Source organism: Amblyomma americanum, chromosome 1, assembly GCF_052857255.1.
Source record: "Amblyomma americanum isolate KBUSLIRL-KWMA chromosome 1, ASM5285725v1, whole genome shotgun sequence".
Lineage (NCBI taxonomy): Eukaryota > Metazoa > Arthropoda > Arachnida > Ixodida > Ixodidae > Amblyomma > Amblyomma americanum.
The window spans coordinates 300301039-300444730 of record NC_135497.1 but is presented as its reverse complement, the minus strand read 5'-3'; the positions used below and the strand labels follow the sequence as shown (position 1 = coordinate 300444730).

Sequence of the window (143692 nt, the reverse complement as noted above, 5' to 3'; positions counted from 1 at the left end):
TGCACTGACATCGCACAGCACACGGGCGCCTTAGCGTTTTTCCTCCATAAAAACGCAGCCGCCGCGGTCGGGTTCGAACTCGGGAACTCCGGATCAGTAGTCGAGCGCCCTAACCACTGAGCCACCGCGGCGGGTGCATAGGGACTAGAACTCATTTTTGACTTCCTCCCTCTCCGATATTCAGGCTTGGCGCGCTTTCCTCTTCTCTCTCCGACAACTGCTGTGGCGCCAGTCCAAAGGTGGGCAAATGCCCTGATTTTTACTTTCCTCCCTCACCCTCACTTTTTTAATTCATGGCCCTCCCTCACCCTCGCCCTCATTTTGAAAAGTTATCCGCTCCACCCTCGCCCTTACCCTAACTTCGAAAAAATTGTTTTCCCTCCCTCGCCCTCGCCTTCACATTCACGGCCCTCCCTCACCCTCACTAAAAGTCGTTCTAAAACTCGAGTTATATTTTCTAGTCGGCAACTTCAGGCGATATCACTGAGTAATAAACATACTAGACAAGCCCTCAAGGCACTACTGGAAGAGAGGCTGGATGCTTATACTCGTGTGTATGCGTGTGTGATATTTGAGCTTATACATCAGACAAAACCGAGACAGTTACGAGTTGGGCCCTAAAATATCACTGCATGCATACATTGCACTGCACTTATAATATTTCATTGTCACCTATTTTCGCGGGTAAAATGAGTCAGCACGTTGTTGTGTCTGCGTACAAAAAGTTATGTACGCCGAGCACATTTATAAAACAATTCAGTAGCGTTTACCACGACAATTACAATAAGTGTTAAACATAGAATAGACTCAGAACAAGGCAAGTTTGTAGGTCGCTTAATTACCTTTACCCGATGGCATTACACGAGGCCAAGCAAAAGCATAGAAAATCCAAGGTAAACCATGCAAAACCAGGGATAATGATGCTAGCGCACGATAACTCGTGGTTATCCCCCAACTAAACCGCCCGTGAATTGTTTGCTTGCACGTTTACGCATTGCCCAAACGCCGAGTGTCAAATTCCCTACCATGTCTGCAAGAAATTGGGTTCATAAAATCAGACGTGTCATTACGTGGTCACACGCCTCACCAGGGACAGAAATAAACCAAGAGATGTTCCTGTTATTTGGAGAGCAGTACAACTTTTTCTTTTTTTTAGCACATCGTACAGCGCAAGGCGGAGCGAGCGATGATTCATACCAAGGTGGTTAAGCTGCTGCTTCATTTCCATGGTACGACAATAGTGGTTAGCTTTGCACACCATAATGCGGCATTGCTTTCCTATACTGACCCGCCGCGGTGGCTCAGTGGTTAGGGCGCTCGACTACTGATCCGGAGCTCCCGGGTTCGAATCCGACCGCGGCGGCTGCGTTTTTATGGAGGAAAAACGCTAAGGCGCCCGTGTGTGGTCGAAATTATTACGGAGCCCTCCACTACGGCACCTCCTTCTTCCTTTCTTGTTTCACTCCCTCCCTTATCCCTTCCCTTACGGCGCGGTTCAGGTGTCCAACGATATATGAGCCATAATGCGATACAGCGCGAATAAAGACGGGGACGAAGCGAGACAAGACACCACAGCGCTGACTTCAACTGAATTTTTATTGCGGAAAAGGGATATTTATACAGGAAATGGAGGGGAACGCATGATGCCGCTACTGCTGGAATTGATACGCGGGATAAGATATTTAAAGGCGAAAAGAAGAGGCTGCAACAGCGCACAAGGATGACTGCTAATAACAAACAACAACGCAGTGCAAGTCAATGAGAACGATAAGACAAGGCACCGGCAGTTTGCAACAAAAACACAAAAACAAGAGCCAAAGGGCCTTAAACCGCAGTACAAGGCGAGGAATGAAACTAGGGAGCAAAAAGCAGGGCACTAACAAATTGCTTGGGGAAAAGAAAGCCAAAAAAAGGGTGAAAAAGATCTAAAGCCGTGCGAGAGAGACTAAAATTGCAGGGCCAAAAGGGGCAAATAAGAGGCTGCTCATGACATGGCGGCAAACACACTTGAAAACTACTAAGAGACAAAAGGTTCTAAAATCACTGAAAATCAAAACCGAATGAAGAAATCACCTAGATGACATCTGGCTCAAATAATCTACTTCTCGTTTCGTCAGGGCGATCGAGGGAGAGCTGACACAGTCCTCTCCTAGTTTCAAGATGTGCAATGCCTCCATGATTTCGCGAGTGCTTTGATGGGCATTTTTATCTAGATCAGTGCAATCTTGAAACAACGGCTTGCAAGGGCGAGACACTTCAAGCAATGCACTCCCAGGTTCCTCTTTGCTGTGTTGCTGACGTCATTAGAGTGCTCCATCAGTCGCTCATTAAGGCACCGACCAGTTTGGCCTATGTAAGCCCTGCCACAACTCAAAGGAATTTTATACACGACACCGACTTTGCAGGATACAAACGGTGAACGGTGTTTGACCGGGCAGGCTGGTTTACGCTCTGCAGGGGCGTTTACTCTGTGGCAGAGCTTGGAGAGCTTGTCGGGAGCCGAAAACACCACTCTAACATCAGCCCGCTGGCCTATTCTCTTCAACCGGTGAGACACAGCGTGCAGGTAAGGAATCACAACAACCTTGTTGTGCTTGTCTGGAACCGCAACTTCGCGTATTCCTCCCTTAAGCTTCTTCAGGAGGCCTTCTGCTACCGAGATGAGAAGTGTCTTAGGGTAGCCTGCTCTTTCCAGCCTAGAAGACTGTTTGTTAAAGCTGTCACCCATAGAGTGCAGACAAGATTTCTTTAGAGCATTAGTAAAACACAGGTTCGCGATGCCGCGCTTGACAATCTTAGAGTGGGCAGAACTATAAGGAAGCAGGGACTTGCCCCCTCTCGGCTCATACCGCCAGCATAAGTGTCTTTCTGCTAGAGAAAGCCTTAAATCAAGGAAGCGTAGTGACCCACTCTCAGGTGTCTCATGTGTCAACATGAGAGGTGACAGGCACTGCTCAAAGGAGGAGAGAACACGAGAAACAGTACATGGAAAGGAGCAAACATTGTCAGCAAGTAAGACTAAGTAATCGTCTACAAATCTAAAAACTTTTGTGACAACTGAAGGGAGTCGTTCAGCGAGCAGTCGATCATGATGGGCAAGGTAGATGTCACTGAGGATGGGAGCAATGCATGAGCCAATGCACACACCGCTTTTCTGAATGTAACTGCTCTCGCCCCATTTAACAAAAGTGGAATTAAGATAGACCGTCAACAATTCTAAGGAGCCACCTACCGACATACCGGAAGAATTTTGAAATGCAACCGAGCCGAACGCATCGATGCTACTTTCAACGCAAGACAAAAGCTTGTCATGTGGCAAAGAATAATAAAGATCTTTAATGTCAACCGAGAATGGCATAAGAGCTCTGCAGTTAGATTTCAGGAAGTCAAGAACTTTACTCGAGTCCTTCAGAAGGAAGGGATCGTCAAGTGCCAGAACCTTGAGCCTAGACTGGAGGAATTGCCCCAAAGCTTTCTGCCAAGTGCCATTCTCAGTGACAATTACCCTCAATGGGCAGTCTGCTTTATGCGTCTTCGCTGTGAAGAATATGTCCAGACTGGCCTTGCCAGCAGCATTTATGCTTGTAACAAGTTTTTCTAGATTTCAGCGGCTGCAAATTTGCTTAGCTTTTGATTTTATCCTTGACAAAGTTACCTTTTCACGCCGCTCGAAGACTGATTCCAAAGCATCAACAGCTTTTGTGCCAAACATGTCTTTGGGCAGGACCAGGAAACCATCTTCTTTGTCAGCTGCTAATAACGAAAGATCATGGCTTCTTAAGTAAGAGACGACATGATTGAAGGGCCTAGTTTTGTCCTTCAATTTGTGGCGAGACAACACGTCAACTCCTTCAGACAGGCAGCTAGCGAAATCAGAGTCCTGAGCACGATGAGCCACTTGCCTGACCAAGCCCAGTAGATCCGGTGGCGACTTTTTGGGTTCCACGGCGAATTTCGGACCTAGGCTGAGAACACGAGCCACTTTGTCCGGGAGCACCACATCTCCAAGGGTGTGCACTAGATTGCTCTGACTTGAGCGCTGTTTCGGTGAGATGGCACGAAGGTCTCGAGTAAAGTTCTTGACTTCCTGAAATCTAACTGCAGAGCTCTTATGCCATTCTCGGTTGACATTAAAGATCTTTATTATTCTTTGCCACATGACAAGCTTTTGTCTTGCGTTGAAAGTAGCATCGATGCGTTCGGCTCGGTTGCATTTCAAAATTCTTCCGGTATGTCGGTAGGTGGCTTCTTAGAATTGTTGACGGTCTATCTTAATTCCACTTTTGTTAAATGGGGCGAGAGCAGTTACATTCAGAAAAGCGGTGTGTGCATAGGCTCATGCATTGCTCCCATCCTCAGTAACATCTACCTTGCCCATCATGATCGACTGCTCGCTGAACGACTCCCTTAAGTTGTCACAAAAGTTTTTAGATTTGTAGACGATTACTTAGTCTTACTTGCTGACAATGTTTGCTCCTTTCCATGTACTGTTTCTCGTGTTCTCTCCTCCTTTGAGCAGTGCCTGTCACCTCTCATGTTGACACATGAGACACCTGAGAGTGGGTCACTACGCTTCCTTGATTTAAGGCTTTCTCTAGCAGAAAGACACTTATGCTGGCGGTATGAGCCGAGAGGGGGCAAGTCCCTGCTTCCTTATAGTTCTGCCCACTCTAAGATTGTCAAGCGCGGCATCGCGAACCTGTGTTTTACTAATGCTCTAAAGAAATCTTGTCTGCACTCTATGGGTGACAGCTTTAACAAACAGTCTTCTAGGCTGGAAAGAGCAGGCTACCCTAAGACACTTCTCATCTCGGTAGCAGAAGGCCTCCTGAAGAAGCTTAAGGGAGGAATACGCGAAGTTGCGGTTCCAGACAAGCACAACAAGGTTGTTGTGATTCCTTACCTGCACGCTGTGTCTCACCGGTTGAAGAGAATAGGCCAGCGGGCTGATGTTAGAGTGGTGTTTTCGGCTCCCGACAAGCTCTCCAAGCTCTGCCACAGAGTAAACGCCCCTGCAGAGCGTAAACCAGCCTGCCCGGTCAAACACCGTTCACCGTTTGTATCCTGCAAAGTCGGTGTCGTGTATAAAATTCCTTTGAGTTGTGGCAGGGCTTACATAGGCCAAACTGGTCGGTGCCTTAATAAGCGACTGATGGAGCACTCTAATGACGTCAGCAACACAGCAAAGAGGAACCTGGGAGTGCATTGCTTGAAGTGTCTCGCCCTTGCAAGCCGTTGTTTCAAGATTGCACTGTTCTAGATAAAAATGCCCATCAAAGCACTCGCGAAATCATGGAGGCATTGCACATCTTGAAACTAGGAGAGGACTGTGTCAGCTCTCCCTCGATCGCCCTGACGAAACGAGAAGTAGATTATTTGAGCCAGATGTCATCTAGGTGATTTCTTCATTCGGTTTTGATTTTCAGTGATTTTAGAACCTTTTGTCTCTTAGTAGTTTTCAGGTGTGTTTGCCGCCATGTCATGAGCAGCCTCTTATTTGCCCCTTTTGGCCCTGCAATTTTAGTCTCTCTCGCACTGCTTTAGATCTTTTTCACCCTTTTTTTGGCTTTCTTTTCCCCAAGCAATTTGTTAGTGCCCTGCTTTTTGCTCCCTAGTTTCATTCCTCGCCTTGTACTGCGGTTTAAGGCCCTTTGGCTCTTGTTTTTGTGTTTTTGTTGCAAACTGCCGGTGCCTTGTCTTATCGTTCTCATTGACTTGCACTGCGTTGTTGTTTGTTATTAGCAGTCATCCTTGTGCGCTGTTGATGCCTCTTCTTTTCGCCTTTAAATATCTTATCCCGCGTATCAATTCCAGCAGTAGCGGCATCATGCGTTCCCCTCCATTTCCTGTATAAATATTCCCTTTCCGCAATAAAAATTCAGTTGAAGTCAGCGCTGTGGTGTCTTGTCTCGCTTCGTCCCCGTCTTTATTCGCGCTGTATCGCATTATGGAAAATTACCAACTAGCCCGATCTGCCACTCTTGCAAGATATATGAGACATAATGCGCCATTTCCTTTCCCCAAAAACCAATTATTATTATTATTTCCTATACTGCAATTCCAGCGAAAATCGAAAATAGAAGAAAAATACGACTGTACTGAACTACTCACAGTGTGAATTTAAAAAATTCCAGACCAACGCCGCATGCAGGCTTTGATTTGAGTGTCATTTCGTAGCATTTTTTGCACTGCACTCAGTTCTTGGTAACCTGAGTGAGCTGAAATCGTACTTCGTTCCGGGAAGGAAGGCTTAGAACGTTTGTATTCAACAGCATTACTAGGTATAATTTGTACAAGTTTTACACTCTGATCACCCGATTTACTCGGGATAGTTAATAAAATGTTGACTGCAGTACCACGGTTCCCGTTGGACCAGCGGCCACCCGCACGGCCTGGCCAGTGCCCCGTTGTTAGCGCACTATGCAAGGTATTTAACCTAATACTTTTACACAATTTTTAAAAACAGGCTTTTTTGAGTAAGAAGAGCGCTTTTATCCTCACAGCATTGTCAGCGGTGTAGTACATCGCGGTGACGGAGGTGTGCGGCACCCGCGTTTCTTGTTCGCCTCGTGCGCCTCCAGACTGCAGAAACTACCTCTTCTTGTGGAACCACCAAGAAGCAGCGCTTTAAAACGGGAATTCATTACGGGCTGCACGGACAAAAACGTTAGCCTGGAGTACGGTTTGGGCCACCACCCTCGCCCTCGAATAGTGAATTCTGCCCTCCCACACCCTCACCTCATGATGTCTTTCCTTCCTCGCCCTCACCCCATGACGTCTTCCCTCCCTCGCTCTCACCTCATGATGTTTTCTCTCTCTCACCTCATGATGTCTTCCTTCCCTCGCCCTCACCTCACCATGTTTTTCCTCCCTCACCCTCGTACTCACGAATTTTCATGCGCCCATCCTCCCTCACCCTCACCTCACCGAGTGAAATCCTCATGAGGTGAGGGTAAGGACGCCCTCGTGAGGATGCCCATCTCTGGGCGCCACCTCTTGATGGCTTCCTGCCTGCATAGGCGGTTGCAGGAGCAAGGGCGGCCACTAATAAAAGCGCATCAGTGCAGCAATATTCGTGTGCTGTTGGGAAATACCCTTTAAAGGATCCCTCCATCCAATGGCATGGAGCGTCTGCCATGACGTCGCGGTTAACCTCATTTCACGGAGAAATATGCCAGTCGCCTGCGATGTCACGCTTAGAAATTAACCGCGACGTAATGAGAGCCGGTTGACGGCATTGACTGAAGGGCCTCATTTGAGGGGCATTCGCTGCTGCATTCTTGAGTTGTATCGCACTTCTAGCTAATGAAATAATTTATTTTTAGAAGGTGAACTTGGGTGGCCAAATGTGAATGTGGAAACGTACTCCCTGCAAATTTTGTGGCTGCATAGATATCGACACATGGCGCAAAATTGTGGGCAGTTGCGGCAGTCGCCGGTCTGGTGTAACCATTCTCCTAAATTTTATGAATACTCTGATCGCCCTCCAGTCTCTGACCTTCGGATCAACGAAGCAGGAGTCCTGAACCTTCTTCTGCGCATTAACACAAAGAAATCCACCGGCCCCGACAACATCCCGAATGAGTTTCTATATAGGTATGCTCAGTGGGTCGCTAAATATCTTGCTATAATCTTTTAATCTTCGCTTACCCACGGAACATTTCCTACAGCCTGGAAACAAGCCAAAATAACTCCGGTTCACAAAAGTGGGAGCACATGTGACGCAGGTAACTACAGGCCCATTTATCTTACGAGCACCTACTCCAAACTGCTTGAGCACATAGTGTGTAATCATCTATCAAATTATCTGGAAAGTTGCAACTTATTATCACAAGTGCAACATGGTTTTCGTAAGAGGTTGTCTGCAATAACGCAGCTTGTTCAGACATTTCAGGATCTTTCACAAACAATAAATATCCGAGGACAGATTAATATAATTTTCTTAGACTTCGCCAAAGCGTTTGATAAAGTACTACATCCGAAACTTGCACAAAATGAATGCAATATTTAGAAATCCCAATTTTACTAAATGGTTTACATCCTACCTTCAGTCTCGTGAGCAGCATGTTGAAATAAATAAAATTAAATCCAGGTCTAAACCTGTTTGGTCTGTAGTACCTCAAGGCAGTGTTTTGAGGTCTCTGTTATTTCTAATCTTTATAAGTGATTTGCCTTCTGATATAACCGTTCCAATAATATTGTTCGCAGACGACTGCATCATATATAATAGGGTTGACTCTGTAAGTGACCAGCTAGACCTTAACCACAACTTACAAAAATTCTAAACTGGTGGAATGAATGGCAAATGCCACAACCCAGTAAAATCAGTCTGCATGACTATCACAAGGAAGAAGGTGCCCCTGAGCTATGATTACAGTATTGGGTCACACGAACTAAATAGGGTTGCAGAATATAAATATTTAGGATTAATATTCACTCCGGATTTGAGGTGGAACACGCACATCAATGATGTAGTAAGGCAAATAGAGTTCTGTGGGAACTCAGGCACAGACTGTATAATGCAACTCCTGAAGTGAAAACCATAGCCTATAAGATGCTAATAAGGCCAATTATTGATTATTCTGAAATAATATGGGACCCACACACTGCAACTAACAGACATAAATTGGACAGGATTCAACGACTGGCTTTAAGATTCATATTTAATAAATACCATCGCGGGCACTCTCCTACTGAACTATGCAGGCGTGCAAACCTACCACCCTTAGAACTAAGGGCGTAGTTTTACCAATTAAAATTTTTATTTCTAATTATTCATAACGAGGTTAAGATTAACTTACCTGAATTTTCTGTAATTTCCCGTGATCAACGCTCCAGACACAGGCACAGTTTATACATACACCCGCCGGTTACACGCAATGATACTTTCAAATACAGCTTTTTCCCAAGGACGATTAGGGAATACAAATACAAATATAAATACCTTTATTTCAACATCAGGGATGTTAGGGGTGCACCCAAAAAGCCTATGACTGGCTTGATAAAGGGGTGCACCCCCGTACACAAAAACTGTCAGCAACAGACCACGGACAGAACAATAAAAAAAATACTACAGTGCATAGGTAAACATCATATTCCATAAAAATTAGTGAACATCCTCTTGCAATTATAAATAAGTGAAGTCAGCAGAATTAACACGAAATGCTCAGGAACACTGAAGAATGCAAAACGTCTAATAACAAAAAGAAAAGAAAAAGGAGAAAGGAGGAGAAAACTAGAAGCAAGAAAAAAAAACATATCATCAGGTCCTCAGGGCTCATTGCGCCGATTAAGAAATTTTGGAATTATATGTCGGAGCATTTGACGACCGTAATTAGTACGAAAGGATGGCACATACCAGACGTCGTTGTTACGTGTTGGGTAGTAATTAGCTATGGGCCGTAAGTTAGCTGTGCCATCAAAGAATGCGCCATGATTTTTCCGTTTTCTTTCATATCGTTTACTTAGCAATAAATTATATAGGTCATTAACTGGAGTTACTTTTAATGATGCAAAAAGAGATTGAGTGTGAACAGTAAACGGGGCATTTGCAATGATACGAATGACCTTTTTCTGTATTTTCTGTAACCTATATGTATTTGACCATGTTGTTGTAACCCACACCAGATGACAGTATGAAAGGTTAGATAAAAACAATGCATTATAAACTAGAAGTCTAACACTCAGAGGTAGTAAAGAGCGTACTTTGTATAACATGCCTAGGCATTTTGCAAGTTCTTTAGCCAGATTGTCGATGTGTATGTCCCAGGAAAGATTGCACTGCAGTGTCACACCTAGACACTTTACTGACGCTGCTATTTCAATGCTTTGAGAACCAAGCGTTAGTGTAGGTAAATGTTATAGTGATTTGTTCTTAGGTATAAAAAGTACAGCTTCAGTTTTGGTAGCGTTAATTTTCAATAAAGATTCAGCGCTCCATTCGACCTATTTGCGCAGTTTCATTGGCGTTTAATGTCAAGTCATTAACTGTTTTAGCCCTAAATAATATACTGACGTCATCTGCGTACATTATACATTTAGCGCTGTTGCCAGCGTTCACAATGTCGTTAATATAGATGTTAAACAGTGTAGGTCCAAGAATACTGCCTTGCGGCATGCCGGAATGAATGGATCTTAAGTGCGATGAAGAATTGTTAATTACAACCCGTTGCTGGCGGTGCTCTAAATATGTTATTAAAAGCTGAAGGAATGTGCCACAAAATCCATAGTGCTCAAGTTTAAGGAATAATATTTTGTGATTTATGGAGTCGAATGCTTTGGAAAAATCCACGAAAACCCCGAGAGTTAGTTCTTTTTCTTCAAATGACTCTAATATAATTTCCTTCATGGTTAATAACGCTGTTTCTGTTTATTTTCCTGCGACAAAACCAAACAGGGAAGCTGATATGACTTTGTGTTTGTTAATAAAGCTTGTAATGTGCACTTGAAGCTTTTCAAAACATTTAGAAAAAACTGGCAAGATCGATACAGGTCGGTATTTGGAGAAATTATTTTCGTCTCCTCCTTTAAAAATTATGGTAATCTTGGTAATCTGTAGCTTTTTGGGGAAATTCCTGAGGAAAATGCCAAGTTTATTATGTATTCTAATATCGGTGCAAGTATGTGGGATGTGTACTTCGCTGGCAATATTTTCAATATTTTTCAGCGACTGTGGAACCGACAGAATTTCGTTAGTTGTAACAGGGGTTAAAAACGCGGTTTCGCTAACCTTTTGACTCATGCTGTTGAGGTATTGGTTGGGCTGCGTGCCCTCCGCAATACACACGAAAAAATTATTGAAAGCATCTGCTAGTTGAGAACCAGACAAGTGAGTGCCATGTGTGACTATTTCATCTACTCCAGTCTTCTCTTTTTGGCTCAGCAAATTATTGAGCCTCCCCCAAGCAATATCTGAGTGCGTCATTACTTCGTCGTTAAATTGGTTACTCATATAGTTTCTTTTGGCTTGCCGATTGATACTGTTAGCTTTATTTCTCGCAGCCTTAAACTTCTTCAGATCGTCAATATATTTTGTTTTAAGAAAGCGCTTAAAAAGTATGTTTTTAATTCGTATCGCCTTTAGGCATTCCTTAGTTATCCACGGCTTACGCGCCTTCGAAGCTTAGACTATTGTTTTGTATGGAAAAGACTCACAATACAGCTGCTTGTAGGTAAAAATGAAAATACCATAAGCGTCATCAGCACTGGTTTCCTCATAGACGCTGCTCCAGTTTACTTGCGACAGTTTATCATTAAACATTCGTAAAGTAGTCAGGGTTATGTCTTGAACACGCATAGCAAACCTTTTTGCAGGTTTGTTAAGGGGGCTGTGAAATTTGTAATTAAATAAATTGGCAGGTGATAACTAAGATCAGCTGCCAGTGCACCGGATATTGACAATTCATCACATGCATTAGTAATGAAGGTGTCTAGTAATGTTGATATTTCGGGCGTAATGCGTGTTGGTTGATTTATGATATTGAAAAATGCATTGGTCTGTAGTGTAGTGTAGAACTCTTGTTGGAGTGTTGAATTTTCAAGCAAGTTTATGTTCAAGTCCCCACCTAATATAAATGTGTATTTATGATCATTTACCCAGCTGAAGTACTCGTCTATAAAATGGAGGAATTTGTTACTGCTTCCTCTGGGTGGGCGGTATGTGACAGTAAAAAGCAAGGAATTAGATTTTAGGGTAAGTACATCGTAGTCATCGATTACAAGACAGAAATTGTCAAGTAATTCGCATTTTAAAAACGTTTTAGACAGCATCGCAACCCCCCCCCCCCATACCTGTCTTAGAGCTCCGGTTAAGGAAAAATGTGGAGTATTCAGTTAGATTAAGAACAGCAGAGTGGCTTTTGTACCATGTCTCAGAGATCATGACGTCAAATGTAAAGCTCAAGCTGGAAAAAAAGCACATATATCATCGCTATTGTTTCGCGCTGATCGAGCATTCAGATGCAGAAATGAAATGTTACCGCTTTTTGGCTGATAACGGGTGCTCAGCTCGTAAGGTGTCAAGAAATCATAACTTGAAACGCTCACTGATGCCATGAGCTCGGAGATACGGTATGTTGCAATCTATTAACGATAGCCATAAGAGAAAGCCAAAAGAGTTCAAAAAACGAAGCTTTGAAAATATGCAAATGTAAACTGCAATGAGCATACTTATAGCATGGCACAGAAACTGTTTTTTGACCATGTCTGTGCACAAGTTGTACACTTTACAGGGCACGGCATAAAACTCACCAAATTTCAAAACTACATAGAGAAAACAGGCAGCACAGACCCTCCCAGTACAGCCATCACACAGGTATTTACATACATCATTAATGGTTAGTCTAGCATCGCTGGCAGAAACAAGGGTGAAGATGACGCAGTAAGCAGCAGCTGTTTTAAATGTCAAAGTGTCAAAATCTTTATAACGAAGAACACAAACAAGAGAAGTCAAATTCATATGTTTCCAGCTATTACACTTGTCAAGTAACATTCTATTTTGGCGGTCCATGTGCTGATAACAAAAACACTTAAGCGACCTTCGCCAGGTCAGCCTCACAGGTAACATGCAGGATTGAAGAGTCCTCACTTTTGAGCATTAAAATCTTTCCTTGTGGCACCCATACGTATTTCCAATGTTTCTCCTTTTTGAGCTTTCAAGCTTTACCCATCAGCATCTTGTTCTCGACGCACAAATGCTCATTTATGTACACGACGTCACTTGTGACAAATCCCAGCCTGTCTGACAATAGTGAAAACAGCGCTAAAGAAGAAGCCTCGTTTCGCCTTCCGGCTTCTTCTTTAGCGCTGTTTTCACTATTGTCAGAATGGACCAATTAGCCCAGCAAAAAGTTGTGCTAGATTACCCAGCCTATCTGCTTTCAGAGTTTTCTTCCGAGCAGCTGACAACAACTTTTCACGAGCAGTTCTTGAGAAGAATTTTACCACAACATTAGGTTTCTCCTTATCCTTCGAAAGCACACGATGCACTACATCGTCACCGTCAGTAACATTTGTGCCCAGACATTTTGCAATGTCCGCAACAGTCTTGTCTAGGTCCTCATTAGCTGCAACCGGAAGTCCTTGAATTTCAAGGTTCATGCTTCTACTATATTGTTTCAGCCCTATTATCTCCTTCCTTGCCTGTTTAAGCTCCTCTTTCAACTCTTCGTTCGCCGCGCGACTGTAATGTACTACCGGATTCAGTTGCCATATCTTCATCTGTCAGTGCATTTACAGCTGGGTTAGAGGGTCTCATCTTCCCTGACATGATTGTGTCTATGTAGACCTGTTTCCGATGCGTATAATACGAGCGTTGTTTTTCCTCACTTGTTCACTGTGTGCCACTTTTTACATATACTGCCTCTGCTTTACATTGTCGTCTTTTTGTTGTCGACTTGGAGTGGGACTTTCCTTTTATTTGTTGTATTTTTTTTCTCCACTCCTGTAAAAGCCCATCTTGGGCTGTCAGTATCAATAAAAAAAAAAAACAACACCTCTGCAATCTGGTGAAGCTACCCTACCAGGGGACGCTGCTGTCGTGTAAATACCTAGCAGTAGCATGGTTGCGTTGACAGCATGGCGGCACCCTGCCTGCGCTTCGGACCAAATACACTGGCCTCGCTGCATTCTTTGACGCGACAACTTGCTCTAAATAGTTGCAGTGGCTGTTTGCCCATTCTAACCAATACGTCAAGGGCAAGAGACAAGCGCCTTTGTTCCTCTGATAATTTAGCCATTTTAAAGCTACTAAAAATGACTATATATGTGTAACATTTCTCAAGCTTTGTGTGATCTTTCACTATTCTCTCTCATTTCTTTTGTTGTCTCCTTCCAAAAACAATGGTGCAGTTTGTTCTTGCTAATTCAATCAAGATTGCATCTCAGCTGGCTCAGCTCCGAGGAGTTTCGAATCATAATCACTCAAGAATCATAGGCGATTTTTTTGGCACAAATGATATGTCTGTTGGCAGTTAGTTGTGCATCAGTTTCGAGAACTACTTATCCACCCACAGACATACCCTCCCGCGTAATCGCTGCAGTCACCAGAGCCAGAGTGGGACTTTGTTCCCAACAAGAATGTCTTTGCGAGAGCATCACAAAGAATCCTCCTATGTAAACTGAAAAGAGACAAATGGAATGCATTCATCGAGAGGTTGTGAAGCCCAGCAAGGAAATTTGAAAGGTACTCCTCAAAGAAATTTGGCTTCGAGTGGACATGGTAACAGCCAACCATGAATACTCCACTACGAGTTATGTCCCGCATTTTGTCAAGAACTGGCCAAAATGGACTGCATGTACTCTTGGTTAGGGGTAGTCCATCAACATAAAACATTATGCCCATTCGAGTTGGTATGGACGAAAGGCCATTGACGAGCGTACAAGTAGGCTTTTCAAATTATCTGCATTTCTGCAGTGGAAATTGGAACCTGGTGGCATATTTGTGCTAATTCCCCTCCGAAGTGAAAACAGCTAATTTCTTGGGCCATGTGGCATGCCAGAGAAACAGGGTATTGCCTTAACTCTTTGATAAGCGAGGAGAGGTCACCAGCTCACTCTGCTAGGAAGGTTCATGCGGCACACTGAATCACCGCTCACAACAGCCTCTGTTTTTCAGTGATGCTGCACACAGAAGCTCCTGATGAAACCTCGACCTCAGGATCCGTAAAGAAAGCGTCTAGGTAGCTCTAAGACTTACCTTTTAGACCATCGAACCGAACCTCAGGCTCCCTTTTAGAACTAAAAACAGTACTGCACACTCCATTCCTACGTGCCTACAGCTGTCATCAAACGCACCAGCCTGTGCCTTGTCGATATCGCCACAACCACCACCCCATACAAAACTATACGTGGATCGAAAATAATGTGAGCGTCAGGATCATTATCTCTAAAAAGGTGGCAGCTAAGATGGAACCGCGTCTCTACTAGGAAAATTCATTTTCATGGGAGCTGAATTTGGATACGCCGCCAGCCAATTACCTTTCGAACTCCGGCCCACTGCAATGATTAGTGGAAGTGTTTCCGCCCGCGCATATACTTCAGCTCGCTTCCACTGTGCTCCGGCCACCAGTGGGCTCAGAACTACACGTAGTACAAGCATTTGAGACAACACACCACCACTCTGTTTAACTGGCACGCCCTATGCCATCGCGTCACAACAGACTTCCGAAAGGTTTCCTTGGCCACTCCATTTTTACACTGCGTGTGAATACCTGTGATAAGCGCAGAGCTTGAGAAAACTTTTTTTTTCGCACACTTGCCATAAATGCATGATTTGGGCTCCCTGCATACTATAGGAAATTGTGTAAGGTATTTTCGTGCAGGAACTGGAGAAGGCTCCTGCTCTTATTGTCGTCGGTCAGCCACTTTGAGAAATTATCTTCCCTTGTCGCCGTTCGTCCCACTTCCTGTAAAAGTCATGTCCCTGAAGCCCTTGTCCTGGCCCAAGTTCAGAGCAAGTGGTGAACATCCACCTCCGCAGCCGGTGTCGAACACCTCGGCCAGGTAGTGCGTTCTGTCTCCTTGAGAGCCCCATAGCACGTGGCCGATGGCATAAAAGTCGCCCCAGCCCATATCCTTTTAAGGCATACCTCCTCCAATATCGTTAAGTTATGAAGGGGGAGTGCGCGGGGGAATGAGGGCACGCGTACTCTTCCTTAAAGGGGATGCTAAAATGGGGAGAGCGGAGTGGGCGTCAAAAGGGAGCCTGGTGGAGGATACACCAGCGTTTGGAACTTGGTGTGCTGGGTTGTCTACGTTTCTCTGCAGCACCACTCTAAAAAAGGAGTAAAAAGGGAGTAAACTGTCCTCTAGCACACCCCTGCACCAGACAGCTTACTCTCTTGTTACTCCCATATAGGCGTATTCGTGTTCAGAGTGTATTCAGAAGAGATTAAAGGAATTAACAGTAGTCAACGCACCCACATTTAGGCATTCAAGGTTGTATCGCAACGTCTCCCCGCAAGACACGGGAGTTTCGACAGTAGCCGAAAATCTGCCGTCGGTTGGTCGAGCCAGTAAGCATCGCGTTTATAACCATATGGGGCTTTTCATGCTTAAAGGCCCAACTGTATCTCGATGTGAATGATATAGCGAATGTGAAGTCATTTTTTAAGCAATGGGCATGGATGAGAAAATGGAACTTGCAGATGTTTAACGGGCAATTTAGCGTCCCCTATTTTAGGACACGTCGCGCCGCACATCTCGCTGGTTGAACGTGCAGTGCCCTCCGAGTGCTCAATTTGCAATGCGATTCATCGGCACTGCAGCCCATGAAATTTTGGTTTGGTTTATGAGGGTTTAACGTCCCAAAGCGACTCAGGCTATGAGGGACGCCGTAGTGAAGGGCTCTGGAAATTTCGACCACCTGGGGTTCTTTAACATGCACTGATATTGCACAGTACTCGGGTCTCTAAAATTTCGCCTCCATCGAACTTCGACCACCATGGCCGCGATCGAACCCACGTCTTTCGGGCCAGCAGCCGAGTGCCATAACCACACAGCCACTGAGGCGGCACATGAAATTTTGGCCATATACACGCGCGAAACCGGAAACGTGAGGCTGAGGAGCACACGTATAACCAAGTAGTGTGCGTCACCCGGCGGCCCACATGCCACCTGCTCCCTTCCCACTCGCTGTCCGTCCCGGCACTGAGATCGCCATCAGCCATGGATTGATGGGACATCTAGCACGGAATAGTCCGTCCGTCCGTCTGGCACTGGGATTCGCGCGCTTTTGGTTTCAGGCGTGTGCAAGGCTAAAAGCCCATTTGCTATACAAGCAACGAGAATCTCATTTTGAAAAATCTAGAAACTGGCATGGCGATTATTATGGGGCACTTCAAGCCTCGAAATAAACGAAGGGACTGTAGTATACTTTAAAAATTACAAAGAGAGCTTAAGACTGTTTACGTGCTTTGAGGCGATTATTAGGGAACTTAAGACTACTTGCGTGCTTTGAATGCGAAAGCGTTTTTATTTTTATATATATATTTTCTCTTCCTGTCTAATGACGCACCCCATTACACTTTGTGGCACGGGCAGGGACACTTTATTCTTCATCTTTTTTACAGGTCCACAATAATTTTTGTCTAATGACACACCTATTCATTAGCATACAGTCATAAGGAAACACATATACTAGGTTCAACTTCGTTCGCCAAGAAACGCGTGCTGTTCTCGCAATTTGGAAGTTCTGGGTTCAATTCCGCACACTTTCAGTAATTTTATCTGCAACTTTGGGACTTTTCTGGTCAGGTTCCATTGCTAACGGGCTATGTAATTCTTTCGCAGTAATAGTAGGCTAGCTATTGGATTTTAACGACCAGTCTTAACAGGCCATATGCGAGCAATATGAACGCTGCCCTCAAAAACACAATGTGTCGCGGCGCTGAACCTTCCCGCCCACTACTCACTAGGAAAATGTTTCGTTCACTTTTCCCGCTGCCCACGTAGACCGGTTGCGACAGCATGCAAGTACGGCGTCGGAAGGCAGTTTTTGGAAGTCTTGGAAAAAGCTATGTTTGTTTTCCTCTCACTTGAAAACATATTCGATTCGTTTCGAATAATTTAGAACGTGCACTATTTAATACGTTGAGCGAACTGAATGTTCGATTTGTTATTCTAAAGTTTCATACCCCTAGCATGAACAGCAGCCTCCGACGTGCTTCACCCTCATCCGAGACGAGCAGATACAGTGCTATCTCCGTAGCTGTCCCCTGCTTTCCTTCACACACAGCCGAGAGTTGGCCTCAGCCGCTATGAGCAGCGCAGCTTTGACCCTGCTCTCAGCCTCCCCCATAGTGCTGCCTGTGCTCCTCCTCACTCACCTGCCAAGCACCGTCGTAGTTGCGAAATGAGCGAGGGGAGCGCGCGGCACAAATTCCCGCCGTTGCGTAATCCGAGCGCTGGTGGCCTCAACTCAGCCGCGGGCGCAGCAGCGCCATCCATCGGCGCGAAAACAAAACTATCGAAGGTGTCACGCATGTTACGGCGTCAGAAGGCTAGCAGAAACAGTTCCTGCTGTAAATGTACTAAATGGAGCATTCGGCAGCACTGTAGGGCAAAACTTCCGTGCTTCTGCTGGGCTTACGTTGCCAGTGTGGCTGAAAAGTGCAAATTATCGCACCTTTCGCGGTAGATGGCCGACATATGACGTCTTCCATGCAGCTTGATCCAACTGCTGCCAAAATGACGCACTGTGCCCGAGTGAATAGTATTGTCAGTCGATCATGATAAATGCATTTTAACTCATGATTTTATTTGGACGAAAGAAAAAGTGCTTACCAGCTGCTGGAGGCACTGAAAACGCTTGAATTGTGCATTTGGTCACAGGAAAGCCTGCAATGACGTAGTTCTCATTCTGGAGGATCTATTATTTCCGTTCTGAACTAAGTATGTGATTCATTTGTCGCCAGTGCCCGTTGCGAACATGTCGTGCTTAGCAAACCTCGGACAGTTGGCTCCATGACCGACATTCACAGTCGCTATCAGTGCATCCTGACAGCAGGGGCTCCATTCTTTGAGCCAGCAATCACGATGTGGACCCACCAGCGATGAGAGGGGGAGGAAGAGGAGGAAAGGCAGGGAGGTTAACTGGAAGAATAATCAGTTAGCTACCCCACACGGGCGGAAAGGGGTGTTGGGATAAAAAATTAAAGAGAAAGGAGAGTCACTATGAAAAGTCAGCGTTTGTAAAAGTCACAGCCTATCGTGCAGGCCAGAAGTTGAAAAGAAGCGGAGCAATGCCTTGGAGGCCTTTGCCGCCAACGGTCACCGCAGCCAGTGGCCGAGAATCTTCAGTATGTCAGTGGGTGTCCCACTCAAAAAAAAAAACCAATGGGCCCAGTTGGGCATACCATTCGATTCCAATCGGAAACAGTTGGAACCAATTGGTCAGCCAGTTGGGCTCATGAATCCAACTGGGTAGTCCATTTGGTTTCCCTAGTCCCAGTTGGGCATTCCAATTGGTTCTGTGTTTCCAACTGGATTATCCAACAGGTTTGTGAGTTTCCAATTGGTTTCGGCACTCCCAGTTGGATCGCCCAACTGGAACCATCTGAAACCAATTGGGCTCCCAGTCGGAACCAAGAAAACCAATTGGAAGCTTATCTCCCAACTGGAAGCTCCGGTTGGTTGCAACTGGGCGATCCTGTTGGAAAATCTGTGTGTAAGTCAATGATTTCCTTCATTCTCTATATATATTTAGCTGGCTATAAAACAGAACACTAGGCTAATTAGGTTCTTGTAAAAGAGGTATTAGCAGCTTAAAGGGACTATGCAACGAATAAAAAGTCACTTGTAAATGTTTTCAATGCTTGGAAATGATGCTAAGAAGCATTCACACCAAGTATGAGTCTTCAGAACTGAGCCGGCAATTTATTATGAACTTTTAAAAACCGTGTTTTTCAAAATTCACGGGCCGATCGGTGTACTCGTAGTGACCGATTTTGGAGCTAAAATCGTGGAACAAAGACGTCACTATACCATGAAGTCGCCAGGGCACCACACGCTCTCATTCGCTGGAGCTACGGCAGCCACGACGTCACGGGCACACTTCCGGTAGCCGTGAAAATCGTCTGCTCGTGCCGCCGCACGGCCCTCTCGGGCAAGCGGGAGCCAGGGCATTGCCTTCGCGCATATGGTTTCAATTTTCCTCTGCCGCCTCCTTCTGTCGGGAGTTCAGGAGCCACTCGCACGGCTCTTCGTGCACACACATGGAGCTCGATGCCCATCGCGGCCGTAAAAGCGAGCAGTCGCACCTCGAGGTCCGGGCTTATTACTGCTAATTACTACAGATGACAAGCAAAGAAACCCGACGCGCGCCGCAATCCAGGAAGGAGAAGAGACCGAAGAGGAGACCGTCACGCCGCCGACGCTACTGCTGGGGGGCTAGGAGCAACAACCAAAAGTTGCAAAATAAACGTCAGTGGATGACATATTCATGGGCGAGGCCCAGTCCCAGAGCTGTTCTCTTTATTTTTTTTTCTGGTGCTCCTCGTGTACGAGTTGAGGGGGGAGAGGAGGAGCGTAATTTTTAATCGTCTATATCTTCGCTGTTATTAACGCTAGCTCAAAAATTCTTGCACTGGGGTGACGGGTGATCGAATGCCTATCTCTCGTCTGCTTTACTTAATGTCCATTAATTTATTGCATAGTCCCTTTAAGCTCTTGAATTATTTTCATCACTTCCACCATCACCGCGGGCATTCTTAAATCATGGTTTATGGTTTATGGGGGTTTAATGTCCCAAAGCGACTCAGGCTATGAGAGAAGCCATAGTGAAGGGCTCCGAGAATTTCGACCACCTGGGGTTCTTTAACGTGCACTGACATCGCACAGCACACGGGCCTCTAGAAGTTCGCCTCCATCGAAATTCGACTGCCGCAGCCTGGATCGAGCCCGCGTCTTTCGGGCCAGCAGCCGAGCGCCATAACCACTCAGCCACCGTGGCTGCCATTCTTAAACTAGACAACTTCGCTTAATGTTCACCTGCCACTGGCTCCAGCTAGACGGTCTCATGAGTGAGGTATATGAGAGACTGCTAAAGTGTGCTCTGTGGATATACGTTGAGAACTTGTGTTGGTATATAGTGTTTAACTCTGAGTGTGTAATGCATATGCTTGTTGGTCTCTCTTGATTTTCATAATGATGTGTATTTATAATTTCAGTTGCCTTGTAAAAATGTTGGCACCTGTCTCACAGCAGTCATAGAAGGCCAAATGATTCCAATGCAACTCTAATTTTCTTTTTTTTTGTTGACCCTTACCTTCAAACCATTTGAGTTGAACAGGTATGACAATCGAGTTCAACTGGTGGGCAATTTGGTCTGGTTGGATGACCAATTATTTCTAACTGGAAACACCAGTTGGGCTTAATTAGTCAAGCCCAATGGGTGGCGAAACCATAATTGGTTTTCGACCCATTGGTTTCAACTCGAAATTTTCCAACTGGACCCATTGGTTTTTTTGACTGGGATGGATCTAGACGCTGCAGCACACGGCAGAGCAACTGCCTTTAGGCGCTATAGGCAGAGCAGTCACAAAGAATGTGGGATATAGTCTCGTCATACCTGCAGATAGCACATGCAGGGCTATCAGCCTTTCCGATTAAGAACGAGTAATGGTTGGTGAAAGCAACACCAAGCCACAGGCAACACAGCAAATTTTCTTCACGCCATGGTAGGCCGGATGAAAGCCGAAGCTTCAGATCTGGGTCCAAAGCTTTTAAACATCAATTGGAAAACTAGGTCGGAATTCCACGCGGCAAGCGTTATGTCCCGTGCAAGAGCGCAAAGACTGCCCGCTGCGTCCGATCTCGAAAAAGGATCAACACAAAATCGCCGTTGTGGTGAGCAGTTCACACGACCTCATTCGCGTGGTGATTGCCTGCTATGCCGCTGTCCCCCGTAGCCATTGGTAGATAATGTTGTGCCCTTTATTTATGGCACAGTGATGTAGTTGTCGGATTTCCGCGACCAGTTGTTCATGGACTCCACGGCAAGAAGCGTGTAAGCCTTGGAGGGCAGCTTTTGAATCGGTGAAGATAGACCACTGCTGAGGGCGCTGCTGATTGATGTCTTCAATGGCGACAAGAAGAGCAGCGAGTTCTGCACCCGTCGAAGAAGCCTGGTGAGCTATGCTAACTGCAATTTCTCTACTCCTTGCGGGGATGACCACGGAGCCCGCAGAACTGGCAGGGTTCACTGAGCCGTCAGTGTGGACGCGCACCCGGTTTGCATGGTACTCATGGAAATATTCAAGAGTGACTTGTTTTAGTTCCATCGGCGATAAATCGACCTTCTTCTTGATGCTAGGTATTGAAGGAAGCAACGGGGGATTGTGCAGGACCGATGAGAGAAAATTATAACTGGGAGGGTTGTGACACAATAGCAGGATCTAGGATTTTTTAGTTAGTCTTTGGATACCCATACCAGTACAGATACTACCGGTACATCAGGAATTAACACACATTTCGTGCTCTGAAAAGATACACACAAAGTAGGTTGGGGCAACCAAAAAGATTGAAAAATGATAAGCCCCTGCCTGCACAGCATCATGTATAACAGGCTTAATCTGAAAAGATAAAACTGGAAACACAAAAAGTTCACGACAGTGGGCCTGCTATTGTGCACTTGGAAAAGTTGAATGAAAAGGAACGAACGAAACAGCTGGGCATTACGCGATATAGATGATATTCATAGCTCTGTAGGCCCACGACATCCCTGAGCCTACAAGTCAGCTGTTTCAGCCATATCTCGGAAGCGTGGCATTAAGCAGTTACTACTGAAAACCTACAAATCTGTAAGCTTTGCAACAAGAAACAAAAACCCCATTCATGAATATGCAACCAACCAGCTTAACCTGCTAGTCCAACAAGTCAGGCATGTGATCATAAGATGCAGAATAGCTGGCATAGACCCAACAATTGCAATGAACATACATATACAAACACCACCCCTTTGTGGGGATCTGCCCTGTAGTCCCGTGTTTGCTTTCCCGCGATGCACCATGCAGCCTCGCCTCGAGGAGACGCACATTCCTTGGTTAGATACCTTAACTACCAAGAGAGGGCGCCAGCGTCGCAGCGTGAGAGACGGTGTGCAGCTCGCGCGCAGGAGAGAGCAGGGGGCTGTTCGGCTGGGATCGTCGGTGTGAGCGGACGTGTCGCTCGCGGCTCTGCTCTTCACCAGTGGGGCAAGGAAGCAGCGGGAAGACTGGCTCCCGTATTTCGTCTCGTCCAGGCCTCGGAGTATCCCTTGCCCTAGCGTGTGTGAACATTCGCTCGGAACTTTGCTGGTGAGTCGGACGACCTCGATTCCTTAGCATGTTTTGTTGCTAGCAGGCATTATTGTTGCTGTAGCAATAAATGCCTGTTTGTGTCAGCCAATGTGTCTTCCTTTGTTCCATCAGAGCAAGGCCCGCCGTGGTCGGCGTGCGCTCGGTAGCGCACACGATCACGGAGTGGGGTCCAGCGGTTTTGAACTGTGTCAGCCGCGATTAAGTGGGAAGAACCTATTTATCTCCCCAATTCAACCCCACACCTTTCAGAAGTGCCTGCTTTCAGTAAGGGACTGCCTGCTCCATTATAATAAATGTGGTAGGACTGATGCTCAAAAAATATCTTTGGATTTCTAGCAAGGTAAACGCTGCAAAGGAAAGGCAGAGCTTGTGTGCGTAAAAAAGAAACAGAATTTTGGACGGTAAGAGGAAGAGGTCCCTCATCTGTGAAGCCTTCCAGAGCCATTCCTTACCTTCTGATGAAAAAGTCAGAAAATTCATACAGCGAACTTTTGAAGCTGTAAGCTGTAAAATTTAGCAGACGCACCTCACAAAAAAATAAACAGAGAGGTGGTAGCATATGTCATAGGCAAACTGAATGCAGTGCAAAGGCTATTGTGAAAATACATATGTATGGGTAAACTTTATTTACGAACATTCCCAATAGCAACAAACCAATAATCTTCTTACACGGCTGACTAAGGCTTCTCGTTTCCTGGTCAGCAGGATTCACATAATGATAAAAAAGAGCAGATTGCTTTTTGGAATTTTTCCCGCAAGGTGTCTGGCGAAGCTATGAAGTAATGTAGTAAATACCAAAAAGTAAAAAAAATAAAGCATTGCTTCGGACATGTCATGAATATGTAGTGCCCTAGAATCCAGCACAGAAACACAAGAGGCAACTCTAAACTAGTAGGACAACATTGGCTTTTTACAGCTGTACCTCTGACTGATACCTCCATCTGACTGACTGACTGATACCTCCAGCTTTCAGTTAAAAGCTGAAGTAACCGCAGCAGGTAATACATTCAATTCCTATCGCAGTAATCCAATGTGCATCAGGATGAATGTCTCTGTGACCCTAGGTAAGCTGGAAATGCTCACATGGTGAAAGCATGAAATAAAGATGAGCCAGAACATGTGCACACAAGAGTTCATTGTCATCCCCAACATCTTCAAACTCCACTGAAAGCACCAGTCAGCAATGTCCACACCTTACACCTGACACAAAGCAATACTCGTGGAAAGCTGTTGCACACCTGGAGACACATTAAAGGCCTGTCAGGAATGCAGCACTGGGAGCCGCCGCACCAGCTCCAGTATCTGCATCGTCCTGCGACTCCAATTTCGCAATCTCTGCCTTGTACTTGTCGATAGTTTCCCTGGCCACCTTGAGGCGTTCCTTGAGGTCAGCCACTTCTAATCGAATCTTGCTCTTAGCTGAGAGGATGGCGTGCAGAGTCTTCTCTTTCTTCTCCTCAACTGGAACACCAAAAGTAAATGAGTGCCAAAATCATTTCGTACTCTTTGCAGTTTCGAATTTGCTTTGTTACTGCAGCTTAAAGAGCAACTGAGGAGGTATTTCGAACATTTCAAGTCGATAATCACACCACATTCCTTAAAGTCCCCTCTCTCCACCCACAACAAACTGTTTTCATAACACTAAGTGGAACCATTTTAGAACAGTGGAAACAGCAAAAGAAAGTCGGCAGCTAGGGGACGATGTTTTCAATGAAGCGATGACAGCAACAACATTAGTGGAAAAACACTGTGGAAAAGCATTAGTGGAAAAGAATCCATGAACTAGCGACTGAAAACGGTGAATCCTTTCACAAAATGCCCGAGACAACGCAATACAAGCCTTGGAACTTTGTTATTGAAGTGAGAAGCGGGTACCAACGTACGGGGAATATTTGTGACATTAAAAAAATTACAGACAATATTTACTACATTCAAATCAGTGCGAAAGCACGAATTTGTACTACATAGAAGATGACAATGAGCAGGCAGTGCCGTGGGACAGAGCGCACAGCGCTGCAAATGGAAGTTGATGAAGGCGACGCTACACAATGCACAATGCAAGAATGTGCTGCAGTTTAGCATGACACGTGTTCGTCTGCGGTGATAGCGTAGTGCTCTCACGCAGCAGCTTTTGAAGCTGACCTGTTTGTGCCACTGCAGGTTCGACTCCCAGTCATGGATATTGATATTTTTCTTTCAAATTCTTCTGCTAAACAAACACCAGCAAGAGAAAATTTTGCTAGGCTCTGAACGTCCGGATTGGTGCTTTCGCACTAAAATTCAGTGTTGTCCATAGAAGGAATAGTTTGAACTGAGGAAATGGAAACAGCAAACTTTAAAACCAACTTACGCCAGAATGAAATATCGCATGGCTGCCAAACTAGGTGGAAGTAGGAAAAACCTACAGTATACGTTTTGTTACAATACAGTAATTTCAAAAAACCCTCAGAGCTGCCCTTCCAGTGACAGTAACAGTATTCGCCAATTCAGTGACCCTGGGTGCTTTCTGTGTAGAACAGTAGGGGACAACGTACTGTATGTATTTTTTTTTTTAAGATTTTAACAATGTGTGAGCCTTACATAACACCAGCATTTTTCTGTCAAGTTTTCCAATCTACAGTACAGCCCTAGTTATGTATCTTCCAATTTTGTTGCGAAACGCATTTTACAACAAATTAGCCCAGGCACAGCAAAATCTTCATATATGTAAGACAATATGATTGCTATGCAGAGTAGCTTTGCTGTCTACTCTCTGCAATACATATGCTGCTGCCTATTTTACTGCAGGGTTTACACTAGAGCCATCCAGACCACACTAAAAAATCAGTACTCACAGTCAAACTCATGCTTGTATGGGCCCACAGTAAGCGGCCTCGTATTCGTTAGGTGCTGATGCATCATGACCGTTGGTTCAGAAAATATCTGTGGACCAAAGCAAAATGTTAGCCATGCAGACACCTTCATCAAAGGTTATGGGCATAAAGCAGACATCCCTGTCAAAAGCTCCCATGCCATGTTGTCATATCGTGTCACTCCATCGACACATGTACCATGCAACAATCTCTGCCCCTCCTGCGCTGGAGCTGCGAAGTGGGGGAGAGCGGGGAGCACCGCAGCACGGGAAGAGCAGACTGTCGCATGGTACGTGCGTCAGAGTAACGTAATTTGATTGACATCGCTTTGCGCCCTCCTGTAAGCTTACAGTCTTCGAATGGTGTGAGAAATGGCCCAAATTAGTAAAGCCGCAGTGGAGAGGATAACTGCGTTTTAGAAATTCTAAAAACTGATATGGCTGCAACTAATTTCCAGCTACAAATATCTAACTGCAATCGGGAGCCTATCGATAACAGTTAAAAATTAAACTATTACTACTTTAGTTAGTCAATTTTTTAGTAAACATGATTCGACAGTTTTGAACATCCACGAACACTGGTCTATGCTGCAAAAAGCTTCTCTTTACGTCAAAAACTCTATTTCTAATATTAGTGGCGGGCTTCCCTGAAACACCTGGTATAGTGTAGTAATGGAAGTGAGAGCCCATCGATGGAGGCCTGGAAATCAAGGCAGGTTTGGACTACAAGAAAGAAGATAGAAGGAAAAAAAAAAAGGAACAGGTTGGAGTGCAACTTCCAGGCACTGCCACTTATGAGCGAACAATTACCAGTATCCTCAAAATGAAAGTGTATAGTAATTGATGCACTGCACCAGTGCTTATCTATGGGGTCGTAACATGGAGGCTAACATAAATTAAATGAAGCTCTGGACAGCACAGGAAAAGGTGGAAGACAAAACAATAAGTGTTTCATTCAAACAAAGACAGAAGCATGGACAGAAAACAAATGAGAGGCAAAAATACACTAGCAAAAATTAAAGCGAGGAAATGGACTCGAGCGGGAGATATAAAGAACCAAGCAGACTAGTGGCCTGTCAGAATGACAAAGTAGACAACAATAAAAAGGAACAAGCTGAAAGCAGGCAAGAATTTCCTGTCAGAGTGAAAAAGTAGACAATGAAAAGGACCTAGCTGAAAGCGGGCGAGAATTTCGATCAAGTGCTGAGATTATAAAAATACTGGGATAGAATGATTGTGGCTGGTGCAAGACAGGAGCAACTAGAGTGGAAGAGGAAAGCCTGTGCTATGTAGTGACTTCACTCTGCAGACGATGGTGTCAATACGTGGTTGCCATCACAAAATGAGCCCCAGACCAACTTAAAGGGACACTGAGGAGAAACTGAAGTTGGCTTGTATCGTTAGAATACCAGCTCCTGATCACAAAAACGCCACTCTTACTGAAAACAAAGCTCTTGTAAGGTAGAAAATAGCAAGAACCAAAATACAGGTATTGCCGCCACAGGCCTATCTCGCAAGTACAAGCGTGATGATCACAGGACAAGAGACGCCACCTTGGAGGGACTTTCCTTACTCTATGGATGCCATGAATCTCTGAGGCTGACAAAGGAAGGTTGCGCAGTTTAATATTGAAGTAAATTTAGTTTTGAAACTGATAGTGCACTTTTATCACACAAGGAAGACATACAAAAGACAACTTGAGTGTTGGAAGCAAAGAAAACTGATGCTTGGTGGAGCCACAGGCAGCCAGGAGAGTTTTGGTTTTTTATGGCGCTTCGTGTCTATGAGCTTTGCATGCCCTGTGGTTTTGTTTTTGACGCGCCTCGATTTACAAGCGCCGAACAGCAGAGGAGCTCCAAGTGCCGCTTCAAGTGCTAGTTAACCTTTGAAGGAGCCTGTTAAGGCTGGTCAGATGATTGCCACGGTCGATGAAAAACTATGATGGCACGATGGTCGGTGCTTGTACAAGGCAGATAGCAATATAAAGAGCACTTGTGTCTTCGTACACCCGGCCGGCGAAACGTTCCCGGCTGTGCCAGTCAACTTCGAACAACTTAATGGAAATCGTTTATTAGGGACGCGAGACAACATACAAGGCAGTTAAGAAAAAAAGATTTGAAACCTGCAGAGACCATGACTCCACTCTCCTCCAACTCGTTTGTTTGCGGCTCCATTCAATAGCTTCGGCAGTTGGGTGGAGCTTTTCTCTTCGAGCGCTCGGCTAATTTAATCCATTCATGGTACACATCTGAAGGTATATGCAAGTGGGCGAGAGAGCCCGATCCAGTGGACCCCGTACCTCCGGAAAAGCGCGGAACCCGTTGAAACATCGTGCGTTGGCTTTACTTGCAAGCTGCCAACTTTAAACGCGAGTGCCCTTGAGCACTCATCCGTGTTTAGTGGCAAAAGAAAATAAATAACCTCGCCCTTGCAACCGCGAGAAACCTCCTCGATGCCGCCTGCTGCACCGTTCAACAGCGCCTTTCAAGGAATCACAATTAATTGGCCCCAAAGCCTTGGCCAGCCTCCGATGGGCACGACGCGTCGACCTTATCCTCACCCCTCACAACTCCCCACACTGGGGTTGAGATATTTACTTAGCAATGGCTGCTCACTGAGGAAGGGGAAAATGACCCGCCCGCGCCTAACCTAACCCTGCTCCCTCAAAAGCATCACATGCTCTGTGGGGCTGAGGTCGCTGAAATGCAGGCCTGAGTTTTTGTGAGAACTTCGTAGCCGGGTTCAGGAATAGGATCCATCGTAACGCTGGCAAGACGCCCAAACAAACATAAACGAAGCGACAGTAGCGACCTCCTATAGATGCCTTCAATGAGCGGCGGTGGTAGCTTTCATTTCAGCTGCCGCTAAACCGCACCGCTACCGCCAGAAATCACGGAGTCTGCGTTTACGTCACGTTTCACGTCACTCTGTCCTGTGGCGTCATAAGAGGTTGCCGTGATGTCATAAGAGTGCGCCGAGTTTGAATCGGAGGGCGGGAAAACCTTCGAACCCAAATTTATTTGAAATAAATGCATCTTTCACTTTCAGACAAGCAGCAACAAAGCCATGAAATGCCGAACTATCAGATTTTGCAAACAAAAAAAAAATGGATAGAGTTCTCCTCACTGTCCCTTTAACTAGTTGGAGACTTATGGTAAGTGACGCAAGCATAAAGCTGTCAACTGTAAGGAACAGCAACATTGCAACTAGTCATCCTGTGTTGGTCAGAAAATGAGTACATTTCCTGTTGAGGAGAATTTGCCACTACATTCTTGTCTTAATGCTGTTAGTGTTGCAGGCAAATGCTCTTAGGGTCACAGGCATACACAACACTCAATATTATAGGTTTTCAAGTTATTGGTCCAGTTCGTTACTGACTGTGTAATCAACCTGCTGTAATCTGTTGTTGCACTACTGCGCCCTGTAAGCAGTCCCTTGGGACTCGATAAGCTGCTTATTAGCAGATTTAGCCCCCATGACTGTCCTGGACATTTCTGGTAAATAAAACAAACAAAGCCAGTGAAGATGGGAGTAGCAAGTCCACACGAGGGCAAAATGGAAAGGACAGAAAAATGAACTCCAGCCCCCGACAATATAAGCTGGCATTTCCCAAAGGGCAACTAAAGCTTTGGGCAGCGAGGCAAGCATCACGATTACAGCAGCAAGAAAAAATTCTGTAGCCTAGCACAAATTCATCTTATCTAAAAAAAAAAAATGCCGTAGTAGAAGATTTCCTGCTCAGCAACTTAGGTTTCACAATTAATAGTATGAAGAATACTGAAAAACATAGGAACCAAATGAGTGGCCATCAGCTACTGCTCCATATTCTCCAGATGACAGCTGCAATGGCAAGCAGAACAGCCACTCTCAGTTTGGCATGCAGTTCGTAGTAATGCAAAGCTGTGCACAGGATGTTCAGTAAATTCAGTCTATTAAGCAACCACAGAATCAAAAGCACTCACCAACTCATCATATGATTCTGACACAAGCTGCTTTTTCCCAAGCATGATGTTCGTCTCACTTTGGAAAAGCTTCAAGATATGGTAGACAGTCACCTAAGGAAGTGCAATAAGAATCATCAGTGCAAGAAAAGAATGGTCCAGCAAAATAACGGGGCGTTTAAAGGTTCAGACCACTGACCACCGCAAAAGAACAGCATTTTCTAGACATTGTGGCATGTTCGGTTTTTTGTTCTTAATACCTCATCGCAACAAAAATATTATATCATACGACATTCATTTACAGAATAACCTTCCCAGTGCTCCCTGACCAGTTGATGATCAATGCTTCCATCCCATCACGTAGCAGCTGAGCCCACCTATACGTACAGGCACCCACACATCTACCCAGAGCACTCGAATGGCACATTTGGTGCTGCAATTGTGGTAATCGCCACTGTCTGGAGGGCCCGATATAGCTTTTAGAGACAAGAGGAGCTAAATACAATCCATGGGAATGTGCATGCACAATAATATGCTGTTTCAAGCCCTAGGCTACTCGCAAATGATCCCAGCGTTTTCCCTGGTGTGCTGTTCGGGCACTCTAGGCACTCTAGACAGAAGAATACAATACTCTTCCTCAGGTTGCTTGGGAGCAGTCAATAGAGGATATTCAAAAGTCTGCAAGTGCGCTTTCCCACATTACTACGTTGCCAAAGACAAGATCGCCGAATTCTCTATAAAAAAAATTGCGAGGGGTACAGAACAGGTGCTAAGGATGCGGATAGAATGAACGAAACGTATTTTGGAAGAATCAAACAAAAATCTAGTCCTTCTTGCTTTGTTTCAGATGGAATGCATGGTCAGCCATCTGGTGTTGGGCAACATTGTTATGAGGGAAAGCACACTTGCGGAATTTTGAATATGCCCCCACTGTCCCCTCAGCTAGAGTGGTGCTCTCACTGTCATTGCAGACCATACACATGTGCACAGGAACTACATAGAAACCATCCGATGTCGTTCTTGACACCAAATGAGGATTAAGTACATCCAATCAAACCTGACAGGTCAAATTTTCTAAAAAAGCCAAGCCAAGCTAAATCAAGAAAGGAAACTATTGTAAAATGAATGGCAGATCCAAGGGAATGGACTTAGGGAGGAATGAAATGAGAGTGAGACAACTAAAAAACAAGCGTCAATATGAAGGCAAGTAATTAGTGGAGACACGCAATTAATGGAGAAATATTGAAAGTTTGTTATCACTAGTGACTGACCAGTTTTTACTCGCAAACCAGCAGTGTGGAATATGAGGCTCATAGTGGTGAAAAGGCTCCAAATTATTTTCGAATATCTGGGGTTCTTTAAAGCGCACTGAAAACTGAGAACAAAGCCGATTTTGCATTTTGTCTCGATCAAAAAGTGGCTGCCATATCCAGGATAAACCTGTGACCTCATGCTCAACAAATCTTCATTAATAAGCAGGTACCACTGCATTGTGAAAATGAAAATGAAGCACACTATTATTCAACCAAGGTCAAGCCCAATTTATAAACAACAGCATAGCGCTATGATGACTGCATTTCCCAGCACTGCCAAAGTGGCCCCAGAGAACAAAACTTTGGAAGTTGAAATGGAAGTATTTTTAGAACAGCTGGACTTTCAGGATACACAGAGTCGCCAACTCTTGGGGTCAACATGCGAGCATGTGGTAGTGTTCTTCGGAGCACCACAGCGTGCTAAACAGCTGCGCATCGAAACGAAGTGGCAGATGAAGTGAAGAAATCCAGGTCCCTCTGCACCTGCATCACTTTGCTTCGATGCATGGCTGTATCGGACAGTGGGGCTTTGTGTACTACAGACAAAGGGCAGATTTATAGGTGACTGTTGAGGTGGGCAGTCAAACTTTCACAGTATCTTGTGGAACTTTCTTAGGCAAAAAAAAAAACAGGGGTGGGGGCTTTGAAAAGTAGTTCAGATTCAGACTCAGAATAACTTTTAATGTTTGAACCGGCCCCTCTACCTACCCTCTGCCCAAATCCACCCATGTAAATAAACTAAATTAACAGTGAACTTCTCTGTAGTGGGCTTCACTGTGCTATGACCAAAATGTGGCATGTTTTCAAAACACATTCAGATTTCAGAATGCTAAGGAGCTTTCACTCAGTTCACGGTTTAAGGGACTACTCTGATATGACCAACGAATTTTCACACACAGTGCACTATTAAAGCCCAAAGACTGTCAAGGCAAATTCACATTCCTGTCCAAGAAGTAATGAGACGTCACACTCACCGGTCTTTCTGTGGTATCCATGAAGTATATTTTAATGACAATTTCAAATTCACCCCAACCAGTCTCTGTCACTTCGTATGGCGGCTTTGTTACCACTGCGTAAAAAAAAACTATGCTAAAGGACACGTCACAAAATATAAACTCAACATCACAGTCATTGTCACGGATCAGTAGAAAAGTGCTCATTAAAATAATCTGTTCTTCAGAATCCACAATTACCCAGTGCATGCAGGAGAAAGGATAAAGAAGATGCTAAACAACGTTATTAGGGCACAATAGCCTAAAATCATAATTGCAACATAAATCGGACAGAATTGATATAAAAATGCACAACAAGAACAATATATTCCACCCTTTTACAAGCTGAAAGGGATAGGCAGCAGTGAACAAAGCAGTTTATGACACTGCTATCAGTAGAATAGAATAAGCTGAGCTTATACTGACCAAGTTGGTTCAACAATTGGTAGATCAACCTCATCAAGGCAAGTTTGATTCAACCGCTGCATGCCCGCACACTTAGTTCTAGCTTCCACAACAAAAAATGTGATTAATGCTAACTAAGCATCAATCTTTAGCACAGATTATGCAGCCAATACCACCTTAATGCACAACACAGTTAAGAACTGGTCCTATGTTGAACACTTGCTCATAATGCAGGGCCATCAACTTGGCAGTAACATAATATTTCAGAGAACCAGAAGCCCTATAGGCCATTCAAAAGAAGGAGTGACAATTGAAAGGGTTACAGCAGTGCTGTTCGTAAGGTCACAGTGATGTATTCCGTTGGTAAGGCCACAAAGACATTGAGAAATATATGAATAGGCTCCAGAAGCCAGTAGCATTCAGCATCAAGCCCAAGGAAAGTGTAGTGAATTACTACATAAGAGAAAAAAAGAAGAGGATATCTCGTGCCAGACTATGTACCGAAGAACGAAGGCGAAGCGCATACTTGGACATACTCTGCGCATCGCAAGCCTGGCACATGCATTTGATGTTACTACTGGCAGTGTGCAGCCACGTCGTCTCGTTGGCTAACAAAAACAATTTGTAAGCCACGTCGTCTCGTTGGCTAACAACAACAATTTGTAAATGATTCAGCATGATGTTGCATTGTAAATTAATGTGAAAATAGTTGAAAAATTTCTATGTCTAGCTTCTTCAATACACTGCACAGCTATCTTTTGTTTTCATCTAGCACCAATTTGCAAGAGCCTGTGCAGGGTGCATTATGAGCACTTTTTCCAAAATGACGGCACTCTGGTGGAGATTTTGACAGCTCAGCCTTTGTACACATTCCCTTCAAGCAGGCATATTACATCCTCTAGAGCAACTGCACCATGGCAGGTGGCAACAGCACATCACAACACAGCCGCTAATCACAGTACTCCCGTACTCTCACGCCGCGCAGAATGAGGTGCCCACACAGCATAATTTACGCAAGTCACGGTAGTCAATCAGTTGGAAGTACAAACTGCCCGAGTGGAAAGAATGAACAAAAGAGTTCCAAATACTCACCCCTATTTTGGTTTGGGTAACTCTCATGAAGCTTGAAGTGCACTTTCTTGACATATGAAGACATGTCCTAAAGAAATCACGTCCAACCCATTAACCTTTCAACTAACCTTAAAAACAGCACACCCTTCAGTCTGCCAGAAAAAACAAGTTTGACCTAAGTGACTTGTTGCAGTTTGCATATAATAAAAAACTACTGTCCAAACCTCAGTATGCCAGACTAGACCAGTGGGCAGTCTGCCTAGTATCAGCGATACATTCAATACGCTAGTACTGAGACACATCAAGCATATCACTTCTCTGATGCACAAATGTCACATAACAGCAGATTCTGCCTAATACAGCAGTAATTTAAAGCAGCTACTTGGCTAGCAGATGTGAGATATTGGCACGACAGCTTGAAAGCAAAGCGGAAAGTGCTGGCCTAGTGTACCTTAGTGGGCAAGTTTTGTACAGAAGAAAAGCATTCAACGGATGTTAAACTTAAGCATAGGCTGCCTAAGCAAAACTACATATCTATTTCTCTGCAATATTCAATTATGCACAAAGCATATATTACTAAGATTTCACTACTGTCTAGGTGAAACAAACAGCGATGCTGTACTCTAAGCTTTGACTCAAAGCAAAGCGCACAGAACAAAAGAAAAGGAGCTTCATGTGAACATCTGAACCAGCCAAAGTTACAGGAAGACTGATAATAAGAGCAGTGGCATACATACTTCATTTTTGTATGGCTTCAAGTAAACCGTCCACTGATGAGTGTGGCCATCTTCTTCTCGCTTCTTCCCAAAGTAACGAGCAACATTTCCATATACGATGGGTTTCACAATAGTCAACCCCTGTGAATGAAAGGAAAAGAAAAAAAGTTCGTTGGAGGCACTTAGATATCTCTTAACTGCGGGAAGGTGAAAGCCATTTGCGACTCATTGCAGCGATTTGAATTTTCCACCTTTGAATTCATTTCACAACAGAGGAGAAAAGCAGCTGGCACGAGCATGGCAGACAGGTCACGTGACATCACAAGGTCATGTGACCTAAACTGTAACGGGCAGACGTGAGTATGAGCCATTAAAGGCTATCGCCTTAAAATGAAAAGCCGATTGTGACCCTGCTTGTCACAGGGCTCAAAAGCTCCTGTCACAACCTAGTTGTGGCTTCCTTTGCAATTCCAAGAGGTTGCAAGCTTAATGACCAAGTGGTAGTGCAACGTCTACCGCACCGTGACCATGGCACACAGGTGGGCCCACCACTGAGATTTTTGTTTTTTAACACCACAAATGTGCCTTGTGGCATAAGACAGTTAAATGTACATATGCAGACATGTGTCGGCTATAAATACAATCAAGGCCTGATGTTTGGGCCCATGTGTCCAGATTCTTGTGTCTGGTGGTCAGCGAGGATGGTAATCCTGGCTTGCATGCCGCCTAAAGTCCACGGCAAGTTATCAAGTGATCTACTGTCACCTCTGTAGCAGGAGCGCGGCAGAAGAGGCAGGTCTGACAGAAATGCAAGACTTGACTCATACAAAGCAAAAAAACTAACTTCCACATGCAGCCCTCATGCATCTTGACAGGACACCAACAGACTTTGCGAGTTAAATTTGTGCATTCTGGACTGATTCAAGCTAGCCAGGACACAACTTCACAATGGCACCAGCAACCCAACTTGCACCCTCATTACCACCTGCCCTCCAGTGATGTGAAAACCGACTAGAGGCAAAGACAAAATTTGTGATAACAAAGTACAATTAAATACTCAGACAGTAACAAAGTTCACAACCATCCAGCACAATTTCTCACCTCTCAATAAGACCGTCCCGACAGAAACTATCTCTTGACCTACCTTCATCGGCTCAGAAGTAATGAATTACCAGAGTTTTCTTTGCAATACACACCACAATGTTCCTAGCTTGTGGAATTCCATGTTGCCACCTACAAGCTATGTATTGCACAATCTTTTCTTCTACAGCTCCCTTATTATTAGTGCCTGTGTGGCTCAGCAAATGCTTCTTACCTTAAGCATGACACAGTCTGAATATAATAAGGGAGTAATTCATTATAGTGTCCCCCCCAAGTGCAGCCACATGGCTAGAAAGGAAAACTATATCCACAGAAACTTCGCAGTTGAGCAAAAATTCATTTCGGCCCAGGGTTGGAAATCAGGACCAACGCGTCACCAAGGAAATCACCCAGCCAGCTCAGCTAACCGGAATGGCTATCATACGGTAAGGTGAGAGCGAATTGATCAAAACCTCCACCTTGGGGGATTTCCTTAATCTTTGGACCAAAGAAAAACCTCCTTGAACATAGTCACAAAGTGAACAAGAGAGGGGAAAGTCTCAGGGTGCTTGCCAACATTGCCCTATCTCTACTTTGGACTCTTTGAACAAAGCAATAAATACCTCTAGCATGCAACACTGAACACAGGCAGGTGGAATAACCTCCAAACATTTAACATTGAGGATCCCTAACCTCTCAAAACCAACCCTTTCACGTGTTAACTCTTGTCAGACTATGTTGTTTAGACTGTCGTGCCCTTGCATGTTTGGCACCTGTGAACTAAAGCAGTGGTCACTTCTATTATGTTACTGTTTCTTTCCTCTCTCCTTTACTGTAATGCCGCCATTTGACCCGCTATGAGTAGAAGTCAATACGACGAGGCCTTAGTGGTTCCTTCTATATTACTTGGTTCGTGTGGTCCTTTTACATGTGTGCTGAAACTTCAGTAAACAAACACTTTTACATTTCCATACTAAGCTGTTGTGGAATGAAGAACTGTCATCATGTTTTGGAGCAAACATATGGCGAGGTATGATGCGTACACTGTCGCTCCGAGAAACCTTCCACTTACAGACAGCCAAAAAAAGTAAATAATGTTCACCAGACCAGTGAAATGGCAGTTCACTAAGAAATTAATGTATTTTGCTTAAGCTAAACATAGTCTGTCAGACATGTGATAATGGTGGGTGCTGCATTAGTCTTAACCACTAGGGTTCTTACTTTGCCGCCATCAAATACGGCCACCCCAGTCAGGAATTAAACCCGAGACTTTGTGCTGAGGAACAGCCCATCATAGCTTCTTGGCTACTACAGTGGGTGCAGCTACAGTAGGTGGAAAATATCTCAACAAAATAAGGCAAAAGCATGTATACCACATACCTTCACCCTCCCACCGGGTTCTTGGACAATCTCTGGAATTATGCCCGGCATGACAACTGCCATTACACAGCAACAGACCGTTGAAGAGAGCTTTCTGCCAACAATATTTGTGCCCAGCCTACAGTCACACCTGCATGGTTAAAGATATAACATATAAACCACAACAATAGTGAGTGCAAGTTGTATGTTGTTACAGTGAAACAGACACCACATGCTCATAAGTATCAAAATAAAATTCTAGATTAAAGCTAAGAGACACCTTAAAGTGAAAATGGCCCATGAAATGGTTTAGCTGACAGCATGTGATGCTATCATAAACAGGCAACAAGCCTCTATTAGGTCATGATTCAGGTGTAGACAAACAATCATTGTTTATTTGTTCAAACTTCCGAACGATTACTGGATTTTTATGCACCAAACAACACAGTGCAACATAAGGTACGCCGCAGTGGCGGGGTTCGGACTTATTTCGGCCACATGCAGTGCCCTAATTCGTACCAAAAATCTCGGTCAAACCCGTGGACTAGCGCTCGGCGATCACAGTAGCGGGGTTCACACTCCTGAGCGATAAATGGACAGCGTAAAGAAGTTTCGCCCGGGTATCATAACGGCAACATGGTCACTCTGGCGCGCCACTTTCCCCGTTAATGCAAACAGGAATCGCTCACTGAGACCTCATAGTTAGGTGTTTTTATGAGGGATCCAGGAATTCCTCACTCTGTGCTGTCAGAGCTTACAGTTTTCACTCCTAATGAGGCTCCAACATTCATACTTTCTGTCATTCGTCTGTGTCAATTCTAGTTCGGTATAAAGCGTATTTATGAGCATCTTAAAATGAACAGAAATATATGCGTATGCGTCTTTCCCAGTCTTCCTTCGTGCGCGCTCGTACGTGGTCTGCAAGTCCAGCGAAACAGCATATACGAAACAATAACAGCCGCTTTGTCCGGCGTAGCACACCAAAATTAACACTGATACATCTTCACACGTTTTCAACTACATCTAAATAAGCGCATACCACAAGTAAATGACTCCTGAAACCGAAATAAAACATAAGTTTGCATGTTGCACCGAGGCCCGAGTGCGCGATGTTGACTCGGAACAACGGGAACGCTAGACATCTTGCCCGAGAATGGCGCAGACGGCACGAAAAACATGCCACTTTGTACAAAGACACACTTTGTAGTATTATAGTAAATATTTCACACAATAAAAGGCTCAACATGCCTGCAGTTACGTACTTACACACAACAAGAAAATATCGAACTTACTTACGAAAAACGCAGGGAGCGCAGCCGCTGTACCGCTACGTACCGCTCACAAATCCAAGTTGAGCGCCATTTTGTTCAGGGTGGCCGCTTCACTGGAGTCGTTCGCTAGTTCTAGCAGAACGCGATTTTGCAGTTCACATAGGATGCCAGAAGACGGAAAACGCAGCAACAACAAGATGTGTCACTTTTAAATGCGATATGACTGCCTATCTTATTATATTTTGCACATTTTAACAATTTCTACAAGCGCTGACTTGCATATTCTTCGTATATAAAGCTCTAAAGCTTATCTATACCTCATCTATAGAGGCTTTGTTTGCATTTACCCCTGCGTAGGTAGTGGTGGTAGTGGTTGTTTATTAAAATAATAGTAAAAAGGAAGGAAAAGAACAAAACTAGAGGAGTACACTAAATAGTTCACGATATCCCCGTGAGTCGCTGCAGGTAACACATCAGCAGTGCTGCCAACCCTAGAGATTTTCCCCTAGATCTAAGGAATTTAAACTTTGTTTAGGGGAAAAGGGATTATTGTTGTAATCTAGGGAAATTTTACCTTCCGCATGGGTCTTTTTTATTTTTCGATGTGAATCGGTTCCTTATTCACTGTTTCTTCACCACCTTGATTTTGAGAATCTGGCTATGCGCCATGTGCACGAGGGGAAAGCGTTGTTGGGATCGAGATGGCGTGGTCGGGCCGGGAGGAGGTACGAGGATGACGGGACTCAGGGAGACTTTGGGGGGACAAGACATTCTATTTACATGGTGAAGGAAATGCACGGACTGTACAGAGATGATGAGGGAAGCGCTGGTAGAGACTCGATGGGCAAGGCGGAGGGGCGCCCTGAAATAGGGTTTGCCTCCGGTTCCCGCCTTCTTTACCCGTTAATAAACAAGTCTGGCCACCGCCCTTGAACAGAGTCGATGGCGCATCTGCCCAGGCAAAAGTTGGGACGCTTCCTTTGCTTCGAATTTCCTGGTCGGTTCCTGGAACAGTCTAGCTTTAGCAGTACCAGAAGCACGCTGTCCAAGAAGCACGATTCCTCGAAATCACGGCTGAAGGTAGTTGGGTGTGTTTAGAGGAAACTGACGCCAACCAATATATTTAACTTTAGCCAAGGTTTCTGGACCAACGCGGTCTCTTCTTCAGGGGTGACTAAAGTGTGCCAGAAGCAGCGGGTTGCTGCCTTCGTTCTCCGTTTGTTAGCGCGTGGCGCAGTCCATGCACTAACGTACGCGGAGGAGAGTTGCTGGAGTGCTATTCATCGACACCTTTGTGAGCCGGATGTGCCATGACTCCGCAGTCGCCTCTTGAACCGGTTTGGCTCCACGGCCAAGACGCTCACCTCCTCGAAGGCTATCCTGTGGTCGGCGCGCTCGCAGTGTTCGGCGAGGGAGTTAGATTCTGAATTCATTTGCCGGATGTCATTTTTGTGTTGCCTTATTCTTTGGTGGAGGTTTTTTGTTTCGCCAATATATGGTGCCGGGCACTTTGAGCATAAGATTTTGTAAACGACACCTGGTTGTTTTTCTCTGGGACGCGGTTTTTCGGTCGTGGCAAGAAGCGGCTTGTTGTCGAAACAGGTTCGTGAGCCTATGTAGATTCCATGTTTTCTCGGAATGCGTGCGAGTGCCTCGCTGGTTCCCCTCACATACAGAAGCACAACGCGCGCGTTTCGTTGTCTCATTGTTAGCTGGTCCCCCTGTCCTCTGAGCTTGACTGGCGACCAACGCGCTGAATAAAGCCACGTGTGTAGCCATTCTTCTGTAGGCCGGCGAGAACGGTGGATTCTGCTTTTTTCTCCGCTTCAGAGGAGCAGATTGACTTTGCTACTCCAGTCATTCTGCACCGCACATTCTTTGTCACCACGTCATCATCATCATCATCATCATTTATTTTTCCCTTAAGGCCCCGCCCCTTCTCAGGGTATTACGTAAGGAGGGGAGGGCTTCGTACATAGGAAAATACAAGAACAAAGCCATGGAAAGAGGTTCAAAAGAACAGATCTAGTAAAACATATTTAAACATACAAAGAGGGCAATTAGGACAACGATACAAGCAGTAACATCAAATGAGAACACAATTAGAACAGTTAAAAAATTCAATCGAGCAGAGAGAGGAAATTACAAACGAATTGTTTCAGCACTTCAAACTAAGGGTGAGCTGCTTGTTGGAAGGGCTGGACTAGGTTGGACTCTCTTGGCTGGTTTCCGGTGAAATTCCGTAGAAAAATTCGTGACGAGTCTCCTTAGAACCAGTCCCCGTGACTCGCCAGTTGAAGGTGAAGTGGTTAGTCTTTTTGAGGACCAACTCGACCCGGATGCAAGCAGAAAGAGTCGTTGCTCTTTCACAACAGCTTAGGCGACTTCATATGAAGTCTCGCAGGCGTGTGTCACCACTTCGCGCACTTTTGCGTGCACTCCCAGACACCCTCAGAGCGTGTGGGGGTACCGGTCTCGGTCACAAAGGAGATGCCCTCGACTCAGCGTGACATAAAGCCGATCTGTTTGCGGGATGTACCGTTGGAGCGTGTACCGTACAGAGACCCAAAGAACTTCATACCTCTTGAGGAGATATACCTCGGCGGAAAAGTGATGTCGGCACTGTCGGAACCTCACGGCATAGACCGAACCATTACTCATAACTTCCGCCTCAGATGTTTGGAATTTTATATTGAAGCGGCAAGCCAGATATTAACCAGAATCCCATTGGACAACGTCCAGATGAACATACTGGAGGCAATCGACCCGCAAGTTGTCATCGAAAAGCGGATTTCTTCAATAGCCCCACTTGCCACATCATTCCCTTCTCTGGTGCCAGAAAGAGAAATGAACAAAATTGACGCAGAATGGAGACCGCTCCGCAATAGAGAAATAGACCTGCCTGCAGATGCGAGCGTTCAACGCTTTTGGAAACGAGTGAGAGACGCCAGGCAAGGAGACGGGAGCCCAATGTTCCCTCTCTTGTTGCACTCCAGTGCAACAGTGGAGAGAGTTTTCTCTCAGATCAACCTGATGAAAACAAAGACCAGAAACAGCTTGGTGACGCAAACCCTGGCAGCTACGCTTCACGCCAAGCGGGTTCTAGGAGGGGCCAACTGGACTTTGCAGTGAAAGAACGCTTAATTGACCTCATGAAAAAAGAAATGTATATGCAGGAGTGAAACTCAGTCGGGATGCCACCCGAATGACGTGTCCTATGTTTTAGCGTTTGTTTGTTCACACCAACATTTGGGCACAAGCTGGATTTTCCCTCGCTCTTTGACTGCAGCCGGTGAGCGTAAGTGTTCACCGCGAGATTTTCGTTCATTTCAGGGCTTAGGCCAGGATTTATTAGGCTGTGATATTAACATGTTTTCTTTACCCGTGATCACGTGGTACGCGAGTTTGCATGGGAAATCAATGTGTTATTGTATTCAAATTTGCTACCAAAGTGTGGTAAGAGGGTCTCTGCGAAATAAAGGAGTTCACAATTCAACTACGCACCTTTTTTCCATGCCTGAATATTTTTTTTCGGATCTAGGGAAATCTAGGGAAGTTTGAGTGAAAATTTGGGGGTGAAGTGGCTTTCGAGGTTGGCAGCACTGCACATCAGCGTCCATCGTTGTATCAATTAACACCCAGTCTCAGCGTGTACGGGTCCCTACCGTCGCACATTTGCACTTTTCCTTCATAGCGTACGCGCGCAGATCCAACAAGTTCAGAGAAATAGCTCGCACTGAACGGCTCATTCCTCTGAGGAGGACGCATCGCGTCCGAATATGTAAGAACAATCCAAAGCGTCTCGGGAGCGGTCCGGTGTCACGGGTCTACGGAGCGGACGCACGCGCGCGGACGAAGCGAATGGTTCGGCAGCATGGCCGCTAGCTGTTGATGTGGCCGGAAGCGTCGAGCCCTGCTGAAATTTATTAGATAAACAGGTCTTTAATTACCTCTTCTCATAACTTACACCGCAAGGCGCTCCAGATCAAGTAAAAAAAAATTCCTGTTTATATATTTCTGTGTCCGCCTTACTTTATTAATGCTGTAACCCATGAACGTGACGACCAAGCTATTCCCTCTAGTGCGCATGTGCGCAATCTTTCCTTGATCTTTATCACGCTTTCCCTCTCCCCTTTACTTTCCTTTATATTCATGAGTGTGAATAAACCTGGTGTCTTCTGAAATTTGGTACGACCGTCTCGTTCACTACTGGAACGGCGTTGCCGTCGCCCGAAAACTTCGTAACAATTAAATCATGCGTCTTCTATGTTATTTTCTTTACAAAACCACTAGAACATTTTAGCATACCCGGACAGCCGTACAGCAAATACGGTAACGTGCTGGTGCCAAGTGTGCCTATAGTGGTGTACGCTAGAAGTTACCGTAGTTGCTCACAGCAGGGAGGTGCTAAAACTCTTAACTAGGGTACCTGGATGCCCTCTAAACGCCGCTTTCAGGGTGGGGACACCCTTTGTGCTAGCCCGCGCCGCCGTTTCCCCATCGCAGCGGCATGTTGGGTCCGACGCGTCAGTTGCGTGCAGTGCGCTATGCGTCTGGTACAATCTCTGTGCGCTCGCTTGGCGACAGTAATAGTGCTACTCACCTGGAAATAGACAGTACATACTTGTTTCACTCGTGGCAGTAGTGTTTTTGCAGTTTCGAGCATATTTTATGCATGATGCACTCGTTCCGACTACACGATAATCGAAACGTTATGACGGACTGCTGTGTTTCCCAGTCAACGGCTACACTTCAAAAGAGCAGCAGTTATTTGTTTTCCTTGATAGTGATAATATGTACTATATTGGAGTCACCGAAATCCATAGAATTATGCTGTTTTTGTTGTTCTGAACGTAAAGACTGTTCACAAGGTCCCAATTCCTCTTGTATACAAGCAGCGCGGAGCTTGCATGACATGCCAATTTTAAGTTTTGCGTTGTCAACATCCACTTTTCCAACATTCTCTGAAGTGCCTTTGTCTTTTTGCTGCACCATATGTGAAAAATTCCGCGTAATGTCAAATTTCACTTCTAAGTAGTCTGTCGCCTGACTGCACTGGAGTTTTCTGAAAAGCTGAGAACACGTCTGAAACCAATTGGTCATATTTTCTGAGCTGCCTTGCATAGTGGCTTGTGCTGCAACAAAATAATTCAGCTGTTTGCGTTTACTTTTGAATGGTGTTGACTACACGAAGTCTGATGAGGGGTGCGACGAGGTCTTCCTAATTCCTAGTGACTAAGTCGCTTTATTCGAGGGCAAATTTAACTTACCGATTTATTTTTCGTTTCAAAACATCAAGAAAAATCAGCCCCTGAAAACTACTTATTTTCAATCCTATTGTTCCTGCCAGGGTAAACTAAGAAAGAGGAGGCGGAGCTACACAGGAAAAAAATTGAAAATTTGTTTTTGAGGAAACGAAACGCCGCAGTAATTGTCTCGCATGTCTCGATGGACACCCGAACCGCGCGGTAAGTGAAGGGAGGAAGGTGGGAGTAAAAGAAGAGAAGAGGGGGTGCTGTAGTGGAGGGCTCCGGGATAATTTCGACGACTTGGGGATCTTTAACGTCCACTGACATCGCGCAGCACACGGGAGCAGCGTTTTTCCTTCATAAAAACGCAGCCGCCGCGGTCGGGTCCGAACCCGAGAAGTCCGGATCAGTAGTCGAGCGCCCTAACCACTGAGCCACCGCGGCAAGTGGGCTAGTTGTAAAACCACGTTTGAGGTCAAGCACGCAGGAAGACGCGGGCTAGTGAACACGAAATTGAAAATAATAATAATAATAATAATAATTGGTTTTTGGGGAAATGAAATGGTGCAGTATCTGTCTCATATATCGGCGGACACCTGAACCGCGCCGCAAGGGAATGGATATAGGAGGGAGTGAAAGAAGAAATGAAGAGAGAGGTGCCGTAGTGGAGGGCTCCGGAATAATTTCGACCACCTGGGGATCTTTAACGTGCACTGACATCGGACAGCACACGGGCGCCTTAGCGTTTTGCCTCCATAAAAACGCAGCTGCCGCGGTCGGGTTCGAACCCGGGAATTCCGGATAAAAATTGTTTTCAGGTAGTCGAAATTGTTCCGGAGCCATCCACTACAGCACCTCTTTCTTCCTTTCTTCTTTCACTCCCTCCTTTATTCTATCCCTTCCATTACGGCGCGGTTCATGTGTCCAACGATATATGAGAGAGATACTGCGCCATTTCCTTTCCCCAAAAAGCAATCCCCAGCTTAAGGGGTATTCACACGGGGGATGGAATCCCTCCCGAACTGACGGCGGCTGCGTACACGTCACGCCTTCGAGAGTGCTCGCGGCGACGCAGTTTCCGGTTTTGGTCCGGCGGCCGCCGCCGACGGGGGAGGGGACCGTTCGCTCGGCCGCTACGTTCAGTCCCCGCGTCCCCGGGAGATTAGGCGGCACTTGGCAGGGCGCGCGTTGGGGTCGCTGTGAGTGGCGCTCCGCTGTCGACGGAGCTGTATTACTTCTTGCCGTGGATTTTGCGCACGTTGAACGAAGAGGAATGCGTGCACTAATAAAAACATTTTTGAAGTCCAATATTTATGAACTGGTTAGAGCAAGATGCGTTTTGTGGCATACGTCGTCTTTGTGTTTGTCTGCATCTTCTCAGAGTTTCTTCTCTTCTATCTTTCACGCATCTCTTTTTTTTCGTATAATTTTTCCCCCCTCGACTGTCGGCATTTTCCCTCCTCAGATCAGCACAGCCCCGCTCCTTGAGCATGGTAAACCCAGATGGCGGCTTTTGTTGTAAAAAAAAAAATAATAATAATCCGGTGTCTGATGCGTTCCAGCATCCACAAGAAAACTTCATGCGGCACACGAAGCAGTTTCTGGTATTCGTCCGGGTCATCTTCACGGAGCGTGTTATACAGACTGTGCTGCACACCAAGTGACTTTTCTTGCATCCATGGCTTCACCCAGCACCGCCGCTTTTTCTTGAAAAGATCGTCGTCATCCTCGGTTTCAAGTAGAGCCGCCAACAACACGTACTTGCGCCTTTTTGCGACGTCCATTTCCTGCTCTGGATCCTCTAGCGCCAGAAAGTTCGACGTGTATTCAGCTCCGGTGCTGGGAACTGTCTGTTTGTTTCCCTTTTTCGGTTTCTTTTCCCTCTTATCTCCCTTCAATCTTTATTATTTTTTTTTAGCCTTCGCTGTCTTCAAAGAACAGCAAAACCGGCCGTCCGGCCCTTTCTTTAACCCCTCCCACGCCGCCCGGCCGCTTCGCGCGTCTAGATCCCCGCGGCGGCTCCCCGCTGCCCGTGTGAATACTAAATTTGGGAGCGGGGGAGGGGTTTGGCCGGCCGGTGACGTAGCGCGCCTCGTCTCCCCGTCCCTCCGCGCCGAGGTCCCCCGTGTGAATACCGCTTAGCGGCACGGCAGAACACCGCTGTGTCGCTCCGCTGCTGAATAGTTCAGAAGCGTGTTTAGACGTGCCAAAGGTGCCTCGCTATTAACGTTGTTGTTACATGTCCTCTGGTGGAGAGGCACATACCCACAGTGGGAGATTGGCCAGGGTGCCTTGTACAGCCGAACAGTTGTCAAACATTAGGTAGTCGAGGTTGAATTTTATAATAAATAGTTGTGAATTATAACTATCAAAGGAGTCTCCCTGACGCAATGATTAAATTACGCGGATTATCACAAGCCGGTTTTAGAACATATCCCCCGGCCCTTGTCACCAAAGAAGAGGATAATCGGGATAGAATGAAAATGTTATTCCACTTTTCGCAATGCAATCCACTTCTTCGTCTTCGTACTGCAGTGGTTGCTTGATCATCTGCCTGATGCTAAAGTCACTAAGGCCTGACCCTGATCTTCAATGTCGCCGGACACCCACAGGTGTTACAATGGGTAGAAGCTAGGTTCCCTCCTGCCTGGTGCTCTGATCGTTAGCTTTAAATTCTTGGCAGAATGGGTCTTTGATCCATTACACTGCCCTTGCCCTTACTCCATTAAAATTCATAATTTTCGTCTTCGTCTTAGCGGAAAGCTAGAAGTTCTGATATTGTTTTGTGTGGAGGCCCTCTACAGTCTGTGCCTCCGAATTTCTTGGGTTCGGATCCCACCGGCGGCATGTGGTTGTTTTTTCTTCTGCTTTTATATTTTTCCATTGGTAAAAACTACAAAAAAATCCCCTATGCTCCTTGGTTTCAGTGACTGTTGAATAATGTATGCAAGAATTAATTATATTTTCTTTTTTGCCTGCTAAGATGCCCTACATTTGGCTGCGGTTCTCGCCCAACCTTCCTTTAAAACCCTTCGCGGTGGCTTTGGCGCTCAGCTGCAGATCCCAAGGACGTGGGTTCGATCCCGGCCGCGACTGATGTATTTCGATGGGGGTGAAATACAAAATTTAAATTTATCCGGATGTGCCATGGCGCAGTTTTGCCGTAGATGCCCTTGCGCCATAAAAACCCATAATCATCAAATTTATCCGGAGCCCTCCAAAGCGGCGTCCTCATAGCCCCTGTGTCGCTTTGGGACGTTAGAAGCCCACAATTCACAATTCGCCTATTTTATCTGAAATAGCTTGTGTGCGATGGTTCTCGACTCAAGAACACTGCGTCGTAAAAATATGCGGCGAACTCAGAATTTGCGCGAATATCTGTGCTGGCGTGGAAAAGTGTTAGCGGAAGAAAGTAACAGCGCAACACTATATCTCTGGGAATTTTTAGAACTGAACGTCTTTGCTACAAGTCCACAACACCGGATGCTAAAAGTACTACGGTGATTGGTACTGTGCGCGCCTGCATGACCGTCGGCTTTACATGAAATCCCGCTAAATAATGTTCAAAGCCTGCCATTTATCAGGCCACGTAATGCCTCATGGAAATCATAAGACTGTTGACCATGTTCTGACAATTCAAAATAGGCGCGCATTTGGCAGCAATTGATTGAATCGCCGTCTTCCCTGCGTTTGTGCGCAAATATCTCACATATTATAACAAGCATTCAACTTGAGGAGATATTTATTACAAAGCGAGAATATTTAGCTTAATATTGCCTTAGTATAACGTTTTCCTAATTTTTAAAAAAAATTTTAGCCGACTAGCAACTTGTTCATGAAACGAAGCTGGTAGCCAAGCCAGTGCTGTGGCATGTTGCAAGTTGCGCGTCCGCGCCGTAAGTGTCGCCACGGTCGGAACGATTGCAGCGATCCTGGTATCTGGCAGCAAACGCGGCTGGAGTCAATGACACAACGCGTCTGCGCCGCCAGTGCCGCCGCGGGCAACGCTGCAGCGCAGTGGCAGCAGACGACAGCGACCGGCGCAAGCATAGCGAGCAAAGTTTTGAGCAATTTATGTTTTTACCGCCAACTCCCAGGCACCGCCACCGTCGCATTTCAAAATCGTCCCCATTGGCTCTACGGGAATGTCACACCCTTGGCCAAGCCTCGTACTCGTGGTGCGCGATTCAATCATGGCAGTTAGTGTTTAACGAGGCATTGCCCGGTTTTTTGAATAGAATACGTAGTTTAAACACCTTACGCAATGGCCTCAACGGTGGAAGAAGAAAAAAAGGAGAGCAGCAGAAGAACTGTAAGCGTCTCGAAACTTATGTAACGCTTGCAAACGCCATTGGAGACGTGTTTTTGTTCAGCGTTTAACTGTCTCGTGTCCTTGTGCGCGCGCTAATTCATGTGCCCAGCTTTATCATACGTACGAAATGTTTAAGTGTTGTCTGTCGTAGACTTTCGCTGAGGTCGATCTTGATAGGCGGCTGAGATTTTTACTGCGATGTTATTGCTGTGCTCTCTACGGAGGCCACCCTTTACAGTATCACTGACATGCTAGCGGCTCTAGTGGCAAAATATTTCCACTTTTCTTTCCTAAAGCTAGTAAAGACGTGCGCCTGCATGTAGTACGTGCAGCCTGCCGGTCATTTTGACACAGGCTCGAGCGCGTTGCTAGTTGCCTGTGTGCTGTCGGAAATATTGGTAGTATGTTCGCCGCCTCTCCAGTCCGGTCGTGGCCGACCTCCGCGCCAAGATTTAAACAGTTGTATTAATGAATGTTCGTGTGGCACTCTCCCAGCCTTTCTTGGCTTCTTTATTCGCCTTGCGTACATAACCGTACTGGACTTAGTCATCATTATCATCAGCCTGACTACTTCCACTGCAGGGCAAAAGCCTCTCTCATATCTTTCCAATCCCGCTGTGCGTGTGTGCATTTGTGTCTATGGGAGAGGGAGCTCTGAATTCATTTCGGCTGCCTGTGTGACTTTCATCTTCCCTGGTGAAGCACAGCGCAAGTCTGTTTCATACCTCCGCATCTAAATGAGGAAGTGCGAAGTGTTATGCTGATATAATATTATCGTAACAACATTTGCATTCTTATATTTGTCACAATATTCAAAAGAGGAACAATTGTAAAAGTTGTAAGTCATTGCGGTTCAGTACGGGATGTGCATTTTGTGTGACAGCCATATGTGCATATTAAAGAGGTTAGTTGCAGCATTCATTTAAAAATCTATTTCCACTTTGAGCACTGAGGTATGCTATTGTTGTTCAGCTTATTATCTGTGCAAAACCTCCACGGCATCATGGGCAGTATCGTCACTTGGTGACCAACAAAGCTTCTTAGCTGTTTGCGTGCAGCTCTCGTCCCTTGGTAATAATAAGCGATCTGCTCTTTCATATGCCAGCCCATGCGTTGGTGTAAGCTTTGCTATAGAGAACTTATTTAATTGAAGCCCAAAAAATATGTTCTTAGCAGGTGATTTTCTACCACTATGTGTAATAATCCTTGGTGTTTCATTTCATTTCATTTCATTTTATTACCTTAAAGACCCCTCGCGGGGTATTACATAAGGGGTGGGATTAGCAGAAAAGGCACAAAACAATGCCATTAGTGATCATGAACAAAAAATGTTGTTTAGATTGCTTGCAAATGATGAAGGACAGGTGATGTCGACGATATGCTGGGGAAGGCCGTTCCAATCTTTAGCTGCACGTGGGAAGAAGGAGGCTGAAAAAGTAACAGTTCGGGCACGTGGGCGAAAAACTTGAAGCGTGTGGCTAGTGCGATGAGAAATGTATGATGCTGGCGTGCTGTAAGGGACACGGTTAAGTGATGAGTAAAAGAACTTGTGGTACAGTGATAGCGTGGCTATGCGACGACGAACGGAAAGAGGCGATAGTGCTGATTTGGTTTTTAAGGCTGAAACACTGACGTCGTAGGAGTAAGAAGAATGAATGAACCTTGTAGCGCGGTTTTGAACGGCTTCTAGATCGTTTACGAGGTTAATATGATGCGGGTCCCATATGGCGGATGCATATTCAAGTTTAGGTCTAGTGAGTGACTTGTAGGCGAGCAATTTCACGTGATGTGAGGTGAGGCGAAGGTGACGTTTAAGAAATCCCAGAGTTTTGTTAGCCGATGATATCACGTTAGTAACATGTGCATTCCATGTTAGGTCATTAGATAATGTGACGCCTAAGTATTTGAAAGATGATACAGATTCTACGAACTTGTTAGCGATTTTGTATTGGAAGGCATGAGTCTTTTTGCGACGGGTGATGGAAAGAAGCTTGCATTTGCTAGGGTTGAGGGTCATAAGCCAATCTGCGCACCACTGTTCAATTTGGTTAAGGTCCTGCTGGAGGGCTTCATGATCAGTTATGTTTGTTACTTGGCGGTAAATTACGCAGTCGTCAGCGAACATTCGAATTTGGCAGGATACGTATTGAGGGAGATCATTAATATATATTAAAAACAATAGGGGTGCAAGAACAGAGCCTTGTGGGACGCCGGATGTTACAGGGAGAGGGTTGGAAGACTGGTTATTTACAATGACTGACTGAAAGCGATTTCTTAAGAAGGCCTTGATCCAGTTTAGCACGTTAGGATGAATGTTTAGAATAGAAAGTTTTTGTATTAAACGTTGATGTGGAACTTTATCAAATGCTTTAGCGTAATCCAGAAAGATGGCGTCAACTTGAAGGTTAGCGTCCAGGTTAGTATGTAAGTCGTTGAGGAACATGGCTAGTTGTGTTTCGCATGAATACCCCTTGCGGAAACCGTGCTGGGATGGATGGAAGAAATTGTTAGCGTCTAAGAAGTCCATTACCTGAGAGTATATGACATGTTCCATGATCTTGCAGGGGACGCTAGTTAAAGAAATAGGACGGTAGTTCAGAGGGGAATTTTTGTCACCTGATTTGTAGAGTGGAACGACCTTCCCAACTTTCCAGTTTTCCGGAATGAGACCTGTAGAGAGTGATTGCGAAAACAATAATTCAAGATACACTGCACTGATACATTTTGTGTTTCATAATTTCATAGGAAATTTACCTGTATTCTATTCTACAGGAGATTTTATGTGGCATAAATTGTTGCATGATACAATAAAGCAAACACAGTAGCGCACGAAAGCAGAGCTGATGTTATATGGAGAATTTATTGGTAGATATGTCCCGGTTCTCTGAAGCAGTGGTGTTTGCTTATTAGCATCTGATCTGATTACTAATTTTCGTTTATAGAATGCTTAGTCGAGGTTCATGACATGCCCTGCATGCTTTCTCAAAAGTTGCAGGAGTGACTGCGCAGCCCGATTTCTCAAAATCTCCGAGCCAAATTGTTGGCAACGATGCACAAAGCAAAGCGACTACCTTTCATGGCAGGACTACTTCATGTCTTCAGCTTACCTTGCAGCAATGCGCAGCAAAGACCCTAATACACAGGTATAAACACACCTGGTCATGACATATGATTACCTGTGCTGCCCAAGCGTTTCAAATGCCATTTGCCTACAACAGTGGCTTAGTGGTTTTGCCATCCGGCTGCTGATCCAATGGTCACGGGAATGAATCCAGGCCAGAGTGGCCATATTTTGATAGAGGCGGAAGGCAAAAATACCCGTGTGCTGGGTGATGTTAGCACACTTGAACTTGCTGTTAACGGCACCTATTAAAACCATTCAATTTGAACGATGGCGCGAAATGTCGTATTCTGAGCAATCAGGGCTGCTTCTGGACATGTAGTGTCATTCATTATGTTGCAGAAGGACTATGCCCCAGTTTTGGAGCCATTATTTTCATCAGATGCATGAGGGAATATGTTTAAACTCGCACAAAACCTGCCAACACAGAGTGATTGCTCAAGCATGGTGCCTAAGGTGGCATATTTTCGCACTAACCCTGCTCAACAGCAGCAGTGTCTTCATGATCACAGCATCGAAGCTTGTCTCTGTAGGTGGCGTTCATTCGTATGATTACTCCTCCCAGCCCAGACTATCGACAGCTGCTCATAGGTAATTTTCGTTTTCGCCATTGCCGAGAAGATTCACTACTTTGTGCCACTGCCACCAGCAGTGTAGCGGACACAGTTATCTGCAAGACGGCTCGGGGTCCACCTTGGCACTAACTGCAGAGTAGCCCAAAGCGATGCTCACGAGCATTTGATTTTTTTTTTGCTGACCATGAAGTTTGGCATAAAGAGGTCTCTAGCTGAATACTTGTTTTTGGCATAGTAAAGCACAAAACTTGTATTCTAGATTTTTTTATTCTTCTGTTTTCTGGCAGGATATGTTTAATATTTTTGTAACTTTTCGGCAAATCTTTCAGATTTTGCCAATCACAGATTTTTCTTTCGTAAGCATCATATATTGTTTTTTTTTCTTTGTATCATTCAAAAGATAATTCTGTTAGCAACACTATGATGTTCTGCAATAAAGAAAGCTTTTTAAAGTAGCAGGTTTTTCCATTTCAATAGAACCAGTCATACCATGCCACCTGTGGCAGCTGCCCATGCATGAACACATAGCCTTTCAAGTCCATGTTCGCTATATCTGCACCCTCCCCACCCCTGAATTTGTTTCTGTTGAGCTGAGGTATTTCTTTATTGCTGTATTGCTGGTCAACTGGTTAATCCTCCTTCACAGCCATCCTAGCACCCTTTCCCCATCACAGCCTGCATCACCTCACGGAGGTTTCCTCGTCAAAGTGAAACCCTATTTAAACCCCACCGATAATGAACATTTTCCTGAACACAACTTTATTCAACATTTGATGCCAAACTTCTGCAGAGAATGGGGGACTTTTGTTAGAAACATGAGAAGTAAAAAATGGAAAAGACCTACAAGTTGTGATTTCGTACAGTGAATTAATGCCTCATGCAGTTACACGTATCTGACAACAAAAGATTGAAGGTGAATTCACCTCCACTCATTTTGATATGCCTGTATGTTGCTGGATTAGCAGATCAAGGATCAGCAGTGAGGGTAGTACACATTACCATCAGTGAAAATGTTAAACTAACTAATAGCAAACTAATCAGCCTAGACTGTTCTACTGTTGGAACATATGCTTTAGGAATGCTCAAAAGATGTGGTTGGTTTTGTGTCGTCATATTTTTGTTTTGCGCATGAGATTGATATTCCTCTTCATGATGAAGTAGTTCTTACTCTATGTAAAGACTCAGAATGCAAATAGGATTGAGCCACAGAGAGCACAAAAAGTTGCATAAGTTGGTTTACTGAGATGTGTTTGACAGAGATTTTAAATACCATTTTCAGAATAGGCCTTCAAGCCTGTTTTTCTTGTTGGCGCTTACTTTTTTATGAGGAGATTTTGCTGACGGCACCTCAGTTCACTGGAGAATAGTAGCACAATCTTAGACTGCTGGGCACTGCAATGAGCTTTTGAACTGTAAACACATTTTCCAGGCGTTTATCCTGCATAGGGCTATGTTTTGTTTGATTCACTGTTTCTTTGCGATGTTAGAGTTATAGAATATCAAATGGTGATTGGCTGCAGTAGCTCAATGGCTCCGACTATGCTTCAGTCAGATTATTTGCAGACTTGTGCGGTTTTTGAAAAGATTTTGTGCATAGAAGATCATGCTTCCATACAGGCAACTCTCGAGGCACTTGATGGCTGATGCCAGGAATGCGGCATGAAAATAAACAGAGAAAAAACTGTTCTACTATGTGTCAGGAGAAAGAAACGTGCCAGTATATTCACTTATTACCTTGGCAATAGTGCGATTCTGGAAGTTGACAATTACAAATACGTAGGATTAACTCTTAAAAATAATCTGTCAGGGTCAGTTCACATTTCAGATATTTCTGCTTACTTCTCAAAAGGAAGGTAAAAAATGCTCCTGTTGGTACACAGCGTTTAGCTATTACAGTATAGCCTCGTTGATAAATTTTTTTTAATTCTAAGGATGCAAAAACGGCCGTGTGTTGTGCAGTGTCAGCGCACATTAAGGAACTGCAGATGGTCCGAGTTAATCTGGAGCCTTGCACTACAGCTCCCTCATAGCCAATATATTGCTTTGAGACATTGAACTTTACATAGAAATACGGATTTGTTGTATGGGAGCTGTGGTGGATATGACTTTGGTGAATTGCTAGTTATGGCTGCAGAAAGGAACTAAGGTGGGCTAGATGGTTCGTGGTTGAAAGTAGAAAACAGCACAGAGGAATGGATGAATAAAACAAAAAGAGGCTGACAAACAACTAAAAGCATTTTTTTTTGCTGAAGCACAACAAGTAAAATAGATAAGTAAATACATCTAGCTGTCAGTCAGTGCCTATGTTTTTCTCTTTCATCCATGTCTGTGTGCTTTTTTTCACCGCCCTAGTGACGGCTGTCTGGAAGAATCATTAATCTACTAATCTAACTGCTGCTTCTGAATCCAAGAGGTTTACTGCTATCTCTTGGTATTGCAACTGTGTTCACTGCTGTACGTGCTGTACATGCATTGTAGCATGGACAATGTGCTCACACTCAGGCATTCACACCACATGACAGTGTTAATTTTTTTTTAAAAGACTTGTGAACATGTTTTATTTTTGCCTTGGCGGTTGAACTTGCCATTAATAGTGTATTTTTTTTAAGGCTAATGGTGAGAACAAAAGAGATATTTGAAAGATACGCATTGAAGAAGAGCAAACACAGATCAGGTAGGGACAATCATGGCGTTTTCCGGAACACACTATGTTGGAGGCTACAACTCATATGCGGCTTTTCATTTGTAGGCTTACTGTTTGGCCTGTTTTAATGAGTAACTTAAATGCTATGCAGGTTGGCTGTGTGATCGTCAATGAAGAGAATAGGATTGTTGGCACAGGCTACACTGGAATGCCCAATGGACTCGGCAATGAAGAGGTGCCTTGGGGAAAGTCAAGCGACTCGCCAGTGGAGCCTAAGTATCTGTATGGTGAGTTGTGCTGGCACTTGCTCTCCTGCAGTTTCTTTTACTGCTTTCAATTGATTCTTGACAGCCTATTTATATTATCGTCCTGAAGTTATTTTTTTTCCTTGCCAACAATGCCCTGAGGAGTTCTTTCAGTGAAAGAATGCTACACTTTTGTTGTATAAAATGCATAGAATCCACTTCCTGTTTCCTTGGAACTCATGTACTGATCATGACATCTCAAACTCAAATTCTTTTCCTTCTCTCATTCTTCTTTGTGTGATGCATCTTGAAGCAGTGTGCAGCACGGAGGGTGATTTATGCTGCTCTCTTGCATCTGTGCTGCAAACCTCGCGATTCCTGCCAATAGCAATCAGTACTCCTGCGACCTGTTGCAAATAACCACAATTAGACAATTAGGCACAGTTCAGAGTTGTTTCAATCAGTGGAAGCAGTTAGTCTACCTGGTGGGCTTTGGATGTTCAGGAAAAAAATAATGAGCTGCCTGAAGTGGGTATGTAGATACGCTTTCTGCTCCAGGGGGTCAAACTTGATCAGGCTGGTAATTGTAATGCTCGTTTTTGTACTAAGTAGCTACTTGAAAAGTGTACCTTCACAATAATGGGTAGCTGGACCAGTCAGTGAGCTTTTGTCGTGAATAATATCACATAGCATACAAGGGAGAGGCAGGGGTAACGGATAGCTATAACGGATAATGGATTCAAAAAGATGCTCTGCCTGCCTTTTCATCACATTTGAACTCCATAGAGGAAGTCCATTTGAAGTTCATAGAGGACGCCATTGATTTTTCCACCGAGATTGAGGCGAATGGTGCATTGCTCTTTCCAGGCGCCTTGGTAAAACACGATAGTGGCAAACTATCATTCAGCGTTTTTAGGAAACCCACCCACACGGGGCATTATCTCAACTTTAGATCAGTCCACCCAGCCTCACATAAGAGATCGGTTGGTGCCACTGTATTAAAAAAGAGCCAACGCATTTGCAGTTCTCCTGAAGACGGGCAAATGACTTTGACATAGTGCGGCAAGAACTTTCACGCAATGACTACCCGACGTCTTTCGTGGCATTGGTCGAAAAACAGCTGTGTCGACCAGAATGTTAAACTGCTGTGTATTCCCCCCTGAAACGTGCCGCTGTTCCCTACACCCTTGGGATCAGTGAGGCTTTGGCATGCAAAAAAACTGCGACATGCTTTGGTCAACGTAAAGGACGTTCTTCCAAAAGAAAAAATATCCCGGCGTGGTCTACAGCATTCCCTGCTCCAACTGTGACTGCGTATACATTGGCGATGCTGGTAACTTCGAAAGGCGCCTAAAAGATCATAAAAACGACGTTAAAAACAGAAAATCAGATTCCAGTGCTATCGCCGAACACTCCAAATTGAAACAGCACATTATCGACTGGGGCAAGGCACGCGTTCTTGCGACAGAAAAGAAATTCCCTCGCCTTCACCTGGAATCTTTTGACGATACAAACGACCTGTCACACCTTGAACCGAAACTGTGGAAATTGATAACTGCTTACGTACGCTTCCTGCGCCCCCTTTTCAAGCATACATAAGCTCGCGCACCCGCTTCTTGTTTTTACTGTGAACACGGCTCCCTTACTACTGGAGCCAAAACGTCTTTTGTGTATTTTTTCTATGTTTTGGTCGGCGTCTGCAATGTCATGTTTTAGGAATTACCTTGGGCCCCTCCCAAAAAATATTCCTGGCTACGTGCCTGGCTGGAGTGCAGAAGCAGTCACCGCTGTGGTGGTTTCCATGCAGTGCCTAGATGCAAAAGGGCAGAGCAATAAAAAGAAATTGGCAGTGGCTTAGCTCGGGTATGCCAGGATATACGTAGCGAAAGCTAAGGCATACCTTGGTTCGCCTTCTCTAATATTGATTGCAAGTTCAGGTTAGTCTGGTTGTCTGGCTAGTTGTCACGCGGTTGGTCACGTGGTGCGGTGCAGTCACGGCGGGAATGCGAGCACGGCGAAACTGCTAGTTCGTGGCCAACAAAGCGTTCGCTACAAAAATTGCCCAACGCTGACAGCGTTAAGATCCCTCCCACACGAGTTCTTTTTCTCTTTCTTGGATTCATAGATCATGATGGGGAGTCTTCACGCCACTACTGGCGGAGTGGTTTAGCAGCTGAACAATGCGTCACTGCCCATTCAGGTGGCTGTTTCAAACACAGCCACCGACAGTGCTTGCGAGACCCAGGTGCTCTTCTCGAGCTGCTGTACTCATTTTTGCGCAGATAGTTCTTCAGGAGGATATCATATGTCTCGACCAACGAGCTGATGCGCTGTGCCATGGTGAGGAGGTGGAAAATTGATTTTATTTGAATTAATTTCTTTGCCACCTGGGCAGCCAGCTTTTTCCTGACAGGGAATGAAGCAAAAAGAATGCAATAACTTGCGGGTTGATGCTGATGATGAGCCGTAGCAAAAGAGAGTCACATTACAATCCCATGTATTCATCGTCGATACCATTCGTGCAGGCTGCTTCGGCGTTCCTTCCAAGTTCCTCGTCCTCCGCGCATCAAAATTCTGTGAAAGATAGTGCGCGAGTACTGCAGGTAACAGGGGAAGAGCTATATTGTGGAGAGGTTGCGAACATCTTCTTTCGATGCCCCCTCCCTCCAAACCCCCTGAGGAGTGCCCGGCAGCATCGTGTGCTGTTGCACTTACGGATAGTGCAGCATAGTCGGTATGGGTGCCCACACGCAGCTGCATGGTGATGGCCGTTTCTGCTTCCAAGGGCTGGATGCTTGGTGTCGAACCCCACGGCTCGCTGCTGAATCGCTGGGCACTTAAAGGGTCATGGCTTTCTTGGGTGTTCCTTTGCCTAGTGTGCCGGATTCGTTTTATGGCTTTCATTCCTGCTTCCTTGATGTTTCTAGCATTTTACCTTTCCCTTCGATGCCTAGCTGTGACATTTGTGTGCCGTTCCTACATGTGTTTTCTTTACAACACGGGCATGGTGGTTGAGAACGCTTGTGGCCTGCCGTATTTCAAGCTCTTTCTTAGTGGCTTTATTACAGATATAAAATTAAAACTGAACGAAAAGATGTTGCCGGCCTCGGTAATTGCTCTCATCTTAAGGACCTGAGCTGCTGGCAGGAAAAGTAAAAAGATAAAAATGCGGGCACAAAAAAAAACGGAGACACAGAAAGACCACAGTACAAGTGCCTTTTTCACAACCAGTTTATTTGGAAGGGAATGACCTCTTAAATACAAAAAGATACAAAAAGCAGCGATAAAAACATAGTTAACATATCAAGGTTTAAAAGAAGACAAAGAAGAAAAACTAAAGCCTGCGAAGATAGCCTATTTTCCTCTTAGCGAGAGCGATGGCTTGCTCATGCAGTTTCCGCACGAGGCTATGTGAAATGCTTCCATCACCTCTCTGGTTCTTTGTTGCGAATGACGATGCAAGATCTGTGCAGTCTCAAAGAGAGGACGGCAACTGTTACATTCTCAGAGATGTTCACTCACCTCTGACGAAGAAATATTTGTGTGCTTTCTGAGGTGAATGTTCACACTCTGCCCGGTTTGGTCTATGTATGCTAATCCAAAGAGCAATTGAATTTTATACAGCACACCATTTTCACTAAGCACACATTTCACTCTGTGCTTCACTTTGCAGGAACGGGACCTACTATCAACACTTTTCGCCTTTCTTTGCGCAAGAGGGCAAAGTCTTCCTAATCTCTGGGGGCCGATAGGGCTACTCTAACATCGCATCTTTTTGCAACGTGTCTTAACCCATGAGATAACCGGTGAATGTAAGGAATGACAGCACGCCTGCATTTTCATTATGAACAGCATCCAACTATCGCAACTTTCCATTCTGTTGAAAAGTAAAAGGGACAGGGAGAGGATAGCAATGTGGAGTACAGCGAGGAGTGATAGCAAGCAAGGGCAGAAGAGCAGTCTACACTCACAGACACTTCTTAGGGACTAACACTATTACGACTTTCCTAGGAATCTTCGACCTAAGAGCTATAACTAAAAAATGAAGACATACACGTCAGTTATTCCCACGGTGATGCGACATAAAGAGAAAGGCAGCAGCTTCCTCATAGTGCCTAAGGGCGGGGGGGGGGGGGGGGGGGGACGGACGGTTGGAGGGGGTGAAGTCTGTGATTACTACAGTGATGCATTTACATTGACAGGGCTGTGTCTGGAGAATGCAGCAGGAAGAGCGAGAACACTGCAACAGACAGTAAGATGAGGCGCAAAGAGATTGGCCTTCACCCACACCACTGTTCTATCACAGTGGCTTCTCGACAGTGCAATGGTGTAAGGGTGAAGCATCCAAAAACAAGGAAAAGATCTCGCCATTGCTGTCAACATACCAAATGCATTGTGAATTTTCTTTTGCAGTATAATCCGTTTCATGCATAGCAGGCAACACTGCGGAGGCTGAGGAAATAGCGCGTCTGCGAAACCATATTACTCCACCACATATCATTTGGTCTTCTCGAAGCCTCAATGCGTGTTTGAATGAAAACAAAGAGCGTTATATAAAATGACATGGCAGTACTGAAAACTGTCAATGCTGTGTGGTGCTCAGTGTTCGGTCCCTGTGGGTACAATTTTTACCAAGGGTGGATTACTTTTTAGGCACGGTTGGAGTAAGAGCGATTTGCTCTACCAGCCGCGTATCATACCGCCACATTTTATTCTTATTTCTCGAAGTTTCGTTGAGTCGCAGGATGAAAATATGACAAGAGGTAAAACAAAGTGTTGGAGGTTGCAGTTCATGGTACTTGAGATATGCTGCAACGAAATATGTCTATGGTTACTGTGGTTGTATGGCGAACAACTTTTTGAGCGTGGACTTAGCCTGCATGAACAGGCACACTAACTTTGGCAGCGTTGCCTGCTATGTGTGAAAAGGAGCATAGGTACAATGCAAGTGCAGACAGAATCCCGCGAGCACTGAAAGTGCATATCTCAAAGAACATAGAACATAATTTGCTACCTTGTGAGTGATGTTTGCTATCAATTAGGCCAGTAGTTTGCGCACCGGAACTTTTTAAAACCCAGCACATAAATACAGAAGTCTGTGTAGTTCCCATACCAAGGAAGCCTGCAGCATGTTAGTGTTTGTGATAAAGCAGAAGTTAAAGAAGCACGAACACACATGCAGCATGAGAGGAGAATGAGGAATAGAATGGTTTATTCAGAGTTCTACATCTGCTGTTCTTAATTGGAGCACCATACAACAGTGTTTGTTATGGTTAAGCAGTGTTTAGAACTTCAGATGGAAGGTTATGTGTTAACAGCCTTTCATATAATAGGGAAACAAACATAAGTCCTAGCAATATATGAGAGTGTTCAGTGTCCGTTTGCCCCATGCAGTGTGCCATGCTGAGATGAATGCCATTTTCAACCACCATTGCTTCAAGCTGCATTGCTGCACACTGTACACAACACATTTCCCCTGCAACGAATGCGCCAAGATGGTCGTCCAGTCAGGCATTCGTCAAGTGGTCTCCCTCGACAACAAGCACCCTGACGAGCCCATCTACGCAGCATCAGGGCTTATCCTCACCAAGGCTGGCGTAACCTTCAGGTTAGGCAGGGCACTGCTCCCTTATTTATCCCCAAGTTTTCTTGAAAGCACAGTCATCCTTATTATGTACCACTAATCTTTACTTTGGTGACTAGCTACACGATGAAGCTGCTGTGGTGCAGGGTGTTTTTTTTTTGCAAGTGCATCACCTCAGATATGTATACTCGTACGTTCTCTTGCTTGACGTGATATCTATTTATAATACAGGGCGAACACTTGCTCAGAAGCTGAAGGCCATAGCCACTGAGATTTCAGCCACTCTGTTTGTGACTAGAGTATTTGCTATGCTTTTTGCTGCATCTCTTGCCATGGTCCTAACACACTTAAGAATGTGAGTAGATGCTGGCCTACTCTATATTCTTTAAGCACCACATGCATCATGAGAGCCTCACTGTTGTTGTGGTCACACTGGAAGTGGTCTAGTATTTACCTGTGGCGGGGACTCTCAATTCTTATCATATACACTTAAACCTGTAGACACTGCTACGTATAGTGATTGCACTGCTAAAGTCAAGCAGCTGTACCACATGCTTTGTTGAACCCAAAGTCTACTGGGCATTCACACTTGACTGATTACTCCTCTCATACAGTCAGCAAAACAATTGAATATCTGCCGTGAGTGAAAATGTCTTTACTGCTAGGAATGTTTACTTTCTCTAGAAGGTGGACTCTTCAGACATTCTAACCATCAGATAGATTTATGTTGCACTCACAGTTTGGGCTGTTTGCTCTAAGTAATCGCATCTTTGTGGACAGTGTTAATTTTCTTATGTTATTGTTTTTTTCTGCTAAAAAGTAAAGATGTGCAAATATTAAGAAATTTCAAATACCGAATCAAATAGTCTATGTTCAAAATTATTCAAAACGAATCGAATATGTTCTCAAGTTTTCAAATATTTTCCGAATAATTGGTGTAAAATTCGAATATGCACTACTGTATTTTTCTTGTGACTATTCCAAAAACAGGGACCATACAGTTCGCGTATCATGCTGGCAAAGAAGTGCATGCCCAGAGGAACTTTTAAAAGAGTGAGAGGTGGGGGTGGCGAGGTGCTGATCTCGGGGGTGTTTGGTCATGAATGCATCACTCACTGTTGCTGCTCGAATCTTCCTGTGGCGGCATCATATGTTCTTCGCTTTCATGCATTTTTCTGGCTTAAAAGTGTTGTTTCCGGTAAAAATCGCATACCGTAAAAACTGGACTATAGGTCGGACAGGAATATAGGTCGACTCCCCAACTTCTAAAAATGAAAAAAATCTTTTTCAATGGAAAAAGTACTGAAAGGCACCCTTACCTTGAAACAAATGCTACTCGACAGGTTGCACAATGGTGATTATTTATTTTCATTTAAATGCTGCTCGTATGTACACCCGGCCAATTTTTTAACAGTATCGCGCGCCCATCGACCCGCGTGTTTGTTTCTGGCACACACAATTACGGCGCCGTAGAGCAAAGCCCTTCCTCTTCATGAATCGCCGCATCCAGGATAGCGAGCCCTTGAATTGCACCCTCGTGAGTCTAGAGGCATGCGCGACATCTACCGGTTTCACACAGATGTATTCGGCAGTCACAGGCAGCGATCTTGCACACAGCGCAACTTCCTTCCAATTCTGCATACGCTGCAGTTCGCCCACGAAACGATGTTTTCTTCTGTTGCTGCAAGTTGTAATACGCAGCTTCTGCCTCCACCAGTACTGAATGCTCTTTTCGGATACTCCGAAGTCGCGCTATGCCACCAGGTTGCCGTGAGTTCCCGCACACTCAATTGCGTTTTCTTGAAGGCGACGGCGCGGCGCTGAATTGCCGTCAGCTTCCGCTCATTTCGAAACAAAATGTGAAAAAGCAGCCTCTAACCGAAACAGCTTTGCAGCTATGGAAACGCAAAATGGCGGCACTGCTGATGATGGTGATGGTGATGGAGGGACGCTGTTGAGCTCAGCCACCCATTGTTGCAAGACTTCCGTAGTTTTTCCGCCAATGACCGGCATATAAGACGGGGGTTGACTTTTCACCGTGGTTTCTTGAAAACCACCTATATTTAACCTATATTCCGGTTTTTACGGTATATTTGCTATCAAGTAAGCCTACCTTGTCAGTCTAGCGTGACTTAGTATTCCTTTAAAGGGAGTATGCAGTGAATTAAAAGTCGCTTGTAAATGTCTTCAATGCTTAGAAATGGTGCTAAGGAGCATTCACACTAAGTATGAATCTTTGGAACTGAGCTGGCAATTTATGATGAATTTTTAAAAACCGTGTTTTTCAAAATTCGCGCGCCGATTGGTGTAGTGACGAATTTTGCAACTAAAATCGTGAAAATAGACGTCACTAGTTCCGTGACGTCGGCAGGCCACCACACGCTGTCATTCGCTGGAGCCACGGCAGCCACGACCTCACGGGCACACTTCCAGTAGCCGTGAAAGACGTCTGCTCGTTCTGCCGCGCGAGCCAGGTCACTACCTTCGCGCATATGGTTTCAATTTACCTCTGCCACCTCTTTCTGTCGGGAGTTGCGGGGCCACCCGCAGTGTCTTTTTCGTTCCCAACAACAGACGACAAGCAAAAGAATCCGACGCGAGCCGAAATCCAGAAAGGTGAAGAGAGGCCACGGATACGCTGCCGATGCTGCTGATGAGGCGCTGGGTGCAACAACCGGAAGTTGCAAACCGAACGTCAGCGGATGACGTGTTCATAAGCGGGGCCCAGTCCCAAACCTGTTTTCTTAATTTTTTTCTGATGCTTCACGAGTACGTGTTCAGGGGCGAGAAGAGGAGCGCAATTTTTAATTGTCTATACCTTCGTTGTTATTGATGCTAGCTCAAAAATTCTTGCATTGGTGTGACGAGTGATGAAATGCCTATCTCTCGTCTGCTTTATGTAACCTCAATTAATTTATTGCATAGTTCGTTTAAGTGTTCATTCCTTAGTATTCCTTAGTATTTATTTAGTGTTCCTTTAAGAAGGTCTGCACACAAGCACAATCATGTGGTGTTTCTGCATAGAGCAGGCAGAAGATAATGATAATAGTTTACATTCATGTGTTTTTGCATTGTCGTATAGAGGCTTGCCCAGCACAATTTGCCTAGCGTTACAGCATAAACATGGTGTTCCCTGCACCCAACAAGCTCTCAAAGCTTTGCAAAATGCCTAACCCTGAGGTGACTCAGCAACGAAATTGTGGCAGAAAGCACAGGTGGGCTTTCATTGTTTGTGAAAGGCGTCGTTTATCAGATTCCTGTAACCTGTGGAAAGATGCATCTAGTAAAACTTGCAGATGCATGAAGGAAAGGTTAAGCGTAAATGCTAACAATGTAAAAAGGCATGTGAAGGAGAAATCTACATTGATTTTCCTGCTAGTCACTGCTTGCCAGTGTTTAGTCTGGCGTGATGCCCGGAACTGCATCCCGGGCCTTGAGGGCAATGTTATTGTCAGGAAAAGCAAAGAATGTGTCATGCACAAAATTGTAAAATGTGAATGAATCACTAGACGGGAGGATTGCATGCCTTCTCTGACAAGACGCTACTTTTTTTGCTCACATCGGGATGATTCCTTTGTCTTTGACACCATATATATTCCTGGGAGTTGCTCATAAAAGTGATGTTGGAAGTTCATTTTCTTTACTCCATTCTTTGTCCTATTTTTTTTGCTGCGGTCATTTTCTTTTTTTTTCTATATCCTAGGGTTCTTTCTATAGATTATTCAAACCCGTTATAGTTGGTAGTACGAGCACAGACAAGTCATCTATCTCCATTTCACATGTAGATTTTTTGCTGTAAGTAAGTGCTCACATCTCAGTTTTCTTTTTCAGGCGACACATACCTGAGACAAAGAAGATTGTTATTGACTTTGAGCAGCTAGCTGCCTTCAAGATCTGACTATGGTACTGTGTTATCATCTGCAACATCTTTAGATTTTATTCATAGTAAAAGCATCTGCCAAAAAGCCTCTTTGTGTTGCGTTGGGGACATTCTTTCTTTATTAAACGACCACTGACCAGGGGTCTGGGCATTTTAGACAAATAATCCCAGTGCATAGAGGAGGCATATAAGATGACCTCTGCAAAATATTAGAGCCATGCACTCACCGAAAAGCAGTAAAAACTCAAATCGAAGCCTGTTCGCTCTTTCCTTTGAGAAGCCAACTTCCTCACCCGCTATGCTGGTTCAAGTTGACGTCATCTTCAAAACTTTCGTGAGAGCCATTCCACTTTTGCGTCGTTCTGACCGACGGGCGAAGGGTGGGCGTAGTCGGTTCGTGGCATCGTCTGCTCGTTACGCGCACGCTTTCCATAGCCCCCCAAAAAATGAGGTATTTAGTTACTCGTGCCAGTTCATGTATGCTTCAGCTTGTCCTGTGCGTGTGCCATGTCGTGTGTCATCGAGCCTTTCCCTTGCTCGCACAGCCGACCGCTCCACACACACACTGCTTCTCACTCATTCATCTTGTTTACACTGCCACTGTCTTGGTTTTTCTCGGCTCCATTGAAAGACAACAGGAACTTAGGAGCAGAGAAAGGACACAAATGTATAGAACACATAAACACGCACGGAGAAGTGCGAACGCAAACACGCATTTCCAAGAAATGCTGGACGGTTCCCGGATCCGCACTTGCACTTTACCGTGCGTTTCGAACAAAAGCGACTCCCGCCTCTGTGGTCGTAAAACAGTGGGAGGCCTCACGGAAAAAAAAAAATATATATATATATATATATATATATATATATATATAAGTGCGTACATGCATGAAAAGGAGGCTCCCTAACTGCGGATTTCACTGAAAAAAAAACGGACAGGTATATGAAAAGATGCGCTCGCAAACATGTTGAGGTGGTCGAGCCGATCGCATCTCTCGATCGTTCAGTGGCTGGGGAAATGGAACGACGCTGTTTCATCGTTGGATGTGCACGCAGCGACTGGAGTTGAACAACGATCCGGCACAGATTGCCTGAAAATTGTGCCTTTAGTCGTGTCTGGCTCCAATGGTCAAGAATGTGGTGGCTTGTGGAACACTTCACTCCAGATGACTAAGTCCACAGTCCAAGGCTACTTCAGGCAATGAATGGCCGTGGCTGAAGGAGCCTGGGGCAAAGAAGGAGAGCAGACCCAAGGAGCAAAACAGACTCTGCCATACCCCCCCCTCCCCCCCCATGCAAAATACCTGGTAGCAAAAACCAAGAAAAGAATTCTTTGCAAGGCGAGGCCATGATGTAGACATGTGACATACCCCACCAGGTACCACGCCTCCCGCCAACATTCCAGGAAGAAGGGCGAATTTCACTTGACCAGGCACAGCCTAATCTACCAGGCGGGAAAGAGAAATCTTGGGGAGGGAACAAAAGGAGAGGAGCATGGTGGAGTAGCTTGATTGTAATGGGTGTAAGTAGGCTATTTATAACTCTTTTAAAAAAATTTTGCAGAGAGAGGTAGGAATTATTTTCGACCAGAGAGTCAGTGGCCGTTTAAGAAAATAGTGTATGCAGAAGTCCACTTCGTGGAAGGAGTTTGGTGAAAAAAAAAGCTGTCCTTCCTTCTAATTTTAGCCGTGTGGCTGGGAAAGAAGGGGCAGTTGACTAAGCTATGTGTCTACTTAAATGTTCATTGCATATGATAACTTGGAGGCAAAAGCACAGGACACTTTAAATATTCCTACAAATAAAGTTATTACGACCACAACCCTTCACTTCAGCACTTCTGTCCCTCTCCCTTCTTTCATTCCCTTTTTTATCCTTTCTGTCATGGTGCAGTTGAGGTGCTGAAGTGAGGCCATTGCTGGGTCTTTTCTTTGTTCAAAACAAAAAAAAAATTAATGTGGTAGCGTCACAGTTGTCACACCAAAACCCCACCGCAGTCAGGTGACGCGAAATTCGCAGATTTGTCGAGCGAGGTCGTGTGACCTTGTGATGTCATCACAACCTGCCCTGATTTGAGGTGACGTGACCTTGGGATGTCATCGCAAACTGATCACCGGATTGTGGACCCAGCGATATCTCAGGCAAAATTTGCTGATTGGTCGAGAGTGGTCCCATGATCTAGTGATGTCATCAAAACCTGCCCATTGGGTTGTGAGTAACTTAGTTTCTAGGCTGCAACCTAGTTAAAGAAATAAAATAAAAAATCGGAAAAGAAAATGTTATGTTTGCAATTGTCACCATCACAGCATAGCAATACCGGCTCCTGCAGCTAGCAGTACGAACGCGGCTGTTGATGGGCCGACAATTGCAAAGGAACCCGGAGGCTCGGTCGCTCTTTTTCTGGGTCCAACACTGCTGCCGACCAGAGCAACGCCAGCTTCAAGGAAGCGCCACATGTCGTTTTCTTTATTTTTTAATGTTATGAACACTAGATTATGGTGGGACTCCGTTGCCGCAGCGTTGTGCTGCCGCGACACACTTTAAGACGGCTCCTGTTCGTATGTCGTGCAGTTAGCAGTGGTGAGACCCGATGCCGTAGCGGTGGGCTACGAAAAATTGGTTTTGAAGAAAGGAAACGGCGAAGTAATTGTCTCACTTCTCGGTGGAACAACCCGCTTTCAATTCAGCGTCCATTCGAAAATAGAAGCGTTGGTACCGCCTTAGCGTTCGCCTACATTAAGGTGGTGGTTACAACTTTATTGCCACAAAATGGAAGGGATTAGTTGGGGCCTGGGGCGAGCCCGGGGTGGCCGCCAGCCGGGGGTGACCTCTTGAGCTCGCGTGATGAGGGCCAGCTGCGTTGTTTTTCTTGAAGTGGCCAAGAGCTTCTCCCATTCATCCGCCGAGGGAGCTGGCAAGAGTGTCGTCAGAGCGGGTTTGTTAGCGCATTCCCATGATATATGGTCTTGTGTGGCATGCGTCCCGTCACCAGAGTGCGGGCATGCAGGGTCATATTCACCGTTGGTGATTAAACGTAATCGGTAGGGACTAAGAATGGCCTTTGTTAGTAGGTGTATGAGTGTCATGGCTTGCGCCCTGTCTAGGTCGGGGTAGGGGCGGGATACGTGCAACTTAGCCCGCGATAAAAGTTTGTAATCGCGTACGGGCGAGGCACCTCGGCGGGGGCGTCCGCTCCCGAGAGCTCCCCCGTCCCCTGGTTGGTTAAAGCTACACCAAGACATTTTCAACTGTGCGTTTCTTTGAATGTCTCGCAGTTACTGCGACACTGGGCAGATTCACTTCTACCCATCATCCCTAGCTTCAAATGCCACGCTGTTCCCTTTTGTTTTTTCTCTGGATCGCGGGTGTGGTGGGTTGTTTCAGCTGATTTTTTTCTTGGGCGGGGGGGAGTTATTCCTTGTGCAAACTGTGTTGCTGTCGGCGCAATGTTGCATAACAGTAAAGTTGCAGACAAGGGAACATTCACTCACGTGTCCTTGAGCGATAAAGTGACGTGTGGCCCTGGCAAACGGTGCCTCCGGGATTGTTCTTTCTGTGGCCGCGTAAACACTAAACTATTCCGAACAGGCACGGTGTCGGAGTCAGCGTAGGCTGGCAAAGGGAAGGCTTAGATAACACACTCCTCTGTACCTTGTCCGCTCTGTAAGGGAAGAGACGCAAGAGGAAGTGAAAAAGAAAAGTGCAAAAGAGGCAGTGGAATAGAGGGCTAGGCAGTAATTTCGACCTCGGCATTCTTCAACGAGCACGTATGTTGCGCAGCACATGGGAGTTTTTGCGATATAAAGGGCCCCTGAGGTGTCTGAAATAAACAGAGGTACTCGATTGAGCAGCGTAAACATCCAAGGGCCGCCTACACTATAGATACCAACGGAGCACTGTAGTGTAGTGTTCCAAATGTCCTACGCTAGAGCTGCGTCCGGCATAGATAGAGCAGGGGTGAAAAGAAGCATCTTTTGTTGAAATAGCCGTCGTTGCTTCTGGGGACGCAGTTGATGCAACGCACCCAGGTGGTCCAAGTTATTCCACAGCCCTCCAGTACGGCACCTCTTTCTTCCTTCATTCTCTTAGTCCCTGCTTTATCCCTTCTCTTATACCCTCTTTACACGAGCAGCCTTAACCGTGGTTAAGCTTAAGTACAGTTAAGGCGTTTAACCACGGTTAGAGTTAACTGCAGTTCGCCGTGCTTACACACAGTTTAGCCATCTCGGTTAGTGCGACGAAACAGATCATGTGATACTCGTCTCATTGACGTTAAAACGTCGTCCACTCAGGCGTATTATTAAACAGGGCTACGTTGAAAAGAACACATAACAGGAAAAACGTTGTTTCTTGTGCTAAGACCGGCTTAAAAACTTTTTTCTTTGTGCTTTTGGCTGTCGTTAGCCGAAATCTAAAAACAAGTTCTAAACAATGATCACAGTCGACTTAGTAGCCGACTGCGCGTTCTGCTTTGGCTACTTCAACCTCTTTTCCCCGTGACTGCTCGTTGCAACGCATCACTGCTCACTGCTATCGTTGTTTATTTTCGTGGCTTTTCTTTCACAGTGCATGATGTGCTTGTGTAGTTAAGATCCTTTGGACGTCTTGTGTATCAAGCCTATGTTGGCCCTTAGCAGCCTTGTCATGAACGAGGGCGACGCTCAATTTTGGGCTGCATTCGTGGCGCACCAGGTAGCGCTACAACGCCTGTGCCTACAGATGCTGGCGCTGAGCGCTGAAATTGTCATGCTTGAAGAGACGAAGTGACACCGGGGGCGTCCGAAGCTCTTTTTGTTGGCGGCGGCGCACCTGTCCGTCCATTTCTGTCGGCGTACCCGCGCCCAGACACGTGGTACGAGACCACGCTTCCGCACCTTCCGGACAGCGGACTCCGAGAAAACTTTTGGATCAACCGCGGCACATTCCGGTACACGGTGGCTGTTTGTGGAAGCATGAGCCGGCAAGATACCAACATGCGGAAAGCGATTCCGCTGGAGAAACGCGTGGCGATCGGCTTTTACCGCCTCGCAACATCAGCAGAAGAACGGACTGCTGCCAACTTGTCTGGCGTGAGCACTGCGTCAGTTAATTTAATATTTCGCGAATTTTCTGGCGTGGTAGTGGAGTAGTTGGAAGCACGATTTGTGCATTTCCCAACACCAGCTAAGCTTTACGAGCACACGTGTAAATTCACAGCAGTCTGTGGTTTCCCTCAAGGTGTCGGTGCAGTGGATGGCTGCCATATCGAGGTGTGCCCCCCAAAGCAAGAAGCTGCTGAATAATACAATCATAAGGGGTGGTACAGTGTCGCTCTACTTGCTGTCGTCGACCACACATACAGGTTCCTATGCACGAATGTTGGGAGCCCTGGTAGGAACAATGACCCGGCACTGTTTCAGAAGTCTCGACTGCCAGCTACTCTGGCTAGTGAGCTGTTCCGACAAGAAACAGCTCATTGAAGGTGTGGGAGTTGGCACAATTCTTGGTGATCAAGCTTTCCCCTTGAAGACGCACCTGATGAAGCTGTACCCCTTCCAGGTGCCTCTGGGTCCCCCTCATAGACTAACTACCGGCTGCCGAGTGCCAGACGTGTTGTCGAAAATGCTTTTGGATGTGTCAAGGCACGCTTTAGAATGGTGCTGAAGGGCCTTGAGTATGACATCCACAATGTCAGTTATGTGATCCCTGCTGCTTGTGGGCTGTACAACATTTGTGAGCAGCTTAGTGACCGCTGTGATTCAAGCTAGTTTAGTGTGGTGCAGAGCGCTGATGAAAGGCGGCCTCAGCTGGTGTGCGCAAGCAACCGGGAAGAGATGTCAGGTGTGGCTGTCGGGGCGCCCTGGCCAAGCACCTTGCCTTGAGCTAGAACCCAGTCCGTGGGGAACTCAAGAGCAGCTAAGAAGGACACCTCTACCAAGAGGGAAGAGCCCTGAACAGAGCTACGCACACATTATTGAAGGAGCAGACTCTGGATTTGGCTCACCTTAAATGGCTACCATTGCACGCACATGATGCATACTCCCTACTGGGGTGAAGGTTATGAGGGTTACAACTAGTGTAATTTTCGTAACCTACATGTTCTTCATAAAATAGGTTTGGTTTATATAGTTTTAACGTTCCAAAGCGGCTTGGGCTATGAGTGATGCCGTAGTGAAGGGCTGCAGAATTTTCGGCCACATGGGGTTCATTAACATGCACTGACATTGCACAGTGCACGAGTGTCTTGCTTTACACCTCCATTGAAAAGCTTCCGTCGTGGCCAGGCTTTCAGAAAATAGTCTTGCATTATATAGCTAATGCTAATTATTGGTTCTTGTTAAACTACAAAACAAAGTGGTTCGTACCAACTACTAGTATTCCTTATGACAAACAAACCTTCACCTACATGCAACCATCTCTAATGAATTAATAATGAAGATTTCATTACTTCCTGTAAACAAATCTCTTTCTTCAAACAGTTTTGCTCACAGACGATAGTGAAATGCCAGCATGAGCTTTCCATTTTTATATGATTCATTCTTTTTGAGCACTGCTGTTTATGTTGCTGTTTCATTGCCATTGTACTACCTTTTTCATTGTTATGTTTGTGTCACATGGTCTGTGTATTGGCAGCTATTCTATCACTTGCAGTTTGCTTATAATTTTCGTGTATAACTGGCCATCGTCTTGCCACATTGCCAATCAGCAACTTGTTGGTACCTTGTCAAGCAGTACAAGCTTTTAGTCTTGCACTCCTACTTCTGAAAGCAGAAGTACTTGCTGAGGAGTTAGTTGGTTCATCATAAAGTTGAATGGCGCAAAGGAACAAACACAGGAAGACACAGCAGTGGCGCTTTTTCTGTCTCTTTGTCTTCCTGTGTTTGTTCCATTGCACCATTCAACTTTATTCTGAAAGCAGTACAGTGAATGAAATCCATTCATTGTATAGACCTTTCCAATAAGGGCCCCCTGGGTATCACCATATTTTTTCGCTAGGCTGTTGCATGCACCTGATGCTTGCCCAATGGAAGCGGATACCTCTGACCAAAAAAGCTGTTGGTACTTAAATCATATTACAGTGAACATTTTATATCTAGTCAAAGATTAAGCAATAGTTGCGAGAAATTTTTTTCCTTTTGCTCATGAAGGTAACGAAATCATGTCGGTCACAGTTGGAAGCTTCATATTTTTGCACACATGATCCACACACAAAGCAAACACAAAAATGAAACGTAAATGTGACCCAATGGTAAGAGCTTTGAAAGACTTACAGTGTGATAAATTTCATTACATTCCCATCCCAACTAGTTAAACCAGAGTATGCTTTTGTGAACAATTTCATGTCATTACTATTTTGCTGTTGTCAAAATTCCCCACTGTTCTATAACTCTAAGAAAACCAGTTATGTTGCAAGAAAAATATCAGCCTTGTAGCAGTGAACATGCAACAGCCATTGGTTCTGAGTGGAGAAGCAGGTGGAGTGTTACTGCGAGAGCAGCAGCAATGTACTTGCAACAGACTTGCTTGATTATTGCACTTGTGTACCCCTGCAGTGTATGCATGGGCTCTGTTAATAATTAATACTGCAAGCTACTACGGTAGCCAGCCCGCACAATACAATTCACTGTTTAAAACACAATACAAAACTTTCAGCAGTAAAAGACCTTTCATCTCATCACATGCTATAATATCAAATAACTTCCAGCTGTTTTGATCCCTCTTTATTGAGCAAGTTATTATTTTCTTTGCTGTCTAGAAATTTTGCAAGAAATTGCACCATGCTTGCATTTATGGCATTCGCTTCCTTCTGGAGGCACACCATTATCTTGCGCATTTTGTGTGCCTTGCGGTCGGCCTTTGCTGCTGCCTCACTTTCTCCTTTATGGACGGCAACTAGCTGCTCTATAGCAGATCTTTGTCGCTTGTGGCGGCTCTTTTGGGGTTCCCTTCTTTTGGCGCTTGTGCCAGCACCGGCACTGCTGCTTGCCCCTGCTGTGGCACTGCTGCTTACACCAGCACTGGCTCTGCTTGTGTCGCCGCTGCTGTTGCCTGTGCTTTGCAGTACAGGTACTGCAGCACTAGCACTGCAAATGGGGGAGCTGGCCGCAAGTTGTGAGCGGTCGTCTCTTCTGCTTCCTTCAGGCAGGCTGTCCTCCCCTGACAGGAGCACTTCTGAGCCGACCGGTGCCTCATTGACAACTGGCAGCTCCACATGATGAAACATACAAGATAACATGTTATCATCTCAGAAAAGAGAGCAATCATCCGCTTCCACAATATATTAGAAAAACACGAACTTGTGATGGCCAAACTGGAAAGAAGGCAGCGGTTCAAATTTTTGTTTTCCTGAACATAACTAAATAGATATATGAAGATCCAGACATGTACATCAGCATTCCCTAGCCCCAACTTTCACATGAACCAATGGGTTCAGTTCAGTTTTTTCCTGAATACTGTTGCGGAGTGCAATCGCCTTCCTTTAGGTTTATGTGACTTGAAATATTTTGTGAAGGAGTTGGAGGATTTTTGTACGGCTCCTAGTGTTGGTGTTGTGATGAATGTTGGATTTTATGTCCTTTAAGTGACTTGTGGCTGTTGTGGCTAATGGTTTTATGGCTTTTATAATTGTGTGCCACTCCTGCTTGGGCCAAAGTTATGGCTCGCAGTATGTACAAGTAAATAAATGAATGAACAGCTGAACAAGACAGTATACCAAACTGATAAATGTCAATAACAAGCAATATGTTAAACATTTGCAAGCATGTGGGGTATGGTTGACCAACGGTAAACCAAGCTGATGAGGTTGAGTTGAACAGAAGTACATGGAAAGTGAGGTGCGAACTCTGGCACATCTAGGCGCTGCAATTTGAAGACGCAAGTGCCATTTCCGCTCCCGATTGCCATTAACGCCCATGGTTGTGGGAGTAGCTTACTCTACATCCCACCCCCCAAATCTGTCCAATGGTTCCAAAGGAAGGATTGCTGGGTCAGTTGGTTCATCATTCAAGGCTTAAAAACAGCACGAAAAATTGGATGATACAGAAAGAAGGAATAGACAGCACTGAACCTGCAATTGAGTGTATTTTATGTGAAATGGCAATAAATACAGAAAGCATGCACAAAGAGCTCATAGGCAAAAACTTAATACAATACAGATATTACTTATATACTTCGAACGAAGACAGCGCAAAAAAGGACAACCACAGAAGAGGACACGACACAAAGAATGCTTCTCTGCTGTGGTTGTCCTTTTTTACGATGGCGTTCATTCCAAGTATGAATCACCAACTAGCCCACCACTTTGTTTTATTGAATTACTTGGACATTACAGATATCACATAGAAATTTATCTCTTTGCTACTTCCCTTCAGTGTTCCTGTAGAGAAACAACAGTTCGCAATAACAACTTATGATCCACAGGTTGCTGTATTACTCCACTGTATTCAAGCCCAGTTGCTAATAGAATCAATGGACGAAGATGAGTATCTACAAGAGAAGGATGAAGGTGAGGCTGCATGTGCACAGGTGTGAAAGATGAATTGGCATACAGCACTAGCAATATTAATATATCACGCAAATAAAGGCACCGAAATTCTGGTGCGTACCATAACTTCATTTTACTAGAGATTTAAGTCATATCCATCCGCAGTGTGTGCCTTTTGACATGATTCCCACCCAAAATAAAAAGGACATAACCTAAACCAGCAATGCACATTGAACTCCCTGTACAACAAAGAGGTCTTTTCTCTGGCATGGTAACATTAAGTATATGGGGAGACAACCAGCTAACTACCGATATGTAGAATTGCTAAAAAAAAATCAAGGATTTATGGACTAGCAGTGGGAGTTGCTTGGCTAGTTGGTTCACATTGCATGACAAAGAGCAACACAAGGCAAACATGTAGACGTGGAGGCCAGTGCCCATGTTTGTGGGAGTGGCTCACACAACTGCTCGAGTCTGTTCTTTATTACCTATTGTTGGCCAGCATTTTATAATGCGTATAAGTTCCGCACTGAGAAATGAGCAGCAATAGAATTCTGAAGTGATCTGAACGACAGATTACACGCAATGGTATAAATCACAAATTACCTCTAAACTTTCCTCTACTCGCCCATCATCGTTGATGGGAAGGCAGCCGAGGAAACTGGAGCTGCCAGTAGAAAATCCTTGAGACACCAGGCGACCCAGTTGAAGTGCCTGTCCATCTCAGCTGCCTGGACAAAAATGATGTGAACTATTAAATTGATGTGTTGCTAAAAAAACATTTGAAGGTTGTGATCACAGCATTTCTCTCAGTGGATTAAGCTTCACTGTACACATTCTCAATGCAAGAATAAAATTTCATAGATAAGTGTATAATGCATATGCACAGGTACTGCTGAAATTAATGCATACAATTTACATTTGCAATGTGGCTAAACTACATCCTCCTAGTTGCTGCTTTGCAATTGAAGCGACGACTGTGCATTATGGTTCAACTATTGTCATTCTAGCAATATCTTGGTTAATTTCTAGATTTATTTCTTTCATATATCTTTCCCAGGCTGCACTGTGTATACTACTTCACAAATGCTGCTAGTACACAGTGAAGCCTGGTAAAGAAATATGAAATAAATCCAGAAATTCAATTAACTACATTGTTCCTCTAGCAGGTGGCCAGAAATAGCGACGCGTACAGCAATGCTGTCAGCTCGCAATTTGCAAATAAAAATGACTAACAACACGTGTGTAACGAGGAAGACGAAGTTTGCGTGCAGCTCCGTGCACGCGTGCACGAGCGGAGATTCTAAATGCTGCGTATGCTGCTCCTGCCAGAGGACATTACTCTCGAGTCGTTACTACCTCAGCAATGCATTCTCAAGATCGTTTTCGACACTCCATAACTGTGCGACGACGGCGCGTTGCTCCAGTGACAACACATGCTACTGTCGCACATGCGAGGCTGACGTAAGCAGTTCAGCTGCACTATGAAAACAGCGCAAAGAACCCGATAGCACGAGCATCGTTCGGTATAGGTCGCACTTACCGGTATTTCTTGTTGAGGTTTTCCATTTTCAGCTTCACTTGTTTGCTGGTGTATGGGCCTTGTCCCGGCAGCAGCCCGGCGTTCAGTTCCGCTACAATCACAGCATATATCCGAGCGTTGCGCGTGTTACCGTGTCAGATCTGTGTCAGATGTGTATCAGGGCCGCGGTTGTTGAATCAAGCCAGATGACACAGCTCTGGGAGGACGAGTCGTTCGATGTTGCTGCTGCCACGGGCGCCGCCATCTTGTCGGTTAAGGTAGCAAACGGTGGTCAGCAAGCTCGGTTTGGGTAACTGTGTTTAGTTGGCGTAACTGCAGTTTCGTCTGCCGTGTGAGCGCGGCTAACTATAGTTACGGGGAACCGTAGTTACCTTAACTGTGGTTAATGTCGCCCGTGTAAATGCGGTATTACGGCGCTTTTCAGGGGTCCGCTGATATGTGAGAGGTACTGCGCCATTTCCTTTCCCCAAAAACCAGTTTTTCAGACTTTCGCCTCACATGTGGGCAGTAGAACACACTACCTATTCGGAGACTTAACCAGGCTAGCACATGGCAATAAAATGAATTAAACGGATGCATTAACAAGTGCATAGAGGCAAATAAAAGCCAGGAATGTTGACAAATCTCTAGAGTTCTTTATTTGATGCTTTCCGGTGGCTCAGTCATGTGGATCTCTGAGCTGAAACCACGGACTTGGACAAAACGGGAAATGAATGCTAGCAGCGCTCGTCCCATTTTCTCACTTTGTACGTCCGTGACCTTGGTATGCGCCTCTGTATTTTCCGAACTAGACCCTCTCATCAAAGTAGCCTCTAGGACTAGTTGGGTTTCGAAGCGGAGTTACCCTCCCAATCATCTTAATTGATAAGCCGGTTGAGATTCACATGGATTAGACATTCCCTGTTTGGACCTGCACCAAACCCTGGCCAATCCCCCACCGTGGGTATGTGCCATCATCTTTTCAGGCAACAACTTTGCGTTTCCATAAGGAGCAGTGGTAACGCGGTATCGTACGACAATTCCCTTTGGTTCTTTATAGTTTTTTTTATGCGTTCTTGGAAGCACTTTGAAGCGCCGGCACGCGCATGACGTCTCCAAGCGCAGCCAATGACGACGGAACACCTGCAGCTCGTGGCGTCGCATATGAGCCAATCGCGGAGCGGAAAAGGTCACTATAAAGGAGTAACAGCGCAGCCTTTTTACCGTTCTCCAGGGTCTCGGCAGGCAGCGATTCTCCAGGGGCTCGGCCGGCACGTTGTAGTTGTGACCCGCCATCTAAATGGGGAAAGGAAAGCGCAGACAAGAAGAAAGCCGACTCAGCTGGTGGGCCTCCAGGTGCGTAGCAAATTTCCTTTCGGTTCTGTGGCCTCCGCCGCAGTCCGGTTTGGGTGGTTCCTTTCTTCATCTTACGTCACTTGGTGGTCGCTTTAGGCCTAACCTAGTGGGCTATGATGGTTGTGTTCTAAAGCATTAAATTTTTTGCGAGAAGGCTGAACGAAATACGAGCTTGGCTAGCCGTTTGTTTTCTCTATAATGCACCGTCATTTTTATGTGAGCGTGAGTGACCGTGACTTAAGAGAAAAAAAATACCTTGTTTGGTTGAGCCGAAGTGACCTCGACAGCATTTAAATCGCGTTAAGGTTGGTTCACGTGCAAGCAACTGAGCGATTGAGCGTCGCGTTGCAGCGAAAAATTGGCAAAATTTTGGAACCTCTTCACTCTGGCCGCTCGACCCGCCGCGACGGCTCGAAACGGTTTTGTACGCCGCGGCGGCAGAAATCGCTAGCGTTTCGCTCGTATGTGAAGTAGCCTTTGGGTTGCGTACGTCGTTCGAGCTTCGGGCTCGCACGACTCTGCGCGTCTCCGATCCTCGTGCTTCGTACAGTGTCGCCATATGCAACGCCGGTAATGGGCGCGATGCCCTCGGGCTGTGAAGAGCCTTGCTTTGTTCGAACAATGCGCGCACGCTTAGTGAAATGGCAAGGCCTTCAGCTTGCTCAAGCTCGAACCTGCATTGTGGACAATGCACTCTATCGATATCATTAATATTAGTCTCTCTTGTTCGGACCACCAACGTTTTGCATTGATGCTGCAGTCTCGGGAATATATGATCTAGCGGTATAGCATTGCTATACGACAGAATGTATGCGGAATGAACAAAATTACCAAATTCCAGGAATGTTACGAACGTCGGTGCTAACGGGTTATGTGAAATATTTGAGCGAAACGCTTAACCCAATACAAAGGATCGCGTCGCTTCGCTTCACGTCGATTTTTTTTAAATTTTTTTTCTGAGAGGACCTATAAAAGGGGGTCCAGCCGAGCCGCGCATTTCTGACCGGAGGCGCGTTCCTGCCGTGAATGCCTTGCCGAACGTTCGCCTTGTGCACGCGCACTGTGCGTCTCGCCGCTCCTCGAGCACACGCTTCTGCATGCGTCGCCCGTTCGCCTGTGTGGTCCGGCCAGGCCGCTGACCTGACACGGGGCGGGTGTTGTGGGATGCTCATCCCCTTGGTCAGTGCCTTGATCCACGGCTCGTTTTCGAGCGCTGCTGTCTCGTTTTAGCCCGTTCTTCTTGGTGCACAGCAACCCCCCTGCAGCTCCGCACTCCAATCCCCTCAGCGCATTTACGATTCCTTTATGGTTTATTTTGGTTTAACGTCCCAAAGCGACTTAGGCTATGAGGGACGCCGTAGTGAACGGCGCCGGAAATTTCGACCACCTGGGGGTTCTTTAACGTGCGCTGACAGCGCACAGAACACGGGCCTCTTGAATTTCGCCTGCATCGAAATTCGACCGCCGCGGCCAGGATCTAACCCGCGTCTTTCGGGTATCGTGTTTCTGATTCATTACTCTGTTTCCGCCGCATTTTTGGCTTGGGCTATCCGCATTATCCACCGCGGTGGCTCAGTGATTAGGACGCTCGGCTACTGATCCGGAGTACCCCGGTTCGAACCCGACTGGGGCGGCCGCGTTTCGATGGAGGCGAAACGCAAAGGCGCCCGAGTGCTGTGCGATGTCAGTGCAGGTTAAAGATCCCCAGGTGGTCAAAATTCTTTCGGAGACCTCCACTACGGCACCTTTCTTCCTTTTTTCACTTTCTCCTTCTATCCCTTGCCTTCGGCGTGGTTCAGGTGTCCACCGAGATATGCGAGACGATTACTGCGTTATTTTCTTTCCTCAAAAACCAATTTTCAATTTAAAAAAATATCTCTCTTTCCCCGGATTGTGGTCGCTATTTATCGCGACTGCCTGTGTTTTGTTTCAAGGTAAGAGTGTGCACTCTATGGGGCTGACGGGTGAAGTCAAGACGCCTTAACAGCTTGACGCGTTTGACCTTGAACCGAGGAGAAATACGTCACAGCTTTGACGTCACTCAGCCGCCACCGTTGCGTTCATTGTTATCATTGGCATTGGCGTTGATGATGTTCTGGACTCCGTCGATTTTGAGGAAAGGGAGGGAATTGGGGAAACGTTTCTCACAACCAGCATGTGCTCAAAATTCTCCATGACAGCAAGCGTTGTCCGCGGTAAGAAAGGTGCATTCGTTACGCCCGATGTATAAATGAAATTGAAGGCCGGTTACGACAGACGGTCATTCGGAATTTGCGCGCAGCTCTTCGCAAGCCGCCTGTTACCGCTTGGCAGGTGTCGTGTTAAGTTGCTAGCCAACCTCCGGAATCGCCCCGTAGCAGCCGCCTTCCGGCTGTCCATTCCTCTCGCGATGGCAGGTGGCACTTCGCTCTGCTACTACCTGCCAACACATCACCTGTCACACTCCGTAACACGTCACCTGTCAGGCAGCATGTTACAGCGACTACGACGTGGAACGCAGGAACGGGCGAGCTGCGTTCTAAAAGGAATGAAACTCAGGAAGTCACCGCAGTTGAACACGAAGCGAAAAGCTTCACCACGTTGGTAAAGGAGTCGTCGCATAGGCCGGAGAATAACCTAGAATGACCTTCAGCCACTTTAGCCGTGTATGACCGTGCGTGGTACAGTTACAGCGTCGAACTCTTGACCCCTGACCTTGACCCATGACCTTTAGTTGACCTCTGATATTTGACATTGGATGACATTTGGGTTCACCTTTGACCTTAAACATATTCGATAGGGGTGTAAGACCATGTGATACTACGTCTAAGCCACGTCGTGTGTGTATATACTATAGAACGGCTGTCCATGCAGGCGCTGCCATGGACGAGCCTGAGACGCTTTGCAAGCGTCCTTGCTTTTCGCTGAATTCCAGGGTTAGCCAGGTTAAATAGAAAATTGTTTTTTTTTTGTTCTCAAGCATACAACTAGACGGAAAGCGTGCGTGTGTCGAAAACATTTTGAATGCGCGGCGGGACTTGTCGTTTGTCACTTATTCGTTGCTGTGGGGGGGGGGGGGAGGGAGGGCTGATCACATTTGTGTGAAAATTAAGACCCTGCGCAACAGCTATATCTTCGCACTCAGTTCTTCCGTGCAAAGGCTATACGACGCTGTTTGGGGAGCTGCATGTTTAGTCGCGTTTAGTCACGGAACATGCCATTATCGGCTTGCACAGCTGTCTGAGTTGGGACGCTGTTGCGACCTATGCTCTCGACCACAGTATACTGAATTTTTGGTCACTGACCATGTCAAATATGTTAACTGCAATCAGCTCACCACTTTCACATGGTCAGTAAACCGAAGATTCTGCTGACCTGACCAGACGGCATTCCATCAACCCTCGACTAAGTACTCTATTCTAGCTGTATTTTCCCGTTGAGCAGACAAGGGAAAGGACAAGAGGTTCTCATTAAGAAATACATAACGAAAGCCAACACTGACCGAACCAAGAAGCATAGGGGATGTTTTTTAAAAATAATTTCAAGTGTTCATCAGTGGGGGCTTAATAGGGCAACAACTTTTTCAAGAGTCTCTTTGCGACGTTAAACCCCCATAAAAACAAAACTTTTTAAAGATAATTGATTAGAAAGCAGAAGAAAAACAACCACATGCCGCCGGTGGGATCCGAAACCCACGACCTCTGAATTTCGCGTCCGGTGCTCTACCAACGGAGCGCCGGCGACGGCTGTCCAGTCTTCTGCTTTCGGCGGTGTATATATGCGTGTCGTAACGATCCCTATGATCGCAAACGGAGCAGATATATCAAGCCGACGTTAAATGGGCATTTTCGGCTCGCAGCGGTGCCTTCGGCCAGCGGAGGCAACCAAGCTACCGCTCCTGCTCCGTCGCCCGCCGGTCCGTCGCGGATTTCGTTCGCGCAAGTAGGGTCCCTAGAAATACTTGCTAGTCTGCCGTCCGCCGGCTGCGGCAGGGGCTGCTGATGAATGACCGCCGCGGTGGCGCTGCGAGCAACCGGTGTGTACCGGTGTGTAGGGTGCCTCGATGCGCGCGCCCCCGCTCAGGGCGAGGACATCTGCGTCGTCTGCTACGGCGGCCGCCATTCTCGTTCCCGCGGCATGCAGGTTTCGTTATCGTAGGGGAAGGGCTGCTCGCTTCTCACTTGCCGCGGGCGCTCAAAATAAGAAAAATAAGGAGTCTTGTTGTGCACTTTTGTTTTACATGAGAATAGAATACTAAATTTTGTTGGAGAGCCTTCTGGTTAAAAACGGGACAAGCAGCCAACAACATGGTGTCGACGGTAACAAGGAAAGTGGGTATGCAAGATATGCGCCAATTATGTCAGTGAAGATTCTCTAGAATCTATCGCTATAGTTCAAAGCCTATCTCTTATGCACTGCGCCCGTTGGTGTGTCGAAACAGCACTCAACCCCAACATAAATTTGCGTCGTCAGCTAGCTTACCGCGTCAAGCGACCATCCTCCCAGAGAAGCAGAGGGAAAAAAATCCTGAAAACATTTATTTACTGATTTTTGCGATAGATTATGATGAAGGGAACCATTACTAAGCAGAGGAGCATCCAATAAAAAGTTTTGAGCCGCTTTTAAGATGAGTTAAATCTCGATGACGGTTATGTCAAGGCATATTCTGCATACCACCGCGGGTACTGGAAGACCCATTGGTGCTGTCCTTCCTACGCATGTTTAATCTCCGGGCGAACAAAACTCTTGAAAAATTCCGCAAACCACTGCGTGAAGGGGGAGTTTGAAAATTTATTTATAACACACCTCCCTCAGTTGAAAGTATTTAATTCTGCTCACTTCTTTTGTAGTTAATTTCAAACTACCAAGTTTAATAGAATTGCTGAAACGCAACGGGTGATTTCTATCCAAGCTTGTTTGGCGTTCTTTTTTAAGTTTTTAGCTATAAATGTCCCAATACAAGTGAGTGCAATGGATGTTAAGAAAACTGAGCAGACGCGGTCAATGACACAGCGTCTTGGTTTATCACGTTTTGAAGAAACAAAGATTATCAGCAACGGTAATAAAATATAAGCACTCACCTGTTCGTCTGGGTGTACCTGTATGAACACATAAACTGTTACCCAAGCAAACATGAAATTATTTAATGAGTGGTCATGAAAACACAATAAAGTTACAAATATTTCGGTTAATGGGAACGTGAAAATTATTGGCTTTTTCAAAGAAGACATCTGTGTAAAATAGATTACTGTAATTGACAAAACAGTTGTGATTGCATATATACATAATAATAATAATTCTTTATTGCTCCAAATGTTTAAAAAAAGTAAAAAATCCGGCCTGCCAAAGCCTCATAGGGCTTGGGTGGCAGAGCCCGACAGGCAGCGGAACAGCGCAAACATACACACAGGCATAAACGCACATTAAAAATTACAGAATATCAAATTAGTACAGAGGCAAAATAAAAATAGACAGGAAAACCACAATGGCGTGAAAATACCTCAGATCAGTGCAAAAGATACAACAGCAACCAATGAAATCAAGATTTACTTGACAGGTGGTAAATAAAGCATGTGTACAACGTCGTAAACCCACTAATTAGTGTATCGCAGCATCTTTTTTAGTTTATATTTAGTTTTTGCCCGTCGAACACTTGGAGGTAACCAGTTAAGGCCTAAGTCACAGCCAATATTTTTTAACAAAGATCGTAGGAGAGAGTTGATCCTATACTTCCAGCAAACTGCACAGTGACCATAAATTGTTATGCCATAACGCAGTACGCTATAACCAACAGCGTTTACAATAACTTTGCGCATTGTAAGCGGCATGTAGTACCTAATGTTGTAAAGCACACAGGAGACAGTTGTGAGCTTTTTACAAACGTGGGATAAGTGATCATTCCATGAAAGAGCACAGTCGAAGTATACTCCTAGGTACTTTACTGTAGTTTACTGACGTTGAGAACAATCAGATCCGTGCAAGAACAGCTGATGGTTAAAATCTACCTTCTTCATTGGGCTGTGAAAGCATATAAGTTGAGTCTTAGAGCTGTTAACTTTGATTAGGTTGAGAGATGCAGAATTCTGGCTTCGAAGCTAAACTTTCGCAGAACTTCATATTCCGGCTTGGTTACGCAAGGCTGACTCCAGCACAAGTTTTGCTTCCGTGGCCACTAGAATGAGGGCTCGGAATTTGGCGAAGATGAATTCGGAGCCTCACTCTGGCATACGCAGCAGTCAGCATTTTTCTTATTCGTTCTTTGTGAGCCATGCAAGTCTTCACGGAGGGCTTGTCTATCTCTTCAAGATATGCTATCAAAGAACGACGTGGCGACTTCATGGTGAAAAATGTGTCGGTACACCATGAATTGACGGCGGTAAAGTGCTCTTCATAGTTTTTCAGTGTTTTCATTACATCTCTGCTGGGATATATGAGGTTTTGTCCATCCCTGACGCATTCCTTGAGTGCAGTGAGGGAAGCATACTCATCGTCAAGGTTGCCAAGGAGAGCAGCCTTGCACTGCGCACAGGTTATGAATTTTAGGATTCCTTTCAAAATAAAACCGCCAAGGTAAAACAGGATATGGCACTCGGTTGACGTGAGCTCTTTAATGAACAGGATTTCCGAATCATTGATTTCGTCGACTTCGTTTTCTGTACCTTCCTTCTTGGCGTGTGCAAGCAGATCGGCAAGGTAGTCACGGTCGTCAAGTTCGTAATTTGTCGACCTGGGAGTGTGAAGAAAGTGAATGATGCTGATGAGTCGAAGTGCACACTTGAAGTCGTACGCAGTGGGCACTGGCTTCATGAGCCGCCCCACAGAAAAAAGGTTTTCTAGGCAGTCTTGCAACAGTCTGCTCGTCAGAACGAATTCATACCTTTCACTGCCAAGAAGCACTTCTTGAAGGCGAAGGACCGCCGTTGTTGCAATTAGTACCCCTGCTTGCGATGGCTTCCACTGAGATCCAGTGCCCATTTTCAGTTCTCTGATCGTGTCTATTGCCATACGCAGTGTGTCCAAGGCGGCATGATATTTAGTCATGTTCCTGCGGCTTAGCGATGACATAAGGGCGTACCACCTAGAAACGAGGTCCATAAACCACGATGTTGTTTCGGCCTCTGGCTCAATCACTCCTTTTATTAGGAACCTAATAGCTGGCGGGGCTTCGCGGAAAAGCTGGACAGCGACTCCAACTTTCATCTTTGTGAAGTGTCCACCACTAATGTGGATTTCTGATAAATTTGGTGCTACCTTAAGTTCATTGGCAGCGTCATAGTCCAAGACATGCTCTAGTTTCACCTTCGAGGAAGTCAGTCCGTTCTTGCTTACTGTATCATCACTGAGTGTGAAAACTTTTGAGTTTAGAAGCTGTCCTTTCAGGTTCTTAAGGACATGTGCTGGGTCAGAGATGAAAAAAAGTTCCCGTCTAAGGTTGGGTGGGGTATTGAGCACGAAGTTGTCGAATGGCGGTGACTCGAAAAGCTAAATTCTCTCCACATAGCGCGATTTGCTGCACCCATGTCACAGGTGACTACCCGTACTCTTAGAGAAATCTGGCTGCATATCTGGACTATTTCCAGGACATACGTCTTGAGTACAGAGCCTTCCACGTGCCTACCAGTAAATTCATAGGCTATGACTTGCTTCCATCTTTGGTTTACCCCACCTAGCATAAACACCAGAGCATGGTTGGCTGCCTCTTCAGGCTTCGAGGGCAAGGTCGTTCCTCCCAAAATCACGTCTTCTCCACGGTCGAGCTCAAATCCGGGTGCTATCTCTATTTCATCTAGAAAGAGAACACAGTCTTTTTTCACGTCCTCCATTCCCTCTGCTTTCGATTTCATTACGTCGATCACTTCATGCAGGATACCTGGCAGAAACTTCAGGCTCTGAATTCTTCTTGCTAACGTTCTGCTTGATGGAAGAGGGTAGCCAATCTTTCTGAGCGTTTCATACCCAGTGGTTCCACAAGCAAATTTAATTTTTAGGCCTTGCTTTACTGTTTGCGCTGACCATGAATTGCCACGATTGTTGTTCCGAGAAAGGGCACGAATTTGGTCTTCATTTAAAAACTTCGTATTTCGTGAGAAATTAGCTGCCTCTTTCTGCAGCTTGCGATTCTGCTTCTGTAGTTTTTTGACAGTGTTCTTAGACTCTTTATGGTGTTGTTTCAGCTTATTATTGGCTGCTGTGAGATCTGCTATCTTCTTCCTAAGCTCTGCTACCTCAGAATCAAAGGGTTGGGTCGCACGAACCACTGCAGTTTCTTGAGGCCGTACATCTGTGGTGGCCGAAGTAAGTTGCTGACTAGCATTGCTGTTTTCTGTACCCACCAATGTCTCATTTATCACTCCGTCTGACGATGAATCTGCTGGAGGATACTCTTGCGTGTTTAAGGGAAGGACGTTTCTCACTTCTGGTGAAGAACCTTGTGCGGCAGCGTCATCATTGAATAATGCAGGCACATGCATACTTCGGTCCCTTGGTGGCCTTCGCTCTTTAGGAAGTTCTGGAAGAAGATAAACAAGCGAAAAGAGCACATTACATATTTAAAATAGTGGTCCTTTTGAAAGACTCCGAAAGTAAGCTTTTCTGCATTCCAAAGGACCCTTCACCATGACGGCCCATCCTAAACGTCACGTGCAGCTGTTTTTCACCCCCTTCAACAAAAGTAGTGGCTAGGCAAAGCTGGTGCTAGTCCTTTATCCCGACAGCGTGTCGTGTAAAGGAAAGGAACGCGGCATTGGGCTATATATGTCTGCAACATTGCACTTTTTTTTACCCCAAAGCTGGTTTGGCAGTCAGGGAGAAGGAATTTTGCTGTGCCAAGGAGCTGACCTCCAAAGTTTTGAAAAGGGTCCACAGAAGACGCGCCAGAAAATTTAACATGCACGCACACCAACCACTTCCTCACTCAACGCTTTCAGATGTAGACGATGAGGCAATAAGCAACATGGCAACAAACACCAAGGTTAGCAGGTATCTGACCTTTGAATGGGAACACCGTTGGGACAGCATTAGGCTTGAGCTTCTTCCATCCGTCCGCACGGTTTTGTTCGAAGCTCTTGTCTTCGAAATGAGCCTGCAGATTAATTTTTTATTCGAATTAGCTCCACATTTCCTGCTCGAGAATGAAAACAATGAACATAGCGCACAAGAAAACAAAGTAGTCCAAACATATCAGTCGAATTATTTTAATGAGCGCCTCAATTTGCACATAACAACATATTCTGTTAACCTCATTTACATACCTAATGCGGCGTCGTTGGACGAAGCATCGAGGTAACAGTCAGCCCACGCTACCCAACGCAGCATACGTGCCAAAAACTCGAAAATTGTAAGTAAATTAGTCCGTACTGGTTCCTAGACGACCCAAATGCACAGTAATTGCCACAGCCTATGTGCCCTCGCTTGTTCTCGTGCTCTGTGCCTTGATTCGTGTCGGCCGCGGTTCGCTGACAAGCGCCTCGTAAAGGCAATTATTCTATAATGAACAGAAGCGGCGAAAGCACGTTTGGTACGCATTCACGAGCGAAAACATTGCGTCATGCAATTTCGGATGCAAACAGGCAAGTGGAAGGCAATGGCCGGTTCGGCGCTGAAACGTGCTTTTTTTTTACGCCGAGCAAAACGAATAGTGCGGAAATGACATCTGACCAATGCAAATGTTGTACTACACTTAGCTGGCTAAACGCAACAGTGGTGAATAGCAACAAAAACAACACTGAACCAACATGCGGCACTTACACTACAGACACATGAGGAGTTCGTCGGTTGCCACTTGTCACGCTTGATCCGGACCAGCCACAGAAGCCTCCTTTTCGAGTCTCTTGGAAAATGGAACATCCTCCAACCATCTCCATCTCTAATGGTTGGAGCACTGAGGAACACAACATCCAGTCATTGTACGGCGATGAAAGGCACGCGAACGCAGGCACGCAGCAGTGACACCCGCACGACAGCAGAGGGGCGAGGTCGACGCGGGAAACGCAATGGCGGAGGGAGCGCGCGAAAACCGGTTTTGGCGGCGTCGAGTGGTTCAAAGGGTGACTTCACCCTGAGCGGGGGCGCGCGCATCGAGAGTCACTGGAAAAAGTTTTTCCAGTGACTCTAGGCACCCTACCGGTGTGCCATGCCAGCAACGGCGTCTGCGGTAGACGCGCGCGTTTCGCCCCGCGAAACGAATTCCCTGCGCGTTTTCAGGTGACTTACGCATGCGATTGCACTGATTTTTTTTATTTAAGCTTAGCCGCGGTTTTTCAATGCGCAGTTCAGTCATCGGCGTAGCGACGCAAACGATTTATTTTTTTTTCTTGCGAACAAATTTTGTGCGTGTACTCCAGAGTCGAAGGCGAAAGGAGCCCACTTATTTTTACACCCTATTCTCCTTTCTCAATACTGCTGCCATGCCGTATCATATACCGTTTTCTGAGGAATTTAAATATAAATATCCTTGCATCAAGAACATTACCGACGATTCTACACCACATGACCGTGTGCGCGCGCAACAGAGCGCTATATTGACAGCGGCATTTTCATTCATGCTATTGATCCGATCTCAACTTCTACGGACTCTGAAGCTAGAAAGACTGAACACTGGAAACTTCTAGATGCACACACAATTAAAACGTAAGATGAGAACCTGAGTCCTGTAAATCATGTGCTTTAGGCAAACTGCAGGAACGCATTCCTTATAGTGCTTAGGCAACCGAGTTACAGAAGTAATGAACACAAGCATGCATTGTAAGTAGTTCTTCGAATTCCGTGCTTGGTAAAATGGCATTATTAGCCCATGCTATGTAGGTCACACGTAATGTCAGGGAAAAGATACCCAAGGATCAGTATAACGTATAGCACAAAATAAAACCATTGTTAAACACATTTATTTCCATCGCTTTGCACTCAGGCTGCCCACATTTTTGTTTGCACCACATACTGGCATCTTCTCATCTTTAACAGCTTCGACTGCTCTTTCTTGGCAGCCCTCTCAACATTGATTTACTTCATGTAGAAGCGCAGGCGAAACAGAATATAGAAATTGATTATGCCATTTACAATTTCACGTCCATGTTTCACACAAGCCAGAGGCTGAAAATGTACATGTGTTAAAATATCAGCGAAGTCAACAATGCTCTTCTAGCGCAACTTATTCAGACTAAAATAAATGGTGAAGTTGTCTTGAAGACGGTGATAATAATGTTCTTCAAGGGGTCAGACGGATACAGTAAGCCAGCATTATCAAATTTTGCATTGTGGCCTTTGCATGAATTTCCCACTTTGTGAAGTGTTCAAGGAACACGTTTAAAAAAAGTTTGGTGACTGCGGGTATAACGCTGCTTTTGGCACACGAGCAGTCATTATACTAATAAGCTTATTCATTCTTTTTACAAAAGATTCAGTGCCTTCCATGAAGTCATAAGAGCGTCCTAACTGGGTGCGATAAATAAAAAGATCTCTAATCATATCATCACCAAATAGCTGGAATGCTGGAGCAACTCCCATTTTCTCAAAAGAATTGTGATTCAGGTGCATGCTGGTGATCTTCGGCATGGCTTTAAGCGAAACACTCTGGCTGTTCATTTTCCTAGCTTCTCGTATCGGTTTGAGCGTGCACCCGACCCTCAGGTGCGTTAAACCATTTGCCTACAAATGCTGAATGCATGGAGCATTGAGCTGGCAAGATGTGGCGTTTGTCACGTTGTCTAGACATGACGCGATGACACGCCCTTATGAACACACACACCAACACACACGCCAGTCAGCGTTCATGGATTTGGCAAAAAAAACACCAGTATTATGGGCTCGTGACCAAGAAGCAGCGCGCATCGCTTCCGCAGCCACGGCACGACCGCCCCTGCAGGCACGACGTTCCGAATGTGTGCAGCGCCTCCTGCGCATTCATCCGAGGCGCGGCCAACCTGTTCCGTAGAGAGCTCCGCACGAACGACAGACTAGCAAGTATTTCTAGGGACCCTAGCGCAAGCACTGCAGCAGTGCGCCGCGGCCAGCCCGCAGCCGCGCGCCGTCAGCGACGGTCCGACCCCTGCCGCGGCGCCCAGCGCTCAGCCCAGCGGCTCCCGCCCCAGCTACGGGGCCGCCGCCGCCACGGGTGCCGCCAACGTAGCGGCCAGCAGCCCCCGGCCTGCATCCGCCGCAGCCGCCGTGAGTGGCAGTCAGCCGGCAGCAGCTGCCCCACCACCGTCGCTGCCGTGCACGCCGCCCGTTGCGCTGACAGAGCAAACCCCCGAAGCTGGCGACCAGGCCACTTCAGGCGACGATGTCAAGATCAAGGTGCGTACTGTTTTCCGAAAAGGGCTTCATCTTGAGCCATGGCATGTAGCTCGTTTAACCTCGTTATAACAAAGTAAAAAGTTCATTCCCGGCTGTTACTTCGTTATATGCAGTGTTGATCGAGCATCCGAGGGGAATCGTAATTCCTTCGTTATATCCATTATTTCGTTATAAACCATGCTGTGCAGCTCATGCCAGCGGTCCAAATACAGTTGAACCTCTTTACAACGAAGTTGAAGGTTTCCGGCGATTACTTCGTTATAGCTGTAGCTTCGTTATAGCTCCTGTGGGACAATCTTCCATGTGCAATCATAATTTCTTCGTTATATCAGTTGTTTCGTTATAAACCGCTTCGTTAAAAAGAGGTTCAACTGTTAGCTTCAAGGCAAGAGGAAACCTCACCTCTCCAAAACATCGTCTTAAACGGACGGTACGAGAACCGAACTCCGGTATAATACAATGCAAGAAACAAGCGGCATGTACTTCTCGAAAGATGCCCTCCAACCAATGGCGTCGACTGGTTCCCATGACGTCATGGTTAGTCAATCCTCTTGGACCTGTGTGACATCTCAGGGAGTGGCAGATGAAAGGAGATGAACCAACGTGTAATCAGATTGACAGCGACGTTCGGAAAACCGGCCGACACCGTTGGCTGCATGGCGTCCTTTGCAGGGCATCCGTCGCTTCTTTCTGGAGTTGCAGTCGACTATGCAGAGCTTAGTTTTAGTACTGAAAAGTGCTGTGAGTAGCAAGCATCGTGGTAGTACATGACGTATAGGCACCGTGCAGGAGTAACTCCGGCGCGATGCGCGCTCCCTTCGCGGCAGAAAGGGCAGACCGAGTGGGAGACGTGCGCCGGTCCGCGCTGCTCAGATGCGGCAAAACTGCCCGGGAGCGCATCCTATTCTTCGCTCGTTGTTTTGGTGACATTCTGTGGTCACAGACGAATTACTGCGCAGGAGTCTGCAATAGCACATACTTGAACTCGCCAGGGACAATGTTTTTCACGTCCGCAAACAAGTTCTACGAAGGAAAACGACAGGAACAGTGGATGGCTCTCGTTCCAACGGGCAGTAAGCCGGCAATCATGTCAGTATTCGCTGCATGACGCTGTTCCCAAAAGAGAAAAACAAGGCACTCTACAAACCCCTGCATTCGTAATTTTTCTCACCATCTGAAAATAATCGAGCCATTCCGCAATGTTGCCCTCGTATTTTCTGTTCCTATCTAGCCTACCCGATAGAAGGAAAGTGCCTGCACTAGGAACCACAGAACGCGTCTGGTGGCACGCGCCGACGTAGATAGTTATTCCATAATGCTCAATTAACCTGTGGTTTGGTCTATATTTTCCAAACGGGTCACTGTGTCCGCTTTAGCATGCGTAAGCACCAGCACCATGTAGAAAAAGTAATTAACTGGCACATTGGCGTTCGCTGCAGTGAGCGTGAAGTACGGAAACTGCCTCACCAAATTCATAGTGTGTATATTGTGTTTGCTTGACGTTTAGGTCGCCAATCCAAGTGATTTCTTCCAATATGTGAAAAGAAGTAGCCGGCGCCGCTTTCAGCCACCAATCTTCAATGTCATATCTGAACAAATAAAATAAACAACATAACCCTTTGAAATTACTGCACAAGACTACGTCATTGTTCCGTCTACCGAGAAATGCCGCTTCTTCTGCAAACCTGGAAAGTTGGCCGGTTTAAGGTGTTGATCAGTTTCTCGTATTTCAATGTGTTGTTTTCCGATGTCTCTCTTGCTTAGAATTGTATTTCAATGCGTTATTTTTTATTTCTCTTTCTTGCATAGAATAGGTCTATTTGCATTAGTTTTTTTTGTGCGTCTTTACACTCCTTGCTCCTTTTTTTTTCTCCGCACATACACCCTTTTCTTCCAGCTCCACCGCTGTTTCTCTTCTCGAGTGGTTTGACGACCTCCCCCTCCCTCTTCTCAATTTTTTTCTACCCGTCCTTCGCTCTCCTCCTCCTGTCTTGTTACAGTGCTGCCTTCTAATTGTAAAGCAAGTCTGCCAGTACTTTTGTTCTCTTTTGATGATTGTAATTTTGTAATTTGTTTTTTTTTCGGGGAATTGCCCCACAAACACTTGGCGTGGACACAGGCTAAAATGTGTCCATTTTCCAAAAATAACTGTCTTTAAGAAGACGATAATAAATTTTATAGTTGAGATGATTTCCCCTGTGACCATACAGACGCGAAAACAAAAATTTTTCAGTCAGGTGTGTATTGAGGGCAAGTAAAAAAAAATTCAAACTCGTATGTTCCAATCGAAACATTCGTAAGTAAAGGGTCTGCCTAGTACGCTGGATCAGCGACCTGCTGTGCGCATACCAGTGCGATGTGGAGGGAATGATCAAAGGGCGTCTTGTTGATGTTCGCTGCGGAGACCGCCGCTACATGCTGTCCTTTAAAGACTGTTCTGTCATCAGGACAAGAGAAATGCGCCCCACCGGAGAGACAATTGAAACCTTTGAAAATAATTATGTTTGTCTACTACATCAGTTACCTCAATTATTCTCACAGACAGAGAGATGAGGCTTTCTATTAACCTAGCCTGCTGGCGTACGCGAATTTTCAGTCCTTTCGTCAGCTTCTGGTATTTATTTGCATTTCCTCTCTCACCTCGCCCTCCGTTCATTAATTTTCTTCTTCTTCCGCATCCTTTCCTTCCTTCTCCACCGCCACTTCCTTCACAACGTTCTTTTTCTTTCCGCTCTGTGAGCTTTTGCCTAAGTGCGTCCCCACCTCTCACCCTCGGGCCGTACCGCTTCGTCGACGTGCCCGTGGCTGGCTTTGTGTCGCGTTGTACCACACGTGGGGGCTGCCACAAATCTTATTCTGTATTTTTCTACTTTTTTCATCGTGTTTTCTTATCCCCTCCCCTTGGTTTTGTTGTTTTTCACCTTATTCTTGGGCACCCTTCTCCTTGTGTCGTCTGCTCTGTTTCTCGTGCTTTGCTACTTGGAAATAAACGCCCAGCATAAAACCAGGGCTCGTCCTTGTCTCTCTGTCTGGTGTATTCATGTTCTCGCACTGTTTATCCGTCGCTGTGTCACTCCAACTAGCCTAAATCGCCACGACCTTGCTGCAGCAATCCTGAAAACATTCCGACGGCCACCCCAAACTAGGCGCTCGCCCGACTCAGGCGGCCGCGACTCTCCCAACGGATTTGCTCCGGCGGCCACCGGCGGCGCTGCCTGTTCGCCGAGAGTGCTGCCCCCTGGGTTCCCGCTTGGTGCCCATAGGGCGCTGGAAGCGAGACATAAGATTTAGCCGCTGACAAAGTTAAGATCAAGAACAGCGTTTCGAAACCGCTACGGGTTCGTTGGACAACATTGAAGAGGGCAAGGCGAGTGGGTGAAATTTGAAATCGAAGTTTGTGACGTAACGACCGCATTTAAATGAGTGGTTCGAACCCGACCGCGGCGGCTGCGTTTCGATGGAGGTGAAGCGCTAAGGCACCCGTGTGCTGTGCGATGTCAGTGTACATTAAAGATCCCCAGGTGGTCCAAATTATTCTGGAGCCCTCCACTACAGCACCTCTTTCTTCCTTTCCTCTTTCACTCCCCCCTTTTTCTCTTCTTTTATGGTGCACTTCATGTGCCCGCCGATATGTGAGGAAGATACAGCGCCATTTCCTTTCTCCGAAAACCAATTTTCAATTTTCACAGTTTCTTCTGTGAGGTTCAGGGCCTCAGTCCTCGCCTGGATAAAGGGTGGCTCAAGCAATTGGTGCGTCATCGGGTTTAGCTTTTGGGAACAGTACCTATGCACCGGCGGCGGAGTGTTGTGTTGCCAGCGTGTGAAATATTTTTAAAGCGAAAGCTTTACTGTCCGCAGGTTGAGCAGTTTCGCGTTATTCCTGCAAAGCCGTGCTGGGCATGCACGAGGAGCAGTGACCACACAGCGCATTTCTCTCTCGCTCCCTACTCACTACTTCCCATGGGCCACTAGTAGCACTGAGCCACAGTGTTCCATCCCTGCGCACCACAGCAGCTCCTCAAAAGCCTTTTGTTTTCTCTTCTTTCTCTCCCTGTTATCCTTTCCTTCACAGCGGGTTCGGCTGTCCACCAAGATACAGTTACTGTGCCATTTCCTTTCCTCAAAAACCAAACAAAACAAGTTAGCCGAAGGCATTCATTGAGTTCATTGGACTTGACAACTTTGCAAAGACCAGGCATTTTCACCAAAGGAAAGGCGCACAACTGGCTCGCTGCACAACCTCCGTGGGTTAGTGGAGAGCTCAATCATGCTTTCGCTTTGTATATCCTGGATTAGCTGGACTAATCCAACCTGCCACGGTGGCTCAGTGGTTAGCGCGCTCGGCTACTGATCTGTAGTTCCTGGGTTCGAACCCGACCGCGGCAGCTGCGTTTTCATGGAGTCAAAACGCTAAGGCGCCCGTGTGCTGTGCGATGTCAGTGCACATTAAAGATCCTCAGGTGGTCGAAATTATTCCGGAGCCCTCCACTATGGCAACTTTCTTCTTTCACTCCCTCCTTTATCCCTTCCTTTATGGCGCGGTTCAGGTATGCAAGGATATATGAGACAGATGCTGCTTCATTTCCTTTCCCCAAAAACCAATTATTATTATTATTATTGGGCTAATCCCCATTAATTTTTTTTGGGGGGGGGGAAGGAAATGGCACAGTATGTGTCACATATAGGCGGAGTGAAAGAAAAAAGGAAGTAGTGCTGTAGTGGACGGCTGCGGAATAATTTCTACCACCTGAAGATCTTTAACGTGCACTGCCATCAACAGCACAGGGCGCCTTAGCGTTTCGCCTCCATCTAAACGCAGCCGCCGCGGTCGGGTTCGAACCTGCGAACACCGGGTCAGCAGCTGAGCACCCTAAGCACTGAGCCACCGCGGTGAGTGTACTGTCTTTTTTATTCACGCATTAAATGCGCTTTTACTCCAAGCGAAATGTTGCACCGTCGAGCCCAACCATCCACTCTGGCAAACTGATGTTTCCTTGGGCTGTAGCTGTTGGTTCTTCTAAATTACGCGTCTGCACATTCTCATTTCACAGAAAGATTCATATATGTTGTTCATCTTTCACTGTTAATGAGTGGCTGTGGCGTCTTTTCGACCTCCACGAGTGCCGAAATTTCCACGGTAGTTCCTTGTGCCGAGTTTCGCCGCCGGGTGCCAGTTTGTTTAGTAACGAATATTTAAATTTTCCCAATTTTGTCGCCCCAATCAGGACGATTTCTGCGGGCGACCTTGGACGTGTGACGTCACCAGCTGCATGCCTCTCGATATTTGCTTGGAGTTTGGTCAAGAAGAAAAAAATAAGACCTTTGTTTTTGGTCATTTCGCATAGTGGTCTGTCACTTACAGTCTCCAGTTTAGTCAGTCAACGCGCCGAGAGTTGCTGTGACAGTATGCATGACGACAAGCTTCTGTCATACTTTGGGAGAAACCCAATTTTGGTTTCGGCGTTCTTTGTTTCTGCTGTTTTAAAGGGCTTCTACTCAGGATTCTGAACAACGGTTTTTGAGGCACAGAGAAGGGACTCTTAAGAAATGTGATGCGAATGGGAGCAGAATACCACGTCTAAACATATTCAGAATTGCCCACATTTTCCCTTTGAGTGGTTCAGAAACGTTGCAAGAAATGCTTCTACAGTTGTGGTGCCATCATGGCCTTGGTTCCCTGAATAAATAATTTAAGGCAGAGAAAGAACAAGTAATTACTGTCTCGCTATAGATGAACACCCCGACTACGCAGTGCGGTTCCTTGATTTTGCAATCGTCCCGATCGTCCCTCTCATATGCGCTCAAGATAGCACAAGGCTCTGAAATATATTCTGGCGAAAGTACAGGGTCGGTCAAAAGTTCCCAGGCCAAAGGGTGTCCTTTTGAGCTGTGTAATCAGGCAGAAATGACACCACCAAAGACTCAAAATATCCGTAGAGGGCGGAAGAGTCATCGTTCTATACTCTGCGAGCCTTGATAGCTTTATTCGCATCTTAAATGCCACAGTATACCGATGTAAAAAGCAAGCCTTCTGGCCCAGGAACTTTTGACCAACCGTGTACATAAGCTCGCTCAATCACTACGTTCTGTCGTCATAAACACCTGAACCAAATATTTCTACTTTGAGCACAGAACCCACAATCCCGAGCGAAGGTTGGCGAACTCTTTCCAGCGACTTTTTCACGCCCACGCATTTCTCCGCCTCACGCTCTGGCGTATTTTTGTTCAGACGTGTCTGTCGGTTAGATTCAAAAGTATGGCAGCTGCTATGGCCGCTACCAGTAATAAGCGTCGCTTCGGCGGTTCAGGAAGCCCCCCCCCCCCCCACCTAGGGAAATTCCCGAACGCGTCGGCAGCCGGCGGTGGGGCCGAGTGGGTAGGGCTGGCTGAAGAACGCCAACCTGTGAGCATGAAAAGTGTGATGAAAGGAGATAGAAAGGCTCGAAGACGCTGAAATTTAAATTTTCACTGCAGATAACTTCGCTTGCACAAAACATTTAAAACATTCTCACTGGAGGATATTCATGTTCAAGCGCCGCCCTTTAATGGGCTCGCTACAATGCATGGGATGCAGGAGGCGTTTTCTATTAAGACTCACCGGAACCAGTCCTGCACTGTAGTGTAGATCGAAGACCATTCGGCCAAACTTATGTGACGCTCAACACACGAAACAGTGCGTGCATACTTACTTCTTCATGGCCTGCTCTAATTACCACCAATCATGGCGCAGGAGCTCGAGCGAACCCTGCCCTCTCACTTCCCGCAGCGGCCCGCTCACGGCCAGCTGGGCCGGATCATACAACTTCTTGCCAACCACTTCAGCATTGAGATACCGACCGGCAGCGTCTACCACTACGACTTCGACATCTTCTCGGAGACTGCCAATGAGACCAAGGTTCCTGAGCAGAAAAAGTACCGATGCCTCAGCACGAAAATCAACAGGATAGTCATCGAGCTCCTAGCAAAGAAGTACCGCCTAGACCTGGCCAACTGCATTCCGGCTTTCAATGGCCGCAAGAACCTGTACACGCGCCACCAGCTCAACTTCCACGAGCGGACATTCACAGTCGACCTGGAGGAAGACCAGAGAAACCAGAAGTTTATCATCAAGATCCAGTACGCGGCCACCGTGAACCTGGACGCCCTGCATGGCGTCTACCAGAAGAGCGTACAAACTGTGCCCCAGGGAGTCCTCCAGGCCATCGACATCGTCTTGAGGCGCGGCCCCTCGATCAAGCTGGCGCCAGTTGGACGCTCGTTCTTCAGACCGCCGGGACCCAATGAGCACAATGACCTCGGAGGAGGCCGGGAAGTGTGGTTTGGCTACTACACGAGTGTTCAACCCGCCCAATGGAAGCCCATGCTTAACGCTGACATGTCAGCAACAGCCTTCTACGAGTCTCTTCCACTGGTCGACTTCATGTGCAGGTTCTTCAGCGACAGCCGGTGTGTGTTGACGCCCGCGGACTTCCAGTCATTGCGCGAGAACCAGTACGTGCGGCTGAATACAGAGCTCAAGGGACTCCGCGTCAAAGTGACGCACCTTCCGTACCCGCGCAAGTACAAAGTGGTCAAGATCACGAGGGAAGCTGCGAAGGACATCCATTTTGAATCAGATGGCAGTCAGATCTTCATTGCCGACTACTTGCAGAGCCGCTACCGGCGCTTGTCGTACCCACACTTCCCTTGCGTGCAGAGTGGCAGCCCGACACATCCGGTCTACATTCCTCTGGAGGTGTGCGAGCTGGCCGAAGGCCAGCACTGTCAGAAGAAGCTCAGCGAGAGTCAGACCGCCGAAATGATCAAGCGCACGGCCAAGCCGCCAGCCAAGCGCTTCCAGGAGATTCGTCAGTCTGAGCACGATTTGGTCAGTAGTACGGACAAGTACCTGCGAGAGTTCGGCATCAAGATCAACACCGAACCCACTGAGGTTAAGGGCAGAGTGCTCGACCCGCCGTCAAAGATTTTTGGGGACAACACCATGTGCAAGCCGCGCGACGGTACGTGGGAACTCCGAGGGCAGGGCCTCTACAAGGCGATGTCCATGACACAGTGGATTGTGCTCAACGTGAGCCGCTTCGCGCAGAAGGACTGCCTGGACAACTTCATCAAGATGCTGATCCCCATCGGCCAAGAACTGGGCATGCGCATTGCGCAGCCGCTTGCGGTCATCACGTTCGACACAAACCGCAAGGCCATGCGGACCGTCCTCACGGAGCAGCGCAAGCAGCACCCACAGTTGGAGATGGTTGTGGCTGTGATCACAAAGGCCACAAACTACGCTGAGATCAAGCAGGTGGCAGAGACTGAGCTCTCCCTGTGCACACAATGCATCTTGGACAACAACGTGGTCCAAAAGTGCAACGCAGCGCTCATCCAAAACCTGTGCCAAAAGATCAACACCAATATGGGCAGTATCAACAAGTCTCCTGATGCAGGAGAAGCCGAAGCTATTCCATAGGCCCGTGATCGTCATCGGAGCAGACGTGTGGCACCCTTCGCCTGGAGAAAAGATGAGGCCATCCATCGCCGCGTGCGTCGGAAGCTTAGACTCTGTACCGTCCAAGTTTCACGCCACCATTCGGGTACAGATTGAAGACTCCGAGGCTAAGGCGCATGTGGAAATCATCAAAGAACTGAAGGACATGATCAAGGAATTGCTACTGGCTTTCTACCACACCAACGGGTTCAAGCGAGGTAAGCAACTGTGCCTACTACAATACTGTGCCCACTAAACACTCATCTGGTTAAGGCAGCTTTGCCCTCTTTTAGTGTTGCTAGTATCATTGGATAACCTTTGTCTTTTGAGAAGCGGACTAGCTGTGCGTAACAATATATGTAACGACACCGAATAGATCTCCACAGCGCTATAATTTCAGGACATCCAGGACATTCATTTTTGGAGACGTCTTCTCAGTATCAGCTGACGTCAGCTTGATCGTTTCTCTTCAAAAGGTTGTAATGATCCGAGACTGAGGCTTGTGGTTGGGTTTAGTGCGTACCCGCGCCACGTTTCACCCCTTTTACTCACGGGCGATTTTAACGGCTGTGCAGTTGACCGTCCGTTGAACTGAACGGCAGTTCGAGGTGTTATACCCGTGCCACACGGTCAAGTTTAATGTCATTAATTACTTAGTAGATGAAGTTTTAACGCCATTGGCTCGGTGCCACGCATTCATAATAATGGCATTAGACAGGAACTGGCATTAGGCAGACTAACTGGTGTTTGAGTTGTGGCGTTTGCCACAACTCATTCGCCCGAGCAGTGTATACTCTTGTCTTCATTCCACATGCAGAAAAACACGCAACTTTTTTTGGGAGAAGTTACTATCCAGTGGTTAATGGTTTATTCATAAAGAGCACCATTTTTACCAACAATTCTGAAGCACTGTTAGCCTGTGAGCTGGCACTCGAGTTCTACATTTACGACTTGTCAAGCAAAAACAGTAGCATTTTCTACAAATTAATTTTTATATTATATTTGAATGACATTGCTGAGATACTGGCTCGTTAACACTGTTTATATTCAGGTGATTTTTTTACTGCCTTGAAGGCGTTATCGGCACCGGGAGTTATTAAATTATTTATTTATTTATTTACAGATGCCTTACAGGCCTCTGGAGAAGCATTGTGTAAGGGGGGGAATACATAAGTTTGTGCAAAATAGCTTAGAAGTAAAAAAATCATAGTAAAAGTACAGCAAAACACACAAAAAAACAGGTGAGTTCAGATATCGCAATTCACAAAATGGGATAATTATCAAGTAAAAAACAACTCTGCATCATGGAACAAAAAACTGGAAATTCACAGAGTTATACAAAAGCAAAATAAAACATATCAGGCATAAATGAGCAAAGCTCCGCATCCACGGAACCAAAAAGGCAATAGTCTCAAACTGCTGAAAATGAAGTTATACGAATCCTGAGAATATAAATGGCGTGCTAAGCGTTATCAACGAAGTGGTTGAGTAGATGTTCGCGAAATGTGTCATGATTACCCTGCAGGGCGATGCAGTCCGGAAGATCGCTCCAGAGACGGATGGCACGCGGGAGTGGCGAGAAGTTGAAAGCATATCTGTTGTCGTAAATGCGGCATAGCGGTTGTTATTATGTAATCAATGTTATAAGTAGATGGGATGTTGTAAATGTGCTGGCAGTGAATCAGTGGCATGGACGTATTTGTGAAAGAAAAGGGCGATCTCGCGACGAATTTGCAACGGATGGATCGAAAGTTTGATATTTAGTTGGGTTACACTGGACTGATAACTGTAATTTTGCGAATTGAAACGACAAGCCCCATTCTCGACAGCTTCTAACTTCTCTATTAGGTATTTCTGATGAGGTGATCAGATGGATGAAGCGTACTCTAGTTGCTCTGGGACAAAAGTAATGTAGGCTTGTTCACACACGTGAGGGGTAATTCATTGCAGGTTACGGCGAAGGAAAACTAGTGACCGGGAAGCTTTAGGGAAAGTGGTGTTTATGTGTTCAGCTCAAGAAAGGTTTGGTGAAATATGGGCGCCTAGATGCTTGTACTGCGCAGTCCGAGCCAATGTATCGTTACTGTTGTGGTATGGAAAATGCGAAGTGACTGATTTTTGGCTAATAGTAATTATCTTACACTTAGAAATGTTTAAAGTCATTAGACATGCTTTACACCAGTCGTTTATGCAATCGAGGTCACTTTGAAGTGCAAGGTGGCAATTAGTAAATTTTATTGGCCACAAAATAATGCAGTCGTCAGCAAATATGCGTATCTAAGATGAGGTTGTTGCTGACAGGTCACTAATGTGAATTAAGAATAGTAATGAACCGAGGAGGCTTCCTTGCGCCTCGCCCTATGTAACATTGGAGAGTGGAAATTAATAATTGTTAACAATGGTGAACTGCTGGCGATTACAAAGAAAATTACGGACCGATGACAGAGTTAAAGAATTTAATTTGAGCGCACAATGCTTAGATATTAGTCGGCAATGTGCTACCTGATCAAATGCTTTGGCAAACTCCAAAAAGGTGCAAGTCGGTAGTTTTCGTGCGAGTGTTTGTTGCCACTTTTGAAAACCGGTACAACCTTTCCTATTTACCAGCCGGGGGAAAGCTCACCTGTAGATATTTACTGCTTAAAGATATGAAGCAAGAGGATGCTGGAGACAGAAATGTAGTTTTTTAGTATATTTTGAATTAATTTCATCAACACCAGAGGAAGAGGATACTAGGTTATTTATAAGGTGTACTAAGCCATCAAGTGTAATGTCAATCGGTGCTATGTAGGGGTAACCAAAATCTTGCACATACGGGATGTTAGAATTATCTTCTTGGCTTAAAACATATGCGAAAAACGAATTAAATGGTTTAGGGCAGTCAGCATTGGAGTAGGGGGTGCTGTGAACGTCATGTATTGATATATCATTACTGACATTATTCTCACGTATTGTTTTGAAGGACTTGCTCGGATTATTCTTAAGTAGCGCAGGATGGGCTTTTGAAAAATATTTTTTTCGTCACAAAGGGCGGAACAATACAGATTTACCCCGCGCGAACGGCGTACTTTCGTGCTTTGCATATTTGTACAATCGTTTTTTCTTATTTCTCATGTGTTGATGCTTTCTTGTGAAGCCAGGGTTAGATTTATGATTTGATAGCGTGATAAGCGGTGCATGTTTGGCTACAAGTTCGGCAAGGTTGTCTCTAAATTGAACCCGCGGTTATCTTCTATGGACCTATATTGAAAAGAGGGCATCAGGATATTGCAGAAAACATTTGAAGCTCGTCATTTATTCGATTGTAATCTCCTCTGTTATTGTCGCATATCTGTGATGTTAATACATCTGTCAATAAATGTCATTAAATCTGGGCGTGTAGCGCCAGGTCCGAAAATAATGGCATAGGCGAACTTAAGGCTACAAACATCTGCGGTCATTTCTAGTGCGCATGTGGCACGGGTAATAAAAGGCAGCGCCACCTGCTGTTGAGATGTCAGCTCAGTAGGGGGTCGCAGTTAGACCATTCTACTGACCCGCTGCATCGGCCAAGTCGGCGGCATTTCTGGCTGCCACATCTAGCTATCCTGGCTAATATGAGTTCAACTACAACTTCCATTATAGTCGGATACAACTCAAGCACCAAGCGGCTTTCCCCCTGAAAGGACTCTCTTGCAGCCAATGGCATAGACCAGTTCTCATGAGTCTGCTAGGGTAACCATGTAGGGAGTGGCAGATGAAAGAGGATAGTCTCCTTCTCACAGGGGAGACTATTGTCACTATTGTCATTGTCACAGTGCTCGCCGCATTGTCAACCTTGCAGGTTCGTGAGAATAAGACGACGCCATTGGCTGAAAGGAGGTCCTTTTACGAGGAAAAGCGGCTTGATTCTTGGGTGCTATCAGACTATTCGAAATAGTGTAGCCAGAAAAAATAAAATTCCGCGAAATGGCACCAGGAAAACAACGGCTGAGCGGTGAAGCCGGACGTTCCTGTATTGAATTTTTTTGGCTCTGTGTTGCTGTTCACTAGCGGCCTACTCAAACGCCAAGCTTGCACAGAAGTTTTAGTTGAGTGAAGTCAAGTAAGGAATCAATGCTTAGAGTTATGTATAAACCGATCATGTGATCCAGAATGTGAACCGCGTGAACTCAATTTAGCGGAGTGTGCTGTGTAACTGCTGCCGACTGCTATTCATTTCAGTGTTGGTTGGAAAAGCTGCACTTCCGTTGAACTGAACGGTAGCTGAAACTGCTCGTTTAACCAGAGTATCACCCATAACAGCATTGCTAAGAAAAAAAAAACGCTGCTCTTCGCCATACAGTTTTTCTCAAACGATAATTGTATAAGATAGGAGAGCATAGTTCGTGAAGGTCCAGAGTGTTTTCTTTACATTCTGAACCAAGTATATATCGTGATTCGTCGAGTGGCCTTTAAACCCTGACCAAGTTTTTTTCTTTCCACTGTTGAATCTCTCAGGTGAGCGCCATCCGGCTGGCGTGTGCAGAAATGTCTCCCACCGTGACCTACGAACCACCGCTGACGTTCGTCGTGGTCCAGTAGCGACACCACACGAGGTTCATGCCCGCCAACGACCGCGACGGCGTGGGCAAGTTCCGCAACGTTCCTCCCGGCACGACCGTAGACTCGGTGGTCACGCACCCGCTGGACTTCGACTTCTTCCTCTGCAGCCACTTCGGCATCCAGGTAGGCGACCTCTTCTCTGCTCTTGTTGCTATTGTGAGCGGGAGCAAATGGTCTGCGGTGTTTTCGTTTATGAATTTGCGGAGGAAATAGTCCGGGTGCCAGCGTCTCCAAAGTCGCGTCGCGTCGTTACTGCGGTACAAGTACCAGGAGCGCCTGCGGTGGAGGCCTTCCACAGCTTGAGAAAACGGAAGCATGTGCTCTGAGATGACAAGATATACATGACATGCAGTGGACATCTTTCCTCGTCCCTCTTGGCGTCGCACTGTGGTGTGTGCAAGGCGCAGGTGAAGTGGTATAGCTCCAACAGTTCACGGGCTGTCTGGTCCTTGCATCTGTTTAAAACCTTTGTTTCTTTCAGTCTTGCCACACACTTAACCTTCCTTACTTCTCCGCAGGCTTTACAATGATGTGGCAAAAGTGAACCAGTACCATTTTCTTAATCCCGATTATGTTCTACTAATTGGTCGTTAATACAGCGGCCGGTTTGTCCGATGTACATCTTTCCCCATGTAAGAGGAATCTGATAGACGACTCCCACGGCACATTTAACAAGCAGAGCTGCATGTCTTTTTTTACACTCAGTTTTGTTTACCTTGTTGTGATCAGTTTTAATGCACAAGCCAGCCAGTTTCTTTGGGCCGGAAAAACCACAGGAACCTTATATTTTGTTGCCACATGCTTCAAATTGTGCGCCACCTTGTGGGTGCACGGGATGACAGCCGGTCTACTTTTGCTTTTGGTGACCTCATCTTGATCACCTTTTTACTAAGTTCTTTCTTCAATTTTTGCAGAAAAGATTCAAATACTCCACTTAACATCAACGTTGGAGAGCCTGCTTTTTCCAACTTCCAAATCTGTGTTTGAAAGCTTTCTACCGCTTAATGGCAACATGATTTCTTCATCGACGCTTCCAGGCATCTCTGAGAAATGGCGCGCTTTACTTTCTTTGAATGGGAAGATTCATAGGGCATTAGTTCTTTTTTTTGCGCGAGGGCGATACATCCAGCACAAGCTTTGGTCTTTAAGTGTGATGGCAATGTCTAAAAATTGCAATCTGTTGCCTTGGACAAGCTCTTGGGTGAAGTGAAAACCTATGCTAGGCAGTTTAAAACCGGATAAAACTTCTTCCACTATATCTGCGTAAGATGAGGAAACCTGTTTCTTTAAAATAATTTAAAAATCGTCGACTTATCTAAATGTTTTCAGCACTTTGGCTTCGTCAAAAGCATCCGACAGTGACCTGTCCATCTTCGCAAGAAAGATGTTACATAGCACAGGAGCCACACAAGAACCAATGCAAATTCTTTTTTTCTGAAGAAACAGCTGGTCTTCAACTGATAACACAGTGCAGGACCAGTAGTACTCTAACATTGCCAAGAAATTTGCAACAGAAACACCGGCAGAATTCTGGAAGGAAACCGCGGAGCAGAAATGAGGATTAACTCTGTGGCAAGGCTGAAAGAAACAAAGTTTTTAAACAGAAGCAAGGGCCAGACAGCCCGTGAACTGTTGGAGGCCTTCTGTATTAAAAGAAACAGTAGCGATTGGGTTAGTGCCCCATCTATCACCATTTAGAATAAAACTGCTTTTTTAGATACACGGGGCTGAGATACGTGTGTGTCTCACTTATCTTCTATCCACATTTTTTATAAAACCCTCGCGCTCATGTATGGTTCTTGCTACCGATCTTGATTGCATTCCTTATATTCATTCGCATTCGCTGTGAATAAACAGTTGGAAGTTGTGCCTGTCCCGTCTCGCTTGCTATGTGTTGTCCTTTTTGGCGCTACAACCCTTTTTTGGAAAGATGCACCAACTAGCCCCCCAACAAGTTTTACTGAGATGAGGTAATGTGGGTTAGACAAGGGTCTGAAAAATTTAATTCAACCTGCATTATTCTTGGAAGGGTCGCATGGCTGCAATATGTAGAAAAATAATTGTAGCCATTACAGCAGCGTGCAGGGCGTTTTTAGGGCTTTGACAAAAACACCCGAGAAATGGAGGAAGAACCGGTTGGCAACTAATAAGTTTTCATATGCACTGTCAGAGAAAGAAATCCTTTATTTCGGAAGCCCTGCACCCGACGGGCCTTGCCTCTTGCGATGAAAGTGAGAGGTGCGACAGTAAATTCTCCGCTTATCAAATCAAGTCAGCGGGCAGAAGATCCCAAAACAAAACTCTCTGCCGTCAGATCACATTGAGCGTTAAAAGATTGTGCATGAAGATTAATGTCATTTCACGTTCTGCTGGTTTAAGTTCTCAACCTGCTGTCATCTAAAACAACATGCGCTTTCATGATTCATGAGCTGCTGCGGTCGTACTGCATGCTCCCGGCCAAAGTGAACTTCAAGGCCCTTCCGAGAAGCGTTTTTAAGTTTAAAAGTAGAGTTCCCTCAGGCGGCTTTGCGGTTATCAGCAATTTCGAAGTTTGCAACTTGAACTCAATTTAAAGCCGACGTGGTGCGTGAGTGGTTAGGGCGCTCAGCTACTGGTCTAGAGTACAAGGGTTCGAACCCGACCGCGGCGGTCGCTTTGCGATGGAGACGAAAAGCAAAAAGCGCCTGTGTGGTGCGGGATGTCAGTGCACATTGAAGATCCCCAGGTTGTAGAAATTATTCCCGAGCCCTCCTGTACAGCACCTCTTTCTTCCTTTCCTCTCAGTCCTTCCTTTAACCCTTTCCTCAGGGCACGCCCAGGTATTCTCCAAGACGTGAGAAAGATGGTGCACTATTTCCTTTCCCCAAAAAGCAATTTTAATTTCAATTTTTCATTTTTGTAACCCCCGAAGATCGTGGACCGTTTGGAAGTTTCGCAGCTGGTAGCATCGAAGAGCTCTGGTTCGGTGAGGTCGTCAATGAAGGGTATTACCAGGACATCATCATCATCACCAAGTGACAAAAGAAGAGGAAGTGACACCGTTAGTAATTCATATTTCCTTAATTCATTTGACTTTTCCAATTTTTATCTTTATTTCTCTTCTCACGCCTATTTTTCCCCGCGCAAATACCTAATTGGATTTATCTATTGAACCTTGGCCAGTTCCCCTGCTTGGGTATGTGCCATGCTTACTAACGAGAACAAGAAGAAGATAAGCTTTCACGAGACTTATTGGCCAGACGTGATCTTTGCTTCGTTTCAGTGGTCCGTTGATCTAGCGATGCCAAGCACCAACAACAGCAACGGATATCGGCGCTTCCAACGAAGCAAGCTGAACCTCTTCTGCCTTAACATAAGTGAGTGTATGTTCATTTGCGTCACCTTGCCGCTGTATTTTCATTAGGACCGCTAAAATTCGTAACTCCATGAGGCTTGCTCGTTTTCTCGTTCAGTCGTCCGTTGATAGAGCCAGCGACGTCAAGCGATATGCTTCATGTAACGTCGTGTACCCGAACCCAACGCTGCATAACAGCGAAGCGCAGAGTAACGCGTCCATTAATTGGGCCCAGGTTCGAATCGGTAGACTTAGTGTCTTGCGAATGGGGCAAGGTAGGCCACGGCAAGGCTGCCACCAGTTGCTGTCCCTTGTTCCAGCTGCATTGTTCGCTCATGAAACAACGTTGGCGGCTAAACTGAGTGCAGTTGATTGAACCAGCTTCCCCAACCCCCACAGTAACTCGAATTTAGTTAATGTCATAAATTATTCACTTTGAAAGCGAAATTTCCCTCTATGAAACTAGTTGCGCATTCATGCGAGGAGAGCTCTTTAGAAAAGCAATGAGGAAGGAAAGTGTGAACGGCGTGCTTGATCATGACTGCGGCACTTCAGGCTAAAGTGTAATGCTCATGTTATATAAAGCGGAAGTGTCACGGAGAGCTAATAGCTCTGAGGCGATAGGAGCAATAACCAGCCGCCTCGGTGACTACTCATGCGTCGAGCCCTATAGCAACCATTGTACAGCATCTGGCAGCGAGGAACAGCTAATGTGTGACCACTGTGAGTGTCAAGGCGAGACGCTGCCTGCTTTTCTATGACACGTAGCATGACTAACGCCCTCATTTCAGCAAAGCCGGTCTGAGCCCCTAAAGCAAGCTGTACAATGAAAGTATAATTTTTTTCTAAAGTATATTTCTTTCTCGTCCAGCTCCAATGCAGGGTGCATGCCAGAAGGATGTCTCACAATCCGCCAGTCCACGTGGGGCCAGCTTTCATCCGCTTGGCCAACCTGGAGGGGGCAAGGGGGCGCTTCTCAGGCAAGACCATCGACTATCGAGCCCCTTGCACGAGCTCTGAAGTGCACACATGTCACCAAGCCCAGGAGCTGTCTGTATGGAACGAATTTCTGCAATATGTGGAGGCTGAATTGCTGCTTGTGGCGGGAAAATCCGGGCTTCTCCGTTTGGTTCACACTAAAGGCGTCGGCCGTCATTTTCACCAGTTAAGCGCAACTCAAGTGCACCAAACCGTCACCGTTATTTATTGGCTCCTGCGAAATCATCATTGCATTGTGTCTTTTGAAGCACATCCCGACATCCTTCGGATGTATCCCGCTATCTTTACGAGAATCCTCTACAGAAACACAAAACTGAAAGTACTGAAGCTCGGAATGCAACGCACCGGTTTTCTCGAGAGCTTTCGCATGGCCATCCCCTATATGACATACCTGCAAGAGCTGCAATGCAGATCGAATGAATCGTGTCCAGCTAAGCTCCTGACAGCGGTGTCCAGACATCTGCGCAGTACCACATCATTAACTGTATTGAGTACATCCGCTCCTAACATTGATGGCCATCCCACAGAAAAGACTTTCTTTGTAGCCCTTTCAGAGGACTCGACTCTACAGGAGCTTACCCTGGTATTCGACGCAAGTTACGGCCCCCACAAGCAGGTTTTTCAAAACTACATAAAATCGACAGCGACGCTAAAATGTCTATCGATTACAGAAGCTTCACAAAGCCGGTCAGAGGTGTGGCTAGGAAGCATTCTGAAAGGATTACTCCTCAATAAATCCCTGACCTCCATAACTCTAAAAAATTTTCGAATTGACCATATACGAGTTTAGATTCTAACAAAGGTCATGCTAAAAAACAGAGTGCTGCAAATTCTCGATATTGAATCACTCAGAGCAATCTCGACACGTCAACATCGAAGCGTTGGGGAGAGATGCATCGCAGCAATCATACGGAATGAATCGCTAAATGAGCTTAGCCTACCACCCGACATCTTCGAACCGGGCTTATGGAATTATTTTTTTAAGGAAATGCCAAAACAAAGAACTTTGATAATAAATATCTTGTCAGACATTGAAAACAGGCCACTGATGGCAGTTGCTTGCAAAGTACTCAAGGAAAGTAGCACTGAAGAGACAGTTTAGTCCGAGACCAGGAGCTGTGACTGGAAGATCAGTCCTGAGGAAAGCGAAGCATTTTCTGAAATCTGCCTCTCCAACCACTCAATTTCAGCGTTTGAGGATGTCCTTATACAGCGGTCACCCCTGTTTACCCGACTGAAAAAGCTCAGCTTTGCGATATCTCCAGTGGGTGCAGCACATGTGCCAGCAATTGCCAATTATATTGGAGTAACCTCGACGCTACGAGAACTGAATATCTTCGCTTCGTGTCGTGGGAGCACCGACGATGTTTTCAACTACAGCTGGGCCCGGATTCTTCTATCACTCGTATGGAATTCAAGCGTTGTTGATTTGGAAGTTTTAGTGATTGACATGGATGTGGCAAATCTCGAAAGGTTCGCTGACATCGTTGAGGCAAGCCAGAGCATCAGACGTCTGAACATGATGATGGTACCACGTCAAAAATCAATCATCTTTCTTCGGCGCTTCTCGGCGGGCATTACTGCGAACTACACGTTAACTCGAGTTGTTCTACTCACCCGGATAGAACCATCTGACGATTGGTTCTGTGTCATGGATACGGCTCGGAGGAACTCAGACCTCGTGAACCGTGCTATAGTATTTGTGACAGCTTCAAGGTTTGACAAGTAAGTAAACTCTGTACTGTGGAGTGACCTCTCAACTAGTTCTCCCTTACAAAAATGATCTGTAGACAGTCTATAGATTTCTTTGACTCTATTGCCTTCCTATAGCTATTTCTTTCTGTCTATTCGTAGTCTATATACGAAAGTCTGCTAAAAGTGTGTGGCCATAAATCAATACATTGTCTATAGACTGTCTATAGGATTTGTGTTGCCTATAGACTGTTCTTTAGGATTTGTCTAAGAGAGTCTGTAGACTTTATAGACAGAAGTCGATGGACAGTCTATAGTATGGACAGTCTATAGACTGTCTAAAGAAATTTTTGTGAGGGCGTACTATGCCTAAGTTTTTAATAGAGCGTCATCACCGAACTCAATAAATATGCTGAGGTGCACTACAAATTAAGAAGTTTGAACCCTGAGGAGGGTACAATTTTTAACATTGACCAGAAAGGAACAAACTTTGCCAGCTGAAGAGATAGCGAACAAATGTGGATTGAGAACTCTTGCTATCCATTTTATGACGAATATGTGCCGGAGTTTTTCAGAATTAATGGGTGTCAAGCTGCTTCGCGCCTCATGCTCTTCAAATTCTGATTGTGTCAGTCAGAGAAATATCTATCAATTGTTTCTAAGGAGTTTGGCTCTCAGGCACGATTACTTCTTGAATGCAATGCTGTAGTTACAGTAATGACACTGTGGCTTATATAGTATTTATAACAATTAGCATTTCGGAAGTTGGGCAATTTTATGGTGTCGCCTTTATTTTTTTTCGCTGTCGGTTGTGGAAGCTTCCTAGGGTCCGTATTCCAACTATCGTAGTTTTTGAAACCTTACTTTTCAGCCATACCTGATTGGCCAAAACGAGGCAAGAGGGTCTAGTGGCTCGGACACAATGAAAAGTTTTTTTAAGAAACCAAACAGGGGATCACACGTGGCGGAGACTCCCATTGAAGCTCAAGGACTCCAATAAGATAAATAGCCAAAATGGCAGCGCACTCTGAAGAGCAACATCTTGCTTTGTGCTTGATTAGTCAGTGTCACTGCGTTTTACAGCCAGTGAACTGGCTATCAATTGCATACACGGTTTTTGCTTTGTCTTTTATTGCTTATATCAACTTGGATGAAAAATTTGTCCTGTCATTTATTTTGTTGGGCCTCAGGGCAGCCCCCTGTCTAACTAAAACACCGCAGTGCCGAAGAAATGGTTCACTTCGTGAAAAGAAAATGGTGCTACTATAACCTGCATTAACGCTGGGTCTGCATACGTTAAACAGAGTGACACAAAGCGCAATGCCCAACAAAATGCTTGTGCTTACTATACGCCAGCGTGAATTCGCTTTTCTAGAAATCTCTGTGAACTGTCAGAGTGCACCGCATAATTATTTTGTGCAATGTCTGGCTGGATGAACCCGCTCGTCCCATTATTGGTTAGTCGCAAGGAATCCGTCACCACCCCTTTCAGCCTCTGTAAATATCCTGCCGCGTGTGTGAAGTTTTGGCTCAAGTAAAACCATTCAGTACAGTAATAATTGACGAGAAATCCCACCGCTTTCGCAGATTTGCCGCATCAGATGTCTGGACCTTCCATGATTTTTTTTTACAGCGATAGCTGTTAGGCGCCCGTCCCTCGTTTTCTCGTCACTGTCGGCATAACCGGTTGGACAGCTAGCACCCACCAGTTGCGTAAGTCAATCTGGGTCGCAAAAGCCTACGGGTGGCTCTGTTAGGAACAGCCGCCTGCCAGTGCAGGACTGCATCACGTGACTACTACACCGGTGGTCACGTCAACGCCAACCGGATGAGTGTAGATATAAAGCGCAGGACCGAGCTGCAGGCGTTGTCGACTCTCGGGCAGAACTTTGTCACACCACCTGAAGTTCCACAACTGAAAGGAGAGCAAACGCCGCTGGAAAATGAGGCGGGGAGCGGAACACCCAAGTCGAAAACAGCAATGCCGGTGGTGGTTGGGCAAACAGGGGACCGTTCTGTTCACGTGAATAAACACCTAAACAGCTATCGTTGAATGTCACGTTACACAGTCGTAACCGTCCTGTGAGTTTTTATCTGATCTCGTATTGCTTGATAAAGCCGTAAAAGGCACTACCCTAGCATGCATAAAACGTCGCATTCTGTGGACACTGCTTCATGTATTGCTGCCGCTTTGCAGGTACTGTGCGACTGCTCTGAAGCCAGTTGCAGAGCATCGTGCCATCCTGCAAGAATTCGCCGAGATCGCCACCGTCAGCGAAGCGGAGGCCGCGGGGATGATCAGGTCGGCACTCTACTCCCTCCAAGACATGCACAACTTTATGCGGGCCGTTGGTGTCGTGAAGAAGCGAGTTGTTTGCTATCCTCGTGAGGATGTCGCCATGCAGCTTGACGAGCTCCATTTCGACTGCTGGCTACATGTGAGACAACACCTGCAGTTAGAAGACGTCAAGTACCCGGGACCATCTTCCTAAAAAACAGTGGCGATGCATGTGTGACTCATCGTGGGTGCTTCGACAACCAAGTTTGTTGTTCCAAAATTGTCGCTAGGCTATCCTATGAAAGTGTTCTTCGTCGACAGCCTGAAATACGGTACAAGATTGAATGTTTTTTTTTTCAGCTCTTCTTGTAAACACAGAACAATGAAAGCTCCTGTGCGTAAAGCACTATGCATACAATGCGGGCTTGAGTACATAACTGTTGTAAAGACTTTGCCCTTGCTTGGACTCTCCCCACTCGATGACAGTGTCATTTCTGACTCTGACACCTTTTTAGTTCTCGTCTTCTCTCGCGTGGAAATTAAGATTTACTGCTAACGTTCCAATGCACACATAGCTCATGTTTGAATTGCGTGCTCCGTTCATGCTTTTCTGTGCAGTACTTTGCATGCAGCATTTCCTGCTATTGTCACATGGAACTCTGACAGACATCAGAGCATTGAGTGAAAAGTGTGTGCTAGTGTACAAATGTGCGCTTACCTTGTGTCACTGAGTTTGTTTTTTACTAGTGTTGCCTGTACGTGTGGCTCTCGCTAAACGTAGTCAAGGTTTTCTAAACTTTTAAGAGACCTACGCCAGTCAAACCCACTGAGTGTTCTTTGCAGTGGTTTGTCTTAGTCTCCGATATGTCTTGGGACTACCGAAGTAAACACAGAGGAAAACTTACAGTAAACAAATGCTTGAGAACAATTCACCACGTTGACAGTCGCTTGAGCTTTGGAACTCTGGCCTGTAAACCGAATTCATGTAGTTATCCTATTTGTGCCCCAATAAATTTTAAATTGTATACTAAATTGCTTTATTAAAATTCGCATCATTATCGAAAATATGAGCCCCTCACATTTTAAGACTTTCTTGAGTTCATGTACTTCAAACAATTATGTAGTGTATTGTAAAAGGTCTTTTGCTTCTTATCTCGTAGACATATGTCTGGATGACTTTTTTTCCATACAGGTTACCTGTACAGTCGCGAGTAAAAAAGTTTATCACACATGACAGAACACCGGAGCGCCGGAATGGCAACGCGTGGCGCTGCGGGTGACGAAGATGCTGATAACGAGAGTGCCGGGCCGTTCCCATTCTACAGTATTAGGGGGGTTCAGCGGACTGTCATAGCCCCCCAAAATTTATTTTTCTGTCTCGCTGTCTTTTTTTTTAGCGCAGACTTGCTCCCGCAGGTAACTGGTGAAGAATAGGATAGTTTTTTTTTTATTCATTGGAAGTTATTTTCGTGAGCAGCCTCAGCCGCGCCGCCCTTGGTAACTGCTTTAACAGCTCTGCATCCAGGAGCTGTCATGGCCTCCCAAGGCAGCAGATTTGAATACAATTGAAATTATATGGTGGTTAATGAAAGAGCGAGTAGCTAAAAGGCAGCTGCACGAGTCATCGGCAGATATCCTTGGGGTGGCGGTTCAAAAGGAATGGAGCAGGCTTCAGACTCTTCCTGACCTTCCAAGCAGCCAGTTTGACTCCTTCCCTGAGCGCCTTCAAAGCATTGTGAGGGTCGGTGGGGCCTATGCATGCCATTAGTGCAACGACGTATTTGCTCTCACATTCCGGCAGCGAGCTAGCTGTCCTCCTTACTTTTCCTGAATTGATGGGTAGTGCTCCTGTTAATATTGTTATTACAATTTCCCAACAAAGTGACTTGTGTAAATTAGTTGCATCGGGAAAATAAACTCTATATTTTTTTCGACCTTGTCTAATACTGGCTAAATGCATGTATTCTTCCCGCGAGTTCCTTTTGACAAACAATCAAAGACATAAAAAAACAGTAATTAAAAAAGAAGCCATCTTTGCTCACGATAACCGAGCCAAAATAAATGCCACATGCACAGTCACGTAGGGTCGGCAGTTCGACCCTCGGTCGATGGCACGCTTGATAAAGCTTACTTCCTGCCGTCCCCCCCCTACGTTGCAAATATGGAAACGGGCCAATAGGCAGGTCTGCAAACCACAGCGCCGCGGTGGTGAGATACAAATTCTGAGCGCCAGTGATCTGTGCTAATATTTTTTACTCGCGACTGTACATGTGCTCTGCATGTTGTTCTACCCGCTGCCATGCGTAAAGGAGGTCAAGGGCCTCTCGAGCTGCACTGTAGTTACTTTTATCTCGGCCTCCTAAATTATGGAAAAGTTAAATCAATAAAGAAACAAAGAAAGTGACCTCAGCTACTTGCGACTGCGGGGCACGCAAAGGACTACGTGAAGCACGGTAACATAAAGTCACTTGCCTAAGCGGAACCCGCCCTGCACAGATGGGGCACAAGTTTTTAAGGAGCGCAGTGCTAAAAGAGAAAAATAGAAACGGCGCGGGATTTGCTGCAGGTTGTGAAAAAGGGTTACATATTGTAAAATATACAATTCTTGTTAGTTTTAAAATCCACCTTGTCCTCTGGCTAGCAGCTGTTGCCGTCTACAGCTGACCAAAAGTAACTACACGTGATGGCTACAGGCGACAGCGTGACTAGTGCCCTCTACTTGTCAGGAGAACGATTAAAAATAACGGCGCGTCGGCAGAGGGGGAAGAGTTATTTATCCCGTTATCTCACTCCTGCTGCTCTCGGCACTTGTGGAGCATTGCTATAGCGACTCTGACGTGATCAGCGGCGTCGTGTCCTTCCCAAGGGGCAGCGGCCCCAAATCCGTTTGATGGGCTGTAAGTTAGTCATATACTTGAGCTTTCTCGACATATTATCAGGTGGCGGCGCAAGCGTCATCAGTTACCAGCACTGTGTCTCACCATGGCAGGCGTCGTGCTGGGCGTCGGAGCAAGTGCTCGTACGCTGTGAAGTGGGGCTGACATCAAGTGATAAAAACATCTTAGAGCTAAGCTTAGTGCATTCGCGCATTAATCACCTCAGCTGATTGCCTATAGCGGACAGATAGGTCTCGAGTGGCAAATCCATTTTAATGTTTCACAGGTTACTGCCGGTCGTCCGTCTCACAGGCCTTTTTTTCGTGTCTATACGCTGACGTGCACATTCCGCTTTCTTTCGCTTGCGATCTTGGGTTCGGTCACGCTCCCGCTACTCTTCATGGACCAATGGGCAAATAGTCCAGTTCGCAGTGTTTCTTTACTTGCAGTTTGAACCATCCGCTGGACCCGCAGTGTCACGTGCTACGTCCGCCGCTAAGGACGAGGGTGGCGCTTACACCCAATAAACATAAATACCCACAAGAGCAGCAGATTGGACAGCCGTCGCCGTAGCTCAGTTGGTAGAGCACCGGGCGCGATATTTGGAGGTCATGGGTTCGGATCCCACCGGCGGCATGGTTGTTTTTTCTGCTGCTTTATAAGTAATTTTCTTTCAGCGACAGATTAATCGAAGCGTTAAAAAAAAGAAATTAAAGAAAACAATAGAAATATTCCCCTGTGCACCACGGTTTCGGTGACTGTTGGCGTCCTTCATACGTTTGTTAAACGAGCCCCTCATTTCGTTTACCTTGTCTGCTAATACATACATACATACATATATACATATATATATATATATATATATATATATATATATATATATATATATATATATATATATATATATATATATATATATATATATATATATATATATATATGTATATATATATATATATATATATATATATACACACACAACCTTTGCCCGTAAAGTTTCTAGACTGATTTATTTTGTTCTCTAGAAATGATCCCTCAAAACAAATGTTGGTGCATATGTGTAGCGCCATTTTTTTTTCAGGCTAACCTGAGCTTTTTATTTGCTGTGGCAGCCGCTAGATGGCACTACATGTATAAAATACGTTGTCACTAGTCTTCTGTGCATTCTACTGGCAGTGAATGTGGAGAGATGGACATCCGCCTCGAACAGCGTGTAAACAAAATTCTGCGTGAAGCTTGGCAAGGCAGCCACACATACGTATGAGCTGGTTTGGTTTATGGGGGTTTAACGTCCCAAAGCGACTCAGGCTATGAGAGACGCCGTAGTGAATGGCTCCGGAAATTTCGACCATCTGGGGTTCTTTAACGTGCACTGACATCGCACAGTACACGGGCCTCTAGAATTTCGCCTCCATCGAAATTCGACCGTTGCGGCCGGAATCGAACCCGCGTCTTTCGAGCCGGCCGCCGAGTGCCGTAACCACTCAGCCACTGCGGCGGCTAGACGTATGAGCTCCTTCGTGACACGACCACGAGACATTATCGCGGGCGCGACTTTTTGAGGAGCACAAGAGGTTTGTTTCGGGGAAAACTTCTGTGGAAGACGACACAAGGCACGGGCGCTCTTCAACCTCACGGAATGAAAACAACGTGGCTCGTATCAGCGAAATCCTACAGTAAGACTGCACCATTATAGTCCCCATGCTATCAGAGGCTCTCGACATTAGTCAGACAACATGCCACCAAATTTTGCCTGAGAACTTGAGGAAACGAAAGCTGAATGCTAGACTTCGGCCGCACTCACTCACACAGGACCAGAAAGACACGCGGGCATCACTGAGCACTGATTTGCTCTTCGAGGCAGAAAAGGATGCTGCATCCGTCGACAGCATCATTGCTGAAGATGAAACGTAGTGTTTTCAATACAATCCTCAAAGATGCAGAGTGCCAAGTGGCGGTCCACAAGCCGTCTGGCGTCGAGAAAGGTGCGGCGACAGAAGACCAAAACAAAGACAATATTGATAGTTTTTTTTCAATGTTAGAGATGTCATACACCACGAGTTCGTCCCGCAAGGGCAGACGGTGAATCAGGAGTTTTATATCCACGCGCTCCAACACATGCGTGATGCACTGCGATGCCGTCGCCCTGACTTATGGTCATCTGGACAATAGAGCCTTCTCCACGATAACGCAAGGCGTGACAGAAGTTTTTCGCCAAGTACAGCATTACTGTGCTTTCCCATCCGCCATACGCGAATGACCTCTCCACATGTGATTTCTTCCTGTTTCCTCGCGTGAAGAGAGCCCTAAAAGGTCGCTGGATGGGGAGCGTGGAGACCATTCAAGACGTCACGACAAAGGAGCTGACAGCCGTGCCAAAAGAAGCGTTTTGCAACTGTTTCCAAGACTTCAAGAAGCGTTAGAAGCTGTGTACAGACTGCAAGGGAGACAATTTCTAAGGGGTGCTGCACAAGTGATTTCAATGTTAAACGCTTTTTTTTAACAGACGCAGTCTCGGAACTTTACTGACAAAGGTTATGGTTGTCCTCTGTGTTACTTTAGCCTGTGTAAGGAAAGCTCTTAGGACCGATTGAATGCAAAGGCTCACAGCTGGATAAACCAACGAACAATCCGAATGTCTGCTCTTATTACAAATCCCTTTTCAAGAACTCAAGTTTTTGAAACAGGTAAAGGTGACGTGTGCAGAGGAAAGACAGCATATTTTGAACAAGGCATGGAGCCACAAGGAATAAAATGCTTTGTAGATCTCTGGGAAAGCTTCAGATATTGTAGAAAATATTATAAGCTTATGCTAGGAGTCTTCTATTGAATGGAATCCTCGCATTTGCAGCGGATGCATGCGATATCAACTCGCAGCAACAGGCCGCCGGCCACCTTGTCTTCTTGCTCTGGTTGGCTAAGTTTTTTGGACTGTGCGGCTCTGGCCAAGTCGTCATGCTCGACACATTGCCGACCTTCTGACCACACGTCAGTCATTTCTTTCGTGCAATGCTTGCTATGGACATCTAAACATTCTTCGTCGTTTTTATGGTGGTCGCCAGCTAGTCCCCAAAGCATGCAGTAGAACTTTCCTGGAAACAAGTGCAACATATTAAGTATAAAGCTTGAACATTACTTAGGTACAGCTAATCCTCTATGTTCAAACGAACAAGGCGACAGCCCAGACAGAAGAGATCTGTGCCATGCAGTTTTGTTCCATCCTGGCCTTCATTGATGCTCTACATCCACGTTCCAGAACAAGCTCTGTGGACTGTAAGCATGCATGGAGCCTAGGTCAGAAGAGTACACGAAAATTTTGAGTTCTGCTTTGTTCCCGTTCCTTCCTGAAACGTTTTTCAGTTTTGAAATTACTTTAAGGCCCTACAAACAAGTCTGACACAGACGGAATCGTTACTGAGGCTGCTTCGGTGTACAGTTTCTGTGTATTTGGCAGTAATAGGCTATATTGGTGCGAGAAACAGTGCAGAATACCACAAATCATCGCCGCTTAGGTGCTAACAGCAGGCAACGAACAGTCTCATGGACAGAGGCAATAAAGATAAGTGCGTCTTTTAGTTGTACTGTCACCTGTTTAAAATGTATTTGCGAAGAGGTTCGTTTCTAATGCGACAAAAGCACTCACTTTTAAAAACAAATTTCTTGAGCGTTAAAGCTCTGTGCCGTGGTACGCTACATGCACCATCCACCATGGCCATACATTGATTACGCTATGATAAGGTCGATTACTTTCTGAGCATCATCAAAGATATATGCCAAGCACTCGAGTTCCGTTCGGAAGTGCTTTAAGGGAGCCGTAGAACACGTTTACACTTACCACCTCTGCATGGCTAAAATGTTGTTTTCACTAAAAATGGTATTCTCTGTAAAAGCTCTACATTTAAAGGGACTATGCAATAAATTAATTGAGATTACGTAAAGCAGACGAGAGATAGGCATTCGATCACTCGTCACCCCAGTGCAAGAATTGTAGAGCTAGCATCAATAACAGCGAAGATATAGACGATTAAAAATTATGCTCCTCCTCTCCCCCCTCAACTCGTACACGAGGAGCACCAGAAAAAAATAAAGAGAACAGCTCTGGGACTGGGCCTCTGCCCATGAATACGTCAGCCACTGACGTTTATTTTGCAACTTGCCTTTGTCGCTCCTAGCCCCCAAGCAGCAGCGTCGGCGGCGTGGCGGCATCTCTCCGGTGTCTTCGTCTTCCTGGATTGCGGTACGCGTCGGGTTTCTTTGCTTGTCATCTGTGGTAATTAGCAGTAATAAACCCGAACCTCGAGGTACGACTGCTCGCTTTTACGGCCGCGATGGGCATCGAGCCCTATGCGGGCGCACGAAGAGCCGTGCGAGAGGCTCCGGAACTCCCGACAGAAGGAGGCGGCAGAGGAAAATTGAAACCATATGCGCGAAGGAAATGCCCTGGCTCGCTTGCCCGAGAGGGTCGCGCGACGGCACGAGCAGACGATTTTCACGGCTACCGGAAGTGTGCCCATGACGTCGTGGCTGCCGTGGCTCCAGCGAATGAGAGCGTGTGGTGGCCTGGCGACGTCATGGTACAGTGACGTCTTTGTTCCACGATTTTAGTTACAAAATCGGTCGCTACGAGTACACCAATCGGCCCGCGAATTTTGAAAAACATGGTTTTAAAAGTTCATGTACTCTCGACCACTTAACGCGACCTCTTGCCAAGCTCTTCCCGGCGAATAAAATGTTTTACAATCAATAATAAATTGCCGGCTCATTTCCGAAGACTCATACTTTGTGTGAATGCTTCTTAGCATCATTTCTAAGCATTGAAAACATTTACAACTGACTTTTTATTCGTTGCATAGTCCCTTTAAGCGTCTTTGGGGCTGTTCTGATTAAACAAAACATTATTAAAGCAGACAAACGTATCACAAGCGTTTGTCGTAATAAAGCCTAGCATCATAAATAGATGCTAACAATGAAAACGTTTTATTTATCTGCGAACAGAAAATTTTCGTTTTGACTTTGAGTGGACGCCATTTATAGCACTCAAGGCGTCTCTACGCTGCGCCATTGAGACTCGTGCCGCCTTGGTTGAAAAAAAAGAACAGTTTTTGGCATTGCAGTTTCTGTCCATCACACAGACGGTAAATACCGAAGCACACACCTTGCCCGTCAGTTCCAACTTTCAGAAGAATGCAATCCGGCGCAGCAGTTAGCACTTCATAGTTAGGTTCCAAGTCGAACGACCAAGATCGCCTAAAGAGGAAAGGAAGAAGAAAGTGGCAAACCCTCTATTTAGCTCTTTGTTAATCTTTGAACGCTGAAACACAAGTAACCGACCGTCGGAAAAGGAAGGTTTGAGTGAATATACCCTCGTAATGGTGAATGTTGTTCAGGCGTGAGATGCGTTGTCCACGGAACACCAGATAACAAGAGGAAAGGATTTAAAACATAAACACGCCGTTACTTTTGGGGAAATAAATTTAGAATGACACTTCAGCTTTGCCTTGAGTAGACGCGATAGCGTCATTTCCTTCAATTTTTCTCTTTGTCTCACTTTCGCACTCGCTTAGTGGCCCTCTAACACGCTTGAGCCAATATCCGTTTGTGGCATATGCAAATGACCATTGACAATTAAGCGAATCGAACAACTGATGTCGTAGTGTTTCAAACATTTAAGAACAGTACCACCAACATAAGCTCGTTCTAAAAGAGAAAACTGGAAAGAATGGCGGTCCCGATCGAACGTCTTCTCATGATAGATCTGAAGCAAAACAACCTGATCAGGAGAGCAGGAGCAAGTTTCTAGAATTATACGCGGAATATGTAAACGACATTGTATTGAGCGGCCTATCAAAACTGCGCATTTTTTGAGGACCAATCAGAACGTACATTGCGAATTGTAGGCAATTTGACAAAACTTTAGCAAAAATTTTGTAATCCACATTCGCAAACGTGATGGCCCTTAACCCTCCACTGAACGCAGTTTTTCCCTTACAGTACTTTTTCGGAATTAAGACCGTAGGGCTTCTTGTGAAAGACTGTGGAAGGGCCTCTACATCAAAGTCATCGTGAAGACCTGCAGCAGGGTTGCAGTTAGAGGGATTGAAATGCTTTGTAAAATTCACTCGAAATCCCGTCACGACCAAGAGTTTTTAAAGGAGGTAAACGATTGACTGCTAGCTCTACCTCCTGGTGCGTGAAAGAGCCGCTAATAACTGAACAATCTTATAAAGGCGTCACGAGAGATGTAAAATGAGCGATATTGCCGGAATTTTCTCTACCAGGAGTTTCACTAAACACGATCATTACTTTGTTAGTACCATTCACTAAGGTTCCACTGGACATCAGTCGAGGAATCTGCTTCGCAATCACATGACTACACTCATCAAGCAAAGCTTGTAGTGTCGGGCATTCACAATGCAAAGCACGCTTTTTATGAGATCGAAGTGTTCCGCAACATGCATTTATAACTTGCTTTTAGCACTAGCAATTTCATTAATATATGAGCTGGGTGCTTCACATTGTCCTACCCAGAACCAATTCGCTCTTCTGTAATTCAAGGCTGCCCGATGTCCTCGCTGCTTTTTGCCCTTCATCTGGAGCCGATTTATTTGAATCTTTTGTGATCTCCCTTTGCTCTCGTCCCCTTCTATATCTCCCTCCGTTCCCCTTCCCACGTGTTAGGTAGCTTACTGGGCATCGCCTAGTTAACCTACCTGCCTTTCCGTTCGTATTTCTCTCTCTCTTTTGTGTAACATTAATATCCATGGCTTTTCTGTCTTAGGTAATGCATTTCTTGCATATGCTGATTATCTTGCTTTTTTCTGCATTGAGAAGCGTAGCATTGACACAACTAAATACATCAATTCAGCATCGTCTCACGAGTTCTGATGAATAGCTCTAAAAGGAGGGGCCTGTTGCATGGTACTCAGGGCTCAACATCGCTCTGTTATGCCGGAATAGAATGGTCGTGTGTGTCTCCCAAATGTCTTGGCATTCCACTGCATGCATTTAAGTCAAGTGCACATTACTAAATGAAGCGAGTTCCAGGCGTTGAGCGTTATGGTTAGAGCCTTGTCCCACATCGCCTTTCTATTTTTAGCAACGCAGAGGCCTGGAACACCTTTCTGGCAACAAAATTTTAGTATGTACTCCAGGTATTGCACTGCGCTAGATATTACATCAAGCGTTTGCATCGAATATTTTGACACTTTTGTTTGGACATCTACTTTCTAGCCGATGCGAGGTGATAATCTTTTGATGCCTCTTTGCGCAAGAGGTTTGCACTTAGTTCAGGTGAATGTGTGAGAGTTAGTTTCCCACTCCAGAAGTCACCATCTATGCACATATTCAGTCACAGTAGAACATAGGCCATTGTAGTGCCACAATCCATACACACATTCACTCACAGTATAACGTAGCCCACTCCGGAAGACACCATCTACGCACACATTCAATCACAGTAGGCCATAGTCTGTTCCTGCTGTCATGTGTCCTGCTGTGATGTGGACAGTGTGGATTGATTGTGCGCATAGATGGTGACTGCGGGAGAGAATGTGTGTTATTATAAGAGACTGTGCGCATAGCGGGGTAGATGCGACAGGCTTTAGGACATTGTTAATATAGAAGGGACGCTACTGTGGAGCAATTGCCGGCAGATAAAGCAAGGCTAACCCCACCTGTAGCATTCAACACCTCAACCTCAATCAATTTAGTTGCCCGTTTCTTGTTTGTTCACGATTGTTTCCAAGCGATGTCAGAACAATCTTGCAGTTTATCTTCATGATCCTTTTTCCAAACTTAGTTTTTCCATCATATTTTACTGAGTGCCCCTCCTTAGTAGGCTTTATGCAGGAAGTTTGTGCATCGGTGAGGTTTTGCCAGTTCGATTTTATAACGAGTACTTATAGTCTGTTTTGCGCAATTGACTATGTAGAGATTTGATAACGATGGTCTTTTCGACACCATTGTATGTTCTATGTAGTTTAGCCTCATGGGTCATGATGTGTTAAAGCGCGTGTGCAAGATGCCGCTTCCTCCTTGCACCAAAACGTTTTTTCATAAATTAAACACACCAAAGCTCTCCCTTTTCAAATGTGGCTCCATAGTAAGAACATTTTTGTACCTTCTGTTAACCGTCTTCTGGGCAGTATAGCTGAAATCATTGAACAGTGTTTGATCAGCTGCAACAATGAGATTTTGTGTTCAGGTGTACTGCGAATGACGCTAAAGAAGGAGTTTGTTTTAAATTCCTATAGTCTACGTTACCGTGTGGCCACTCAACGTGGTTGCGATCCCTAAGACATGTCTTTTCTCATTGGACTTCATAGCTTGTGAAGAACGCGCATGGCAGACCGCAACGCTGAACCTCTCGCTAAACCTCTTGCTTAGCCCAGGGGCCATTTTAGCCGAATGATATTCCAGGTCAGGGAAATTTACGATAAAAGAGACTTTCTACCAGAGTGGTTTCCGCTGTCGATGCGGTGTCTATATTTGTCGCACTTGTAGCTTTGTTGTTTTCTGTCAAGCTAATGCAGTGCTGTCACTAGCTGCGGGCTCTGAAATAATCTGTATATATCCCTTTATTTACATGCATATCCACGTATCCGTGTTGAAAAAAAAAAAAAACCGTTCGGGAATATGCGTTGCCTGCCTAGGTCACGACGACGGCTTTTAGACCGGACGAGCTGTTTTATTTTTCTGAATTATTGCTTAGCATGAATTATTCTGAATTATTGCTTAGCATGAAAACGCTCTAAACGTGAAAAAGAGGCGGCCCTCCGAAAATGGCAAACAAGGACAAAAAGTGGTGCGTTTTCTCGCGGTACATTTACAGCAAAAGGGTTGTGACCTGTCGGAGTTGACGCTGTCGCAGTCACGTTGACTCATGTAAATGGCCCAAACCTTTTCGCCCTCTGAGGCCTTTTACGCTTTTTTTTTCCGAAAAGACGCAAAAAGAACGCCCAAATCAATGACCCGGCCGTCAGAATTTATCTGCCATCGGCTTTTCTTCACGAGTTATAGCTGCTTATAGAAATAATTTACGTACCATCTGCGTTTTTAAGATCTAAACACTTAGGCTAGGTGATTGTAAAACAACAATTAGAGGATAGGAGATGCTGGTTGGAAGAGACGCAGGAATTTTGTTGTGAATCAATATTCATCAAAATCTCAAGCGTTCCTCGCCTTGCATTTAATAAAAATTTCTGCTTAAACTTTATTCCAGCCGAACTTACACTTAAATGCTCAAAACAAAACAATTTCATCAGACCTCAATATCAAAACTCATATAATTTACCGCTACCACGTTTGACGGCAATCATATAAGCAAATAATGAAGGAAACAGGTCTGCGAGAAATAATTATACTTTCTTATGCATAAAGGGGCACAATAACTGTCCATAGTTGGAGGTCTATACAAGTTTGCACTTGCACGGAGATTGAAAAGTTTGAAATGTTTTAGAAATTACGGGGTAGAAACCTCAGACATGCGGCATGCGCAATTATTCAATGTGTACAAAATTTAGGAGCAGGGCACGTTGCTATGGTCAGCCATAAATATTTCTTGGAATGAAGGCAAGGGCAAAAATTATTTCGCTATGATGAGAGATCAAACCCTGTACTTCTCTTTTATCTCATTTCACTGTGGGCTCTTTTTACACAACTGATTTGCCATAAAACGTGCAAAAGGAGAAGCATATCTTGTCAGGGTTCCTGTGGCCACACTTCTATGTGTAAATTAGACCATCTTCTAGACTATACAAGGTAGCCATGTCTGCACTTCTGGAAGCCTTTCTAAACAAGCACTTTTGTGAATGGAAATATCTCCTGAACATAATTAGAATAGAAAGAGATAACTGCAGATTTCTTGCCAATTTGCCGCGCACAGGGGTACGCATTCTTTTTCCTGACCGCTGTGTAATGCCGATTTCACAGGCTTAGACATTTTTAAAAAAGAAAGTGGTTTTATATATTCTTTTCAAGATAGGACCACTGTGAGAAAATCTGTAAGCCAGAATATATTCTTACCACCAGCTCGTGGCGTCAGCTGTATGGTTGCCCCCTGGTTTCTTTTTTTCACCTCAAACTGTATTTTTTGTCCTCTGCAATGAATAATAAAAATAACCTGTAACGTTACAAGAGCCCAATGAATGCTCTAAGGCATTGTTTTCCCCTGGTAGCTTTACTAAACTCATGCGTTTAATCGAAATAACGCTCTGTAACTGCTCCTCAGTGAGGCGATTGTTTTAGGGAAAATTTCGATGCCGCATGACAAAATCGTTAATCGCAAGCGGATGTAAAAGCTTCTTACTTTATTATGTTATTTCGGCGATATTAACGAACACCCACGGTTTTATCACACCGCACAGCTTATACCCACTAAACTCAAATCAACCATTATGGGAATAAATGGGATCTCTCCAAGCGCCCTCCGTAATTGACGCACGATGGTCTCCGCCTGCCCTGGAGTACTTTTTTTACCTCACAATACAGATTACTTGTGGCAGGCACCGGGAAAGCCAATTTTCACCGCCAGAAATAGGCCTTTTTGCGGTTAGCAGCAGGAGCTGATATTCACAGCGAAAATTACACTTCCACAGTTTGCATTGCTGCAAATATCGAAGATACAGAATTTACACGCGGAACATTCAGTGTTCTTTCCGGTTGTCTGTGGCAGCGGACTTTCTCTGCAGAAGATACGCTATCTTTAATTAACAATGGCAGATTTTAACCAGGATTTTTGCCATTCAAATCGGGTCTTCGGCGATGTCGGCTCACGGCCTGCAATCAAGCTTTGTTCTCAACAGTTACCGATTGCAATAGAACCTAAAAGGTGTAGTATGCTCTATAGCGTTATTTATACCTCCACCCGTTGCAATAACTTTCTTTACGTATCGATTCTACATGTTATGCAACAATTAAGCTTGTTTATTGTAATATTTTTGCATTTTTTATGGAGATGTGTAAAAAAAATTGTGCGCTGTGTCGCACTCGCGGGTTGAAAATAACTCGCCAATACCATTACCATTTATTAGTGTGTTCTCAAAATCGCAAGATAAGGGAAAAAGACTCCAATTAGAGGCACACATAAATTCAAGTAGAGTGTTTATGTGTACAGGTATTATTTCCCTTCCTTTTAAGCCTGTCATAACCATGCCTCGCGCGAGCAGGTACCACCACTCACACGAAAGGTTCACACTGCCTAAGTACACGTTTGCAGTCTCAGAGACAATGCCTTTTCTATTCATACATATCTTTCTACTCTATGTTTGGATGCAATCGCCCCATCAACAATATCTGTCACGCACAACCCTGGGTGTTTCTTCTCCCAGCTACACCTGTCTCCATTAGAAAAATGCGTCTCGCTATTTTAATGAGTGCCACAAGTCATATCCCCAGGAGAGAGCATGAGAAATGTACAGACCGAATGAAAGGCGGACTCGACTGCCTAATAATCGTCATTTTCATAAGTCAGTGACGTTCACTGAAAGAGGATTGCTTCCCACTTATCTCTGCTAGCCCTCTCCTGCGCAAGCTACAGCAACGCCACCTCCAATAATTGCCTAATCCCATCTACCCACCTTACTGTGTAGGTCCGCCATATATGCTTGGTTCTTATTTTGTCTTGAGCTGTATTCCGTCACCCTAATGGCCAATGCTTATGCGGTTCTCTCATCTCAAGCCATAGCCGCGTGACTTTCCTTATTGTCATTTCGGTGTGAAGATTACCGACACATGCTTTCTTGTTTTTTGAAGGCTTCCATGATTATTAACCAATTACATAAGCACCTCTGTTGTTACTGCTTGCACAAATGTCACAATTTCCTGTTACCTACTTAGGTATCTGCCTTGACATAAAATTGCTCATTGGGGCAGAGAGCTTGCTCCATTTATACTTTGCTCACCACAGATTATACATGGTTGTCATTATAACTGGGCGTCTCTGCGTAGACGTAGACAACATTATGCTTGCACCGCGTACTATGCCTCATTACGATAGGCACCACCTTGATCAAGGAGAGCTTGCGGATATTCCCAGATGTACAAACATTATTTAAAACCCAACTGTTACTTTGAGCTTGGTTCGGAAGCCGTTATTTCACAATACATGCATGTGGTTTAACGCTTTATATGCTTTATCTGTCCTCCTATCCTCGCTGCGACTTACAATTCTCCACAAATCGCCTACGATTCTCAAAGACTGCAAATGTGGAACTGAGTGAAAGCTACAAAATCTGCGTTACCCCGCTTCAAACAAAAACCTTGGGCTTTTTTTTTACTTCTGACACAGACTGTTCCTTTTCAGTCAACATTTGTGAAGAGAGCGAAGTTCATACATTATTTGCTTTCTTTCTGGATTTAAAGACTTTAAACATCCCTCACAATTCCACTGCCTGCAATGGAAGAAAAACCTGCTGTTAAGTTTGAATGCCTATGTAATGTTTATTGTGAAGTACCCTTCTATGGCCTGCGCCATCACAAGCTAATGTTGCTCGCGTATTTATTCATTCAGAATATTTGCCTGCCTGTGCAATGTAACACCTTTCACAACAGAAGTATATTTCATATCTTTGATCAACTCATAATTATGGCAGAAAGATTGAGATTGCTGTGCTCTTTCCCGGCTTTCAAAAGTTTGAACTACTGTTCTCTATCACCAGTAGCAAGAGCGAAGAAAAAGACATTAAACGCAAACCCTCCTCAGCACAAGTATGGTATCTAGGGTATTGTCCTGGAGGGAGATGTGTCACTGCCGGGACCGGGTAATATTTTAACATATAGCGAGGACACCCACAAGCAGCCAAGGCAAAGTTTCCGTGGAGCTATTAGTTCGGCAAAGACCACCACCAGGCATGTATTGAAGCATTCAGTAAAACTTTTTCATTTGTTTGTAAGAGCAGGCTAAGGCAAAAAAAAAAAACATGCTCTTCGTGGTATATGCAGTATTACTGAGAGAGATGCTATCTGATTAACAGCATGCAATATGCGAGCAAGCAACTCAGCATGACGGTTTTTGTGCGGCTCGTTTGTGTTATGGGCATTGCGTACTTCCTTATTTGTAGCTACTGCTCTCGATGCGCGTGCGGAGTACGTGCCGCATTGAAATGCTTTGCATGTGGCTCTCAAGCCTTGTTTTCTTTTTTTTATACGTCTTTATTTCTGCATAAAATAGGCCTAGCCTTGCGGCAGAAATGAGGGGCTTCATGGGGGTGGAGGTGGGGGAGGGGGAGGAGGGCCGGTCTCCACTTCTTCTTCGAAGTGGGGTGGTCCTGTGGTCGGCTCTGCGAAGGAACGGCCAGGCCCTTCTTCTTTCTTGAAGTATAGGAGAAAAGCCCGCCAGAGCCGGAGTGCGTCCGATGATCCGATGTGTAATGGTGGATCGACCCATTCATGCAAGGTGCCAGGTCGGTGCCCGCCCAGGGACTGAAGTGCTCGCTCCCGCACCACGTCAAAAGCAGGGCAGCGCCACAAAAGGTGTTCGGCCGTGCCTCTGGCCGGGCATGCCGGGCATTGAGGGGTCGGGTATGAGTGCGGGTTGATGAGGTTGAGCTTTGCTGGCGACAGAAGCTGGCCAGTCTGGGCGCGGCGGAGGAGTACCGCCTCTACCCTTCGGAAAGTTCTAGGTGGGCGGCGGTATAATTGCTCAGGGTTCGCCACGTGCTGGAGGATGCGGCGGCGATAGCATTGTGCGCGATGCCATGTCTCGGCCCTATCCATAGGAGGTGACGACGGATGTGCAACGTCATCACGGGCCCAAGAAGCGGAAACGAGTGTGCATCCAGGCAAAGGTGCGGAAAGAGCTGCAGCGCGCGCTGCCTGGTGTGCCTTTTCGTTTCCAGTGATTCCTTCGTGTGCAGGAATCCATCTAATAACAATAGTGTAGCCCTCCTCTCGCAGGCGTCGGGCTTCCGTTCGAATTGCGCTAAGAACGGCATAGTCTGCTCCTCCCGCACGGCATGCGGTGTACGCTGCTTGTGAATCAGTGTAAACATGGTAGGTGCATGGAGCCGGATCCTGTCGATCTACTATTCGAGTAATGGCAAGGCGTATGGCAATGAGCTCGAGATTAGTGACAGTGTGTTCCTCGGAGAGCCGTTCAACTATTGTGGTATCTGACTCAGAGTCGTGACAAGCTATTGCGGCGCCAAGTTGAAACTGAGCGGCGTCTTTATATAGTTGGATAGCCCCTTCTTGGCCTAGCTTGTATGACATCTTCTCGTGACGTTTAGCGGCAGCTTTGCGCCTTTGGGGATTAGCTGAACTCATGCTCTTTGGTAGTGGCATACCCTCTACTAAATCGATTAGTTCCCATGGTGGGGCAGGAGACGACAGCAGCTCTAATTTGTCAGTGTTGTAGCCTAATGCCCGCAGGATCTGACGGCCAGCCGCCGTTGTGGAGAGACGGACACGCTGGGCTTGCAAGTGCTGCTCTGCCACATCCTGTAGGGCATTGATTTTGCTGCATGCGTGTAGGTCCTCTACTGGGCAGAACTGTGGCAGGCCAGTAACAAGGCGCATCGCCTTTTGATTGATTCGCTCAAGCTGAAGGCGTTGGGTCGCGTTAAGCCGCATGTAAGAATATGCATACAGTATTTTTGATGTTATGAGTGCCAGGGCTATCTGACGGAGTCCCACCTCTTTGATTACCCACCCACGCGCAGAGACGCGGCGCATAAGATGTAAAGCCTGATGGCAACTAAGCACCGTGTTATGAATCCAGCTTTTGGCTCCTCCATCCTCGTCAATAAGCATTCCGAGTATACGGATTGTTTGTTTCCGGCAAATAATCGAGTCCCCTAAATGAAGAGAGATAAGATTTCGTTCGGCCTCGGCTCGCAGCCGCGGACCGTTTATGACAGCCACGTACTCGGTTTTTTCCGGAGAGGTTTTCATGCCACATTTCTTGATGTAGTCGTGGACGGCATTAAGGCCTGTCTGCAAGGCTAATTCCTGCTCCGCAGGGGACCCAGAATTGGTCCAGAGCGTTATATCGTACGCATACACGGCAAAATTAAGACCGGGTATCGACGTTAGAATTGGCGGAAGACCTGACATCGCGATATTAAAAAGAGCCGGAGATATGACGGCGCCTTGGGGTACGCCGGTTCGGTTAGGTTGCCGTGCACCCTGAGTATCCCCAAGCATTACCGAGAAAGTTCTGTCCGCAAGAAACGCTTTCACGAAGCGGTAGAGGTTCCCGCCTATCCCCACTTCCTGGAGCCGTTGAAGTATGGTAGAGTGGGGCACGGAATCAAAAGCCTTTTTGACGTCAACCCCAACAACCACCCGGAGCTGTGCGCTGCTAGGGTATGCGAGAACGTCGTTATGAAGCCTTCTGAGAATATCTTGCGCGCAGAGTCCTCGTCGAAAACCTACTTGCATAGGAGACAGGACGCTGAACTTGTCTAAGTACCATTCAAGTCTTCTCAGAGCCATACGTTCCATAACTTTACAAAGGTTGGACGTCAGCGATATCGGCCTGAGGTCTTGTAATGTCCGACTTGGCTTACCGGGTTTTGGAATTGGTATGACAACTGATTCCTTCCAGGCAGGGGGAAGAGCACCGTTGGTCCAGCATTCGTTGAATACTTTCAACAGGGCAAGTTTATGTGATTTGGGAAGGTTAAGAAGTGTTCAATAGCGTACACCATCCGGTCCCAGGGCACTTTTATGGTTTGAGTCATACAAGGGTGCCTCCAGTTCGTCTAATGTGAAGGGAAGCTCGTAATCATTCGATGTATCTGAGACGGGGTCCGCAGGCAAGGCATCCACCTTTTCAGATTGGGGAAAAAAGACCTTCCCTGCTTGTATACCTAGATCAGCCGGGGAGACGTTCAATTTCAGGGCCATGCCTTGGGAAGGGGGAATCGGCCTTTTGCGGCCAAGGACAGCTCGAAATATGTGCCAGGCCTTCGACAAGTTAACTGTTCCATTGAGTGAGTGGCACAGCAGCTGCCAATCTTGGAGAGCGAGCTGCATAGTATACTGCTAGACCTCTTGAGTAATGCGGGTGAGGGCGCGCCTACGGTGGGATGTCCGACCAGAGCGGCGGTACGCCTTGAGAGCACGAAGCCTACGATTCCACAGACTCAAAAGATGGGAGTCCGGCTTCGGGGCATCGTATTTAACTAAAAGCTTCGTTGTGGCTTTCTTCTTGGCACCGTTGATCTGAGTAATGAGTTCGTCTAATCCTCACCTCACCGAGCATTCTGCGAAAATCGTCCCATGAGACGTGCTCCTCTATTCGATGGCGTTGTTGCCGCTTTAGTGACATTCGCCCTCGAGGGGTCCATGACACCACCACAGGATAGTGATCACTGCCCATGACATCAGCCCGTGACCATATGATCTCATTAGGATGGGAAACAAGTGTCAGGTCTGGAGAAGTGTCTTGTTGACCTTTGTACTGGCCACAGCGACTGGGCAACGTAAGGTCGTTAACGATGGTCAGTTTGTCTTTGACAATGTGCTGCCATAGATGCCTTCCCCTAGCATCTGAGCGATGATATCCCCAGCTGGTATGCATGGCATTAAAATCACCCCCCGCTATAACGCGATCCTGGGGATATATCCTTAAGAAGTGTTCTATAAAAGATATATCTACTCGATATGTCGTAGTACCGAAGGCTCTGGCATAAACCGAAAAAACCAATGCTTGTTGGTCCCCTTCTAATGTAAGGCGCACTCCCGCTACCTCTTGCGTCTGCGTGCACCACGCGGACGTATCAAGCTCGGTGTGGGCAGCGCGAGAGAGAACAAGTACGCATGCCTGCCCATAGGCTACTGGATTCGCGGATCGCGATCCTGGCCCAGGACGTCGGTGCTCTATGGAAGGGGTGCAGTAAGGTTTGTACCCTATTAGATTGGGCCTATTAGTACCAGTCTCTTGAAGCAGGATAGCTAGAGGAAGCGTCGGCGTGATGGACAGTCTCTTTTGAAGTTCTGCTTGTTTGCGACGGATTCCCCGGCAGTTCCATTGTAAGAACCATATAGGAGAGTCCGAAGCAAAAATGTCATGAAATTTCGCGCTAGTGCCCGCCATTTTGAAACTGGAAGGTGCGCGGAAGAGAAGATGATGTGTGCCCAATTCCGGGCTCTTGATTCGGAGAAGCCTGCGACAGTCCTAAGAGTGGAATCATGCGCTTGATTACCTCAGCAGTGACCATTTCGATAATGTGCTTGAGTTGGTCTTCATCTAAGTGCACCGTGCGTGAGCGATCTTGCGCCAGATGCGTTTCTGCACCGCGATGTGTAGCATGGAGAGTTTCAGCATAAGCACGGTGTATGTGTGCTTGCTTTGGCGCCGTCGCGGAATGCTCAAGAGATCTTGTTAGGGATGGAGGTGTGGCATTCCTTAGACTAGTGCTCTCAGTTTGTGTAGAGCGGCCGTGCGCATTTTTTCCTCTAGTTTTATGTTCACTGCCTCGTTCCTTTGGTAACGGCTGACTTTGTATTGGAGGGGAGTCCTCCTTAACAAGCACAATTTGCTCCGAGGGTGATCGCTGTGCGCTGGCAGGGCTCTTGTGCGCAGCCGTCGAAAACGTTTCGTTACCATGTAGAAGCTCGGCTTGTTGCTTGCGCTCCTTCCGTCGCGATACTCGGAATCGGCGGACAATGCCGTTCCTCAGGGTTTTGGTAGCCTGTCGCCGAACAGTGCACTTCGGGTCTGTAGCTACGTGTTGACCTCCGCAATTACGGCTTAGTGGTTCTGTCGGGCATACCTCGAGGTTGCCATGTGCGGGGCGACCGCAGAACGAGCATCGACGTTGGTCGACTAGTGGACACGAATTTGTCCTATGTCAGATTTTATGACAGGTCTCACATATGACAGATTTCGGGTGATAAGGTATGACCGGCAGGAGTATGCTGTATAGATGGATTTTGCGGGGAAGTCTGGAGCCCTCAAATGTGATGAGAGCTGCTCCGTTCTTGCCCATTGGCCTGGCACTGATTACCTTGCACGAGTAGCACGTGAGGTTGGCCATGAGCTGTTCGCTTGTTAGCCCGTTGGCCCGATATATGACCCCGCGGATCTGGCCGGAGCGAATGGTTTCATAGGCTTGTATAGATGTAGGCTTTCCAGAAATTAAGACAGACTGCAGTCCGAGAAGATGGTCCCTGGCATGCGTATGCGATACGTCGACTGCAAACTGATTGCTTCTTTCAAGAGGCCGTACTTGAAAGCCTGAGTGAAAATGGATTTTTTGAAGCTCATCGGCAATGGCTCTGTGCAGCCAGTGTGCGGGGAGTGAGCCTAGTTGTCCAGGTGAAGTTAGCTTCATTATCACAGTATGTTTAACACAGGTTGGATCGGCAGCTGTAGCTTTGTTCTTTCGCCTAACAGGCTGCCAGTCATCCTCTTCAGAGTGGTCATTATCAGCCGAGTGATCGGTTCTGCCGAATGTGGTGACCATGGGAGCCGAGGAAGGGCCCCGCGATTGAAAATGCGTATCCGCGTAGCAACCATTTATTGCTGTCTGCGAGCGGCCAAATTTTACGCCGTGTCGTTTGTTCACCAAGCGAGCGTTTTCTTGAGTTATCTGAGAAGTGCCTAACCCCATCCTAGGCTGCCTGGCAAATTTCGAAAATGGAAAAGTGCAAGATCCTACCTGAGAATGGTTATTTCCAGGCATGTTTTCCGTGGAAAGAACAGAGAAGGGATTGGAGACAGGTATCGCCGCAACCACTTGGCTGGATTCGTCGTCCGTCATGCTTGCGTCGGCGTCAAGCACAGCGACAGATTGCGCCGCGTTATCTGTGCCGCTACGAAGCGATGTTGCCTCGGCGGCTTGCTGCGGCTCCCCGGGAGCCATGTTGGCGGCATCGGCGGTGGGCGTATCGGATGTATCCGGATGGTTTCCTGTGGTAGTCTTCGACATGGAAGCGTTGAAACTGTTGTCAACAGGTGACAAGGAACACGATGGCACTGGCCCATCCATTTTTGGGAGCCTAGCCCAAAAACGTCCGGGCCAAAAAGGTTCGAAAAGTCGGAGCGATGCGAACGTGCGTCAGTTCGAGACGGCTGCTTGCAGCGCACCCCTTGTTTTCTTTTATTTGACCAGGATCCTTCCCTTAAGAAAACAAGGTATGCACTTGCACATAAACCAAGCCTCTGCATTATAGCACCAGCTAAAATCCAGGGCCTCTGCAGCTATGTGTTCATTTTTCAAACCAAGTTCAGTGCTCTCTAAAGTGTTAACACTGCAGTCGGGTCTCGCAGGCATCTCGATTAAAGGGCAAATGAAGAGGTTTTAGAATTCTACGAGTTTAAATGAGTCGAATGTGTGAAACTTGCAGGTAAAGCTTGCGAAATATCTTTGCGCTAGCATTTGAAATGGTGACTTAATCGCCGACTGAAGCGGCGACGGCGTATAAACTTCTCTGCAGTGCACAGCGACCACCTGAGGACCCAGTGATGACGTCACGTAAGGCGATGCTAAGTTTCCAGCGAAGAAGCGGTTGTTTCAAGGAAGAAAACTAATGCCGTCGAAGGTGGAGCCCATGAAGCGTTGTTTGGCGGCATCGGATTACGCAAGTCAGCATGTAGGCGAAGGCAATGAACATCTGAAATTCCGGCGGCAATGATGGCACCATGAGATTTCACCCTCTCCTCCAAACCAAGGAGAAGCCGCAACATCGTCGCGGTTTCAATCGGCGATTACGTCACCATTTTGAATTCTAGCGCAAAGCTACTTTGCATGCAATACCTAGAAGCTTCATAGATTCGAACTATTTAAAGACCTCGAATTCTGTAAAAACCATTTCACCTTCCTTTCCAGCATATGGGGGCTCTAACGGGCTTACTTATTTCGATAACCTAATTTTTCATAACTTTCATAACAAAATTCGCAGTTAAAATAACTTGTTGACTTCACAATTTTATAACTGAACAGCAGAGAGCGTGTACCTGAATACAACAATTCCTTCGCCAATGCAAAGCTATTTCCTCTATAATTGCTACACTTAGGCTGAAATTTCAGTTCAGCATTTTGTAAACGTGCGCCAGTGAGATGACCAGGAAGGACACTCACAAAACAAGACGCTCACAAAGCCAGTCCTATGCGCACTTCTAAAAAAAAATTGCGAGCACCTCGCTAGGTGACGTAACTCAGTGCAAGTACTTGAATAGATACCTGTTTGACATTACAGAAATTGTTTCTTAGGCATGGAGTACAAACTTTGTACCGAAGCACGCCACGCTAACATGCGAACAAAGTGGGGGGGGGGGCGCAGTCATATTTATAAAATAGGGTAGGCATGCGAGGAGCGCACCAGCTCGCTGTCCTTCATTTTACTCGCTCATAGACAGCTGGACTTAAAAAACAGTAGATGAGGGATTCTGCACTCGCGTTCCGAACGTGTATCAAAGGATTCTCTCTTCCAACGCCAGCCACATCACTCGCATTAGCACTCCATCTCTTTCGGGCGGTACTGCCTGTTTACTCTTCTGTTCTCCAGTGTGCGCCTGTGCGGCACTGGTGAGGGGGCTCCCTTCTCTTCTGCTCGTGCGGAAAAGGCACCCTCTCATAATCATCATCAGCCTGACTACGCCCACTGCAGGACAAAGGCCTCTCCCATGTCTCTCCAATTAACCCTATCCGGTGGCAGCTGCAGTCACCTTGTACCCGCAGACTTCTTAATCTTATCTGGCCACCTAACAATCTGCCGCCCCTGCTACGCTTGCTTTCTCTTGGAACCTAGCACGTTAGCTTTTTAACTAACATCAGTTATCTTGCCTTCCCGTTACATGCGCTGCCTAAGCCCATTTATGCTTGATTTCGAGTACGATATAATTAAAGATAATTACAGCGTTATTTCTTAATATCTGATAGACAGCTCAGTGCATTGTCATAATTACTTTTTTTCAGTCACCATGAGAACGAGGCATGGACCACAACCGTTCTAATTCTAAAAATTTCCTGAGAAAGAAAATTAACATGGCATCCAGGGACGACTGGGGTCGTTTTCACAAAGAAAATACCAAATATGTACGTACAGTTTCCATCAGAAGTAGAAAGGCCAAGGGATTTTTCTTGCGAAGCCTACAGCTTTCCTGGTTATATATCCTCAGCGACCGCAATCTCCCCAAAGAAGAATGGCCTCGAGTCCTTAATCTTCCCAAGATTTGAACTACTAGATGTGCTAAGCTAAACAGCTTAGCTGAAAACCCCTTGTGCTGTATATTTTTGATGGTGTCTGCACATTTATGGCGTGACAGCTACCAGCTGGAGGATTAAGTAATGCGAAAGCGACCGATCGCATGAAAGAAAAGCGGCTGCTCTGATTCGTATCGAGGTAAACCAAAGCCCATTTCATTAAGGAGGTTAGGCGCTCGCATAAATGCATTTCAGTATACTCACACTTTCGCCATAACCTGCCTTGTTACATCTCGTCGAATGCTGAAAAAGAGAAGCTGGTAAGTGGTGACCATGGGAGATTTATTTCAATAAATCAGCGACATTGGTGAAAATAAATGCATATATCCAATTTAAACGCAACGAAATACATGAAGTGTGTGTACGATTGGTTTCTTCGATCCTGTGTATTCTAGACCAATATACTAATTTTTTAAGGTGCTTAACGCCTCAGAGCGGCACATTTTCTGTGAGCAGCGTCGTAGCGCAGGCATTTGGGATTAATTTCACCTCTGGGGTTCTTTAGACTGCATTGACAACATGCAGCCCGCGGACGTTTTTTCATTTCGCCACCTTGTAAATACGACCGGTGCGGCCAGGCTTTGATCCTGCGACTTTGGTTCCGCATTCGAACGTTTTCTGAACCACCGCGGCACGTCTAAACCTTTGCTAGGGCTATTATGCTTTAATTTACAACGCTGGAGCATAATGGAACAACAGATACTGATAACTGGTGAACATTTTTAACTCGAGTAAGGAGAAAAATCTGGACTCCTTCGTTGTTATCATTGTAAGCTTATAGAAGGGGGGATCTGGAGACATTTACGCATCTACCAAGACCACATCAGGGTTATCTGCGCTTCGACAGTACCTCCGGGCCAGAGCAAACTAAATGCTTGCGCTTTTTTAGTGGGTATGTTTTTCAGCCCTTGCTGTTTCGTACCCAGAGTACCGCAATAACGAAGGCAAGCTTGAACAACCAACTAGGTTTATCAGCAGTTTTACTAGAGCTAGTATAAATATCACCAAAGTTTTGGCATTTAACGCATCAAAACTGTTTCGCCGACAACGCGTGCTCTATATTAATCTCGTAATCACGGTATTATCTTTTCACTTGTAAGTTAGCAAGCCATTTGAAGGCTGGTGCGGAAAAAATGCAAAGCTAATTCTCGGACATTACTGCTAGCGTTGAGGCAAAAATCATCCTCAGTAAAGTTTAATTTATTTTATGCTTCTTCTATGTACTCCCACTAATTTTGGTAATGCGTTTTTGCTCATCCTGAAAGCCACCGGCACGTGCCTTTTATAAGTTTGTGGACGACCGGAAATGTTAATACATTGAACTAGAATGTTCATAACCACGCGAAACTGGCTGTACGTTGTTATAGGTGGTCCTAGTCTATTACCGCACCTAAACTCGGAATTTCTGCATCAGCTTGAAACTGAGCGTGGCCAAAAGCGGAAATTCTCTATTTCGACGACCACTGAGCACGCTCGTTGTTATCGCCACTAGCGAGTTGTTCCTTTATTGTGGGCGCAATTCAGCAAAATAAACGCTTTCTTTCAGAATCCTTTCGCTGTGCCTCACAGTACTGGACTGCCGCCATTACAACATGACATCTTGTGGAGCTGCTAGGTTAAGAATGTTTTTGTTTCCCTCATCCTTTGGGAGCTGCCAAACCAGCCTGAGCCGTCTTGCAAAAGGAAACCACGGGAAAGCCACCAAAGCCGTCCCAACCGAAGACGAACTGTGAAGCAGCCGTCGTCACCACAGGCTCCCACCTGAATACGGGCTACTACCTTACCGCACGCGAGCAATGAAGAACTCCGGAGCGTCTAAATGAACCAAGACTACGACACTATCCGCTGCACCAGCCCAGATCTTCGCCTACGTTAAACGGCTCGAGGACCACGAAGGATGTCTGGAGCAGTTTGAGCGTATCACTGCATTGAACTATGGGGATGACCAGGCCAGACATGGGGGACGTTTTCTTCGCTCTGGAAGGTGCAGCCAAGATTTGGTTCGAAAACCAAGAAGCTTTCCTGGCGGCGTCGCATTCGTTGGAACTGGAGTTCCGCAAGATTTTCACAGACATAGTCTGGAAAGAAAACGCACCTGGTCATAACAGTGACTGCATACGTAGACAAAATGAAGCCTCTTTTCCGACGTGCTGATACTGAAATGAGCGAGAAGACAGCCTTTGATGCGAGGTCTTAAAACGGCACTTTTCGCTGGGCTTGACCGCAATCCATCTAAGACCGTCGCTGAATTCACCAACGGAGCGGCCATGATTGAGAAAGCTCTGGATGCACAAGCCCGCCGTTACGCTTCCTCGAAGTCGCCTCGGCACACCTATTGGACAACACAGAAATTGGTAATAACTTGCGGGATGTGATCAGCAACACTGTTCAGGAAGAGCTTCTTCAGGCGCTACCGCGTTCCAACCAGGTTCAAGAACCGGTTCTCGCGTAAATCATCCATGAAGTGCAGCGTGGGCTTTGCTCCCAGCTATCGACGCCTCCACAGGAAGCTCAAATCATGACCTACGCATCTGGGGCACGTAGTCCAAGGTTACGATGAATCCCACTAAGTCCTAATCGACGTGAAGCACCTGTTCTAGAAGGTCGGCCCCTAGCCCCCACCCGTCCAACCCACGAGCGACGCTCAAGCCCCAGCAAATGCGATGATGCTTGCAGGATTTACGATAATCGCGGGTTGTGCTTCTATTCTGGTGAGAAAGGCCTAATTCTTCGTCACTGTCTGTAGCGACACATCGATCTCTGTTGTTTTGCTATTGTCTCACCTCGACCACACCCCAGCCACCGCCCGCAAGAAATCGACGAGTACCTTTGTCGAGAGGAGCATATGCCGAACCGCACTGCACGTTCCCCATCACCGTCAGCGTCGCGCTTCATGTCGCCAGGCCTTTTCTACGTAGCGCTAGTGTGAGGAAAGTCGCCAGCCCGTCGAGGGAAATGTAAAGAAAACACCATTTGCAAGTGAGATTACTTGCCTACAAAACGACGAAGACCCTCCATCGACCACGACTCATGAATCCTGCACATACACTAACATGGTGCTGCATGCAAAGACGTTACGCTGAAGGACGAAAACGACGTGCTGCAACCTCAATCACAGCCCGCAATCATAGCCGAAACCGACCTACAAGGACAACGTGCAATAGGATAATACGAACCATCGATCTTGCTGTGCCTCTCGACGGCGGTAAAGGTACTGCACTAGTTGACACAGTAGCAAACTATTGTGTGATGTATATAACATTCGCCGCCCAGCTCAAGAAGGTGACGGCTTGTTGAGACGGTCTGCAAATCCGTACTTCTGGAGGCCACTTTATAACGACATCGGGACGATGCACTGCCCGAGTGATTGTCAATGGACATAATTATCGTACAACCTTTATAATCCGCTAGCACATATTCGAAGGATGCGGCCATACCTCGGATCCCTTCTCTGGAAGGTAAAACAACCATCAGTGTACTCAGGAACAAGCGAGCGTCCCAGCCTGCTCAAACGTCGTACTATTCATAGCAGTTGGCGATGCCAAGAACGTCGACGGTACTATCGAGGGGAAGACGCAGCTGCACGTAGACAGCGGAATTGGTATCGCAAGAGGAATCACCTACTTCCGGAATGGACAAGCTGAGCTGCGGCAGAAAAACTTATGGGAAAAATACCGATGTATCGGAATAGGCCTGACGATTGCTTTAATAGACGAGATAATCGACCTCTGTGACGTGTGCCTCTTGCCAACTGATCGACAGAACATTCAAATTAGGAAAGCCACACGTCCAGAGTCGACATAAACCACTTCCAGCCGCAGAAAATTCAAGAGCAGATCGGCAGTTTCCTTCTAAATTACAGCGAGTGCTGCTCATCAACCTCAAAGGTTAGACAAACCCCGATAGCCAAACACCGCATCATTACTATCGCCACAGCCCCTCTGTGTGTCACCACGAGCGCTTAAACAATCCGTGACCAAGGCGAACAAATACTTAGCGAAGACGTCGTCCAGTCGCCGAAGAGATCCTCGGCAGCTCTGGATGTTGTAGTGGTAAAGACGTCACAAAGCGGTTCGAGTCGATGATAGGCGAGCAAACAACAAAACACGTCTCCCTGTGCCCCGAATCACTGGACTAATCTGCCACGCCAAGTACTTCTCGTCCGTGGATATGAAAATCCGGTACTGGCAGATTGAAGTCGGCGAAAGAGACCGGAAAAGTATAGCCTTTGTTACGCCAGACCGATCATACCAGTTCAAAGATGCATAATTTCGGCATTGCTCTGCAACAGCGACAATTCAACATGTAACGCACACGGTGTTGGTGGGTACCAAGGGACAGACTGGTCTCTTGTATCAAGAAGACGACCTTCGAGGAACACCAGCAGAGACTGCAGGCAGTACTGGACGCAACAATTTCCTCTGTATTGAACCGGAAGCCTGAGAAGTGCCGTTTCGTCCACGAGGAGATGCTATTTTTCGGACACATAATTAGGAAGAAAAGGCACGCACCTGAACCGCAGAATATACCCGCTGTCACCCACTTCCCGCAGCCTGACGTTAAGAAAGCCGCCTGCAGACTTGTGGGATTATATGCACGAAACAGACGCTTTGCTAACAACTTTTCAGAATAGCAGAACCTCTTACCCACGGAACAATGGCAGATTCGCCATTCAAAACGGACGCACAAGCGGAAGTATTCAAAGAGCTTGAGCGTCGTTTAGATTCCCCTGCAGGCCTTGGGAACTGTAAACAAAACGCAGAGGCAGCGTTGCTCTTAGGCGCCGTCCTCGTTCAGAAAAACGACGGCCTGGAAAAAGCAATTGGGTGCTCTTGTCGGTAACTGTATTGTCCACGGCTAACTTTTCGACGAACGAGAAAGAGTGTTTGGTCGTTATTTGAGCTACACCAAAATTCTGCCCAAACCTGTACTGAAGAAAATTCAGTTTTCAGTGATAACACACTGGGCTTGCTTGCCAGTTTGAAGGACAACCCCGGCTATCTTGCTGGATGAAGTCTACGTCTCCAGTATTTTCATATCACGGTCGTCTACTAGTCTATAAGCAAGTATTCCCACACAGACTGCCTATCGTGAGCTCCAGTCGAGAAGCCGCCGGAGGCGGACGACGAAGTCGCCTCTCAGGACCCATAACTACCGGCGACGTATAGATCTAGAGCTGCAGCATCTCTTCGAATATCTAAAGCCAGGTTTTTACCCCAGGAGCGTGCAAACGCGGATTAACCTCCACTTTTATTTACAACGTCGTCCTCGTGAAGAAAACATTTTCGTCTATCAAAACCACCTGGCTTCTTGTCGTCGGTGAGATTCTTGTTGATGATATGAGCCGCCGCTGTGGCTCAGCGGTTATGGCGCTCTACTGCTGACCCAAAAGACACGAGTTCGATTTATACCGCGGCGGTCGAATTTCGGTGGAGTGGAAATTCTAGAGGCCCGTGTACTGTGCGATGTCAGTCCACGTTAAAGAACCCCAGGTGGTTGAAATTTCCGGAGCCCTTCACTACGGCGTCTCTCATAGCCTGAGTCGCTTTGGGACGTTAAACCCCACAAACCAAACCAAACCATATTATAGAGCATAAAAAGGTAGATATGAACGGAAAAGGCAGGATAGGAGACAGAAATGTCTGTTTTCAGTTCTGCCTTGTTCTCACAGCTCCACCTTTTATTCAAATGAACCAAAAATAGGGCAAGAAATGTCTACTGCAGAAATTCTACAGACCGCATACGAGGAGCGAGCAGCTTGTCATCTCAGATTCACTCGTATTCTCTCCCGAATCAAGAGAAATTACTACTAGCTCCGCCTGTTCTCTGATCTCGCACACAACGTAAAGAGCTGACAGGACTGCCAACGCCTTAAAATGCAATCAACAAGAAAAGCAAGATTCTCAATGTCAATTGAATACTAACCAGGCCTTTACAGGTGACCCGCATGAACCCACTTGTTCCTTTCACTACGTGGGCACCCGCTAAAAAATGGAAATAGTAGGAACCGACTACTTGACCCGCTACATTGAAGCAAAGGGGGTGCCTTGCGGTAGCGCCACATAAGCTGCCAAATTCTTCGTTGAAAACATCCTTCTTAGCTACGGTGCTTCCGAGGGAACTTCGTTTGCTGCCGAGCTGACCCAAGCAATCCTCCAGCATAGCAAAACGAGTCACCGGAAGACCACTCTGCATCACCCGTAAACTAATTGGCTAACGGAGCGCTTAAATAAGACCATCGCCGGCACGCTTGCCACGTATGCTGACAGGGAACACAATAACTGGATCGTTATCCTTTCACGAGCCGTCTTCGCCTAGAACACCGCAGTGCAGGAGACCACCCAGAAGGCTCCTTTCAGCTTTTTCACGGCAAGACGATATCGACTGATCTCGACGCCATGCTGCCAAACGCCACCGATGAGGACAATCTCGACGTCGCCGCTAATCTCGGGCGCTCAGAAGCCGGACAGCTTGACCATTTACGTACCAATGACAGTGCACTTACACCCAACGCTACAACCCACGACGCTTACGCCCAACGCTACAACCTACAACAACGCCACTGAGTGTACGGGTGTGCACCCCCATTCGCTTTCGTGGACTGAGTGGGTAGCTTTTGCACCGCTAATTCGGCCGGTACAAATAAATTCGTCGAAGAGGAGAACTTGACTATTGAGTAGTTCTAGAGGGAGCCACAGCATAGATCTCAGCGACATCATGCCTAGAGATGTGCATATTTTGGGCCAAAGCTTTATTATGCGCTCTATTAGAGGCCTGCGTTTGCATAATCAGTTTTACATTTTCGCATTCTCAGTACTTATTTTCTCAATTTTTTTATTAGTCATGAAGCAAAATATCGGGCGATTGCTTCTTAAAGAACAGGGTAATGCCGCCAGTCTTTGTTACGCTTATTTGTTCAAGTTCAAAGAAACTGGCACGCGGCATTAAAACTTTGTTTACGATTGGAGATGCTACCACATTTATGTGGAGTGTTTGCAGCCGCGTGCGATTGGATCTGTGTTCTTCTGTACTGTCGTAGAGAATACCGCGCCTTCTCTCGAAAGTTCTGCGTCAGCTTTATATTGAGCGCGGCCGAAAGCAGGGGCCGTTCTATACTTCGACAAACGCCGAGAATGCTTGTCGCTATCACTGCCACCGAGTTGCGCCTTTTTTGTGGGGGCAACTCAGGCCAATGTAGAGTTTCTTTCAGATGCCTTCGGGTGCGCCTTTTAGTGCGGTACTGCCGTCCACAAAACATGACAACATGCGAATTCGTTGCTGTACATTGCAGGTCCTAGCCTCATCCTGCGGGGCGCGAAGGCCACGTGGCTACTTCGGGGCACACAGACGCACTCATTTTAAAAGAACATTACTATTAAGAATACGGCTTCAGGCAGTACATGCAGGCAGAATAAACAATCCCGTCGAGCCACAGTCGGAGCCGCGAACATCTGCGTAGCTTCCCCGTTAAAAAGGAACAGATAACCAATATGAGCGGCGAGCGCCAAGCATCCAAAAGACGCGGCTTTGACGGATTCAAATAACGCCCCGAGCACCGTGTGTTACATGTCTGAAACTGTGGTACGCCGTCCTTCCCAGCACTTTACGCTTAGAGCTGTCCTCGACTACGAAGTAGAAGTTACTATGTTGTGATACCGCCGTTGAGGTACTGAAACTCGGGGAAAGAAATCTGGTGTTGAAGGAGGGTTGCTACAGGCCAATTTTCTGTTTCTAATCGCAGCCTACCGATGACGATTACGACTGTCCCAAAACAATTCAGGCGAAATAACTTCCAAAACCACAAATGAAATGTTTGAACTGAGGCCATTGCAGACACGACAGTGTTAGCAGCACATCTTGTTTCGGCACTATTTAGCTGCTTGCCGCCTTGAGTGAATAGTTCAAGCAGCCAGACAGCCAAGCTCATAGGCTGTAGCGGTACCTCAAATGAGCCTGGAATCTTACACCGCGCAAATCTCTACTTTCAAGAAGAAGCAAATAATAATGAGTAACCGGCTCCTGCTTTTATGAAGAGCGCGTACATCGCTTCCTATTGCGCACAGTGCGCGGCTGTAGCCTTTCAGGCCACATCCGCGCTGCAAGCGTTGGACATGTAGTCCGGTGAGGATTGGGGTGGTGGTTTGAGTCTGCAGCCGCGATTAGCCTTACACTAGCCTGTTGGCAATTTACCCGCCTGGTTCATGAGCTTCAAGTCGCGCTTCATCATTTCTCATGGGCTGAGTTGAGTGTTCGATTCACCATTGATAAGGCCTCCAGCGTGAATTGACGAGCTGGAGCGCCTAGCTGGACATACAACACGCGACAGAAAAGAGGTATATACGCAGGTAGCGGCGTTTCTATTCGGGTACTGCACGCAACTTGCATGGAGCGTGGTTGTGCGCTTGACAGAGAAGGGAATGCAGAATGCGTCCAGAATCCAGCCAATGGCGCACGGGCAAAAGAAGCTAGCGAACAAAAAAGGAAGAGCGCTGAAAAGCCCTATATTTGTATACAGGATGTTCACCACGTATAGAGCGCCGTTACGCCCACTTGTTGTACCCATCTTCGATATAGAAATGGTTTGGTAGCCCGATTGAACTGTTGCAAAAGCACAAGGCAGTTCGTCAAAAAGGCGGATACGCGTCAACCGCAAGGAGTGTGAAGCAGATACCGTGAAGAGCGGTGTAAGCCTTAGAATTAGCTATAACATTGTTTGCTCTGAACGTTTTTCTGATTGCACTGCACGTCTGAGAAACATTATCAAAAATTAATTGAACTGATCGCATTGCTAATTTCATTCATCTGATCAGAACTTGTGCACCCATGTCCAGCTTTCTGTAAACAAAATTTTAATATTAGAAAATTGTAAGGTACTGCATTAGAAATATTGAAGGTAAGTGTTCATTCCTCCGATATGTAGCAAAATGTTTCTTTTTAAGGTTTCACATTACTCGATTGGAGCAGTTAAGAATGCCTGAGAAACCCAATTTCGAGTTCTTTTGGCGAAAGCAATAAATATGATAGCAAAAAAAAGAAGCACAATCCTCTCGGTGACAGATCAGCCACTATACTGACCGTTATAGTGGAATCTGACAATATATGAAAACACTGCACTCAAACTTTTCTCGTTCAAAAATGCTTTTGTGTAGAATTGTTGGGTAAGTAAAGCCTTGCACAACGCTGCTCATATCAGCTGACTAATTGCTTCTATTATGCTCATTTTTATTCGCTGCACTGTAATGCTATCAGATCACTCAATAAAATTGCAGTAATATAACTCTACACTGAGTGGAAGCGAGTCTGCATAAGCTAAGTCAGTATCCATTCTAGAAAGCGGTCTCTTGTTGAAAAGAGGATTAAAATAATTAGTTAAAAGCGCGAATTTCCGCCATTTTGACTTCTGTTTGAGCACAATATGCAGCTATACGGGAAAGTGCGACAAGTCTATCGTTTAAAACAATATAAATACATATACCAATTTGCTTCTACCCGAACTATATGCTATCCGCCAAACAAATGGAAAACGCATCACAGCTGAAACCACAGTTCTTTCAAGCGCCCAGTCTGTAATGAGAACCTTCGCCCCCTTATGCCTGATAAAATTAACACAAAATTATTTTCTACGCAAAAATGTTTTCAAATAATGCTTTCCTTTTCCTAGAGTAATAATGGACATCGAATATAGGTTTGCAGTAATTAAGCAGTATTCACACTAGCTCCGTGTTCGCGTAGCAGTGCACCCAACGAAGCGCCCCATCTGTCTTATTTTCAACAAAACTGGACTTCAGGCATTGGCAGATCGTGCCCATCCATGTACATGTAGAGATATATATTAAATCGAGGTCAAGGGGACTTTGCATTACCTATAGTAGTAGAAAACGCACGACCGATTTATTCGCGGAAGAAAAAATGCCTGCCGTGCATGTTGCAAAATGACAAGCCGTTGTCGAGTAACTACAGAAGCAAAACAGTCATGATTACGAGGCAGCCTTTCTTTGAAGCCTTCGTCATTTAAGAGCACGCCCAGTTTTGTTATTAGAGAACTGGGATTAAAAATAACTATAATGAACAAACATTGATAAAAGTAACAAAATCACATAGACAATGACCCAGTTTTCAGCAAAGCAGAACGCATCATACATTTGTGTAGGCTGTTTGTGATCAATTCTTATATGCTTATGTTTTCTAACCATCAACATAGAGATTGCTATTCAGTTTGGTCACACTTGTGATAAACGAACCGATGGCCTCGGGTCATGAGCAAATATGTACGCGAACTTAAGCAGCA

At 45.9% G+C, this 143692-nt stretch overlaps 5 protein-coding genes across 10 annotated transcripts; 3 read left to right on the top strand and 2 right to left on the bottom strand.

The window, feature by feature from the left end:
- Positions 1 to 23399: 23399 nt before the first annotated feature.
- Positions 23400 to 37900, bottom strand: LOC144115293 (YEATS domain-containing protein 4-like). Of its 2 annotated transcripts, none has more exons than XM_077649621.1 (8): positions 37821 to 37900; positions 36546 to 36675; positions 34107 to 34226; positions 33391 to 33457; positions 31876 to 31970; positions 29610 to 29702; positions 25631 to 25718; positions 23400 to 24257 (listed from the first exon to the last, which is right to left on the bottom strand). In XM_077649621.1, the coding sequence occupies exons 2-8, from the start codon at positions 36606 to 36608 to the stop codon at positions 24046 to 24048; spliced, it is 738 nt and encodes a 245-aa protein (XP_077505747.1). In that variant the 5' UTR covers positions 36609 to 36675; positions 37821 to 37900; the 3' UTR covers positions 23400 to 24045. The 2 variants fall into 2 exon arrangements, with proteins under 2 accessions (XP_077505747.1, XP_077505746.1); XM_077649620.1 differs by having other exon boundaries at positions 37817 to 37847.
- Positions 37901 to 47214: 9314 nt separating this feature from the next.
- Positions 47215 to 63495, top strand: LOC144115292 (deoxycytidylate deaminase-like). 3 transcript variants are annotated; one of them, XM_077649617.1, is made up of 5 exons: positions 47215 to 47356; positions 50352 to 50499; positions 53848 to 53983; positions 59336 to 59549; positions 63357 to 63495. In XM_077649617.1, the coding sequence occupies exons 2-5, from the start codon at positions 50449 to 50451 to the stop codon at positions 63421 to 63423; spliced, it is 468 nt and encodes a 155-aa protein (XP_077505743.1). In that variant the 5' UTR covers positions 47215 to 47356; positions 50352 to 50448; the 3' UTR covers positions 63424 to 63495. The 3 variants fall into 3 exon arrangements, with proteins under 3 accessions (XP_077505743.1, XP_077505744.1, XP_077505745.1); XM_077649618.1 differs by having other exon boundaries at positions 50346 to 50499; XM_077649619.1 differs by lacking the exon at positions 50352 to 50499.
- Positions 63496 to 87880: 24385 nt separating this feature from the next.
- On the top strand, positions 87881 to 96471 carry LOC144115289 (protein argonaute-1-like). The gene is made up of 2 exons (XM_077649613.1): positions 87881 to 88010; positions 94741 to 96471. Exon 2 carries the CDS (start codon positions 95371 to 95373, stop codon positions 96469 to 96471), a length of 1101 nt encoding a protein of 366 aa, XP_077505739.1. The 5' UTR covers positions 87881 to 88010; positions 94741 to 95370.
- Positions 96472 to 96573: 102 nt separating this feature from the next.
- On the top strand, positions 96574 to 111779 carry LOC144115290 (protein argonaute-1-like). Of its 3 annotated transcripts, XM_077649615.1 has the most exons (5): positions 96574 to 96707; positions 100969 to 101196; positions 104336 to 104429; positions 105279 to 107131; positions 109296 to 111779. In XM_077649615.1, the coding sequence occupies exons 2-4, from the start codon at positions 101071 to 101073 to the stop codon at positions 105425 to 105427; spliced, it is 369 nt and encodes a 122-aa protein (XP_077505741.1). In that variant the 5' UTR covers positions 96574 to 96707; positions 100969 to 101070; the 3' UTR covers positions 105428 to 107131; positions 109296 to 111779. The 3 variants fall into 3 exon arrangements, with proteins under 3 accessions (XP_077505741.1, XP_077505742.1, XP_077505740.1); XM_077649616.1 differs by lacking the exons at positions 96574 to 96707; positions 100969 to 101196 and adding an exon at positions 103995 to 104113; XM_077649614.1 differs by lacking the exons at positions 96574 to 96707; positions 100969 to 101196; positions 104336 to 104429 and having other exon boundaries at positions 105434 to 107131.
- A 12847-nt stretch (positions 111780 to 124626) lies between these two features.
- Positions 124627 to 126766, bottom strand: LOC144119489 (uncharacterized). The gene is made up of 3 exons (XM_077652085.1): positions 126535 to 126766; positions 125633 to 126216; positions 124627 to 124641 (listed from the first exon to the last, which is right to left on the bottom strand). The coding sequence occupies exons 1-3, from the start codon at positions 126764 to 126766 to the stop codon at positions 124627 to 124629; spliced, it is 831 nt and encodes a 276-aa protein (XP_077508211.1).
- Between the last annotated feature and the right edge of the window lie 16926 nt (positions 126767 to 143692).

Excerpts from the sequence above, each read along its gene's own strand:
- LOC144115293 (XM_077649621.1), bottom strand. The coding sequence starts at position 36,608 with ATGGCAGTTGTCATGCCGGGCATAATTCCAGAGATTGTCCAAGAACCC. Across the intron at positions 33,458-34,106 it reads TGAAGCCATACAAAAATGAA|GACATGTCTTCATATGTCAA; the intron begins GTATGTATGCCA and ends TGATTTCTTTAG. Across the intron at positions 31,971-33,390 it reads TTACCCAAACCAAAATAGGG|TGGTAACAAAGCCGCCATAC; the intron begins GTGAGTATTTGG and ends TTTTTTACGCAG.
- LOC144115289 (XM_077649613.1), top strand. The coding sequence starts at position 95,371 with ATGCTTAACGCTGACATGTCAGCAACAGCCTTCTACGAGTCTCTTCCA.
- LOC144115290 (XM_077649614.1), top strand. The coding sequence starts at position 106,857 with ATGGATGTGGCAAATCTCGAAAGGTTCGCTGACATCGTTGAGGCAAGC. Across the intron at positions 107,132-109,295 it reads ACAGCTTCAAGGTTTGACAA|GTACTGTGCGACTGCTCTGA; the intron begins GTAAGTAAACTC and ends GCCGCTTTGCAG.
- LOC144115292 (XM_077649617.1), top strand. The coding sequence starts at position 50,449 with ATGTCTTCAGCTTACCTTGCAGCAATGCGCAGCAAAGACCCTAATACA. Across the intron at positions 50,500-53,847 it reads GCAAAGACCCTAATACACAG|GTTGGCTGTGTGATCGTCAA; the intron begins GTATAAACACAC and ends AATGCTATGCAG. Across the intron at positions 53,984-59,335 it reads GGAGCCTAAGTATCTGTATG|TGTGCCATGCTGAGATGAAT; the intron begins GTGAGTTGTGCT and ends TGCCCCATGCAG.
- LOC144119489 (XM_077652085.1), bottom strand. The coding sequence starts at position 126,766 with ATGCGCCTTGTTACTGGCCTGCCACAGTTCTGCCCAGTAGAGGACCTA. Across the intron at positions 126,217-126,534 it reads ACTAATCGATTTAGTAGAGG|CGTACACCGCATGCCGTGCG; the intron begins GTATGCCACTAC and ends ATTCACAAGCAG.